The sequence below is a fragment of the Phaenicophaeus curvirostris genome, chromosome 28 (genome assembly GCF_032191515.1).
Source record: "Phaenicophaeus curvirostris isolate KB17595 chromosome 28, BPBGC_Pcur_1.0, whole genome shotgun sequence".
Taxonomy (NCBI): domain Eukaryota; kingdom Metazoa; phylum Chordata; class Aves; order Cuculiformes; family Cuculidae; genus Phaenicophaeus; species Phaenicophaeus curvirostris.
The window spans coordinates 3,384,734-3,498,334 of record NC_091419.1 but is presented as its reverse complement, the minus strand read 5'-3'; the positions used below and the strand labels follow the sequence as shown (position 1 = coordinate 3,498,334).

At 54.5% G+C, this 113,601-nt stretch overlaps 6 protein-coding genes and 1 non-coding gene across 11 annotated transcripts; 4 read left to right on the top strand and 3 right to left on the bottom strand.

Moving 5' to 3' along the window:
• Window positions 1-1,827: 1,827 nt before the first annotated feature.
• PTBP1 (polypyrimidine tract binding protein 1) lies at window positions 1,828-33,248 on the top strand. 3 transcript variants are annotated; one of them, XM_069878107.1, is made up of 15 exons: window positions 1,828-1,954; window positions 6,740-6,770; window positions 17,165-17,240; window positions 18,215-18,387; window positions 19,393-19,539; window positions 20,401-20,571; window positions 21,321-21,431; window positions 22,414-22,588; window positions 23,579-23,656; window positions 24,921-25,063; window positions 27,719-27,752; window positions 28,256-28,348; window positions 28,822-29,038; window positions 29,272-29,349; window positions 30,237-33,248. In XM_069878107.1, the coding sequence occupies exons 1-15, from the start codon at window positions 1,947-1,949 to the stop codon at window positions 30,367-30,369; spliced, it is 1,668 nt and encodes a 555-aa protein (XP_069734208.1). In that variant the 5' UTR covers window positions 1,828-1,946; the 3' UTR covers window positions 30,370-33,248. The 3 variants fall into 3 exon arrangements, with proteins under 3 accessions (XP_069734208.1, XP_069734207.1, XP_069734209.1); XM_069878106.1 differs by having other exon boundaries at window positions 23,579-23,668; XM_069878108.1 differs by lacking the exon at window positions 6,740-6,770 and having other exon boundaries at window positions 1,832-1,954; window positions 23,579-23,668.
• A 7,728-nt stretch (window positions 33,249-40,976) lies between these two features.
• On the bottom strand, window positions 40,977-48,361 carry PLPPR3 (phospholipid phosphatase related 3). Of its 2 annotated transcripts, none has more exons than XM_069877790.1 (8): window positions 48,202-48,361; window positions 44,391-44,513; window positions 44,099-44,284; window positions 43,235-43,364; window positions 42,866-43,061; window positions 42,729-42,786; window positions 42,312-42,485; window positions 40,977-42,221 (listed from the first exon to the last, which is right to left on the bottom strand). In XM_069877790.1, the coding sequence occupies exons 2-8, from the start codon at window positions 44,463-44,465 to the stop codon at window positions 40,977-40,979; spliced, it is 2,064 nt and encodes a 687-aa protein (XP_069733891.1). In that variant the 5' UTR covers window positions 44,466-44,513; window positions 48,202-48,361. The 2 variants fall into 2 exon arrangements, with proteins under 2 accessions (XP_069733891.1, XP_069733889.1); XM_069877788.1 differs by having other exon boundaries at window positions 44,391-44,510.
• A 1,358-nt stretch (window positions 48,362-49,719) lies between these two features.
• Window positions 49,720-52,577, top strand: LOC138731894 (complement factor D-like). The gene is made up of 5 exons (XM_069878180.1): window positions 49,720-49,846; window positions 50,059-50,212; window positions 50,330-50,474; window positions 50,849-51,106; window positions 52,105-52,577. The coding sequence occupies exons 1-5, from the start codon at window positions 49,786-49,788 to the stop codon at window positions 52,276-52,278; spliced, it is 792 nt and encodes a 263-aa protein (XP_069734281.1). The 5' UTR covers window positions 49,720-49,785; the 3' UTR covers window positions 52,279-52,577.
• Window positions 52,578-53,511: 934 nt separating this feature from the next.
• Window positions 53,512-64,217, bottom strand: MED16 (mediator complex subunit 16). Its single transcript, XM_069878016.1, has 14 exons — window positions 64,046-64,217; window positions 63,264-63,371; window positions 62,905-63,074; window positions 61,618-62,049; window positions 60,641-60,746; window positions 59,844-59,999; window positions 58,930-59,141; window positions 58,451-58,657; window positions 57,795-58,005; window positions 57,203-57,336; window positions 56,296-56,488; window positions 55,828-56,044; window positions 55,345-55,428; window positions 53,512-54,309 (listed from the first exon to the last, which is right to left on the bottom strand). Exons 1-14 carry the CDS (start codon window positions 64,179-64,181, stop codon window positions 54,183-54,185), a joined length of 2,493 nt encoding a protein of 830 aa, XP_069734117.1. The 5' UTR covers window positions 64,182-64,217; the 3' UTR covers window positions 53,512-54,182.
• Window positions 64,218-66,012: 1,795 nt separating this feature from the next.
• LOC138732011 (U6 spliceosomal RNA) lies at window positions 66,013-66,119 on the top strand. Its single transcript, XR_011339244.1, has one exon. It is a non-coding gene; the product is annotated as a U6 spliceosomal RNA (small nuclear RNA).
• Window positions 66,120-67,219: 1,100 nt separating this feature from the next.
• R3HDM4 (R3H domain containing 4) lies at window positions 67,220-77,194 on the bottom strand. Its single transcript, XM_069878186.1, has 8 exons — window positions 77,040-77,194; window positions 73,012-73,166; window positions 72,682-72,800; window positions 71,564-71,687; window positions 71,110-71,195; window positions 69,851-69,936; window positions 69,016-69,071; window positions 67,220-68,298 (listed from the first exon to the last, which is right to left on the bottom strand). The coding sequence occupies exons 1-8, from the start codon at window positions 77,081-77,083 to the stop codon at window positions 68,195-68,197; spliced, it is 774 nt and encodes a 257-aa protein (XP_069734287.1). The 5' UTR covers window positions 77,084-77,194; the 3' UTR covers window positions 67,220-68,194.
• A 5,029-nt stretch (window positions 77,195-82,223) lies between these two features.
• On the top strand, window positions 82,224-108,391 carry ARID3A (AT-rich interaction domain 3A). Of its 2 annotated transcripts, none has more exons than XM_069878024.1 (8): window positions 82,224-82,642; window positions 83,272-83,596; window positions 104,048-104,120; window positions 105,088-105,271; window positions 106,240-106,487; window positions 106,790-107,086; window positions 107,373-107,462; window positions 107,656-108,391. In XM_069878024.1, exons 1-8 carry the CDS (start codon window positions 82,227-82,229, stop codon window positions 108,261-108,263), a joined length of 2,241 nt encoding a protein of 746 aa, XP_069734125.1. In that variant the 5' UTR covers window positions 82,224-82,226; the 3' UTR covers window positions 108,264-108,391. The 2 variants fall into 2 exon arrangements, with proteins under 2 accessions (XP_069734125.1, XP_069734126.1); XM_069878025.1 differs by having other exon boundaries at window positions 107,589-107,874.
• Window positions 108,392-113,601: the final 5,210 nt, after the last annotated feature.

Sequence of the window (113,601 nt, the reverse complement as noted above, 5' to 3'; positions counted from 1 at the left end):
AATTAATTCTCGTGCTGCAGTCAACAGATAGGATTATGACAAGCGAGGCAAAGAAAATGAGTAATTGCACGTAGAATTCCCAGCGAGCAAATATTGTCTATATTTAAACAGAGACATGTGGCTTTTCATCTATGGATGCAAACTGCTTTGAAGAGTGATGTTAGTGGGGACACACCAGCAATATCCTGGTGGATAGGAGTGAGATCCGAAGATCTGCTTGGCCTCCAGCAGGATTCTGGCCCTTGCACGCTGAATCCTGGGTGGGAACAAAGTCAGCCTTGCTTATCCCCTTTATTATTAGGGGCTTTCATAGAATCATGGAATGGCTTGGGTTGGAAGGGAACTCAAAGCCCATCCAGTTCCACCCCCTGCCATGGGCAGGGACACCTCCCACTGGATCAGGGGCTCCAAGCCCCATCCAGCCTGGCCTTGAACCCCTCCAGGGATGGGGCAGCCACCACTGCTCTGGGCAACCTGGGCCAGGGCCTCCTCACTCTCATTATGAAGAATTTCTTCCTAGTGTCAAACCTAAATCTTCCCCCTTCCAATTTAAACCCATTCCCCTTCATCCTATCACTACAGACCCTTATAAAAAGTCCCTCCCCAGCTTTCCTGGAGCCTGTTTCAGGACTGGAAGCTGCTCTAAGGTCTCCCTGCAGCCTTCTCTTCTCCAGGCTGAACAACCCCAACTCTCTCAGCCTGGCCTCATACAGGAGGTTCTCCAGCCCTCGGATCATCTCCACGACCTCCTCTGGACTCGCTCCAACAGCTCCATGTCCTCCCTGTGCTGAGGACTCCAGAACTGGTCACAGGGCTCCAGGTGGGTCTCACAGAGCGGAGCAGAGGGGCAGAATCCCCTCCCTCCCTGCTGGTCCCTCTGCTCTGGATGCAGCCCAGGGCACGGTTGGTTTCTGGGCTGCGAGCGCACATTGTTGGCTCAAATTGAGCTTCTCCTCCTTCTCTCCAGGGCTGCTCTCAAGCCTGTATGGAAACTGCAGCTTGCCCTGACCCAGGTGAAGGATTGAGGGTCACACAGCCCCACTCCCCCAGCCTGTCCAGGCCCCCCTGGACGCTGTCGCATCCTCCTGGTGCGGCGCTGGCACCACTCAGCTCAGTGTCCTCTGCAACCTCGCTGAGGGTGCCCTTGATCCTGCTGTCTGTATCTCCAATGAGATATGAAACATCACTGGTTCGTCTAGTGCCACGGGAATCTGAGAATCATGGAATTACAGAACGGTTTGGGTTGGAAGAGACCTCAAAGCCCATCCAGTTCCCCCTCTGCCACGGGCAGGGACACCTCCCACTGGATCAGGTTGTTCAAACCCCCATCCAGACTGGCCTTGAACACCTCCAGGGAAGGAGCAAATCCCCAGATTAAATAATTAACCCAATTTCGGCGAGGAGAGCGCTCTCCCTCCCTCGAGGTGGCCACGACAGGAGCACGCGGCTTCTCTGCCCGTAACCAAGATGGCGGCGGCGGCGTCCGGGCGGCTCCCGCTGGTCACAACACAATGGGCACATCGAGGTCCCTTTGCCCGTACCCAAGATGGCGCCCCAATGCGGTTCTCCCACGCCCTGCCCCCAATCAAGATGGCGGATCCGTGTGGCATTTAGGCCTCGTTCCCGCTCTCAAGATGGCTCCTCCTAGCCGTCTCCCTTCGCCTACCGAATGGCGCCGCGCCCCAGCGCTTGGCCACGCCCCCGAATTATTGGCCACGCCCACACGCCCTGCGACAGCCAATGGGCTTCGAGAAGGGGCTCCGCGGAGGCGGGAAGTCCCCGCCCACTCATCACTCTGACAGCCGCGGCAGCCAATGGGCAGCGGGCGCGGGCGAGGCGGGCCGGGCGGCGCCGCCATTTTGTGAGTCTATAACACGGAGCTGTTGGGTTCGTTCCTGCTATTCCGGCGCCTCCACTCCCTTCCCGACGGGTCTCCTCCGTGTGCAATGGACGGGTGAGTTTCCCCCCCCACCCCGCCACCGCCCGCTCCGGGGCCGCGACACATCGAGCAGCGTTTCCCGGACCCTCGAGACGGGGGTGGGGTGTGAGGGGGCACGGGGGAGGCTCAGGACCCGCTGGGCCCTGAGAGGGGGTGGTGCTCAAACGGAGCCCCTGACGCGGCGCCTCGTGTGGAGACGGGGGGGGTGGGGGTGTCTGCCTGGGGAAGAGGAATGTGTGGGATGCGGGGATGGGGGGGCTGCCTGGGGGGGAAGGGGAGTGTGGGGTGCAGCTCCTGCCTAGTGGAAGGGGTTGTGGGGTGCGGGGGTGGGAGGGGCTCCTGCCTGGGGGAGGAGGATTGGGGGGGGGGGGGTCCTACCTGATGGAGGAGGGGGTGTGGGGTGCGGGGGTGCCTCCTACTTGAGGGAAGGGGCTGGGGGGGTTCGTGCCTGGAGGAGGAGGGGGTGTGGTGTGTGGAGGGTCCCCTGCCAGGGCAAGCGGAACGTGTGGGGTACGGGAGGGAGGGGCTCCTGCCTGGGGGAGGGGGTTGTGGGGTGCGGGGGGGATCCTATCTGATGCAAGGGGTTGTGGGGTGCGGGGGCGCCTCCTACTTGGGGAAGGGGATTGTGGGGTGCGGGGAGAAGGGGAACGTGTGGAGTGTAGGGGGGCCACGTGGGGAGGGATTTGGGAAAGGGGAAGGGGCCCTGCGAGTACGGGGGGGGGGGGGGTGTGTGTCTGCTTGGGGTTGGTGGTGTGGGCCTCGGCGGGGGGGGACACCCACTTGGAGGAGGGGGGTGTGGGGTGTAGGTGGGGCCCTGCCTAGGGTAAAGAAAACGTTTTGGATGCGGGGAGGGGGCGGCAGGGGTGCTGGGGGTGCGCCTAGAGGAGAGAGTGTGGGGTATTGGGGGGCTCTGTCTGGTGAGGGGAGCATGGGGTGCGGGGGGGGGGGGGCTGCCTGGGGAAAGAGGAATGTGTGGGAGTGTAGGTAAAGGGGTGGAGGAAAGGTTGGAGGGGGAAGGCGAACGAGGGGGGCGCGGGGGGTGAGAACGTGGGGTACAAGGTGGGGGCTCCTACCTGGTGGGGAGGGGCTGAGGGGTGTAGCACAGTGCAGGGGGGGGCACCTGGGGGGTTGGATGCTTCTTGCAGTGAAGGGAGTGTGAATGGCAGGGGGAACCCTACCCGGTGTGGGGGGCACGTGGAGGCGGGGGGACACGAGGGGCAAAGGGGAGGGGGCGTGGGGTGCTGAGTGGAGGCCCCTGTGTGGCACGGAGGGAGAGCAGAGTGCGTCCTGCCTGGCGAGGGGGGAGGACGTGGAATGCGAAGGAAGGAGGGGGGGCCCTACCTGGCAGGGGTGGGGAAGCTTGCAGCTGATTCATGGCGGGCCATTGTCTAGCACTCCCGCTGGCCCGGGTGGGTTGATGTGGGAAGCCCTGGCCGGGTTTCCCTAAGGAGCCGTTCCCAGGCAGCCCCAATCCTGCTGCCGTTCCCGGGAGCCACCCGGAGCTACCTGCGAGCCATAGGTACGGCCCCAGTGGGGCTGCTGCCCTGCTCCTGCTGCCTCCATTGTCCCCCTCGGAACTCTCTCAGGATAAAACTTTACGCCATGACTGCTGGATTCCTGGTGTTTTCTGGAGCGCAGCTCTTTCCTCTCGGGCGGTGTTGAGTTTTTTATAGTCGTTAACTCGTCCAGTCTCTTCCTTCAGAAGCATTTGCTTCAAAACTGGTGTTTTACCAAGGCAGCTCTTTAAAGGTCTCCGTATTTCTCTTGTCTCCTATGGCATATTTTTTAGGGATCTGGTTTTATTCTTTCTTACAGTTAAGATACTTGTGGAGGTCTCTGGGTGAACAGTTTGTTTTCCCAGAACCTGAAGCAGGAGGAAGCCCAAGTTAAAGTCTCCTCTCCTTTTGCTGCGGAGCACCCATCCGCACGGAATGAAGCGTAGTCACAGCTTCTGCACACGGAAAAAGTGGCATCTCAGGGTTGTTTTCATCTAAAAAGCCCATTAAAAAATCACGTATTTTACAATTTTTACAGTCGTGGGCACAGTTCAGGTTGCTTTGCTTCTTTTAATGAGTTGTTAATGTTGAGTAGTGTTTAAAGAAAAGCTTTCAGTATGGGAGATCCGTATGTTTGAGTGGCAAAAATCAGTTTATTGGCTGTCCTCACCATAGTTTCTAGGAAAGCTGATTTACTGTATATGTTAAAATAGTTGTTAATTTGAAATAGAAATTTGAATATAATGAATGAGTCTTAGTTATCTGTTACCTTATGAAGATCTTGGTGCCTTTTCTGTTTTACCGTGTGAAAGCTTCTGCTGAAACTTTGAGGGCTTCTGAAAATGGGTGTAGTTTCTGCCGAGCTGGCAGTGAGTGGCTTCTCTGGCTGCTTCCGTCGCCTTCTCCTGCTTCAAACAATCTATAGCTGTGCTGTTCAAATGATCCTGTTTGAATAAGTTGCTTTGTTAAAACACGCAAGGGGTTCGGATGGGGAATGCTGCTTTGGAAAATGACCCAAAGGTTTTACTGACGCTGCCTATTTTTTTTTCCTTTATTGTGTAGGAATTATCCTAGACCATGTAAGAAGTGCTTTTTCTGCAAGGCTTTATTGCCTGTTTGTTTGGAAAAAAGTTTTAATCTCTTCAGGTTGATTTAGGACAAGAGAAGGAAGCTTAAGATACGATGATTTGTTGAGGCGGGGTGCACGAACTGGAAGTGCATTGCACATTTCTTAAATAAAAATCATTATGTACTGAGGGTGCTGGTTCCGTGTGGTGTTTAATATCAAATGGGTTACAGTGACATTCCAAGAATTGATCTTTCTAAGCAAATAAAGCAGCTTCTCCTGTTGGATCATTTCAAACGCTGGGCCCTGTTAAGGCTACTTTATGTAAAACATTTCCTGTGCGTGAGGCCCGCAGGAGGAACAGGAAGCGAGAGAATTGCTTAGGGTGAGTTCGAGAGGCCTGGAAACTTGGGAGATTCCCCATTTTTCTTATGCTATTCTGGAAATAACACTGTTAAAGTTTTGAACCTTGGGTTAACATATGGATTTTAACTGGGTAAACGTGTGCTTTTAGGATATTTAGTAATTTAATAGAATTACTAGGATTCTTTAATAAGTGCAGATGGGTTTAATTAGTTCATTACTGCTGGTCCTCAAAACGTGGTGAAACCCATCTGTCCTCACTAGTGAGCAGACACGGGGGGCTGCAGACCGTGGCATTCCCATACCGAGTGTTCTTGAAGTCGTTCACTTGGAAGAAAGGAACTATTGCGTGGCTTGCTAGCAGCAGCCGTTGGATCAGGCTGTGGCTTGGGCTGTGGATTGCTGGGTTGTGATGACATGGCAGGGTGGTTTTGAAGGGGAAGTACGAGGAGATGAGCTGGCTCATGCCTGTTCCTGCTTAGTTGTGGAGCTGGTGGAACGCGAATGGCTTTGTACAACTGAGCAGTGTTTATTCCCCTGAAAAGCTCCTGAATGTTGTAGGAGGATCAGGAAGGAAGGAGCAGTAAATGCTAGCATTAAATCTCTTTGTAGAAGGAGTACTTCAGATTTCACATTGCTCTTTTAAGAATGACTGCCTTGCCCTTCTCCTCTGCCGTGTTTCCTTAAGGCTGCTGCTGGTCTGTTTGCCGGCTGCTTCTGGATCCTTCACTCTGCAGTTGTGGGTGGCTGTTTGAGAGGAGCAGAAATGGGCAGGGCTGTGTTTGTGTCCATCTGAAACCGTCGTTTCTGTCCAGGTGTGCGTTTCTGTTTTATGGCGGCTTGGAGTTCATAAAAAAGGACACAGGTTAAAACTGCAATCCTTAGCCTGTCTGGAAGGGTAACATGTAGGTGCTGTGATCCTTGAGAAGGTTAACCAGGTACAACACCAAGTTGTGCTGGTTCCACCAATGCAATAATGCTCTGGGTAGTTGCGTGTTGTGGTTCATAACAGTCAGTGCTGACAAGACCTTGTATGATTTGCTTGAGGTACAGCTCTTGCTATTATCTGTGTTAAGTTAATTGGGAAGCTTCATTTAGGGGGTTTAAGCATATATGGTAGAATTCAATAGTTCTTTCTTTCAGATCTCTGTTAGGGAAAACTACTATATTTTTTTCCCAAGGAAAGAACCAATTGAGAGGTCTTGTGTCATGGCGTGCCCCAGCCTGAGAGCTGCCTGCATCTTTAACTCTCGTTCTTTTTGGTTGCCAGGCTGGTGCCGCTCTTGCCCCAGTGGTGTCAGCGTGGCTGGGGCACAGCTGCAGGTGCTACCTTGGCTGAGAACACAGCCCGGCTCGGCATGGTGCGCGCCGGCCGCCACCGGAGCTCAAGCATTGCTTGTTGGCACTATTGACTCAATAGTTTTGCTAGAGAATGCCTCTTCACAACCTCGCAGAGGTTGCACGTTGGATCGAAGGGTGCTAAGAATCGTGGAAGTGGATATTAGTGATGGAGTTGGCTCTTGGCCCTTTTACTCTTGGTTGAGTCAGAGGTGTTTGCGTAGTGTTGCCTTCCCACGAAGAATGTAAGGCTGTAGTGACTGTGGGCTGTTTGGTTTTGGCCCCCTAGGTTCCCTTGCAGGAGGAGGGAGCTCTGCGGTAGGAAGTGCGGGAGAGCTGCAGTTTTCTGGCGCTGCTGGGTCTTGGGTCTCCACCATCACCATCTAGTAATTTTTCTTTGTATGAACTGTCCTTGGCTCACTCGCAGCGACAACTGTGCACCTCAACTTGCTTTTTTTCTTACTGCTGTAAACTATGCTGGATATTTGTGGCAAACCTATCTAACTTTTTTAATCCTTTTCTTTCTTTTTTCTACAGCATTGTCCAAGATATAACAGTTGGTACAAAGGTAGGCACTTCTCACTTTTTCTCTCTTTTTACACTGCTCAGCATCTGACCTAGTTTTAGCCTCACCAAATGTAGGTCTTCAGCTTTAAGGGGTCGTTTCTGGTGCCATGTAAATTGGTTTTAACCGGAAGGTAATTTAGTTTCATGTGCATTTAAAACTTTTATTATGGCTCAGCATTTAGCTCTTGGCATTTTGACATTGATTATCAACCGTTAGAACTTTATTGCCTTTAGAAGCAGCCCTTTCCCTTACTAAAATGTCAAGCCATGCTTGTTATTTGTGTGCTAGACGATGCTTGTCAATGGAGAAATTGGTCCTGTTTCTTTTGAGAACTCAATTTCCTTTGTATGTGAATTCCTGGTCAGTTATATGTCAAAAATTCTTCTGCCACAAAAAAATGAGTGTCGGGCTGTTGATTTTTATCTCTTGTGAGTACAGTAAATATGACCTTTACCCTTCTAGTCTCGGGTTTTGAAAGTGCAGACTTAGCCCTGAAACTCAAAGTGCTGACAGGAGCCTACTTATCTGCCGCGCGTGGTAACAGGCCGTTGTGTTCGTGGGATGAAAGCTTATTCCTGTGAAATGCTGAACTGGAATGTGCAGGATGGACTGGCACTCCTTCATGTATGAAAGGGTTTTCAGTTCCCTTCATGAACATTGTAGCTAATACTCTGGGATCAGGATTACAGCAAGTTCAGCCCTGCGAGTTTTTTATTAGGCAGTGGTGTGTGAATGACCCGCATGGTGCTCATCAACAGCATTTCCAGTTGTCCCAGCTGTGTGTCGGTAGAGTCTTCCTTAGGAACTGAGAAATGGAGTTGTGTGGGGCAGCTTGAACAGGCTGAAGCGGTGCCATGTATGGTAGGACTGATAAGAAATAGAGCAGGGCTTGTGTGGTGTGAACTCCTTCTGGCCTGTGCAAGTGAAGCAGGAATGCTAGAGTTTGTTCCTAGACAGCAGGTAGTTGTGTTGCGTTGGGAGTATGGAACTGGGTGTGAGTGTTAAGCCAAGGCATGGTTTTTGGAGCTGTTAAACACAGGAAGGGTCTCTGTTGAATGGCTGCAGGGGAAAGGTTACACGTAACAACATTTCCTTGTTTGAGATTCTGAAATTTGAATTAATGATAGCGCTAGTATAGTGTCCGGTTCTTACTGAGACTGTGGTCTGGTAGAAGGAGTTTGGTTTGCTGTCACAGGCAGAGGAAAGGCCTGAGCCTGGGCAGTAATGTTAGCTAACAGTCCATAGCCACTGTGAAAGGTGGGCTAAGTCATTCCTTGACCACTGAAGAGCAGTTTGATGCAGTATACTCTGGTCAACTCATTAATCCAGTTAAAAGTCCCCTTGAGGGGTTTCACCAATGCATAATCTGCAGCTTTAAGAAGTAGTTTTACACAACTAAACTTGACTGGGAAGCTTCTGCAACTGTAATTGTAGTCTGGTGAATCTTGAAAAGCTTCAGGATGTGGCATTGCAGGCTCGGCACTCCCGGCTGCGGGGGCGGTTTCGGTCGCAGTGCAGGGCAGTCAGCCATCTAAAATGAGGGCTGGGAGAAATCCATCCCAGTGCTTTCACTCTTCCAGCACAGGACAGGTCTGTGACTATAGTTATGCCAATTGTACAATGGAGTGAGTAGGACAACAGCTGGCATCAAAAATGGGGTCAGATCAGATGAGGCAGATTTTGGGAAAGTTTGAATCAAAATTTAAATAGCAGCAGAAGCAAAAAGGCAAGTTGACTCATCTTGATGAAGGTAAGTTTTGAAGTTACTTTCAACGTAGCCACATGGCCTGATTGAATTTAAATAAGATACTGATGTGCCAGTGTGGGTCATGTAATAGATGTGCATCCATTAATGCTATGGTGTAACGTGTTGTGTGTGGTGTGGGTTTGCTTAGGTCAGTCAGAATCCTTTCTGCGAGAGAAGGGAGCAAAGCGAAGGCTTCTCTTCTGCCCAGGACTGTGCAGGTCTGCTGCGTCCAGACAGCTTCCCCGTTCTCTGCTGCCTCTATACTCCTGAGTGTTTGACTGCAGTGCTTTTTTGTGGGGAGAAATACAGGCCTCTGTGGTTCAAAACACCGTGTGATCAAATAGGTTGTCAGTTGCTGCTTGAAAACACTTCCCTCTGGTCAGTGTAACCCAGTGTGCCCTCTGGGCACTCCTTGGCTGCCACTCTTCTAAAATATTGCAGTTCCATTTGTGGGTTGCTTCTACTTCAAACTGCCTCCCTTCGGTTTGCCAAAAAATGGTGTGAAGGCACTGCAGAAGGAGGTTTTTGTGATATCACGGAAGCATTTCAGTCTTTACTGGAATAACTACAATGATGGAGCGCTGTTCATCCCTCAGCATTTGTGTGATCCCCAGGGCATTGCTGGAATCTCTTCAAGGATTCACTGGTTTCCCCGTGTTCCAAAGCAGATGTTCTTTATAATTGCTTACTAACTTACAAGGATGCTGTGGAGCTGCAGTTTTGTGATCTGCTGGCTTTAACGCATTTTCATAGAGACAAGATTCAGGCAGGCACAGGACTCCTTTTAGTGTCTGTTCTGGAAGCTGTGCTTGCTGGCTGAGTTCTTCGGCTGGACAGGAAGGTTTGAGCTGGAAAACTGTCTTTAATCTGAGGTGTAAACTTATTGCCACGTGCATACGAAGAAGGCAGGAACCGTGCTCCATGACAGTCCCCAAAGCCAGCTCGTGTCCTGCCAAAAGTGCTTTGACTGTGTTCTGCCATTGTAACTGGAGTGTCCTGAGGTTGGAGAAGTCTCAGACAAGCAAGAAAGGTCCCTGGAACTTCGAACACTGCTGAGCAAATTGTCAAAGATGATTTAGAGAGGCCTCTAGGTTGTCTTCCTGCTGTCAGCCTTCATGTTGGTAAGTCCAACTTTGAATCTGAGGGCTCTGTGAAAGTGTGTGTTGGTTTGCTCTGCTGTGTAATAGGCAGGGTGCAGGCACTTCTGTTTTGGATCTTCTCACAGGCTTGATTTACATATTAAGGATACTCACATCCATTTCTATTAACAGTTCTGAGGTCTTTGTTACGTTTAGGTTCTGTAATTCAAGAAGTCCCCAGATGTTCTCATGGCTTACTGCTTGAATGCTGCGCTGCACTGCTCAATGTTCTCGTTTGTAATCAGGGTGGTAATTATTGAAGCCGTTTTTGGGCTTCACATGTACCCTGGTCTTCAGAGTCTTCTTGTAAAGCGTGTGAATTTGTGTAGGAAGCTCATTACAGTTCTGGGATGGGGCTTTTCATGCGCAGCTTTCTGGAATGTCCTGCAGATTAGAAACACATGATTTAAGACTTGTTTCTTCCCATAGTTTCTTTGCTGTCTGAAAAGGAAGGAAGTATGGCCTTAGAAAGAGTATGAATGATGAAATGTCACTGTTCTTTAAGTGAAGTTGCGTTTTAGTGATTGAAAAAGTCCCAGAATATTTTAGGTGCTGAATAATCTTCTGGCTTCTTGGTTAAGTTAAGCTTTTCTTGAAAGATGATGCTTCCAGGAAAAGTACAGTTCTGTGGCATTTGAGAAGTTAATTTTTAAAATGGGGCTTGCTGGAGTGTGATAGAGGCCGCCTGCATAGAAGTGATTTGTGATCAAGCCAGGATCTTTGCCATGGGAACAGTAATTATGGCTTCAGGCAGCAGGCCAAGAATGTCGTGAGGAAATTCCAGTCCCCTCCTATGGCTTTAGTTAGAGCCTGCAACAAGCTGGCTCTTGTGGCCTTATAACAGGCATGATCACACATGTGGGCCATGTGTCGGTAGTGCGGTACATGGATGGCAGCGTCTGCCAGCTGCATTTCGTGGATAGCTTGATCTAATCTGTGTTACTGTTACATGCAGGTTTTATGCAGCTGGGTCTTCGTGTGTAGGTGATGGTCCCTAGCGGGGCGATCATTGGCTGCTGGCTGTGAATGCTGTCTGAATTCTCTGCTGAGTGTAACAGGAATTTAAGCCATTGCTTAGTACCTGTTTCACCCAGGATCGCTGCCACCGCCTTATCGGCTGTGAGCCTTGTTCAGAGCAGTTTCTCCATCACAGCCAAACCAATTTTTGCTGTGGAAGCTGGTTCAAATTACTCTCCCTGTGAAAGGAAACAAACCGTGACTCCTGTTGTAGCTGAAATTGTGTGAGGTGGTCTAGAAAATGATCAGTTAATAAAACGGTTGTAGAATGTAGTCTGTTCTAACCTCAAGCCTCCTTTCCCCTCTGCGATGATTGAAAAAAGGCAAAATATTCAACACACGTTAATTTATTCAACTTTATCTTTTAAATCATACAAGTGTAGGGATAGTCTGATCTCTGAGTCACCACCATCTGTTTCAAGTATTGTCAGGGTAGAAAATGCAGATGTGCTGGTGCCACGTTTGTTGTCATCTCGCACTGGCAAGAAGAGTTTAATTTCACTTTCTGCGTGGTTTTGGTGTAGCTGTTTTCCAAGCTCCATATGAAAACCTGTTGAATGCTCTGCCAAGCTCAGCAAGTGAGATCGCCAACACACAGGGTAATGGGTGCTCAGTGTTTACCACAGCAGATTGTGGTTCTTGCACAACTGTAGTTCAGTTGAGGCTGGATTAGCTTGCAGTTCCTTCTGAACCTGTGTTCCTTTTGCCCTTTTTTACAGGTTTGCTCACAGCGTTCTTCCCTGGGTCTCCTTTGCCCAGTGTGACTCATCTGCACTATTTCTTTCTGATAGTTGTTTGAACTTTACCAAGGATTTGTCTGCTCCATTGGAATGATTTGTAAAGCTCAAGGCTGACTAAGAGTTAAGTTTCAGCTTGGGAACTGCATATCGTAAAGCCTGGGTGTGTGCTGCCCTACGGAGCCAGAATGACTGCATTGCTGCAGGACTCCGGGTTGAGGAATTTGGGGCTGTTTGAAATGGCCACACCTTGTATTTGCTCAAAGGGCAGGTTTGTTTCCCAGGGTGTCTCCATAGTAGCGAAGACTGAAAGAACCTCAGGGAGAGGCTGGTGGGTTGAGTGGGTTGAGGATCCGGCTTCTCTCTAAAGCTGCTGTGTGCGTGAGTTCATAATGCATCTTATTGCAAAACCTCCAGTCGGATTGTGTGAGCAATCACTTTAATGTAGAGCTGAGGCTTCCAGTGTCCTTCAGAAACTCAAACATCTACTGCAGACTGTAGCAGTAGCGCCAGCTGTTGTGGTAGTGTGTATGGTAGGAGGAGAGTTTTCCTGAGCACTGAATTCTTTGCAGTGCTCTGACCAACTAACCCAGTTTCAAAGGTGCTGCGTACCCAGTATACTGCTGGGAATCTTAGTGGGAAGTTTACTGTGCTGGCTGTCTTCTAAAGGTATCAGACTAAATCTTGTCCAGAGGAGCTTGAGGATCTAACAATTGAAAAAAACCTGAATTTGGAGCTGGTGGGTGTTCTCTGGCCCTGGCTGAACAGAGAGTAGTTTTAAAGTACGTGCTCTACTCCTGCCAGCTTGGGCAGTGCTTCCTCTGCAGGTTCTCTGCCTCAGTGTAATATGCTAGGTTGGATTTAATTTGATAAATGACCTTGGGGCGCAGGGAGCAGTTTGAACAAAGTTAATACCCACTCCACTGCTTCTGGTTCTGCTCAGATGATGAATTGTGTCTCAGAGAGGCAGTGGAGCTGTGAAGGACACTTGAGTGTGCTGCTGCTTACAGAGTGTGCGGAGAATGCTGGCCCACATCGCTTTGGAGCCACCTCAGAGGCTGCCATCTTCTGGAACATGCAGTTATTTTGGGGTGGATTGTAACTTTGCAGGTTCCCTAGGGCTGGAGAAGGCTGCAATTGTGTGTTCTGCAGAGGTACTGTCACAAAAAAAGTAGACTCACGTTTTCTATTTGTGAGTCGAATGGGAATGTTTGTTTTCCTGCTGTTCTACCTTTAAATGGCTGAATCGTTGTTGGAGGCAGGAGGGTGACACAAGACAGTAAGAGAAGTGAAACTTGCTGGCAGCAAGTCTTCTGGGGGAGACAGCGGAAACTGGCAGCCTTCTTCATAAGAGTTTAAATTTCATTCCTTTCCTGGCTCTTGAATCCCTCAGCAAAAAAAAATGCTGGAATGTAACATGAGTGTGAATGATTATGTCATCAGCCTGGATTTCTCTTATTGGTTTCTTCACAAAGTGATTTGAGCTGTGAACTGAAGTATCAAAGTACATTCCTCTGTTCCTCTGGGATTGACCTTATCCAGAGTCCTTGAAGCAGACTTCAGAGGCGCTCCATTCTGTGCTCAGACATTTTTTTTTTTTGCTTCTTTGATCAGAGCAAAGGGTTTGTGTGATCTCCTCTGTTATCTGTGTTGCTTTGTCCGCACAATACTGCGGGGGTCTCTTACTGGGTCCAAAATCTTGTTACAGGCATAGGGAGAGTGAAGTAGAAGAGCGATGCTGGCACTGTCTGGCTGGGCAGAGCTACAGGATTCCTGACAGAGGGGTTTTATCTAAACCTAAGAAAAGCAGACAGAGGATGTGAAACAGCACAGAGTTTATTTTCAGAGGGGAATTTTCCAGGAGCAGCTGGGTTACCTGCTTGGCTTTTTGTAAATGACTGTTAGCTGATGGCCTGTGCCTCTGAAATTACTGCAGCTTGAGCAGAGGGCCTTCTGTAGCCAGGAGCATCTCCAGCAAAAGGAACCTGCTGTCACAGAAGTGCACCCAGGCAGCGTGTGGCTGGTGATTGTGGTAGTAGAAACAGCCTTACCCTGCTCTGGGTGCAGTCTGACAGGGCTGCTTTGGTGGTTTTCTGTGAACAGGCAGAGGGAATTTGTTAGTTCAGATGAAGGATTTGTTGTGGAGCAGTGTTCCTGGTTAGCGCACTGTTACTTTTGTTCATCTCATCACAAAAATACCAACTGTGAACGAACTGACTAGACGGAAATGTCAGCATAAATGAATGCCTCTGCGAGCAGGGATAGGATCTTTGGAGTCTGAAGAACTGGCTTGAAGGAAGCACTGCACAGCTGAGCCTACCTGAGGTAGTTGGAATAAAAAACTACCTAGTGGCTGCCTCGTTGGTGAGAAGATCTTCTAAACCTCATGAGAAACTGAGGCTTGCTTGGGCTCTTCTGGTTCTGCTGGATTAGGATACTTGATGTGGAGTGCTTGAATTTGACATGGTTTCAAAGCATATGCTTAGCTTCTAACATGTACAGAAAGAAAAGATGGGCTGGGAAGTGACAAGGGACAGCCCCTGCAAGCACAAAGACAGCTAATACAAGCTCTGCTGAAGTTCCCAGTGCTGAGTGAGCATGGATTAATGGAGCACTCGGGTTCACTTTGCCTCAGGTTGGGTCATTCCAAAAAGGTTTCTTGTGTTATCAGAGATCAGGAGGAGGAACGAGCACTGATGGGAAGTCATGATTGATGCAGCTTCCTGCTGTTGGAGCTCGCCAGCAGCTCCATGGTGATGTGGGGATGGCAGCACCCTGGAACCAGTAACTCCTTGGCGCGCAGGGTGTGCTCCTCCTGGGTTTGCACTTCAAAAGCTGTTCTTTTAAAGTGAGTCTGTGGAATAATTTTGGTATAACTGCACAAGACTGTATTTACTGCCTGTCTTTCCTTGTGGAGAGAAAAGGCCTTGGAATAATTGTAGTTTTCAGACTGCTTCAATCTTCCTCCTTCATTTGCATGTACTTCCAGCTGGGAAGCTTACAAATTGAGTGCTGCTTCTTTTGATGTCGAACAATCATCCCCCTCTGCCTCCTGGCTCTGGTCACAGCGGGCAGCACAGACTGTCTCCAAGATAAGAGGGGAGTGGATTTGAAATTGGTCTTTCGTTAAAGAAACCTCACCATGTGGAAACCAGCAGCCATGAGCATTCCTTGTTGGAGTACCCCACAAGTGAATTTTCAAATATGTGTGAAAATGTTTATTTTAAACAAGCCATTAGGAAAGTTAAAGTCAGGGAATTTAGATTCTTTCCATAACAGTATAAACGTTTGTTTTTCCAGTTTGTAGTTTCCTAGTGTTCTGTCCAGGAGAGCGAAATACGTGGCTTGTTCTCCTGTTGTTTCCATGATGGATTGCAAGGGCTGCCCAAGCGTGCTTGCACAGATTTGTTGTTTCATACTGGGAGTGCTGGAGTTTGTGTGTTCAGACATACACATCATTTAAGACCACTTTTGAAGAAGTGCCCATTAGGACCTGATGTGAGGGGTTTAAAGAGACCAGTAACCTCCTATCTGCACTGAGCGGGCTTTTGTTTGCCAGTGGGTGGCTGTGTAAATGGCTGCTGGATGTATCCCAGGCCACAGAAGGTAAAGCTGTACCTGTCGTGTTGGCAGCAGTTCTGTGACATCAGTGTTTTTACAGTAAACTGGTGGATTTTTTTTAGCCTTGGAATTAATTTGAATCGCCAAAAGGATGGAATCGCAGGCCTCCAAGACTAGCTTGCCTCTTGCTGTGCTGGGGGAATCCAAGTGCTAATTAGCACTGCTGTTAAAAGGCCTATTTGGAATTATTACACACTGTCAGAAGGAGGAGGCCGTGGTGGGTGCCTGGAGCCTCTGTAGAACCTGGTCAGCACTGCAGGTGACCAGCAGAAGCACACGAACTGTGGTTTGGAACCTGGCCTAACTGGTTGGATCCAGGACATCAAAGTCCTTGGAGTCTGTCTTTGAAGAACTGACAGTGAGTAGTCAAACGAGAAATTCAGGATTGGAGGGGGGGAAGAAAAAAAACAGCCCCTGTGTCTGTAATTCGGCATTGTGGGGCTCTGGTGTGACCTACTTTTGCAGGCTGTGTGCTAGGGAAGTGAGCAGGGAGCTTTTGTTGTCGTGCAGATACTGTTTCTGCAGGTGCCCCCAGATCTAGGGCATGGTGGAGGATACAGTTTCTACGGGGCGAAGCAGGGTACGTTTCCATCAAGAAGGGTGGGAGCTGGCCAAGGCAGCGATGAGCTCGGTTCTTGTTTTCTGCTGATAAAAGCCTTTTAGCATGGCATTGCTGAGCAAGAGTAATACAGAAAACCATGATAAATTGCTTTTATAAATTAGATTTCTACTGCCATGTTTGCTAACAGCTTACAATCTTTTATATAACTTACTTGTAATTAAGCCATACTGATTTAAGCTCTATGATGTGTATAAAGAGTTGATTGCGCTAAGAAGTCATTTGTAGTCTTGTTTGCTTTTGTCTTCGTTTTTCCTGCTTGGGTTGGGCTGGTCTTGATCTGCTAGGATGATTTGGGTGGCTTTACAGGGAACACAGTCATAAATTGAAACATACAGTGTTCTGTTCCATAGATATGCGCAGCTTTATTTGCAGGGAATGGAGGAGAAGTGCTAGGCTTCCACTTGTGCAAATAGATGGAATTTATACCTACAGCTACTAAAAAGCCTGGAATTAAATGTTTCTGTAGTTTGGCAATACCGGTTAGTTTAGGTGGTTTGAGTCTGGTCAGAATTAGCCTTGGAATGTTTGTCAAATGTTTTCTTCCTTCCATGGAGTCAAAAGGCACGGTACTGCCAGAAGAAAAGTCAAAGTATCAGGGTATGGTGACTGTAGTACTCGCAGCTTCATGTTTTGCAAGTAGTTGTGCCAACTTTAATGTCAAACAACTCCAAGCATGGAAGGCAGTCGAGGATGGAATTGCAAGGGTTTTGTACTTTGATTTCTTTGCTGTAGAAAGCTCGACTGTGTCTTGCTTTACTGAAATTTGGATTTGCTAGAATCCAAATTATTGTATGTGAACCTATTTCTGTAGTAAAATTTGAAAAGTAGCTTTTTGCTACTTTGGTTTCCTGCTCTGCCCTGTTTGTTTTTGGTTTTTTGGGTTTGGTTTTGGTTTTGTTTTTTTAATTAGATAGAGAGGGGAAGAGATCCATTTCTTTCAGGTCTCAGTTTCTCCAGGTTGCATCTTCTGCTTGTGACCGGAAAATACACTATTTTGGTTCATAGTTGCCAAGTCATACACCAACAATTCTGGCCACAGTCTGATAATTTGTCTTTTGCTGAAGATACTCTTGGTATCTGCCAGTCAGGGCCTGGAGGCCAATCTATTTTTCAGTTCCTGGTCAACTACGGTATTGATCTAGCATAAGATAAAGGAATGAAAATCTTGTCTGATAAGAGTAGTCATTTTATTCGGTATGATAGGAGAATGTGACTGTCAATGGGCAACACTGCGTTTAGTGGCTTCAGACAATTCAGTGGTGCTTCATCTTCTGGACTGCTAATGCTTAGCTGAAAAGAGATATTGGGTAGTGCTACTCAATTACTAAATTGGATCTTACTTATATTTAATTTATGGTGGAGGTGAGGCTCACTGCCTACTGTCAGTGTATTTTCACTCACACTTCAGTTCAGCTTCTTTACACCTTAATCTCAATTGTTCTGCTTTAGGAGTACCTGAATAGAATTGAGTAAAAATGCTGTCAGTTTACCTTTCATCTTTTCTTTTCCAGCGGGGACCTGACGAGCTTTTCACTCCTTGTGTTACTAACGGACCCTTTATGATGAACAACAACTCTTCTTCTACAGGTAATATTGCCTATGAAATGAATAGCAATTGGATGAGTATTGGAAATACTATGAGGAGGTCTGGTTTTCCCCACTTAGTCTTCATTTTAAAATCTCTTCATTTTTGGTACTTATTGAGCCTTTTGTAGGACAGTGCTGAAACAACTTCTGCCCCGTCCCCTTAAAATGTTATTAGACTAAGTAAAATTCTTGCAGGACAATTGCCAAAAGGCTTTTACAGAACTAAAACATGCAGGTTTTGCTGTGAGCTGTCCTACTTAAGGCAGAGTTGTATTTCACACAGGGTTGTTTTAGCTGTGTGTAGTATTTTGCTAGTTTGGGAGCAAACTACACCATCTAGAGGTTAGTAATCCCACCCAAGACAGTGCCCTTGGGTGCTCAGTCCAGAATTTTGCTTTGCATGCTTGTCAGTGCCTTGAACTCCCTTACTGTGAGCTGCTCTTGTCTTGTTCCTTCCTCTTCTGGCTGAGGCCTCTCTTATCAGCTGTATCAGCTCATGCCTTTGGTGTCATGCTGCTGGTGGACTTTGCCACGTGTTTGATCCAGCTGATCTAGAGTGACATTTTGGTTTGTATTTGGTTTAATATCACTTGCTTAAAGATGTCCCCTTCAAACTGCTCCATTGCCAAGAGTACCAAAGTAAAAAGGAGTGAAGAGGGAATAATGCAGCAATCTAGAATGAGTGGCTCAGACCTTCACGAAGTAGAAATGTGGGTGGTATGTGCTGTAAACAAGCTGTGAAACAGCCCCCAGAGAGTTGACTCCATTGCTGTGGCATTCTGCTGTGTTGCTTGCATAGTGTAATTTGAAAAAGAATAAAGCCATGTGTCTTCAGACTCTGGTTAAATTAGACTATGTAATTTCTCTGTAATGGAGTAATAACCAGATGGGGGAGCACAAACTGTTTGTCAAAAGCTGTAAGTGTGCGCATGTTCAAACCCACTGTAACAAGCAGGAACTCTTGCTTTTTACAGCGAATGGAAACGACAGCAAAAAATTCAAAGGCGATATCAGAAGTGCTGGGGTCCCATCCCGAGTAATCCACGTCCGGAAGCTCCCCAGTGATGTCACAGAGGCAGAGGTCATTTCTTTGGGCTTACCTTTTGGCAAGGTCACCAATCTTCTGATGCTGAAAGGCAAAAATCAGGTATTGTCTTCATAATTGAAAGCAGGGATTATGTCAAAGGCTCGATGAGTTTGTCATCAGTAAACCAGTTTGAAGTTGTTTAAACTATTGTTGCATATTAGGAGTCAATGACTTCTGCCTACTATTATTTTACTTTTCCATGATTGTCCCCTGAGCTTTGGAAAACACTGTTTTCAGACTGTACGAGGAGTTAAGTCCATAATTGTGAGTTGTCACTTATAATTAGCATTATGCCTGGTTTTTAAATTACAGACCAAGTGAATTATTTGGACAGCAGTGACATGAGTTGGCCTTTTTCACAGTTGAGTAACCTTTGCATATTAAGGCCACCTTTACAGATAAAATAAATTAGCTGGGTAAAGCTAAAACACTCTTGGGTAATGCAGGAGGTGTGTGCTAATTGGTAACTAAAATTGTCTTGCGAATTAAGGAGTAAAAAAGCAAGCCAACTTTAATCATTGCTTAAAATACAGTGTCTTTAATCTTAATTATGGAAGTGTCCCTCTGATACATTGCGTGGTGTGATTAGATGTAAGTACTTCATGGTAATGGCTTGCTACAGTCCCTTACGATTTTGTTTTAAGTAGAGAAGACCACAAAGGGGTAGAGCAGCATGTGGGCTTCCTGTTGCATTGGGAAGTATGAGAAGCTGCTTAACAGGAGCAGTGTAAAGAATCTGGGTTATTGCAGTGTTCTTGCAGACGCTTGTGTTGCTGCCAGTTCCCTCAGTCCAGGTAGCATGGATATTTCGGGATGAGATTAAAATGTTATGTACATCAAGTCAGTCTGCAGTGACGGTCCTTACGTGTTCTGCCTGCAGTTGGTTCTTAAACAGTTCTGTGTATGAAAACCTGTATGAATTCAATTGTGAAAATCAAATAGCAGTTACAGTTCAGCTGGAAGTTGCTCCTGAAGTTATCGGTCATGTGACGTTGTTGAGTGTTAATGCTGTCTCAGTGTGAGCTTCTTGATAACGTGTTGCTGTTGGGTTTGACTTCTGTGCAGGCTTTCATCGAGATGAGCACTGAGGAGGCAGCCAACACCATGGTAAACTACTACACCACAGTCACTCCAGTCCTGCGCAGGCAGCCCATCTACATTCAGTTCTCCAACCACAAGGAGCTTAAGACAGACAGCTCTCCAAACCAAGAAGTTAGTTTGCTCTTTACATTGTCATTGCTGGTGGGAGGGACAGAGTTTGGATGTCCGTTGCTGGTGTAGGCCTGGGAGGTTTTGAGACTTGGTTTTACTATCAAAGTGCTCAGCGGAGCAGACTAGTTCTTCTAAGGGCTCATGCAATAGTTCTTATCCAATGTCTCAGCAGACTGTTAAATGAACCACTAAAACCACCTTAATGCCAGGGGAGGAAGATGCAGAGTGAGTAGGAATTCATGAGAAGTGATGTTTTAGCATTCCTGAGTTAGAAACAGTAAGTGAACTTACCAAAGGATTGATGAATATTTAGTGCTTTAAGGGGGGTTGAGTCCCCTTCCCTGGAGGGGTTTAAGGGCCGGATGGATGAGGTGCTGAGGGACATGGTTTAGTGATTGATAGGAATGGTTGGACTCAATGACCCGGTGGGTCTCTTCCAACGTGGTGATTCTATGATTCTAGGTCTATAAAGTGAGACTCTGGTGGGACAAAACTTATCTGCAGTAGTGTCCATTCTGCCACAGGCAGCACGTGAGCACAGCAGCTCCTCAGCTTTGCCTGGGCTTTGTAGAGTTTCTGAGCAAGGTACACTCTGCGTAGGGTAAAAAAATGTCCATTTTTGGTGTGGCAGCTCTTGGCAGTCTTTCTGGACAGGGACTCTGGAAAGAAGTTGTTTGGGGTGGGTGGTTTCTCTTGTCTGTGTTTGAAATGTGCTAAAGTCCTTGCATCCCCAGCTGTAGGAATAGCAAACTACTACCTGTTGAGTTTTGCTAGTGGTTTGCAGATGGGCAGCTCGAGAGCAGCTGGATGTGTACTTCAGCAAGCAGACATGTCGATCTAACAGAGTGTTTGGTTCCACAGCGTGCCCGAGCGGCTCTGCAAGCAGTGAATACCATTCAGGCTGGAAACCTTGCACTGCCAGACGCTGCTGCTGCGGTAGATGCAGGAATGGCAATGGCTGGCCAGAGCCCTGTCCTGAGGATCATTGTTGAGAATCTCTTCTATCCTGTCACTCTGGATGTTCTACATCAGGTAAAACACATCTCCATAACTTCTCAATCATTGTCCTGGAGGAAAGGGTAGTAACAAATAGTGGATCGTTTTATTTGCAGTGGCTGTGTTCTCATGGCACATAGTTTTATCTGCATAACTCTTTTTGAACATAGCTGTCAAATTTCTACTTTCTGGAGACTGACACCTACACAAGATTCTTATATTTTTGGTCACAATCTGGCCAGACTTTGATTTCCAGAGATGTGTTTACTGGTCCATTTCAATTGGATTACGATCTGGTACAGGGCAAGGGACAAATATTTATATTTTCAAGACTGCTTTTCAAGTTCAGTTCAGGGTTAGGAGAAGGAACTGCTACCTGGCCTTGAGCATGGATAGGGGAAGCAAGTAGTGTCCAGGAGTCATTTAGGCAGTAGCCTGTTTGGAAAGCTGCTGCTGTTGTTGCTTAACTTAATCTTTGTGTTTCAAATGCAACCGTTTCTGCATTTATGAATCTCTCAAATTTTCGGAAAAGTTCCAGTTTGTGAAGACGTCTGTGAGTTTTCCTGCATAAGAATTCATAACTAACAAACTTCATTAAGGGGGCAGTCTGGTGCCACGGCACAAGTTATCAGTGCCCATGGTGGAGTTTAAAACCTGGAATTTCTAACTTGGAAATCCCACAAGATGAAAGGATAATTTTTGTTATTTCTCCCTCTAATAATGGAGATCAGTATGAAATGAACTTACTGGAAATGAGATAAGGTATGTAAATATTGTCTTTGCAGATTTTTTCCAAATTTGGTACAGTCCTGAAAATCATTACGTTCACGAAGAACAACCAGTTTCAGGCCCTGTTGCAATATGCTGACCCAATGAGCGCTCAGCATGCCAAACTGGTGAGTATGGTGCTTGCAGTGCTAAACACCTGAATGTTTTTAACGTTTAGGCTTGCTTTTGTTAGTCTAGGATCAATGTTAGAAACTTGCGGTTTGGAGGCTTTGGCGGTTACGCGAGACTTGTGTGAGCATCACCCTGGTGACGGAGAAGGACCTCGGGGTGTTGGTTGACAGCCTGCTGAACACAAGCCAGCAGTGGCTCAGGGGGTCAAAAATGCCAGTGGCATCTTGGCTTCTATCAGGAGCAGTGTGGCCAGCAGGACCAGAAGAGTGATTGTGTCCTTGTGCTCAGCACTGGTGAAGCTGCACCTTGAATACTGAGTTCACTTTTGAGACCCACGCTGCAAGGACATTGAAGGGCTGGAGAGCCTCTGGTGAAAGGGAACGGAGCAGGGGAAGAGGCTCGAGAACAAGGGTTGTAAGAGGTGGCTGAGGGACCTGGGGTTGTTTAGCCTGGAGAAAGGAGGAGGAGGGGAGACCTCATCACTGTCTACAACTGCCTGAAAGGAGGTTGTGGCAGGGTGGGTGTTGGTCTCCTCTCCCAAGTAATGAGAGGAAAGAGCCTCAAGTTGTGCCAGGGGAGGTTTAGATCGGATAGTAGAAAAAATTTCTTCACTTGAAAGGGTTCTCGAGCACTGGCAGAGGCTGCCCAGGGAGGTGGTTTTCACCATCCCTGGAGGTATTTAAAAGATGGGTAGGTGAGGTGCTTGGGGAGTCACAGGTATGGTTGGACATGATCTCAAAGGTCTTTTCCAAATAAGCAATGCTATGATTCCCTATGCGAGTGGGAGGGAGTTTCCCTGCCTGGAGCAGTGCAGCTGCCTTGGGCGAAGGGGATAAAATGAAGCTTTCCCTACACAAAGCAAGATACCCACTCCATCTGAAGGGAGCGCACTGGGACCTGGGATGATCCAGCACCTTCTGTCTTCAGACACTTGTTGCTGTGATGTTGGTATGAATGCATCTTGTGTTTTCCTTGCAGTCTTTGGATGGACAGAATATCTACAATGCTTGTTGTACGCTGCGCATTGATTTCTCAAAGCTCACAAGCCTCAACGTAAAATACAACAATGATAAGAGCAGAGATTATACACGACCGGACCTCCCTTCTGGGGATAACCAGCCTGCCCTCGATCAGACCATGGCAGCTGCTTTTGGTGAGAGTTCTTGCAGCAGGGGCAGGGGAGAGAAAACCCATTGGTGTGTCAGCTGGGAAAGTGTAGGGGGCATAATCAATGTGTGTGGTTATACAGTGTTTTGGAATACAGTATAACTAATGAGGAAAATTTGGGAACCACTGAATCCAGCTAGTGCAAAATGCAAGTGGGAGCGTGTGTATGTGGGCGTGTGCTACTGCTTTGTGAGCTTCTCTCAGTTTGGTGAGGACTTGGAAGGTTTTCCAGCTGTCTGTGCTTCGAGTGCCATCTGCTGTTTTGCCTACAACGCAGCCTCTGTGGTAATTTGGGGTGTGGTAACCTACGCTTTGAAAACTGCATTGTGGTTAAGCAGTTACAGGAGCTGCTAGCTTGCGTTCTGGTCTGCAGCCACCTTCTAATTGCTGTTTGAGTGCCACCAAGTTTAAAGAGGAATACTTTTTGGAATTTCTTGAAGTTCAGCATTGTTAGAGGCATTTCTGAATTGCTATTTATGTTTAGCTTTCACCAAATGCTTGTGTTGAAGAACAGATCAAGATATTCCAGCTAACTCTCAGGTTGAGAGAGTTGGGGTTGTTTAATCTGGGGAGGAAAAGGCTCTGGGGAGACCTCAGAGCACTTTCCACTACCGAGAAGGGCCCCAGGAAAGCTGGGGAGGGACTTCTTACAAGGTCCTGTAGTGATAGGATGAGGGGGAGTGGCTTGAAACTAGGAGGCAGAATATTCAGATTAGGCATTAGGAGGAAATTCTTGATAATGAGAGTGGTGAGGCCCTGGCCCGGGTTGCCCGGAGCTGCCCTGTCCCTGGAGGTGTTGAAGACCAGGTTGGATGTGGCTTGGAGCAACCTGATGCAGTGGCAGATGTCTCTGCTGGTGGCAAGGGGTTGGAACTGGATGGGCTTTAAGGTCCCTTCCAATTCAAACCATCCAGTGATTCTAAGTTTAGAGTTTTCTTGCTCTTGGGTCTTTGTATAACATGTGTATCTTTCCCAGGTGCCCCAGGGATAATCCCAGCTCCTCCATATGCAGGGGCTGGCTTTCCTCCTACCTTTGCAATTCCTCAGGCTGCAGGTACTGTAATTCGTAAGTTGAGATTTTTTTTTTATATAGGTTTTTCTCTTGCTGAGGAATGTTTTAAAGCTAAGAAGGGCTGGTTTTGTTGGGGTTAGCCAAGCATTTAGGCACAGAAGGGAGCGATGTTTCATACATCATTGACATCATTGCATTCAGGAATGCAAGGGTGCAGCTGTAGTGCCTCTGGCTGGGCAATGTCCCAGTGGCAGGAGGAAAACATGTAGTGAGATGGGAGAGGAAGGAATGGTGGGTTTTAACAGTGGGGGGGAGATGGGGAGTGTTTCAAACTTCATGTGTGGTGGCAGAAGCTGGGAACTCACTTTGACAGCTGTGGATGTGGTCAAAAGCAAGGAACCTTTGTCCATTTTTTTGAGTAAGGCTGGTATTTAAACATGACCCTAATTACATTGCTGTTACAGTTGCACTGTGAATCTTTCAGCTCATATTGTAGGTAACAAATAATTGTTTCTTGCAGTAGCCGATCATCTGGGGGGAGACCCTTAGTGTTTAGGTGCTGGATGCACCCATCGCAGTGCCAAACTAAAGAATTTTTGCTTTGCATACTGAGCGATGTTGATTTTCTTGTTACTTGGTGGAATTTCCTTGCTTATGACACAGGTGCATATCAAACTGTCCAACCATTAATATTTTGTTAATATCCTGTCCTCTTGGGGAACTAGACAGTGCCCCTTAGAGGAATAATTGCATTTAATTGATTCCTTGAACTCCAAAGCTCTTCCCTTTGGAGGGCTCATACAGCAAGGTGCTGGCTGTTACTGTGAGCAACCTAAAAATGCCTCTAGATGAATCTCTTTTTCTCCATTCAGGAAGGGATTAGCTGGTACCATTTGATATTGGATTGTTCTATGCATGGTTAAAGAACAAAGCATTTTTTGGCATGCACTGGTTGGAAAGACCCTTGCAAATGCGCTGTGTGTGATACCTTTCCTGCACCAACAGAGCTGAGGCTTTGAGCTGATTCCGCTGCTTGTGAAACATGCAAAGTGTTGTAGCCAACAAGATAGCGCTGAGAGGCACCTGATAAGCACCAGGCACTGCAAGAGCAAACACTGTTGAGAATTACACCATTTCCACAGCACCAGAATTGGAGGCTCCTTTTGTTCTTAGAACATGTGGTCGGCTGTGGTTTCAGTGGTGCCTTGCCTGTAACGGAAGGTGTGCTCTTCTCCCTTCTGGTGCAGCAAATCACTAGAGTACCTGCTGTGAATTTCTTTACTGGTTAATATTCTTTAATTTCCAGGCCTGACAGTTCCAAATGTTCATGGAGCACTAGCTCCTTTGGCTATCCCAGCAGCTGCAGCGGCTGCAGCAGGACGGATTGCCATTCCCGGCCTCGCTGGGGTAGGGAACTGCGTTCTGCTGGTTAGCAATCTGAATCCTGAGGTTAGTGGAGTCCTGACTTTTACTTCTTTCTCCTTCCTGTTACCTCTGCTTTCACTTTCTGAACACATTGTGCTGAAACTCATTGAAAGTGAAATCCTACTGTATCCTAAAGGAAATGACAAAACTAGAGGAGCAGCTGATGTTCTTTGCCAGCTCTCAAACTCCAAGCAGACCAGTACTCTAGTTGCTGAAGGGAAATGAGAAAGTCCATCTCCAATTAAAATCTTGCTCTTCTTTGGTTCAAAGCCAAGGATGCCGCCTGCCTGCTTTGGTCCCATAAAGACTACAGTGCCTGTCCCTTGCTCCCTCTTTGATTTGGAGTCTCCCTGCCATTCCCATGGAATAGTCGTTTGGGTCACAGGGTAGTCATGTCCATTCTTTCCTTTCCTTAGCATGTTCTAGGTTTTAATGCATTAATTCAGAACTACAGAGAGAGTCCATTCTGGCCTTTGCTCTTTCTGTATAGTGTCTGGACCCCTGCCAGCTTGACTTTGTACTTGTGCAGTATTTCCTCTGCCATGTGCTTGCCCATTTTCCCTTTCCAAGATTCTTGGAAGTTGTTTTTTCCTTAGCTAAACCCCTTAACAGCTCACAGTTTACATTTTCAATTCCACTTAAGTGAGTTGAACTGTTTGGATTTCTTTAAAAAACAAAGCCAGTAATATTTGAACAAAAGTCTTCCGTAATGAAAGACAGCGTCATGAAAGAATTTGATTTGGGTATTTTGGATTTTTCTGCAGTCAGCTTGTGGCTCTGTGTTGGATTGAAAGTGTAGAATCTCGTAGCGTGTGCAGCAGTCTGAGCATCTGCTGAAAACCCCTTTAACTGGTGGGACTGTGCACACAAGTTAATGCTCCTTTGCAAAGCTATAAAACTTACCAGCGGTGTCAGAGTAACCACAAAACCTCTTTGGCATTAAAGGGGAAGCCTGGATGTGATGAATGATCAAAATATTTAATTCCTGATGAGAGGAACCAATTGAATTGATATTTCAGACTACTCTGTATCTGTCATTGCTCTTTTCTCCAGGGCATGAAATAATGGCAGGGACTGCGATACAGCTTTGGTTTGGATGAGTTGCTCTTTCTGCCTAGGAACTCCTCTGCCATTCCAGGAGCTGTCATCTCTGGCTCAGTCCCCATGACTTGCTGTTCAGATGGAAGTCTTAAACATTTAAGAGCTGGCATCATTATCCTTGACCAGTGTGATGCTGCCAACTGTGCTTCCTGGGGTGAATTTGCATTGTCTGGGTGGCAGGGCAGGACCCAGGACTGTGCTGTACCTGTTCAATCTGCACGTGTTCACAGCTCTGAGCAGTGTCTGAAGCGTGCGCACAGTTCCTGAAGCAAGAGGAAGCAATTATTTCATGCCTTGGGTTTTTTTGATGAGCTCTTCACTATCCATCCAGCTTATCTTTGGGCTAGAGAGACTTTGATACTTGTACTGAAACTGTGGACTAACAGACCTGAAACTTTTTCCATTGCCTGTGTAATCAGTGTTGTAGAAACTTACCTGTGCCACAACCAGTGAGTTAAGAGACAGTATTTCTCTAGAGTGACTACTCTGCCATAGTGGATAAAGGGTTTTCAGAATCATGGAAACTGAAATTATTCCACTTCTCCTTTCCGTGAGGAGTGGAAGAAGTCTGTGTCTCAGCTTGCAGCGACTTTCACTTTAGATGCAGGCTCTGGCCTGTAATGTCTGGTGTCACTGGGAGCAGAGGTGCTTCTCCTGCCTTCATGGGTATTTTGGATTTGTGTGATGGGATCAAGCCACAAATGGAAGGGAATAGACTCCTGTCACAGCTGCGATATTGAGTTCCTTTATAGCAGACCTTTGAGGTTTTTTGTAGTGGTACAGCTGCTCATCCAGATAATCTTTTGCTTTAAAGGCCATGATTGGTATCGAAATGGGACTTTGCTTGTGCTGTTACAGCTAAGTGCTGCAGTATGGATTGCTTCTTGCATAGTCGCTGATCCCAAAGCAGAAAATACAGCTGTATTTGGCTTGATTCATGAAGTCATTTCTTCTAAGAGATTCTTGTAATTGGAGAAAACCTTTTAAGTTAAATTTCAGGGAACACCGTTGCTGTTTAATTGGGAATTAAAGCCTGTAGAAGTCACTCAAGTGTGATACTGTCTCTTACTTCTTTGTATATCTTAAGTAAAAATGCCTTTTCTTTATCATTGTGTTCCACTAGGTAAAACCTATTAACTGTTTCTGTAAACGAGTTGTTGTATGTAGAATTCTATAAATCTGACTGATGGAACACTACATATTTCCTTATGTATTTACTGACCTGTGTTTTTTGCTACTTTTTTCTTTTCTCCCCATCCCTGAATTTTTTTTCTTCCCCTGATCCGGAATTTCTTTGCCAACTGACTGCACGGTACTTCTGCTTCCTGTTGTTGCTTGAAACAAAAAAAAATATAAACATTCCCCTTCCAAAAAAAAAAAAAACCCTGCTCTTCGGAAACCAACCTGCCCTTCAATATTAACCATCTTGAAAACTTCATCATCCATCAACCAATTTCGCCATTTCCTGCGGGGACTCTGCCCTTCCTCGTTGTGGACGATTTGTGCAACCTCGCTCTCCCCTTCGATTCCTTACCTCTTCCCTGTCCCTCCGCTGCCTTGCTCTGCTGTTCTCTAAAGAGAGTTACACCCCAATGCCTCTTTATTCTTTTCGGTATGTTATTATTCACACTTTTTATTACCTTGTTTTTCATTTATTTGAGATTTACTTTTTTTGATACTTCAAAAAATGTACAGTTTGCAGTTTGCCATTTTTTTGAATGCGTAATTTCATTTTGACATTGTTTACTTAGTTTGCTATTTTAATTTAGTTTGCCTTTATTTTATGTTCAGTTATGCATGGTTTATTGCATTGCATGTCTTTTATAAGAGTTTTAAATTGTGATAGCATGCTAAATTGTCCAGTCTTCTGGCAGTAAGATTTTTGCTTTTTGCTGAAACCCAGTATCTTTTCTTTAATGTATTGTTCCATTATTATTCTGCTATATAAGAATTTCCCTTAATTAGAGCAGAATAAGTAACCATGGTTGGAATGAGATCAGTTCTGGTTGTGTATGAATGTTTTTGCTGTTGGATTGATTAGCTAATATTAAGTTGAATGAGACTTCATTTTTTTCCCTCTACCTAAGACAATTCTTGTTTCCTCACTTTCTGAAGGAGTCTATGGTGACGTACAGAGGGTGAAGATTCTGTTTAAAAAGAAAGAGAATGCCCTAGTGCAGATGACTGATGGGAACCAGGCCCAGCTTGGTAAGCAAGCTTACAAGTATCAGACTGTTGGCATGAAGAGACCTGATGGATATTTAAAGCTGGAGTATCCATACTTTATTCTCTTCCCCAAAAAAGGCCCAAAACCTGAACTTGTCTGTGCTATGCATATGTAGCATGGATTTGGGGCAGTTCTGGAAAAGGTATGGATTGTTTGTGTGCAATAATCTAGAGGGTATATAGAATAAACCATACAATAAGGCAGAGTGACAGTGCCTGTTGTGCAGTTCCTGCAGGATGCAGCATCTGCCTAGGGGGAGAATCGTAGAATGGTTTGGGTTGGAAGGGGCCTTAAAGCCCCTCCAGTTTGGTCCTCCTGCCATGGGCAGGGACACCTCGCACTGGATCAGGCTGCTCAAGGCCCCATCCAACAACAGAACAAGGATGAAATGCTGGCTGTGACATGCGTCTCCAAATGAGACTGAAATGCCCAGCGTTGTCTCTCACTGTTGCAGCCATGAGCCATTTAAATGGTCAGAAGCTCCACGGGAAGCCGATCCGTATCACACTGTCCAAGCACAATATAGTGCAGCTTCCCCGCATGGGGCAGGAAGAGCGAGGTCTGACTAAGGACTATGGAAATTCTCCTCTGCATCGTTTCAAGAAACCAGGCTCCAAGAATTTCCAGAACATCTATCCCCCTTCTGCCACTCTTCATCTGTCCAATATTCCGTAAGTATCTGCATGGAGTGTTCCTACGTGGCAGTGTATAAAAATGTTTGCAAATTTAGTGCAAGACTAAATCTGGTTGGCTTTTTGCTGCTAGCAGGAGGAGAGCTTGACCACTTTCCTGGTGTTTCTCGGGGTCTTTCCAGTCCAAGAAGCTCTAGAAAAGGGTCTGAGAAATGGTTTTTAGAAATTTAGTCTGTCAACGTATGTTTAAGTGGAAAAATTGTTTGTTTCAGACCTTCGATAACTGAAGAAGACCTCAAGATGTTGTTTTCAAGCAATGGGGGGATAGTCAAAGGATTCAAATTCTTCCAGTAAGTGTTTTCTCTTAATGTCTGTCCATACACTGGGCTTTTCAGTTTGAGAAGTGTAGAAGCACTTAGTTCTGTTTGAATTGCAACTCTGGCTAAGAGGAAGGTGAGCAGAATCATCACTAATGTCCTATTTGTCTCTCTGGAATAACGAATGCCAGAGCAATCCTGGGTTGAGTGCATGGCGAGTACGAGGTGATGAAGAAGCTGAGGTATCAGTGAGAAACTTGGATATGTGTGTTTATGATACAGATGTACCCTTTCATATACAAAGAAAGGATGTTGCAATTATCTGGGTCATTAATTTTCTGACGGCCTTGTTGGATGTTAGATAAGAAAACTTGCACCTTGAATCCTGGGTTCAGTTTTGGGCCCCTCACCAAAAGGACAACATTTGAGGTGCCGGAGCGCATCCAGAGGAGAAAGGAGCTGGGGAAGGGTCTGGAGAACAGGTATTGAGATGCAGGTGAGGGAATGAGGGCTGTTTAGCCTGGAGAAGAGGAGGCTGAGAGGGGAGACCTCATCGCCATCTGCAGCTCCTGGAAAAAGAGGTTGGAGCCAGGTGAGTGCTGGGCTTTTCTCCCAAGTAACAAATGATACGACAAGAGGAAATGCCCTCAAGTTGCACCAGGGGAGGTTTAGATTGGTTGTTAGGAAAAATTCTTCACCAAAAAGATTCTCAGGTGCTGACAGAGGTTGCCCAGGGCAGTGGTGGAGTCCCCATCCCTGGAGGTGTTTAGAAGACAGATAACGAGGTACTCAGGGATACAGTTTATTAGTGAGATAGGTATAGTACCTGATCTCTAAGATCTTTTCCAGCCAAGGGATTCTGTGAGCTGGAGAACTCCGTACAGAGGCACTGAATGTGACTTAAACTTGTGTCTCCTCAGGAAGGACCGCAAAATGGCTCTGATCCAGATGAGCTCTGTGGAAGAAGCCATTCAATCACTCATCGACCTCCATAATCATGACCTGGGTGAGAAAAATCACCTGCGTGTGTCCTTCTCGAAGTCCACCATTTAAAGCTTTGGAAGGCGGGAGACAAAATGGACTTGACTTAAAAACCTCTTGGGTTCAGCCTTGACCTTTCAGAGGCTGAGCGCTAAGGTTTCAACTTCCATCATTCCAGAAAAAAAAAAAGCCACTTTAAAAATGCAGCTGAAGTGACCTTAAAAAAGACCAGAGATTTTATTTTTTTAAAGAGAAATCAGTTTACCGGTTTTTAAAAAAAAAAAAAGAAAAATTAAGTCTAATTCCTATTGCTAACCTTGCGGTGATGGGTAACAATCTTGACTGTTCGAATGAAAAAAAAAAAAATAATCACAAGTTCAAGTTTACACTTTGGAAACCTGCTCTGGGAAATTCCCCTCCCCTCCTGCCCCTTCTCCCCCCCAAAAAGCAGATCCTATCAAGTTCTATCAGGTTTCACATTGATGCCTTTTTGATTTTCTTTACCCATCCATGCCTTGAAAGACCTAAAACCACTGTGCAAATTCACTTTAGCGCCTTTGAGTCAGGATTTTGCTAAATGTGTGGTGGTATCGGAGCTCCCAACTCACCCAGCACAAGAATAAGTTGCATTGATCCTATCTTAACTGTGCATCTGCTATCCCGTGCCTTAAACCTTTTACTTCTTTGGGGAAAACATCTCAGCTGTAGGGAGTGGATTGGGAGAGTTGAGGGGAATGTGTGAGCTCTGCCTTCCTGGATCAGCTCTGTTGTGGGGAAGGACAAGTGAAGCTGGCAGAGTGGATAAAGAAAATATTGGGCTTTTACTCTTCAGGCAGTTGTTGCCGCTGTCTGTGAAATGTCTCTTACCTGCATAATACCATGTGTCTTCATGCCACTCTCCAATCTGCTTGTGGTGTACGGCATCTGCAAACCTTCCAATGGGAGTTGTTTTAAGATCCTTTGTCCGTAATATTCAGACTAAGCAGAAAGGTCTGGGTGGGGAAGTGTTTTCCCGAGACCAAATTGCATTCCATTGTCACTAGCAGGCTCTGCCCTTTGTGGGAGTGTTAATCATGATAGAAATCAACCACTGCTGGACACTTGTGAAGACGAATCATTATGAGTTTGTCGAAATTGTGTATGTGTGTATATATATATCTAAATACTCAGCTAGGATTTGAAGAATTATTGGCTATCCCACGTTTAGAAAGGTGTTCCTGTGAGTCACCTTCGTGCCCCTCATTTGAGATTAACGAGACCAACGTAGCTCTGCCATCACTCTTATAGCATGTCTTCAGCGTTTGAGCTTTTTGTTTTAATTCTTGTATTATACTTTTTGATGCCGTTGCTGTCCTCTGTGCCTAGCAATATTTCCAGTTGACCAAATATTCTAATCTCTATATGCAAAAGAAATAGTTTTAAGTACCTTTATAGAATGATAAGATGGTATAAGCGTAATCTAAATTTACTCCTTTGTGGTATTACCCTCGTATACTGTACTTTCTCTTTTTGTTTTGTAATTGAAACTGTAGGGCAGGAATTTAGTTACCAGGCTGAGGTCGTGACTGAGGATGAGTAATGTAATGAAATCAATAAAACATGCGAAGCAAAGTGGATTTTTAAAGCAAAGCATTTGAGATAATGATCACAAACAGCTTGTGAACGTAAGAAAAAGGACCCAGGCTCAAGTTTTTGTCTTTTTTAACCTATAAGCCCAGATCTTTTTAAGTTATAGGAAGGGAATTTATTAAATGTAGAACACAGCAGATCGTTTTTTCCCAATGATACAACTCATTTATATTTTTTCTGGCTTACAACTCTTTCCCGGGCCATTCTGCCTTCTATTTTGTGTAATCCGATGTTGCCTTACATTTCCCTCTAACCTGCAACCTGTTCGGATGCAAAATAACAAGAATCTTGTACTTTTTTTCAGGGTTTTTCTGCAAATTGTGGACCAAAGTTTGTTTTTTAATTGTCTTAGTGTTGCAAGTTACGATTTCCTTGCTTTACTGTGGGAGCTCTTGACTTGCCTAGCACTGAGTGTTTGGAAAAGTCTTAACTTTCTGTAGTTCCTCCCTGAACTCTTGAGGATGTGAATTATGCTGGAGAAGTGTGTGATGTCTGAGTGAGGGTTCGGCTTGGGTTGCTGGCATGCGGTGGGTAATCCCTGTCTGCCTTGGGCTTGGTTTGCGGCTGAGAAGTGGGAAACCATCTCTGGTGGTTACCTGGCTTGAGCCGAGGCCGTTCCGCTGCCGCGTGGGTGCTGGCTTCAGGTACTCCTGAATCGGAGCCTGCCTGTTAATGAAGCCTTGTGGTCTGCCTCTGGAAAGTTCTATGGTTGCTTGCCAGTTCAGGAGGGCAAATTCAGGTGTCTTGGTGGTTGTTGGGGTTCATTTACTCACGTCCCTCCCTCCAGAGGTGAAGCCCTGCTCCTCCTGGAGCTCTGGCAGCGTGGCAGCGCTCAGCTCGGAGGATCCATGCGCAGCCCAAGCGGAACAGCTGGGGTTTGACCTCTTAAATGCATTCATCCAACCAATCTCACCCAGGATGTTGGGAAGAGGCTGTCTGGAATTAAACCTCTCCGGTGGCCTCTGGCATTGGTTTGGTCAACCCACGGGCTGGAGATCTCGTAAGATGAATCGAGGTGACCCCGGAACCCAGGCAGTTGTGGGTTTTTCCTTTGGATCCCTGTGTTTGCATGTAAAGAATGTGAGTAACAAAAGGGTGTACATATTTATAATTTTTTATACCTGTTGTAAGACGAGGGGGCAGCGAAACCCGTTTTTTTATGGTGAACAGATGTATTGTATATTTTGATAACAGCTCTTACAGGTTCAGTATTGTGGAAGGTGGGGTGGGAGGGTAAGCACACAACATCAGAATTCCATTGCCTCTTTCAAAGAATGTTTGTAATGCAAAAAGAAAATGAAATTAAAACTATTTTATAACAACCTTTGTACCTTTCTGTAGCTCCATTATTTACTGTTCAGATTGTAGAAAGCAGTTGTTGGCCAGTCTGTACTTGTGCTTTCAATAAATTTCTTCTGTATTCTTTGCTTCTGATTTTCCTATCTTTTTATTGTGCCTTTTTTTTTTTTTTTTGCTTCTGATTTTTCCTTCTCATGTAATTCCAGCTGCCTCATTTTATTTAACTTTGACCCTTCACATACCTCTGGGCTGGCGGTTGTCCCTGTAGTGTCTGTGTGGAAAGGGTGAGGAGCTGAGGCTGAGCCTGGAAGGGGCTGTGGTGCAGTTCAGAGGTATGAGGTTGTAGGGCCTTAACTGATGCTCTGCCTTTGTCACACTCCAGCACTTTTTTTTACTTCACATTCCTAAACTTTCCATGTATTCCAGCTAATATCCGTAAAATAACCCACTTTCAAGTCAAACACGTAACTCTCTGTAGTTTTGTGCTTTAGATGTGTCAAAGCTGGCTGGTGGTTTCACATCCAGTGGGGGGTAGGGAAGATTCCTAATGTAACTCCCATGGAAGCGCTCCAAAGGATGACACCGGTTCCTGTTGGTCGCACCAGTGTGGAGAGATCCTGGCTGCACTGGGCACACTGGGATCAGCTCCCCAAGGAGCAGGGCTTTTCTTTGCAGAGGTTTGGGTTCTTACTGGTGTGCTCAGCTCCATTACCTCTGCTTTTGGGAAGGAATTTTTTCCTGGTGTGAACCTGGAGCCCTTGGAGCACGTTGGGATATTTGAGGGTTGGGGTTGTGACTCCCAGAGCTTTGTTTTAAAGGGAAGCAATGAAGCTGGTGAGGGGGCTGGAGAACAGGCCTTATGAGGAACGGCTGAGAGAGCTGGGGGTGTTTATCCTGGAGAAGAGGAGGCTGAGGGGAGACCTCATTGCTCTCTCCAACTCCCTGAAAGGAGGTTGTGGAGAGGAGGGAGCTGGGCTCTTCTCCCAAGGGACAGGGGACAGGACGAGAGGGAATGGCCTCAAGCTCCACCAGGGGAGGTTCAGGCTGGACATTAGGAAAAAGTTTTTCACGGAAAGGGTCATTGGTCCCTGGCAGAGGCTGCCCAGGGAGGGGGTTGAGTCTCCTTCCCTGGAGGGGTTTAAGGGCTGGGTGGATGAGGTGCTGAGGGACATGGGTTAGTGATTGATGGGAATGGTTGGACTCAATGATCTGGGGGATCTTTTCCAACCTGGTGAGTCTATGAAGTGGGTGCTCACTGGGAAATGCTAAGAGCTTGGGGGCAATGGAAAAGGCAGCTGGATGGGTCCTGTGGTAGGGAGGGATGGGACGCATGGCCCCAGAGCCTGTCTGTGGGATCATCGGGGTGCAGTCAGAGGCTGGTGGGAAGCTTGTTGTGCCACACAGGAATCGCGCTGTGCCGCTCGCTTCCCACAGGCTCGCTGGCGGGAGCTGCTGGCCTCGCCACCACTGTCCTAGGGAGGAGCGAGGGGTGCAGCACCCAGGACCACGCATCATCCTAGCAGCCGTGAGCTGGGAACGCTGCTGCACATGGGTGGACACGAGTTTTTCTGAGATAGGATAAATCCATGGAGCTATAGGGTCTGTGGTTCCACTGTTTTCTGTCCTTTGGCCACGTTCCCTGTGTGTCCAGCCCCTCAGCATTAAAGAAAAGCCCCATTTCATAGATGCCTGGGTATGGATTTTAGTCTTCGCAGCTCCTGCGTGGGGTCCTGCGGGAGATCACTTGTTCCTTGGAAGCATAATGGGGTTTGTGACCGCTGCCTCTTCCCTGGCCTGCCTGCCTGCCGTGTGTGGAAGCAATGCTGCTCCGCATGCATCACTGCCCTGCAGAGATAAGTGCATTGATTGTTTCTGGATCGCTTTGGCAGGTTCTCTGCTTCCCCGCACACAGCTGCTCCTCAAGGGCAAAGCCTTGGAGTGTTAAACCAGCACCCCCTGCTCCTGTTGGATTTTCCAGAGGAGGTTGGTGGTTGCTAGTGTCAGGAGGGCTGGTGCATCACAGACTCACAGTATCATGAAGTTGGAAAACACCCACTGGATGATCAAATCCAACCATTCCTATCAGTCACTAAACCATCTCCCTCAGCACCTCATCCACCCATCTTCTAAACACCTCTAGGGAAGGTGATTCAACCACCTCCCTGGGCAGCGTGTGAATAAGAGGCAAAAACATTGCGTCCTGATCTTTCAAGAAGGTGTGTCCTGTCCACAGCACCTCCTGCCCTGCTCTCCTACCTCGGAGATCCTTGGAGGTGGGAAGAGTAGGCACTGTGGTGGGAAAACGAAGTGGTGGTGCCCTGGGGAAGGCAGGAGGCCTGGAGCACCATCCTCTGCCCATCCCTGTTCCTCTCAGCACAAGGCCTTGCTAATTAGCTGCTTGGTAATTACGCCTGCCAGTTCTGCTGAGGGCAAAGCCAAGATCAATAGTGGGGTGGGTCACCATGGCAACAGCAGCATCTGCCTGGTGGAAGGATGGATGCTGGTGATGGTTCTGCTGTCCCATCCCATCCCGTGGTGGAAACGCTGTGTGGCCCCAGCACAACTGAGGTCTGTGACACCAGGATGGGCATGTTCTCCATGCCCACTGCAGCCACCATGCTGTCAGGAGGATGCAGGGATGGTATTGATTGGATATTGGGAAAAATTTCTTAATGGAAAAGTGGTGAAGCCCTGGCAGAGGCTGCCCAGGGTAGTGGTGGAGTCTCCATCCCTGGAGGGGTTCAAAAAACAGCGTAGACGTGGTGCTTTGGGACGTGGTTTAGTAGGGATGGTGGGATTGGGATGATGGTTGGACTGAATGAGTGTAGGTGTCTTTTCTAACCTGAATCATAGAATCACCAAGTTGGAAAAGACCCATCATATCATCGAGTCCAACCGTTCCCATCAATCACTAAACTATGTCCCTCAGTGCCTCATCCACCCGTCCCTTAAACCCCTCCAGGGAAGGTGACTCAACTCCCTCCCTGGGCAGCCTCTGCCAGGGACCAATGACCCTTTCTGTGAAATATTTTTTGATGATATTCAGTCTGACCCTCCCCTGGTGGAGCTTGAGGCCATTCCCTCTCGTCCTGTCCCCTGTCCCTTGGGAGAAGAGCCCAGCTCCCTCCTCTCCACAACCTCCTCTCAGGGAGTTGGAGAGAGCAATGAGGTCTCCCCTCAGCCTCCTCTTCTCCAGGCTAAACACCCCCAGCTCTCTCAGCCGCTCCTCTTCTTCTCCAGCCCCTTCCCCAGCTTCGTTGCTCTTCTCTGGACTCGCTCCAGAGCCTCAACAACCTTCTTGTGATGAGGGGCCCACTGATTCCATGATTCTCTGTGAGCTGCTCCTGCAGGATGAAGGCTGCTCCTACCCCACTCCTGCTGCTGCTCACGAGCCAATATTTGCTGAAGCCCAACATCCCCGTTGTCCTGTACCCGCTGTATCACCGGGACCTGGCAAAGGGCTTCGGAGAGGGGAGCAGCGCTCAGCAAACTGTTGGAACGATGTGGAATGGAGTGGGGGGAGGCCAGACCCCTCACCCAGGGCTGCTGCACCCTGGGTGCTGATGCTTTCCCAGAGAGGGCAATTCTGGGGTGGGCAGCAGCATCACGATTCGGGAAACAAATCCCTTCTCTCAATCCCTAATCCTGCCCTGCACCAGGCACTGGTGCCTTCCCTTTTGTCCCATGTCGATGTTTCACAGGCTCGCAGGGAATCCATGCCCAGCGCTCCAGGAGCAATTAGCAACTGGGTTAATGAGGTCAGTTCTCTCTCCTCCCCATCCCTGCAGCTGGAGCGGGGGGTCCTGCTTAGGGGGAATGGCGCACAGGGGGAGGAGGATGCGGGGTAGGGGTGGGAGCAGGAGTGGGTGCTGGGCACGGGGTGGATGCAGCGATGGGTGCAGGAACGGGTGCAGTTGGACACAGGGATGGGTGCAGGTGAAGGACCCCAACCCTGCTCCCTCCTGCTTGTGGCTGAAGGTTGGGGGTTGCTCTGTGGCCCTGGGCACGGAGCAGTGGGATGAGGGTGAAGGTGAGGATGGTGGGGAGGATGAGGATGATGGAGAGGATGAGGATGAAGATGATGGGGAGGGTTAGGATGATAGTAAGGATGAGGATGATGGAGAGGATGAAGATGATGGGGAGGATGAGGGGGAGAAGGAGGATGATGGTAAAGATAAAGGGGAGGATGAGGATGAAGATGAGGGGGAGGATGATGGGGAGGATGAGGATGATGGGGATTATAAGGTGATGGTAAAGATGATGAGGATGATGGTAAGGATAAGGATGATGGTAAAGATGATGGTGACGATGAGGATGATGGGGAGGAGGAGGATGCTGGTAAGGATGAGGATGATGGTGAGGACGATGATGAGGATGAAGGTGAGGACGCTCTTGCTCCTTCCCGAGCCCCGTGGGTCCCCAAGCTCTGCAGCCTGGGGAGGTTCCCGGGGGGGCCGGGGGCTGCGGGAGTAGCGGGGCTGGCAGTTGCTATGGCAACAGCTGGGTCAGAGGCAGCGGGAAGCGGCGTGTGACGCCATCGCTCACCGCAATGAACCGTGAGCGCGGCGGAGGCCTGGGATGGGGGGATGTGAGTCCCCTGCATCCCCCTTTCCTCCACCGAGGGCTGGCCTGGAGCTAAGGGCTCCGTTTCACCTTCCAGGGTCACCGATGCCCAGGTCAGGTGCAGAACTACGGTCCTCGTGCTGCCACCGGACGGCATTGGGCGCCCCGATCCACCGTCCCATTAACCAGGTGGCGTCCCCACCGCAGCCCCCACCCCTCGAGCTGCTGCCAGCGATCCTCCTGCTAATCCCCGGGGTGGCTTTTCCAGCACTGAGCCAGGGTTATGCTGGATAATCCATATGTTTGCAAGGCGGAGGCTTTGGGATTTCCACTGTTAATCCAATTGGCGGTGGCAGTTTGGTGCCATCGTCGCAGCTCCCTGGTCTGAGGTCGGGGGGACGCAGCGTGGGGCTCGGTGGCGGCTCCTGGGGGTTGCAGAGCAAAGCCACCCTCAACTCTATGGGGTGGGGTGAACCCAGATGGCTTTGGGGCTGCTCCAGCCTCTTCACTGGGGGCACTGGGCAAGCTGGACTGCAGGGCTGCCAGCCCAGTTGCCCTCTACCTACGCGGCCTTGGCTGAGGTCACTCTAAGCAGCCGTGCTGGAGGATGGAGATGGTGTGGTGGCATCCCTGCTTCGTTCCTTTGTGCTTCTGCTGATTTTCCACAGGTCCAGGGAGGTTCTTCTCCCTCTGGACTCGGCACTGGGGAGACCACTCCTCGAATCCTGGGGTCAGTTCTGGGCCCCTCACCACAAGAAGGATGTTGAGGCTCTGGAGCGAGTCCAGAGAAGAGCAACGAAGCTGGTGAGGGGGCTGGAGAAGAAGAGGAGCAGCTGAGAGAGCTGGGGGTGTTTAGCCTGGAGAAGAGGAGGCTGAGGGGAGACCTCATTGCTCTCTCCAACTCCCTGAGAGGAGGTTGTGGAGAGGAGGGAGCTGGGCTCTTCTCCCAAGGGACAGGGGACAGGACGAGAGGGAATGGCCTCAAGCTCCCCCAGGGGAGGGTCAGACTGAATATCATCAAAAAATATTTCACAGAAAGGGTGATTGGTCCCTGTCCGAGGCTGCCCAGGGAGGGGGTTGAGTCCCCTTCCCTGGAGGGGTTTAAGGGACGGGTGGACGAGGTGCTGAGGGACATGGTTTAGTGATTGATGGGAATGGTTGGACTCGATGATCCTGTGGGTCCTTTCCAACCTGGTGATTCCATGATTCTGCCCAGCCCTGCTGGCTCTCCGGGCTGTCCCCATCCCTGGGGAAGGCTGTGTGTGGTGGGACCTCCCCAAGGTGGTTTAAAAGCTGTGAGAAACTAATCAGATTCTTCTCCATGCTGGGACTGGGTCTCCTGGGCTCACTCTACCACCACACTGGAATGAGTTGGGGGAGGTGGTGGCACAGGAGGACGCAAAACGAGGTCTCTGAGCATCCACCTTTGTTTCTGGTCCCTGCCCTTCATGCTGGGGTTTCACGGGTGGCTCTGTTGGCCCTGCTGGGATCACCCGGCCTCGTGGCTGCGAGAATCACTAGGTTGGAAAGGACCCACCGGATCATCGAGCCCAGCACGGTGCCGCATCCCCCGTTGCCACAGCAACATGGTTGGAAACCGCAGTGGTGGTGGCACTTTCCTCCACAACAGGAGGGCGAGGAGGGGGTCTCGGTGCCCTGGGCCCCTCCAGCCCCGCTCGACACGATGATTTACGTGGCAATGACCCCTTCCCCCTCCTCAGGGGGTGATGGAGCCCCCGGCGTGGCTCGCAGCCCCCTCCTCACAGCCCATGGGTGGTCGCGCATCATGTTGTATTAATGGAATTATTCATGCTTCCCTGAGAGCTGATGAATTGGGGAGCCTGGAAGGGCTTTGAACGGGGCTGGGGAGGGGGAGAAGGAGCTGTTGGAGGGGGGTGGGGGCCACATCTCCCTGGGAAATGGGGGGTTCACCCATTGGCAGCATCGCAGCCTCCCTCGCCGTCGGGCTGCTTGGCCACGGTGCGAGCTGAGGGGCTCGGGCAGGGCTCCCCCGGCTCCCGTTGCTGCCCGAGACCCTCGTGCCAGGTCACCAGACCCTTGCTGGCAACCCCCTTGCCGGTTGCCCCCCGACGCCGGTGAAGGAGCCCAGCTCTACAACATCCATCGTGTTTATTTTGCTTTTCAGACCACAGCAGTTCCAATCATCGCCTGACAGACACATTCACAGCCTGCAGACCACCCCATGCCCCCCAAAACCTTGTTCCCCAGCCCAGGACTGCTGCCCCGGGGCACAGACAGAGCTCGGCTCTGGCTCCCCAGGCTCCTGCCAGCCCTGGACCTTCTGTCCCCAAACCAATCCCCACCCCTGCTTCAGCCCCTGCAGTATTTACAGCCTCCATGCCCAGAGCCCTTAGGTAAAGTCCCCCCTGCCCTCCCATCGCTGTCCCCCACCCCATCTTCCCCTTCACAAACCAGCATCGTGGGATTGGGGGGGGCTGTGATGCTCCCTCGCTCTCATCGCACCCACAAACCTTTCGTGTGAGCCAGGACCCATTGCCCCGCAGCAGCTCCCACCCCCAGGACCCCTCCATCTAGCACCTCCCCCTAAGTCTTTCAGCACTATTTGCCCCCTGGACCCTTCAAACCAGCTTCCCCAAAGCTCTTTAGCACCATTTACCTCCCCTGGACCCCTCAGTCAAGCTGCCCCGAAGTCTTGCAGCACCATTTGCCCCCCAGACCCCTCGATCCAGCCCCCCTAAGTCTTTCAGCACCATTTATTCCCCTGAATCTATCTCCCCCAAAGTCTTTCAGCATCATTTACCCCCACGAACCCTTCAATCCAGCTCCCTTAAAGCCCCTTTGCCCCCCTAGCAGCCAAATACTTCCACAGCCAGAATAAATTAACCCCTCCGAAATATCAGCACCGGTGTTAGAAAGAAAAAGAAAGTTAAAAGTGCTTGGAGCTGCCCAGCTCTAAGGGCCTGGGTGGAGGAGGGGGGGGCAGCAGAGACCTCTGAGCCCCCCCAGCTGCCTGGACAGGAGCGGGGTCCCACGTTGGGGGGGTGTCCCCCCAATATCTCAGCTGTGTGACCGCCCGCTGCCACGTCCTTGCGCTGCTCGGTCGCCCCGAAACAGAGAAAGACCCTGCCGGTACGGACCCCCCCAAAAGCTGGGGAAGGGGAGCTGGTGGGGGGGGGGGTCCAGGCGCAGGGAAGGCAACGGGGGGCTCAGTCCTTAAACCTGCGGCTGGCTTGCATTTTCTTGTAGTAGTGGTCCACCTCGCTGTCCGCTTGCCCGTCCCTCTCGGCCGGCTTCCTGCGCAGCGTGGACTCGCGGCTGGCCGCGGCCAGGAGCCCCTCGGGGGGAGCGTCCCCGCTGCCCCCCGCCGCCCCGGGGATGGCGGCCAGGCTGCCGTACCGCGGCTCATCCTGCTCCATGTCGCTGACGGACGAGCCGGGCGAGACGCCGGCGCTCTTGGCCGGGTGGAAGGCACGGAAATCCTTGCCCATCTCGCCCAACTCGTAGCCATCGGAGCCCTCCGGCGCCTTGGGCCCCGATTTCCACTCCCAGGGCCCGTTGCCGGCGCCAAGGTGGACGACGGGATGGTGCGGGGCGTGGGCGTCGATGGTGATGATGCTGGAGCTGTCGCGCTCCGAGGGCGAGCGGTACTGCGACGAGTCGGAGCTGGTGGAGGACGAGGAGGTCTCCGAGTGCTTGGGGGTGACGGAGACCATGCTCTGCTGCTTGGACATGGCGATGACCTGCATCAAGCGCGGCGGGTTGGCCACTCGCTGCGCCCCGGTCTTCTCCGCCACCATCACCCACTTGGCTCGTACGGCCGCTCCGCCGCCGGTTGCGATGCCGGCACCACCCGGCTGGTTCTCCTCGGGGATGTGAACCAGCTGCGAGGCGCCCGCCCGGGGCTGGATGAGGACGCGGGGCCCCACGGCCGCTCGCTCAGCCGAGCGCGCTTGCACCGTCGGGTAGAGGGAAGCGGGGACGTCGTCGCCGGCATCGCCGTGCGCCGCCTCCTCGGCCAGCGTCATGCTCCGGCCTTCCAGAGATTTCTGCTTCCACTCGGTGATGAGCTGCTTGGAGCGCGAGGCGTCCACGGGGACGTGGATGGTCATGTGGCGCCGCGCGGGGTCGTCCATGGAGGGCGTGTTGACGCGGGGCAGGGTGTTGCTGAAGGTCACCATGTTCTCCTTGCCCATGGGGCTGCGCGGGGCCAGCAGGTCCACGTCCACGCTGGCCCGTTTCAGGCTGCCCAGGGAGTTCTTCTCCCGCTGCACCGGCCGCGCCGCCTCCTCCAGCCGCGTCTGCGGGTTCAGCTCGTCGGTGCTCACCGACTTGTTCTGGTGGTAGACGGAGTCGTGGCCCCGCTGCGTCAGCGCCCGCAGCGCGTCCTTGGCCGGCGCCGGCGCCAGGACCCTCTCCGTCGGGGCGCGGAAGTTGCCGACGGCGTGATAAGCCTGCGGGAGAGGGAGAGCAAGGTCAGCCCAGCCCACGCGGAGCATCATCCTCCCCCTCCCGAGCCACCGAGGGTCGGGATCGGCACCCACCAGGTAGGCAGCGATGCCGGAGCCGATCAAGAAGCCCACGTAGACGTCAGCGGGGTGGCTGCGGTACTGGGTGATCTGGGTCAGCCCGCAGATGCCGGCGGCGATGGCGAAGGTGAAGACCAGGATGGGCTTGAGGAGTTTGGTGCTGTCCGAGATGATGGAATTGAAATACATCTGGCGACGGGGCAGGAAGAGGCTGTGAGATGCAGCACCTGCTGCCGATACGGCACCGCAGCCTCCCCCTCCCCATCCCCACAGAGATTTTGGGTGCCGATGGAACCGCGAGCGCCTGAGCGCATCCCACACGGGCGCACGGTGCTGGGCAAAGCTTCTCCACCAACACGAGGGGGACGCTGGCGCCCAGGACGTTGTCCCCAAGCCAGCACGCGCAGGACCAAAACCCAGCTAGGAACTCACCGACACGTAGACGGCAGCGAAAGCCGAGAGCGTCGCGTGCTGGGATGGGAAAGTCTTCCTGTGGGGAGACAGGAGGGCACGGTTAGAGCAAGGTGGGAGGGTTGGCGTCGCGGTGTGTGTCTCCTCCCGGCACGTACCTGGCCGAGAGGATGGCGTGCTTATCCGTGCCCGAGCAGATGTCCTGGGTGATGTAGGGGTTGGCGTCGCAGGGGGTGCCCAGCAGGGTGTAGTTGGGCTTGCAGACGGTCAGAAAAAAGGGTGCGTGGTAGCCGGTGGCCAGCTGGATAACGTCCGTCACCAGGGCCGTGGCACAGAGCCCGAAGACGTGGACACCTGGGGGAGGCATGAGCAGGATGGCTGGTCACCCTCCATCCATCCAGCACCCCCCCAGTCCCAGGGCACCCACTGGGATGGGTCCAGGGCGGTGTCTGGGGTCGGAGTGGGGTGCGCGTTCCATCCGGGGTGCCCCCTGCGCCCTCCGGCCCCGCGGCTGCAGCACAACGTACCCACAAACCTTACGGTCCGGCGCAGGAAGGAGTTGAAGTTGCAGCCGCCGGCGTTAATGCTGCCCTCGGCGCCGGCGCGGCCCTTGAGCCTGGACTGCAGGCAGTACACGATGCCCTCCCCGACCATGATCTGCAGGAGAACCAGCAGCTCAGGGGGTGCCACCCAGTGGGGACTGGGGGGGGTCTGGGCTGTCAGGGTGCCACCCTGAGGACGCAGGCACTGCCATGCTCCCCACACCAGTCCCTAGTGCTACTGGGACCCCAAATCCTGGTGCTGACGGGACCCCAAGCCCTGGTGTTGCTGGGAGCCCAAACACTGGTGCTGCTGGGATCCCAAGCCCTAGTGTTGCTGGGTCCCCAAATGCTGGTGTTGCTGGGACCCCAAGTCCTGGTGCTTCTGAGACCCCAAGCCCTGGTGCTGTTGGGACCCCAAACGCTGGTGTTGCTGGGACCCCAAATGCTGGTGTTTCTGGGACCCCAAACGCTGGTGCTGCCAGGATCCCAAGTCCTGGTGCTTCTGAGACCCCAAGCCCTGGTGCTGTCAGGACCTCAAATGCTGGTGTTGCCGGGACCCCAAGCCCTGGTGCTGCCGGGACCCCAAGCCCTGGTTCTGCTGGGACCCCAAGCCCTGGTTCTGCTGTGACCCCAAAGGCTGGTTGTTGCTGGGACCCCAAATGCTGGTGCTACTGGGAGCCCAAACGCTTGTGTTACTGGGACCCCAAACTCCGGTGCTGCCGGGACCCCAAACGCTGGGGCTGCTGGGACCCCAAGCCCTGGTGCTGCCAGAACCCCAAACCCTGGTGCTATCTCTGGGCAGGCTCCATCCCCACCCCACCCCGTAGCAGGATGAACCCCAGGACACACCGAAGCGGCAGGCGCCGCGAAAGCCAAGCTGAGCAGCATGAGCAGCGGGATGAGCTCCTCGTTGGTCTCCACGTAGGGCATGGAGAGCGCCCTGTCGTAGCACTGGAAGCCCACCTTGGCCGGCTTGAAGAGGTCCGTCAGCTCCAAGAAGTAGAGGGTCACGATGGAGGAGGCCACGATGGGCAGCTGGGAGGGCGAGAACCTCGGGAGCACCGGGTCGCCGGCACCAAGCACCGTGACGGGCACGGGAAGGGGCAAAGACCCCATCCCACCACGTCCCCCCCATACTCACCTCCACGAAGTAGAAGCAGGGCAGGAGCGTCATGCTGTCCTTGGGAGCCCTGGCCTTCTCCTTGGAGGGGATCATGGTCCTGGGGCAGGCGCTGGGGTCCCCCCGGGCTCTGCCTCCACCCTGCTTGGGGGGGCAGCTGCGTCAGCCCCATATCTGGGCTCTTTAGGGGAGTTGGGCAGCCCCCAGGGTCCCCCCAAACCCTCCTAAAGCCACTAGCTGGGAAGAAGCTGCTGGTAGCCAAGGTGTTGGACCTCCAAGACCCCCAGGGGACCCCCAAACCCTCCTAAAGCCACTAGCTGGGAAGAAGCTGCTGGTAGCCAAGGTGTTGGACCTCCACGACCCTCAGGGGACCCCCAAGACCCCCAGGGGACCCCCAAACCCTCCTGAAGCCAATAGCTGGGAAGAAGCTGCTGGTAGCCAAGGTGTTGGACCTCCAAGACCTTCAGGGCCCCCCTACAAGATCCCCCAGGGGACCCCCCAGCCCCACAAACTGCCCCCAAGCTGCAAAAAAGGAGGAAGGAGGATAATGGGGATGGAGATATGGGGGGGCAATAGCGGGGGGGGGGGGTTATAATGAGCAGTATTAAGGAGTGGGGGGTCTTAAGAGAAGGATGTGAAGGGGGGTCTTAAGAGAAGGGTATGGGGGGGTCTTGAGGGAGGGGTATGAAGGGGGGGTATTCATAGAAGGGTATGAGGGGGGATCTTAAGAGAAGGGTATAAGGGGGGTTATTAAATAGGGTTATGAAGGGGGGGTCTTAAGGGAAAGGTATGGGGGGGGTCTTAAGGGTAGGAAGGGGGGTCTTGAGGGAGGGGGATGAAGAGGAGGGGTCTTAAGGGAAGGGTGTGAGGGGGGTCTTAGGAGAAGGGTGTGAGGGGGGGTCTTAAAGGCGGGGTGTAAAGGGGGGGTTATTGAGGAGGGGTATGCAGGGGGGGTTGTTAAGGGGGGGTACGCAGGGGGGGTTGGAGGGGCGGTCGCTGCCGGCGTTGCCGCAGCCAGGGGCGGGGGTCGGGGGTGGGGAAAGGGGGGGTGGGGGGGGGGGTCCTGTTCTTTGTGCATCCCCCCCCCCTCCTCCTCCTCCTCTCTGTGTCGTGTCGTGTGTGTCCCCCCCCCCCTCACCTCAGCCGGGGCCGCCCGGGGGCAGCGGGGATGCTCCTGCCTCGGCGGAGCTCGGGGAGCGGCTCCTTCCTCCGCCCCCGCCGCCTCCTCCTCCTCCCCCGCCGCCCCCCGCCCCGCCCCGACGCCACCGGCCCCTCCCGGGGGCGCCGAGAACCCCCCCGAGCCGGGAACGGGGGGTCCGGGGCGAGACAAAGGGCCGGGCGGGGCGGGGGATGCGAGAGGCAGCGACCCCGCCGCAGCCCCAAAGGATGCGCCCCGAAAGATGCTCTGACGCCGGGGTTTGCGCCCCTGAAAGATGCTCAACAACTGGGCTTTGCAACCCTAAAAGATGCTCCGCGACCGGGCTTTGCATCCCCAAAAGATGCTCTGCAACCGGGCTTTGCACCCCCGAAAGATGCTCGGCATCCTGGGCTTTGCACCCCTAAAAGATGCTCTGCAACCGGGCTTTGCATCCCCAAAAGATGCTCCGCGACCAGGCTGTGCATCCCCAAAAGATGCTCTGCAACCGGACTTTGCATCCCTAAGGATGCTCTGCACCCTGGGCTTTGCACCCCCAAAAGATGCTCAGCATCCTGGGCTTTGCACACCAAAAGATGCTCAGCATCCTGGGCTTTGCACCCCCAAAAGATGCTCTGCGACCGGGCTGTGCATCCCCAAAAGATGCTCTGCAACTGGGCTTTGCATCCCCAAAAGATGCTCGGCATCCTGGGCTTTGCAGCCCTGAAAGATGCTCAACAACTGGGCTTTGCACCCTGAAAGATGCTCTGCAACTGGGCTTTGCATCCCCAAAAGATGCTCTGCAACTGGGCTTTGCATCCCCAAAAGATCACAGAATCATAGAATAACCAGGTTGGAAGAGACCCACCGGATCATCGAGTCCAACTGGGCTTTGCACCCCTGAAAGATGCTCGGCATCCTGGGCTTTGCATCCCCAAAAGATGCTCTGCAACTGGGCTTTGCACCCCCATAAGATGCTCACCAACTGGGCTTTGCACCCCTAAAAGATGCTCTGCAACCGGGCTTTGCACCCCCAAAAGGTGCTCGGCATCCTGGGCTTTGCACCCCCGAAAGATGCTCTGCAACCGGGCTTTGCACCCCCATAAGATGCTCAACAACTGGGCTTTGCACCCCTAAAAGATGCTCCGCGACCTGGCTTTGCACCCCTGAAAGATGCTCTGCAACTGGGCTTTGCACCCCTGAAAGATGCTCTGCAACCGGGCTTTGCACCCCTGAAAGATGCTCTGCGACCTGGCTTTGCACCCCTGAAAGATGCTCTGCAACTGGGCTTTGCACCCCAGAAAGATGCTCCACGACCGGGCTGTGCATCCCCAAAAGATGCTCTGCAACTGGGCTTTGCACCCCCGAAAGATGCTCTGCAACTGGGCTTTGCACCCCTAAGGATGCTCTGTACCCTGGGCTTTGCACCCTGGTCTCACACCCTCAAGAAATGCTCCACAAACCAGGCTTTGCATCCCCAAAAGATGCTCTGCACCTTGGGTTTTGCACACATAAGGATGCTCTGCAAAGGGGCTTTGCACCCCGAAAGATGCTTCACAACCAGGTTTTGCACCCCCAAAAGATGCTCTGCAACTGGGCTTTGCACCCCCATAAGATGCTCACCAACTGGGCTTTGCACCCCTAAAAGATGCTCTGCAACCGGGCTTTGCACCCCCAAAAGATGCTCTGCACCTTGGGTTTTGCACACATAAGGATGCTCTGCAAAGGGGCTTTGCACCCCGAAAGATGCTTCACAACCAGGTTTTGCACCCCCAAAAGATGCTCTGCAACTGGGCTTTGCACCCCCACAAGGTGCTCTGTAACTGGGCTTTGCACACCTAAGGATGCTCTGCATCTGGGTCTTGCATCCCCAAAAGATGCTCTGCAACCAGGTTTTGCACCCCTGAAAGATGCTCTGCACCCTGGGCTTCACACCCTCAAAAAATGCTCCACAAACCAGGCTTTGTACCCCTGAAAGATGCTCTGCAACCAGGCTTTGTACCCTCAAAAGACCCTCTGCACCCTGGGCTTTGCTCCCCTAAAAGTTGCTCTGCAAACTAGGCTTGGGACCCCAAAAGGTGCTCCACACCCTGAGCTCTGCACCCCAAAGGATGCTCCACAACCAGGTTTTGCACCCCTGAAAGATGCTCTGCACCCTGGGCCTTGCACCCTCAAAAAATGCTCCACAAACCGGGCTTTGCACCCCCAAAAGATGCTCTGCAACTGGGCTTTGCGCCCCTGAAAGATGCTCTGCAAATTTGCACCCCTGAAAGCTATTCCACACCCTGAGCTCTGCACCCCAAAAGATGCTCTGCACCCTGGGCTTTGCGCCCCCCAAAAGATGCTCCGCATCCCGGGTTCTGCACCCCGGAAAGATGCTCTGCACCTTGGAGCCCACAACCCTAAAAGCTGCTCCAGATCCTGAGCTCTGGGGACCAGGAGGGTAGGGGAGTCCCCTTCTTGGCAAGGGGCCTCTGGGGATGGAACCTCAAGTGTCCCCGAATTCCAGGCTAGGAAAGGGGGTGCAGGCCTTCTGCTCCCACAGGGACTTCCAGCACCTCTCGGAGGAGGACGAGGCACCCCTGTCCCATGCTTGCAGTAGATCCCAGTCCAAACCAAGCCCAATCCCGTACCCCACATCCTGCACCCCCCATCCTGCACCCCACGCCTGCCTCTTCCCACCGCCCCCACACTCACAGCCCCGTCCAGGCTTCTCGCAGCCCCTCGCTGCGGCGCCAGCCACCACGCGTTGTCCTTGTTCCATTTTTGGCCTTAAGTGGGTAGAAATCTCCCGGCGTATTTAACATCTAAATCCCGAATCCCTGGAAGCCGCGATTAAGCTGCTCTCCCTGTGGAAAATCCCAGACTCGGCCACCTCCGGAGCCGGCTGCGACGCGATGCTCGCCTTCCACTTGCAGGGTCCAACTCCTTCCCACCACACGCTGCCCGGGACACGGGGAGAAAGGGGGAAGATGAAGCTACCCCTGCAGAGGGACCCCCCAGCCCCGCACCCCAGCACCTCAGTTGGTTGGACTCGATGATCCGGTGGGTCTCTTCCAACCTGGTTATTCTATGATTCTATGACCTCCTCGCTGGTGTCCCCAGGGATGGGGGTCATGGGTCAGGCGATGGCTCAGGGTGCTGGGCAGTCAGGACTCATAGAATCATGGCATGGGTTGGGTTGGAAGGGACCTCAAAGCCCATCCAGTCCCATCCCTGCCACGGGCAGGGACACCTCCCACTGGATCAGGGGCTCCAAGCCCCATCCAGCCTGGCCTTGAACCCCTCCAGGGATGGGGCAGCCATAGCTTCTCTGGGCAACCTGGGCCAGGGCCTCCCCACCCTCACAGCAAAACATTTCTTCCTAAGTTCTCATCTCAATCTTCCCTCTTGCAGCTGAAAACCATTCCCCTTGTCCCATCCCTGCCCTCCCTGATCCAGAGCCCCTCCCCAGCTTTCCTGGAGCTCCTTTCAGCATGGAAGGGAAGGAATCCAAGGCGACACACAGTCAATATTTACCTTGTTTTCATAGTGGGGGAGCCCTAACTCCAGAGAGCCCCTTTCAGTGCTGGAAGCTGCTCTAAGGTCTCCATGGAGCCTTCTCTTCTCCAGACTGAACAACCCCAACTCTCTCAGCCTGGCCTCATACAGGACGTTCTCCAGCCATCGGATCATCTCCATGACCTCCTCTGGCCTCGCTCCAACAGCTCCATGTCCTCCCTGTGCTGAGGACTCCAGAACTGGTCACAGGGCTCCAGGTGGGTCTCCCAGAGCGGAGCAGAGGGGCAGGATCCCCTCCCTTGCAGGACCTCCCCGGGACGACCCCGGTGATCCCAAATCCATTGCTCTCATCCCTGCTAAGCAAAGAGGACGAGGACAGCGGGTCCTGTGCTCACCCCGCACCACGGAGCCTCCCCCAACCCTGGGTGCTGGTCCTTGGTCTGGGGGTGCTGGGGCCAAGCCTCGGGCGCTGCCGCACGTGCCGGAGCTTCACGTGCCGGGAACTGGTTTGGGCTTCGAAAACAACAGCGCAGAAATCCCCTGCGATGGGTGCCAGGGCCGGCGGCTGGAGAGGCTGCTTCCTCCCTCCCGCCCTGTTTGTACCGGGAACTCTTGACCCCTTTTATAAGCTGAATATTTTGCAACCACGCTGCGGAAACCCCCCCCGGCTCCCCCTCCGTCCTCACTGGACGGATAAAAGCGAGCCCCAGCCCTGGCCTCGGTCGGAGCAGCGTTCGCCCCACAGAACCCGCAGAGGAACCGCCGCGCTCCATCGCAGCTATGGGGCCAAGTCCTGCTCCCGTCCTCATCCTCACTTTGCTGCTGGGGGTCGCGGTGAGGGGTGAGTGCGTCCCCTAAACCACGGGATGGGGACAGGGGAGCAGCGATGGTGCCAGCACGGGGGGTCTCATCCAGCCCCCCAATTCCTGCTCCGTCTGCAGCCCACGGGGAGGGCGTCCAGGGCCGCTGGGAGGGGATCCTGGGGGTCCTCCTGCCCCATATCCCAAACAGGTGATGCTCAGCTTAACCCTCCCTCTCTCCCACCTGCGCCAGGGCAGCCCCGGGGACGGATCCTGGGGGGCTACGAGGCCGAGCCCCACCTGAAGCCGTACATGGCCTCGCTGCAGGTGGACGGGCAGCACGTCTGCGGCGGTTTCCTCATCGCCGAGCAGTGGGTGCTGAGCGCTGCCCACTGCACCGAGGACCTGTAAGTGCTGGGGGGCAGCTGCCGGAGGGCTCCTGGCACCCTACAGAGGAGTCTTGGGGACCCCGTTTCCATGCCCCGTGGGGTGGGCAGAGCCCCCACGCAATCGCTCTCTTCCAGGGATGGCAAAGCCTTCCAGGTCCTCCTGGGTGCCCACTCGCTGACGCAGCCGGAGCCGCACAAACGCCTGTACCGGGTGCGAGCCCAGATCCCCCACCCCGGCAGCAACATCCACAACAACAAGGATGACCTCCTCCTCCTCCAGGTGGGCTTGGGGACCCTGGTTGGGACCTTGCTCCCCACCACATGCCCGGCACAGTCCCACTCCTGCAAATCCTCCTGCTCCTTGGGGTCCCACAGAGCAGCAGGAGGAAAAACTCGAGGCTGGGCTCGGTCAGTCCCCTCTGTCCCTCCTTTGCCACCCATGGGACTGTCCCCACTTCCTTTTGGGCTGTGTCCAAATGCCTCTGTCCTCGCCAAGGTCCTTGTGGCTCTGGCTGCGTCCCAAGTGGATGAGGAAGCATTGAGCGTGGCCAAGGATGGGACAGTCACGGTGTTGGGACTGGGGGGGCTGTGCCCAGCGTGGTCCTGGGTCACCACCAGCCCCCACTGACCCCGATCTCCTCCGCTTGGTGGCAGCTGGAAGAGAAACCGGAGCTGAACACGCACGTGAGGGTGCTGCCGATCCAGAGGGAGGATAGGGACGTGGCGGCCGACACGGTGTGCGAGGTGGCGGGTTGGGGCACCATCACCCACAGCGGCCACCGGCCGGACAAGCTCTATGAGGTGAAGCGGCCAGTGATCAGCCGTGACGTCTGCAACCACCGCACCCGCCACGACAACACCATCACTGAGAAGATGATGTGCACCGATTCCCGCAGGAAGGACACCTGCAAGGTATGGTTTGGTCCCACCTTCTCCCTTTCCGGGACGCTGAACCTTGTCCCGAGCTCTGGGGTCTGGAAGAGACGAGGGTAGGGGGCTGGGGGGCAGGATGGGGCTGTGTCCCCATAGTGATGGGGGCTCCTTCCCTGTGCTGCCCACTGCAAAGCAGCTCTAGGGAGCGTGGAGACAGTGAAAAGGCCACGGGAACGACCCACCACTCCAAGGATACCCACAAAAGGGGCAACACTGAAAGCTCCCTCCCTGCCCCACCCTGTCCTGGCAGAGCTGGGGGGCTGGGGTGTCAGTAGAGCAAGAAGAGAAGTGAGGGCTTGAGAGGAATGATGTGACCAACCCCAACCTGTGGCTCCTCGAATCCTGGGGTCAGTTCTGGGCCCCTCACCACAAGAAGGATGTTGAGGCTCTGGAGCGAGTCCAGAGAAGAGCAACGAAGCTGGTGAGGGGGCTGGAGAACAAGAGGAGCGGCTGAGAGAGCTGTGGGTGTTTAGCCTGGAGAAGAGGAGGCTGAGGGGAGACCTCATTGCTCTCTCCAACTCCCTGAAAGGAGGTTGTGGAGAGGAGGGAGCTGGGCTCTTCTCCCAAGGGACAGGGGACAGGACGAGAGGGAATGGCCTCAAGCTCCACCAGGGGAGGTTCAGACTGAATATCATAAAAAAATATTTCACAGAAAGGGTCACTGGGCACTGGCAGAGGCTGCCCAGGGAGGGGGTTGAGTCCCCTTCCCTGGAGGGGTTTAAGGGACGGGTGGACGAGGTGCTGAGACACGTGGTTTAGTGATTGATGGGAATGGTTGGACTCGATAATCCAGTGGGTCCTTTCCAACCTAGTGATTCTATGATTCCTGGGAGTGAACCTGGTGGCTGAAAGCACCCAGGGGCTGAAGTTCTGCCCTCCTAGGGCAGAAGGGGTTGGAGGGGTCCCTCAGCTCAATTGTCAGGGTGGGAGCCAAGGCCACAATCCTTTAGCAGTGCTGATGAGCCTTGTTCCCACAGGGAGACTCTGGTGGACCCCTGGTCTGCAACGGGGTGGCCGAGGGGGTGGTCACGGCCGGCTCCCGCGTCTGTGGCAACTACAAGAAACCCGCTATCTACACCCGCATCGCTCCGTACGTGGCCTGGATCGACAGAGTCATGGCCTCCGCGGACAAGGAGGAGGACGCTCGCTGAGCCGACCCCAGGGAACCAGCTCCACGCCACGGCTTGCTGCTGCCGGCACGGCCACAGCACCAGGGGTTCTCTCTGTCACCCCGAGCTGCTCCTACAGCATCGCCCCACACCAGGAGGGTGGCTGGGACGGGGGGGAAGGGGTCCCCAGCCACAGCCCCCTGTTTGCACAGTACAGGGCCCGGCGGGGGGAGGGCAGGGGGTCACAGCTTCCAATGCTGGCGCGAGCAACTCACTTTGCTGAACGCACCCATAACCCTGACCGCAAGCCGCTGCAATAAAGCGATCACAGAACCATGGAATGGTTTGGGTTGGAAGGCACCTTAAAGATGGTCCAGTTCCACGCCTCCTGCCATGAGCAGGGACACCTCCCACTGGATCAGGGGCTCCAAGCCCCATCCAACCTGGCCTTGAACCTCTCCAGGGATGGGGCAGCCACCACTGCTCTGGGTAACCTGGGCCAGGGCCTCTCCACCCTCACAGCAAAATATTTCCACCTAAGATCTCATCTCAATCTCCCCTCTTTCGGCTTAAAAAGTCCAATTCTCTACTTGAGCACCCTCAGGTTTGATCTCAGAAGCTCCAGCCCACTTTCCACTTTGCAACCAGGCCCTTCCCCACTTGGGCTTCCAACACCTTTAAGCCCAGGGAGAGCCAAGCAACAACTCTGAGGAGCTTCCACCTTCTGGAAGTCCCGAAGCAGGGCTGTGCAGCAAGGTGGCTACTTCCCAGCCCACCAGGAGGGTGGGAGGCTCCTTGTGCAGTAAAGAGCCCACCCTAATAGCTGAAGGACCTTAAAAAGAGGAGCAAGTGCCTACCAGCAGGCCAGGTCATCCCCCTGCACATCAAACAGCACCATTCGGGTGCCATTCCCAGCAACAAAGGGTGCCCAGTGCACCATCCCACAAAGGGAAAAGGTTGGGATTTACATCCAGAACAAAAGCCGCACTCCAGGAATACTCTTCCTCAAACATGCTGGCTTTGTCTGAAGTTAGAGACTTAAACCAATCCTAATGACTTAAATGTTTTCTCATGTCCATAATAACCTGATAGAATCTTATTAACCTCCCCTTCCAATACTGCAAACCCTGGCAGCTCCTTTCCTGACAGGGACGCAGGGAACAGGCGTTTCCCACTTCTCTTCCCTTCATGCATTAACAATCCCAGCTCCACACTGCACGACCCAAGTCACACAGCAAACCACTGAGGTTTTGAAAACCAGCCAACCATTCTGTACAAAATTAAGAGAACTTTTATTTACAAAAAATAGTTGCTGCTTCAGTGAGAGCCAAACAGAAGGGTTTGCTCCAGGCAGCAACACTCTCGTATTCCTGCTCTTCTGGAGGGGGAAGAAATTGCTCTATTACAGCACAGACTGGTGTGATGGTGAAGTCTCCCAGCAGAAGGGTGAGTTTATACAAGGATGGAGAAGTACAGGGAAGATCCAGCCAATGAGGCGCTTCCCAAGCAACAAAGGACAGGCACAAGGCACCAGATCCTGCTCCCATTTCACCAGGATTGCTGCTCGCCCCCAGCCCGTCACCGCATTCTGCTTATGGGGTGGGTGAAGCCACTCCATGTGCTCAGCTGAGAGACAAACACAACCAGGCGCTCTCCTCCCAGCTGACAGGAAAACCTCTGGCATTCATTCCCTTCTAGCTCTTCCCTGAAAAATAGGAAGAGCTCGCTCCCCTCTTTTTTACGGCAGAAAGATCAATGCAAGGAAAGCAGCAGTGCTGCAGTCAGCTGCTCGGTACTTTCTCACAGACAGCAGCAGGATGACACTTTCCAAGAGCTCAGGAGACGAGTTGCCCTTCCTTTGTCCCCAACACCTGCAGGGAAGGAAGCTCCGAGCAGCTCTTCCGCTTGGTGCCTGCTGTTCCCTTTCTGCCCCACGGAAGGCAGGCTCAGGAATAGCTGAGGGGCATCCTCCTCCACAGGCCCCCACACAAGCAGTTCTTGATCCAGCGCTGCTCCCACTGCTTCACCGCGGTGACTTTGTTGGGTGATTTCAGCATCGTGACACAGCCACACCTGGAGAGAAACAGAAAGGGGCAGCCAGGGCCTGGAAACAAGCCAGGGCTACCAGGGCATCCACACGGGAGAGCATGGAATCCGAGGAGGAAAGCAGCTTTTGTCATTTGCAGGTGATGTTTGTTAGCAATAAAAACCAGCTGAAACCATGTGAGCAATTATCTGAACTGAGGAGAGGTTATCTTGGAACAGAAGGCTTCAAGAGAACAGCCCCCAGCTGCTATTTATACATAAAATGCAAGATGACTGCTACAAACTATCTGCTACGGAGACCTTCTATTAAAACCAATAATTAAAGCTAATTCAATCACATGATGAGATGGATGTTCGCTTCCTGCACCATTATTTTGAAATCCTGGCTCTTCAGTGAGGGTGGCTGGAGAGGACAGCACAAAGGGACTTAAAATGCAAACCTACTTTGAAAGATGACCCAAAAATGGTACCATGGATACTGTGACTGTCCCCTTTCACCAGCTCCTCTCCAGGAACACAGGTAGATTTATTTATAAACCAGACCTGCGAACCAAGCTGAGGATCCTTCATCACTGATAACTCCTACAGGCCAAATTCTGGTCTCCGTTCCCCTGTGCAGCCCCACTGCTCTCAGATTTTTCTGTTAAAGTAGCATCGTATTTATTCCACAATGCAGAATCCAGCCCTTAGTCGAAACGTAGTTGACTCACAGAGCTGGGGTTATTTTGCACTGGATAAATAACAAGATTTTTAGTCTAACAGCCACACTGCTGCTGTCTTGAGTCAGTGACAAGCATTGTAAGGATCTCAGTCCTCCAGGTAAGAGACGCCTTAAGCACAACCACAACTGTTTTCTCCCAATGCGAGAGGCAGTGCCGTACACCAAAAGCCTTATTATAGAAGCAGCGTTTCCTCCTGCAGACACATTTAACGTGAAACGTTACTGGGATACCAGCGAGGCTGGTAAACAGACTAAAAGAGCTTTTGAACAACAAAAAAGAACAGTTTGAGTCTCTGCCAAGGCCTCCTCCGCACCGAATGGATTACACTTGCATTGCCTACCTGGTACAGGACTTGCACTCCTCTGTCGGGTACGCTCCCAAGTGAAGCCGCCTCAGGTGATCGATTTTAGGCTGTCCAGGTGCCCTGAGGAGGAAGAAAAACAGGAGCTTTTCTAGAATACCCCTTTCTAAATGCTGTTTCCAGGACAGCGAGCTGCAGTGGCCAATGCAACACAGGCTGTGACTACCCAGTCCATCAAGCGCCAGGGGAGTCAAGGCTGTGCTAATAGGAATCTAATCACAAACAAGCATTTTTTTCCCCCTTCTGTCATTTCTTTTCAATATTTCAAATTGCCAGCCCACTGCAAGTTAAGAAATGAATCCAAGCAGAGAGGACATCCTGCTCTTGGGTCACACCAGCAAGGAGATGAATCAAAAACCACAAGCATCCCAAACCCAGTGACCCCTTGGAGCTGCAGGGATGGCAGAGCCCCTCAACCCCTTTCTTCTCACCACCCCAGCCATTCGGGTCAGGTCTCTGTACCTGACAAAGGCATCATACTGGGAAGAGACAGTGTGCCCAACGAGGCCAGGAGCCTTCCCAAACTGCAGCCGCACAAGCTGTTTGTTCTGCAGCTTGCTGATAATGCCATCGTTGATGGGCAACCAGTCGATATTGGGAATGAGCAACTGGCTGGGTAGGAGGCAACATTCGTCAATCAGGGTATCATCTGGCTCCGTGATGTGATTTTCCTCACGACCTGCATGGAAATTGAAGCCAAGAGAGAGAAGCAGCGTGATCTTTAAATTTCCCATTTAGAGATCAAGAGAACTGCGTGGTTTCCTCCTCCACCCGCCAACACAGCAGAGAAAACAATAACCCTGGCAGCTGTACTTGCCCTTTCTAAACACCACAGACCCACTCAGAAGTCACTCCCTGCAATTATTCCTTTCACGCACAATCCCCATTAAGGAAGGATTCTTTTGTTCATGGATTGTGGCAAACACGTACAGCACAGCCAGAGTTTAGTTAGGAGCCTGAAGAGGAGGGACATGCTGTCCTGGGTGTCGGAGGTTGCTGTGTAGACAGGGAGGCAGCTTGGCTTCAGCAGTCCCCAAATGCGTATCACCACCATCAGCTCCCTGAACATGCCCAGGGATGCTCCGTCTCGCAGAAAGCTGTGTCCAGGCCGCACGGGAGAGCCCTGGAGAGGGAAAACACAGCTAGGATTTGGCCTTGCATGCAGCCAGCCTGCTCCTTTTTCAGACAACTCCTTTCTTCCAAGCATTACACAGCCTGCAGCACTTCCTGACGGATGATGCCGTGGCAGCTAAAGGCATACAAGGATTCATAGAATAGAGTCATGGAATGGTTTGGGTTGGAAGGCACCTTAAGCAAATCTAGTTCCACTCCCTGCCACGGGCAGGGACATCTCCCACCAGATCAGGTTGCTCCCAGCTCCATCCAACCTGGCCTTCAACACCTCCAGGGATGGGGCAGCCACCACTGCTGGGGCATCAATAGTTTAAACAGGTCATGCAGCTACCGAGCCCACTTCTCTGAACACAGCTGCCACTGGTGCCCAGATGGGCACAGAAAGGACCGCTCTGCATTTCTGCCATTTCTAACACTCTTTTCCTAGTTGTCTGTTTTGACAGGAACACCAGGGCAGGAACAGGCTGCCCAGGGAGGGGGTTGAGTCACCTTCCCTGGAGGGGTTTAAAAGATGGGTGCATGAGGTGCTGAGGGACATGGTTTAGTGATTGATGGGAATGGTTGGACTCGACGATCCAGTGGGTCTTTTCCAACCTGGTGATTCTGTGATTCTGTTTGTATTTGACTTGCCTAAAGCCACCCAAACACTGCACACAGGTTGTTTTTCCCTGCTGGCTCCATTCACAGAAGCCTGGGCTCTCACCTGGTTAGGAAGGCTGGCCAGCAGATAGAGCACAAAATCTCCCACCCACTGGATGAGCTGCTGCAGGGACTGCAATGTTGTCATCTCCAGGACAAATTCTTCCGTCTTCAGGTTAATCATCACCTTATCGATGTCTGAAACAGAAGCAAAACATCTCTTGGCTCAGGACAAAGGTCATAGAAACATAATCATGGAATGGTTTGGGTTGAAAGGGACTGTAAAGCCCATCCAGTTCCACCCCCTGCCATGGGCAGGGACATCTCCCACTGGATCAGGGGCTCCAAGCTCCATCCAACCCGGCCTTGAACCCCTCCAGGGATGGGGCAGCCACCCCTGCTCTGGGCAACCTGGGCCAGGGCCTCCCCACCCTCACAGCAAAATATTTCTTCCTAAGATCTTATCTCAACCTCCCCTCTTTCAGCTGAAAGCTGTTCCCCTTCAGCCTATCCCTGCACCCTTTGATCAAAAGCCCCTCCCCAGCTTTCCTGGAGCCCCTTTCAGTCCTGGAAGCTGCTCTAAGGTCTCCCCCCCAGAGCCTTCTCTTCTCCAGGCTGAACAACCCCAACTCTGTCGGCTTATGAGCAATCGCTACCTATATCTGTGATCTTGGAGCAGACCTCGGTGAGCCGGTCGCCAGGACTCTTGTCCGGGGTGTTGAGGATGTGCGGGCGCAGCAGCGATTTCAGGGTGCAGCTTATGGCAATGAGGAACAGCTTCGCGTGGTAGTCACACACACGGGCTATGGTGCTCGAGGAGAGCTTGCAGAGAGAGGCCTTCATGGCAACAATGCGCGTTGAGAGGACCTGAGCAACAGAGACACCAGGAAACGTACAGAAGCAAAGGCAGAATTAGAATAAGCTCATTAAAGCAAGCTGCTTTCTTCTCTACTCTGTTTCTGTCACATGAATGACAGGAATAGTGAATACCGTTCTACGCATGAGAGTACTGCTCTGTGCATGGACAAACAGCACTATTGTTCCAAGAATCTCTGCCAAAAATAGATTTTACCATCTCACCCGAAGTTTCTAACAGGTAGAGACCCATTAATGTTACTGAAAAAGAACACTGCTTAAACAGAGGTTCTTCACACCTCATGTATCGCTCGAGTAGAGGATTCAGAGACAGCACAGCCAGGCAGACAGAGCCATGTGTCTTCTGAGCCCCGGCAATTCCTCCTCTCAGTCACAGAGACCCCTCCCTGTGCCCACCCCCTGCACTAAAAGCCAGGGAGGTTCCACCCCAGCTGACCTGCTGCAGGGCCGCGTTCTGGCGCATGTATTCCTCGTGCAGCTTCTCCACCAGGTTCTGGACCATGTTGGGTTGGACATGGAGCAGGATGTCCCACCAGTCGTAGCCAGTCACCATGCAGTATTCCAACAGGAAAAGCAAGTGACGAAGAGACATGTTCATGTCCAGGACGTGGCCCATGGACGGGGAGATGCGAAGCATGCTCAGCTGAAGGGAGGAGGCAAAGGAAAATCTGTATCAAAACCTGGGTTGAAAGCATCCTGTGAAGCTCTAACACAGCACAGGGCCAGCTGCACCTCATTCCTGACTCAAAGATACAACTCCTGCAGTAACAGGATACATCCCTTCTTGTTTAACATTGATCACGCAGCTGGAAGTAACATTCCTATCGCTTTTCGGAATGATCCATCGCCTCTTTGAGAGACAGACAGCCTGGATGATAACTCCTTCCACACTCTCCCCATAACAAAGCACGTTACCTTCCCGTGACTGTCAATGCCAGCCAAGGCCAGAGAGGTCCAGGAGAGCTGCATGGCTTTGAAGTGGACCAGGGGTCCAGCAGTTCGCTGCCTTTTGATAGTCTGCTCGTCCACCGGGCGCTGGGAGGAAGAGCCATAGAAGACAGCCATCATTTGCAAGGACAGGCGATGGACAATGTGGACACTGCCGTCGTGAAAAGCCAAAGCCAGACCTGGGAGGAGAAGACAACTGAGGTTGAGCAAGAGACTCCTCCCAGCACAAGAACTGTATTCAGTTTTGGGCCCCTCAGTACAAGAAGGACATTGAGGGGCTGGAGTGTGCCCAGAAAAGGGCAACGAAACTGGACAAATGTCTGGAGGACAAGAGAAGAGGAAGCTGAAGAGAAACCTCATTGCTCTCTGCAGCTCCCAGAAAGGAGGTTGTAAGTGCTGCGGGTGCTGGTCTCTTCTCCCAAGTAAGAAGTGATAGGATGAGAGGAAATGGCTTCAAGTTGCTCCAGGGGAGGTTTAGAATGAATACTACGCAAAATTTCTTCACTGACAGAGTGGTGAAGCCCTGGCAGAGGCCGCCCAGGGCAGCAGTGGAGTCTCCAGCCCTGGAGGGGTCCAAAACATGTGCAGACACGGCACTTGGGGACATGGTTTAGTAGGTATCGTGGTGTTGGGCTGATGGTTGGGCTGGATGAGCTTAGAGGTCTTTTCCAAACTTAATGATTCTGTGATAATCAAGACCTTGCCCAGAGAAGCTGCCACTGCTGAAGCCCACCCCTTCCCACGGAAATGAAATGTGACTGCTTTTTAATCTCTGAAAGTTTTTCTATCTTTTGTTCCAAATTCCCACTTCAGAAGATGAAGAAGGCAAAGTTTTGGGCAGAAGCTACATACTTGGGAGAAAGACAACAGAGGCTCCTTACCCAATCCAGGGAAGAACTTGGTGTCATTCGCCACCTTCAGATCAGTGTTGGTGAGGGAGATGGGCAGCTTCGGCAGAGCCACGGCTGAAACCCGATCCAAGTCATTTGTGGCCGAAAGAATCCGCCATTTCAATATCATGGGCTGCTTGTCTCCAACTTTGAAAAATAGGAAATAAGTGAGACCTCTCTCCCTGATCAGGAAACACAGCCCCCTCCCAGTTCCTGCCCACGCTCCCCAACCAAGCGGGATCACAGCTCAAGTACTGTCTGTGTGTTCATCCTACCACATCCCCCTGATTCTTTTTCCTGATCTCATCAATTGTACAAGCAATGATTCGTTTCGCTAAACTTCTTGATGGAAGGCTCTGCTGGTGGCAATTAAAAAAAATCCCATGTGCAATAATCGCTTTCTATTTCACTGGAAAAACCTGCATGGATTTGATTTTGTTACGTTTGAGATCAGGTGGAGAAAACATGCAGACTGGGTAGCCCGACTAAACTCGCAGGATCTTTTCCCTTTGGAAGGCTCAGCTCTCTCGGTTCTCAGCAGGAAGAGCAGTAGCAGAGCATAACACAGAAAATGTCTTTTATTGAGTGAAAGTAACAATTAAACCACTCCCTGGAAACCAGCCCAAGATGCAAACAGATGGAATAGAGCACCTGACTGAGCACGCCTGGAAAATAAATATGGAAAATTCTGGACAATCCCATACAGCCGATAATGGATGGAGAACCTGGCTGGTGTTTTCACTTAGACCTGACTCCTGTTTTTAAGAGCATCCAGCGTGGAAACTCACCCATGGGGGAGATTTGCTGGAAGATATTGTTGACTGGCAAGCCCTCTTTCCGCAGAGACCAGCACTCCACAATGCTGCTGTTTTGGTTGGAAGCACAAAGCAACACCTGCAAAACAGAAACCCATTCTGCAACCACAGGCACACACCTTGCAATAGGGAAAAATGCTGTATCCAGTCGCTTTTTCTGCCTCTCTCCTCTATTTTGAGCTACCTTCTTCTAATTAGTGGATGTTCCACTAGGGAAAAGCAGAGGTCTGCAGTGGCAACGAGTAGTGGTGAAGTCTCTGGTTGCAGCCAGAAGGAGAGAGGCAGAACCCTGTCGTGTGTTAGCACAGCCTGTACCTCTCCACGTCACTCACACCAAAAAATATATGTAAAGCAAACTGAGCTGACTTGGAAGCCAGAGCAGACACTGGTGCTCCAATACAAGACTCTGTCCCAACCAGCAGAGAGAGGATGGGTGTCACTGAGCTTTCCAGAATCACGTTTGCAAGCCCCTGGCAAACACAGTTAAGCTACTAAATTAAGTCACACAGATCAGGAGCCCAACACATTCTGGAAAGAGGCTGCTTTGAAGTCAAGACCTAAAAATGAAAGATTTCACATCCTAGAACCTTCCGGACAGCCCAGCGGAGCTCTGCTAACAATCAGGGCCAGCTCCAGAAAATGAACAAAGCAAAGCATAATCATGCTAACGAAGGACAGGGCTTTTCATGATGCTTTTCCCCAAACTGGAGGGCTCAGCCCCTATACCCCCAGCCCTCTGAAGCACATAGAATCATAGAATAACCAGGTTGGAAGAGACCCACCGGATCATCAGTCTGCTTTGCAGCGATGATGAACCAGCAAAAACAGCAACAGGCATCACAGGACACAATCGTTCACCTCTAGAGCCATGTGGGGAAGTCAAAGGTGGAGCAAACAGCCATTTCCTTGCTGTTCTTTAACTCACACTTGCTTTAAGAGCAGACGCTCACCTGCTCTGACATGTCCCGAGCCAGGAATTTGAGGTGAGTGATGGCTGGGTATTTGTCTTTGCGGGCAGGGTCCGTGGTGCAGCGCATGAAGAGGGAAGGCAGGATTTCAGTGTCTATTTTGCACTTCTCGTTCACCACGCTGACGCAGACTTTGTAGAACTGGACAGGAGAGGTGCTGCTGCCATCCGAAGTGGCCACCACGATGTTCCCCCCGCCGGTGAAGGCAACGTCGGCCAAGGCAACGCGACAGCGCAGGCGGCACAGACTCTCCGTGGACGTTAGCACTTGCCCATTGGGCTTGAGCAGCGAGACGGTCACCAGCCCGCTGATAGTGACAGCGATCCAGCCCTCCATGGGCTTCCCACCAAACAGCGTCAGCGAGGGAGAGAACTTGACCCTGGAGAACTTCTCACCAAAGTTTGATGCTCCAGACTGCGAAGAAAGGTCAACAGCACAAAGGTGTTGGTGCCTGACACCCACAGCAAGCTCACGGCTGCCCAGCGTTCCTCAGGAAGTTGCTGAAGCACCGTCTGCATGCGGACACTGAGACCAACAACCCCAGAGAGGCCCCTCTGCTCCAAGCCAGGGCAGTCCTGGCTGTGCAGTGACACAGGAACACATCAGCCCCCCCCAAAAAAGCTCTCAGAGCACCCCTGACAAAGCTCTGGTCTCACTGGTGTGGACCAGGCCTGGAAAATCAACAGCCCCTCTCCCATTCTGCAGCCAAATCCAGCTCTGACATCAATCCTTCACACCCCTGCGCCTCGGGTTCTCCAGCAACAGAGAGAAGGAAAGGCTTCTCTCCAGGGGACACCAAAAGAATTCATGTTCAAAAAAAAATTTAAGCAGGTAACATCTTCTTGGCAGACTTGCTCCTTTTGAGTCAGATAGAATTAGACACATTTCTAAACAAGCAGCTTATCTCCACACACACACACAGCTCCCATACCCAAATCCCCAGATCAAAACTCAGGACCTTGAATGCATTTCTTCTGAATTACTACTGGTAGGCAAAGAAATGCTCTTATCTCCATCTCACAGCCAAGGAAAACAAAGCAGACTCGGTTAAAGCAACAGGACAAAAAAGGCATCCAACCTGCACTGCAATTTAGCAGGAACCAGGAATCTGATTTCTCTTTTTGACTGGAAAAGCTCCCCTAGTTAACTTGCCCAAGGCCACAGAGGAAGCCCAGAGCAGAGAGAAAAACAAAGAGGGCTTTCTCACACCCTGCGCTAATGACCCGAGCCAGCCTTCCTGTCCGGATCCCCTGCACGGCTGGGACAAACCTTTTCCACGTGCAGAGCCAGCTTCACGCCGTTGTGCAGCCAGGACAGGGCCACAATAGGGTCTCCTTCCACCGCGCTGCCCACTGTGCTCTCCCAGCTGTTGGCCAAGTGATCGGTCATGCTCCAGCACTTGATGTGACCGTCAGCGTCCGCCGAGAGCAGCCTGGAGCCTACGGCAACAGCACCACGTGAGAACCAAGGGGTACAGCAAAAAAAAATCAGCCAGGCAATCACAACAGCCCAGTGCAGTTCCAACAGAGACAGCCAATCCATAGTTGTGGAGCCCCGGACCATCGTTTTAGGAATGCGCACACGTGAATGGTGGGACACAGGGATAGTGAGAAGGGATTCAAGCTCACCCGACTGATCCCACTCCAAGCAAGTGATGACTTCAGTGTGGCCCGAGTTAATAGAATAGACATCCCATGGGTGCTCCGTGTCGATAATATGGACCATATGGGTAAGATCTACAAGAAAAGAGAATTGAAGCTCTGTCCCTCCTTACCAGCTGGCGTTCCCAAACCCACGGAGGTGGAGGGGAAGACATAAATTGTTTCTCATCAAGCAATTTTGCGAAGGATAAGACCCCTTAAAGGGAGCTACAGGAAAGAACAGGACAAGGGAGAATGGTTTTCAGCTGAAAGAGGGGAGATTGAGATGAGATGTTGGGGAGAAATGTTTTGCTGGGAAGGTGGGGAGGCCTTGGTCCAGGTTGCCCAGAGCAGGGGTGGCTGCCCCATCCCTGGAGGTGTTCAAGGCCAGGTTGGATGGGGCTTGGAGCCCCTGATCCAGTGGGAGGTGTCCCTGCCTATGGCAGGGTTGGAACTGGATGGGCTTTGAGGTCCCTTTCATCCCAAACCATTCAGTGATTCTATGAAAATCATGCTTGGCAACTCCAGAGAGGTACCAGGTGCCAGCAGAGTAAGAACCGCTCCCCAGGGAACAAAACACACATTAAACCCATGGAAGGTGAGAAAAAGAATAAGCACAAGTTTCTTGTGTGGATTTTTGCAGCTGGGAGATTCTGTGGTCAGAGCAGAACACGGGCTGCCCGGCCCGGCGTTTCCTGATGTCAGGACTTGTCTAAACATTCTGGGAGTCACCAGGAGATGCCACCCAGGCTTCTGCAATCATGTTGTACCTTTTTCCTCCTCATTTTTGAGGTCTGTGGTGAAAGCGATGAGGTTGCGGCAGGACCACGCGCATACTAAGGGAATGCAAGGACAGTGGTTGCTCTTCGGCTTTTTCTCCCACTCGCAGACGTACGCCAAGTCCATCGCACCGCAGGCCAGGCCTGGTGGAGCCCTGGGACCCTGTGGAGAGATGAAAGGTGTTCACTCCTCCCTGGAAGCAAGAGGCAGCCAGTCCCACTGGTCACAAGCTGCCAGCAGCAGGCCAGTTAGAGCTCTAACCCCCGTTAGAGCTGCCCAGGGAGAGGGAGAAGGCATCAGAGGTGTTTAAGGGACGGGTGGACGAGGTGCTGCGGGGCAGGGTTTAGTGATTGATAGGAATGGTTGGACTCGATGAACCAGTGGGTCTTTTCCAACCTGGTGATTCTACGATTCTATCATCAGCCCCCAACTCCTGAGGGGTGATCACCCTGGAGCGTGGGGAGCAGGGATCCAGCCTCAAGGGGGTGTAAGGGCAGATGAGCCGCACACCAGGGCGGGGAGAAGGGATCAGCCCCAACCACTTGAGAGGTGAGCACCCTGGAGCCAGGGGAGCAGGTACGCAGTCCCGATGGGGTGTAAGGAGGGATGAGCCCCACACAAGGGTGGGGAGAGGGAATCAGCCCCCAATTCCCAAGGGGTGAGCACCCCAGAGCTGGAGCAAGCGGGGACCTAGCCCCAGGGGAGGTGTGAGGGAATACAAGCCCTGTACCAGGGCAGGGAGATGGAATCGGCCTCCAGCTCCTGAGAGGTGAGCATCCTGGAGTGGGAGCAAGCGGGGACCCAGCCTCAGGGCTGTCGGGGAAGGGGAAAAGCAGCCGCCCCCAAGACACAGAGGGGGCACGCGAGGCCCCCACCAGGAGAAGCCTCGGTGCCCACTGGAGCTGCAGTGTGATCTATGCCTCTCTGGCGTGGGGGAACCAGGTTTGCGGCAGGGGCGAGGGAGCAGAGAGGGGCTGCCTGCCGGGGTAGCGGCTCCAAGGAGCTGTGGGGCAACCCCCGGCCCCTCCCGGCGGTGACGGGGTGCAGGGTCCCGGTGGGTCCTCCTGCCCCTCCCGGTGCGGGGAACAGGACCTGCGGCAGGGACGAGGCAGGGAGAACGGAGAGGGGCTGCCTGCCGGTGTTCGGACCCCACAGGGAGAGGGGCTGGGGGCCGCACAGGTCGGTGTGGGGGTGCGGGTTCCCGGCGGGCGGCTCAGTCCTCCCGGTAGGGGAACCGGGGCCTGCGGCGGGGGAAGCGGTGGGGGGCAGCCCGCCGGTGTACCGATCTCCCGGCGAGTGAGGAGGGATGGAGGGACCCGCCGGGCGTCTCAGTTCGGTGTGGGCTGCGGGATCACGGGGGTGGGCGTGCGGCCTAGTCCTCCCGGTGCGGGAACCGGGGCCTGCCCCTACCGGTGAGGGGAACCGCGTCTGTGGGAGACGGGGGACGGGGGCAGGGAGACGGGGGAGGGGTCAGGGAGGCTGCCAGCCGGGGTACCGACCCCTTGGCGGGTGTAGGAGGGGGTTACAGGCCACCCCGGCGCCTCTGGGCGGCTCGGAGGCGCGAAGCCCCGTCCCCACTCACCGGCCCGCGCCGCCTCCCGCGAGGACCCCGCCGTGCCCCGCCCCCGCGGGCTGCCTGCTGTGCGCCTGCGCTCCACAGCGCGTTCAGGCACCGCTATGGGCAGCCCGGCGCGGGGGCCTTCAGTCGGGGGGAGGGGCGCGACGGTCAGCGGCGCTAATTTGCATAGATCCCTACCCAGCATCCATCGGGGCAGAGATAGCGTATATAACAGGAAGATTTGGAAAATTTGTAAATTTAAAGTAAAATAAGTGCGTGAGTCTTAGGTAAAAATAGTAAATCTTCATCTACCTAATCATGGAAAATAAATTAGTCACCCTGATATTAATATAATCACATTTTGGGAATATAAATAGCGTCGTGAGGAGCACAACAGTCGTGCTCGCTTCGGCAGCACATATACTAAAATTGGAACGATACAGAGAAGATTAGCATGGCCCCTGCGCAAGGATGACACGCAAATTCGTGAAGCGTTCCATATTTTTTTTTCCCCGCACCCTGCTTAGGGGGGATCCCTTTTCGTCCCCCTTCGGTGCCCGCAGCACCCCGAGACCTGCGGGGGGAGCCAGAGGGGACAGGTTCCTCCCCGCAAATCAGGGCTTGAGGAGCCCCGGGAACCACCAATGGCTCCACGACCACGGAAGGAAAGCCTGGAGGGGGAAAAGGGAGGAGAAGGTGTCCCAGGTGCACCCGCCCAGGGGGAGGAAGGTCCCCCCTGACTTTCTCCAATGGCATGAGGGTTAACAAGGCCAAATGGCGGGTCCTGCACTTGGGGCACAACAACCCTGAGCAGCTACAGACTAGGAGAAGTCTGGCTGGAAAGTGCCTGGAGGAGAAGGACCCGGGGGTGTTGGTTGACAGCGACTGAACATGAGCCAGCAGTGGCCCAGGTGGCCAAGAAGGCCAATGGCATCTTGGCTTGGATCAGACACGGCGTGGCCAGCAGGGCCAGGGAGGTTCTTCTCCCTCTGGACTCGGCCCTGGGGAGACCGCTCCTCGAATCCTGGGGTCAGTTCTGGGCCCCTCACCACAAGAAGGATGTTGAGGCTCTGGAGCGAGTCCAGAGAAGAGCAACGAAGCTGGTGAAGGGGCTGGAGAAGAAGAGGAGCAGCTGAGAGAGCTGGGGATGTTTATCCTGGAGAAGAGGAGGCTGAGGGGAGACCACATTGCTCTCTGCAACTCCCTGAAAGGAGGTTGTGGAGAGGAGGGAGCTGGGCTCTTCTCCCAAGGGACAGGGGACAGGGCGAGAGGGAATGGCCTCAAGCTCCACTGGGGGAGGTTTAGGCTGAACATTAGGAAAAATTTTTTCACAGAAAGGGTCATTGGTCCCTGGCAGAGGCTGCCCAGGGAGGGGGTTGCGTCCCCTTCCCTGAAGATGTTTAAGGGACAGGTGGATGAGGTGCTGAGGGACATGGTTTAGTGATTGATGGGAATGGTTGGACTCGATGATCCAGTGAGTCCTTTCCATCCAAGTGATTCTATGATTCTATTTTTGGCGACTGCCCCCTCTTCCCCACCCCAGGACCCCCCCAACTCCCTCCCAGCCTCCCCCCAGCCCCTTCCCCACACAAAGACAGAGTCAAAGTCTGGGAGCACCACGGTTTTATTGTTCCCGAGTCACAGAAGTGGCTTAAGGGGGGGTCCCCCCACCCCACAAGGACAGCCCTGGGGGGCCCTCGGTCAATGGCATCGTGGTAGAGCAGCAAAGACCCCCACCAGGTGACAAGGGAGGGGGTGCAGAGCCACAAAAAGCCCAGAGAGGGGCTCTGACCCCTCTGGGGGTTCCCAGAGCAGGGTCCCCCACTGTGGTGAACCCTTGGACACACAGGGACACATGGGGACACCCCTCCAGCACACACACGCACACACACCTACACACACACAATTAAAAACCAAGCTATATTACATTTAAAACCAGCCGTGCGGCAGGCTGGGAGGGCGCACGAAACACCCAGGAGCTCCCCACACCCCACCCTGCCCGAGGGGCTGGTAGGGGCCGAGCACCCACCCCCCACCCCTTCCGACACCCCATCCCGGGCGCGGAGCTGCGGGTGCTCCCCAGGAACGCGACAGCCCCGCGGCTCTTCCGCTCGCTCAGCGTTTGCTCAGCAGCCGCCAGGAGCTGTTTCACCGCAGAAAAATCTGGACAGAAAATCACCCCACGAGCGGGTTTGGCCCAACCCCGATTCTTTTGAAAAGCACCTGGGTTATAAATAGACACACAAATAGTTCCAGGGAGAGCAGCTCCGCCTGGCAAGCGACGCTGCAAACTGGGGAACGAGGGGAGCGAGGCAGATAGGCACCTGCTTGGCCCACGCCTTGCGCCCAGCGCTATCTGGCAACGCAGGCGTGAGCCCCCGAATCCCGAGGGCTCGGCTCCATCTGCTCTTGGAGGAGAGGACGAGCCACCCTCGAGGAGGTCCACGCTGCACCCCGCTTGGGCAAGCGGAGAAGCAGGCAAACGGGCTGGATCCCAAAGGCCAGCAGGGTGGGAGAAGCCAGGAGCAGGAGATGGAAGCCTTCAGCACGCAGAGTTCGGGGCAGGGCGTCCCTCAGAGCATCAGCTCATCTGCCCCAGGTAGTCTGAGAGCAGGAGCTCAGGGGGCAGGAAGACGCGGTGTTTGTTGCTCACTTTCATTTGACGTTTCCCTTCGATGTCGGAACCTGGAGGGGAGAGGGAAGAGGTTACCACACCGCTGTTCCCCCAAAAAAATGGTTCATGACCCCACAGGCCACAAACACGGTGGTCCCAGTCCAGCTGCACAGCAAGGAAAGGTTCCTCAGTGCTCTGCAAAGGTGACAACCGGTCCCCCCCCGTCCCTCTCCACGCATCCCTGCTGGCACCACAGGCTCCAGTTCACATCATTAGCGCTTTCACACTGTTCTCCGCAAGCAGCTGCTAATGAAACGCTCAGCAGCGAAGACTCCTCCGCAGAGACGGAGCACGGAGCCTCTCCTCCCCAACTTGGCAACGAGACTTTCCAGGGAAACCCACAGGCACGGCCGCTCTCTGCGGAAAAGCCGCAGGAGAGGGAACCTCACCAATGTTGGACCATCCATCCATCCATCCATCCAAACCCAGGACCACGAGGAGAAATGGCAGCACTGCTGGGAACAGGATATTCCCAGGCAGAGCTGGGCCTGGCCATCACCCCGGCTGCTGGGCTTCAACCCGAAATATTGCCACCAGCACCTCCAAACCGGTGCAACCGCAGCCGAGGTTCGCGGTGGAGGCAGGAGAGCAGGGTTATCTGTGAACCGCAGCACAAGGTGGGGCTGGGAGGAGGAAGGGAGGTAGAAGCTGAGCTGGAGAGCAGAGATAGCGATGAAGAGAAAGGAACAACACCACCACAACCGAGCAAACAAACACGAGGCTCTTACTGGCAGAGACGAGGTCCATGTACTGGCAGAGCGCGTGGAGCAGGAGTCGCTCAAAGCTGATGGAGATGGGGGACAGAGTTAGAGCTGATGTGTCCCAGACCAGTATCTCCCTCGTGTTGCCCTGCCCTCGTTCCTCCACGGAGCCGTGGATCAGAGATGAGGAGCACAAAGCACCACAACCCCCTGTGCAGGGATCCCCCAGGGGCTCCACAGGGGCCACCCCAGGCAAGTGTCTCCAGATGGAGACCTCAGCCTGGTCAAGAGGTCTCCTTTGCTCCCAGAGCCCCTCCGCAGCCTGGGGCAGCTCTGGGGTGCAGGGAACACTGGTGGTATCATAGAATCACCAGGTTGGAAGAGACCCACTGGATCATCGAGTCCAACCATTCCCATCAATCACTAAACCATGTCCCTCAGCGCCTCGTCCACCCGTCCCTTAAACCCCTCCAGGGAAGGGGACTTAACCCTCTCTCTGGGCAGCCTCTGCCAGGGACCAATGACCCTTTCCCTGAAAAATTTTTTCATGATATTCAGTCTGAACCTCCCCTGGTGGAGCTTGAGGCCATTCCCTCTCGTCCTGTCCCCTGTCCCTTGGGAGAAGAGCCCAGCTCCCTCCTCTCCACAACCTCCTCTCGGGGAGTTGGAGAGAGCAATGAGGTCTCCCCTCAGCCTCCTCTTCTCCAGGCTAAACACCCCCAGCTCTCCCAGCTGCTCCTCATAAGGTCTGTACCAGGAACAGCCTGTGTGGAACCCTCGCACACGGGGTTGCACAGCTCAGGACTCCGACTCCGCTCCATGGGACGCAGGGACCCCTGCACGGCCCAAGCTGAGGAAATACCTGTTGTCCATCAGCGCGGTGTAGACGGAGTGCGGGGTGACGGAGAAGAAGGCCAGCAGCTCCTCCTCCAGCCCTTCCAGCGTCCCCTGCAAGGACAGACCGGAGCTGTCAGTGAGGAGAGCAGCGTGACCCCGTTCAAACCCTGCAGCCAGGAGCCAGGCACAGGGAGCTGGAGCTCACCAGATGTACCCCAACGCGGGAAAAGCCCCGATACAGCTCTGCACCCCTCGCAGCACCCACTTTTTCCCTTTGAGGAGCTGCTGCCCCAGCCGGGGACCAAGCAGAGCCACGGATGCTTTGTGACCATGGCCACAGAGCCCAGCACGACGCGGCCTCCAAGGAGAAGCCATCTGGATGCAAGACGGAGGGAAGGCACAAAGAAAGGAAACAACTCCCTTCTTCAGCCCCAGAGGCGGGGAAGGATCCATCCCCTGCCAACTCCACCCTGTGTGTGCCAAGGGCTGGCATCGTCCCTCATGTTCGGAGCGGCAGGAGCCAGGAAAGCCTCGTGCCTCGCATCTCCTTTTCTCCCAGCAAAGATGAACACGACGCAGCGCCCTGGAGCGCCCTGACCCCAGAGCCAAGCAGCAAAAGCGAGGCTAGTTTGAGAACAAATTGAGTAGATAGAAGTCAGGGGCAGGAGGAGTCGAGGCTGCTTTTAGAGGCTAATTAGAGCAAGGAAAACGGAGCAGGAAAACAGCACAACTGAGATGAGGGAGCAGGGAGCCAGGAACCCCTGGAGCCCACGAGAGCAAGGGCTGGGCAGGCAGCTCGGCTCCCCAAGGCCACGTTTGCCTCTCCATTCAGGCCCAATTGTCTGCTCAGCGGTTTATGCGGTCTGACCTCTTTCAAAATGCGTTTGAGTTTCTCCAAACAGCCTGGTGAGGACCATTCTGAGACCCCAAAGGCTCCACTGCTGCCCCTGTGGGCAAACACACTGGATTTCCTCTGTCACCTGCTGCTCACGGAGCAGAGCCTGGGAAACAGCCACACCAAAGTGTCCTGTAACTACCAGAAAAATCTAAACTGAGCCAGGAAAACCCATCTGCACGGGGAGCTGAATGTCTGTTTGCAATCATCAGCCACCGCTGCAGAGGTCATATGAGAACCGGAGCGCATTCCCCAGGAGCTCAGCTGAAATCCAGCACTCGCCCGGCTCGGAGACCAAGGTCAGGGAATGGTGCTGAGGATGCGGCTCCGGATGAAGCCGCAAGCCCTGGGTGCCCCAGCCCTGCCACCCCCAGCAGCCCCCGGCTCACCATGGGGATCCGGCCCCGCTTCAGGGTGGAGCGCAGGCGGCGGCTGATGCGCTGGAAGCACTCCTTGGGCGTGAAGGCAGGGTGCTCTGGAGCCAGCAGAGAGAAGATGGAAGGGATTTGGATGGGGCTTACATCCCCAGCCACCCAAGGGACAGCTCAGGTCACCACACCACCTCTCAGAAGGAGACAAGCGTCCCCCTGACCACCCCAGAGGAACCCAACTACCACGTCCATCTTTTATCATAGAATCGTAGAATCACCAGGTTGGAAAAGACCCACCAGATCATTGAGTCCAACCATTCCCATCAATCACTAAACCATGTCCCTCAGCACCTTGTCCACCTGTCCCTTAAACCCCTCCAGGAGGTACAAGCAGCAGGACTTGGCCCCTTCCCAAAACACATGCAAGGGAGGAAAGGAGAGGCTCTCCCCACCCAGCGTCCCCTCCCAGCACCTTTCCACTTGTCTTCGTTTTTGACGGGCAACTTCCTCCTGTGCTTCTTCCTGGCTTCCTCCTCCAGGTAGAGCAGGACTCGCTCTTGCTCTTCTCCTGACCGGTTCATGAAGTCATTCCAGATCTGACAACACAACCCGCCAGCTCCAATGCAAAAGTCTCCAGGGTGCAACCACCCTCAGAATCCAACCTGGCCCCCCGTGAGCCTCCTCTGACCCAAGGGCAGGCCAGGCAGGGCAGGAGAAGGAATGGGGCTGGGCAGAGCCCAGCAGCTGCGACGCTGCCCCAACCACCACCAAGGGCAGAGCATAGCAACAAAGAACTTTCTCCCTGTCTCTCCAGCTTCTGATTGTCCATTAAAGCTTGTGGCAACTGCTCTGGGAGGAGATGAAGATTTAACACTCAGAGACAACATCCAAAGATGGTTTGTTAATGGTTACTGGGAGTCCAAGTGCTGACACAACTGCCCACCCGTGCAATCCAGCCTCAAATCCAGAGCTCCATCAGGCATCTCAAGCTTGGCGTGAGTGAGACAAGAGCTCTGCAGAGCCACGAGTGGTGCAGGTCGCTCTGCAGCCAAAGCCTTGAGCCTCACGCAGGAGAGGAGCCAAGTTTCAAAACACCCAGTTACAGGGCTGGTATTGCAACACCGGCTGGGCAGCGTGAAGCAACACAGGGGTTGGGCAAGGGTTTCATAGAATGGGTCGGTTTGCAAAAGACCTCAAAGCCCTTCCAGTTCCACCCTCTGCCCTGGGCAGGGACACCTCCCACTGCATCAGGGGCTCCAAGCTCCATCCAACCTGGCCTTGAACCCCTCCAGGGATGGGGCAGCCACCACTGCTCTGGGCAACCTCAGCCTCCCCACCCTCCCAGCAAAACCTTTCTTCCTAAGATTGCATCTCCATCTCCCCTCTTGCAGCTCAAAACCATTCCTCTAGTCCTATCCCCGCACTCCCTGATCAAGAGCCCCTCCCCAGCTTTCCTGGAGCACAGCAGCCCAGGCCAAGGAAGCAGAAGGCTCCTCAGGCTGGAGGAACAAGGTATGGACACCAAGTATCGCTGGAACAGCAGATTCCATGCCAGGACCTCCCCAGCGACCCTGGTGAGGCTGCACCTACCTCCACGTAGCTCTCGTTGTTGCAAGCTTCCGTGAAGATGCTGGGGGTGGCGGAATGGACGAGCTCTCCCTCGTCGCTCCCACATTCATCTCGCTCCAGAAGCGTCATCAGGTAGCGAGCTAGGAGGAAAGAGCAAAGCCCCTGAGAAGGGGAGGCAGGGCCCTCTGAGAGAACCTGCACTCCAGCACCCACCAGCCTGCCAGGCAGCAGAGGATTTAGGGGCAGCAGAGGATTTAGGGGCAGCAGAGGATTTAGGGGCAGCAGCAACACCCCAGAGACAAGACCCAGCCTGGGAAGAGTCCACGCTTGGAACCTGCCCTGGATCCTTACTGTTCTCCAGCCTCTGCAGGCTTTTGCGGCCCTTGGCTTTGGGGATGAGGTCCGAGTTGCGGATGGCTTTGTTGATATAATACTGCTTTCGCTTGGAAGGGGAGAACCTCTTGGACGGGGAGTCCTCCAGCGGTGGCAGGCAGTCCTCAATCCTCCTGCAGGGACACACGGCACATGGGGCTGAGCTCCCCAAAGAGAGATAACAGAGAGAACGGAGAGAACTGAGAGCCCGCAGTGGGGACAGTGCGGGACGCAGAGCATCAGCCAGATGGTGCAACAGGCACCGCATCCTCCTCCTTGGGTCACGGCTACACCACATCGCTGAGCCCCAGCTCTTTCCAAGGATCAGAAGATGATCTGAGGGCTGGAGCACCTCTGCCATGAGGCCAGGCTGAGAGAGTCGGGGTTGTTCAGCCCCAACTGATGAGATCTTGAGGAGAAATGTTTTCCTGTGAGGGTGGGGAAGCCCTGACCCAGTTTGTCCAGAGCAGTGGTGGCTGCCCCATCCCTGGAGGGGTTCAAGGCCAGGTTGGATGGAGCTTGGAGCCCCTGATCCAGTGGGAGGTGTCCCTGCCCATGGCAGGGGGTGGAATTAGATGATATTTAAGGTGCCTTCCAACTCAAAACATTCTATAATTCTAATTCCATGGTCAGCGACATGGAATTGGGTCAGGGTCCACTTAGACACAGGAATGGAATGATTTCACGAGTAAACTAAACCAAGGGATGAGCAAGAATCTCGCCGGGCATCGGACACAACCGCTTGGATTCTGAACTTCGCTCAAACTCCCCAAAGACAGGAAGCTTCGCTCTCTTTTTACTTGTACACCAAGATCTTTGCATCGCAGCTTCCCCTCCAGTTTCAGCCGGTAGCAGGAGGTGGGCAAGGAAACCAACATCACCAGAAGAAACCGTGATCCTCCAGGAGTTGCCACGCTCGCACCCCTGTGTCCCCACCACGTCCCTTCCTTCCCAGCGCTCCGAGGAGACCCAGCACCGCAATCCAGCGCTGGCACAGCCGTCTCAACAGCCAGGGCAGGGCAGGCTGTGCCACCCGATTACAGCCCGGGACGGCAGCCAGCTCCTCACCCGTGCCAAAGCCTTGATTTTTTTTTTACTCCCTTCCCCTGGATAGAGGCAGTGATAGAGTCTCTGCTGCCGGAGGGGCGCAGCAAAACAACCTCTGCCCCTTCCAGCTGGAGAGAAAACAGCAGAGGTGGGATTGGGAGGAATAAAAGGGATGCAGGTATCCCTGGCGATGCTAACAGATGGGGTGGGGAGCTGTAATCCAAGCTGCAAACAGAGAGCGACCAGGGCTTGAGGATCAAGTTTTAATACAAAGGTGGCTAAAAAGAAAATAATAGCGGGAGTCACCTTACCAACAGCCCCAGTTCTGAGGCTGGAATACACAGAGCTGGGCAGCTGCGTGCCTGGCACTGCCAGGAGCCGGAATGGCTCAGGGGCACGGCCCCAGGATGGATGCAGTGCAGGAATTGTAGAATCATGGAATGGTTTGGGATGGAAGGGACCTCAAAGTCCATCCAGTTCCACCCCCTGCCATGAGCAGGGACACCTCCCACTGGATCAGGTTGCTCCAAGCCCCATCCAACCTGGCCTTGAGCACCTCCAGGGATGGGGCAGCTACCCCTGTTCTGGGCAGTTAAATATTTCTTCCTCAGATCTCATCTCAATCTCCCCTCTTTCAGCTCAAAACCATTCTCCCTTGTCCTGTCCCTGAACTCCCTGATCAAGAGCCCCTCCCCAGCTTTCCTGGAGCCCTTTTCTGCACTGGAAGCTGCTCTAAGGTCTCCCTGGAGTCTTCTCTTCTCCAGGCTGAACAACCCCAACTCTCTTTCCCCTGTTTTCATAGCAGGGGAGCCTTAACTCCAGGCAGCGGAACTGCAGGAAGGGCTCATCCTCCAGCCTCTGCCAGAGGGGGAAAGATGTTAAAAGTCGCTGTGCAAGTGTCACCAGGGTGGGAGCACCCCCAGCGCTGCTGGGACCCCCAGCCCCAGGTCCCCCCCTTGCAGAGCCACATTTCTATTGCTCCCAAAGCCTCTGGGGCTGTTTGCAGCGCTCCTGAAGCCTGGCACCCTGCCTCGATGCCCTGTGCTGCCACGTCGCCGCTGGGCGCTGCCGCCACTGCCTGCCAGAGCTTTGCAGAGCTGCAGGATTCATTTCCATCCACAGGTGACGGTGACCTTCGGCCAGCGCCAGCGGAGCGGGGCTGTAACGGCGTCGGGCACCCAGATTGTCCGGGGCGAGCTCCACTTTCAGTCCTTTATTGGTGCCTCCAGCCTCGGGATCCCTTCCTGAGCCACCCACGGCCAGGCTGCCGCGGCCACCGTCACCTCGAGGGAGCAGGAGCCCAGTCCCAGGGACCAGAAACAGCATCGACTCCCAGTAAAGGGGGATCAAGGTCCCAGTATTGCTTATTCCCAGGGACCAGAGTCAACACCGACTCCCAGTAAAGGGGTGTCAGGGTCCCAGTATTGCTCATTCCTGGACACCAACTCCCAGTAAAGGGGAATCAAGGACCCAGTATCACTCATTCCTGGGGACCAGAACCAACACTGCCTCCCAGTAAAGAGGAGTCAGGGTCCCAGCATCACTCATTCCCAGGAACTGGAGCCAACACCACCTCCCAGTAAAGGATCCCAGCAGCTCCAGGGCCACCACAGGGAAAGTTTAGCAGCTTCTCCTCCACTTCTTCCTTGCAGGCAAGAAACAAGAAGCCGCTTGTCTCCTGCCAGGGGATTTTAACCCAGTTCCTGTTATTTATTGTTCAGCAATCAGGGACGCAGCACAGCGCTCAAAGCAAAGACAGAGGGGCAGCTGGGCCGGTGCAGGGGGAGCAGAGCTGGCCTGCAGGCCCCAGGCTGCTGTGGCACAGCCCTTGGCTACCCCAGCCTGGGAGCAGTAGCCACAGCCCAGAACCCTTGGCTACCCTGGCCTAGGAGCAGTGGCCACAGCCTGAGACCCTTGGCTACTGCCTAGGACCCTTGGCTACTCTAGACTGGGAGCAGTAGCCACAGCCCGGGACCCTTGGCTACTGCCTAGGACCTCTGGCTACTGCCTAGGACCTCTGGCTACTCTAGACTGGGAGCAGTAGCCACAGCCTGGGACCCTTGGCTACTGCCTGGGACCCTTGGCTACTCTAGACTGGGAGCAGTAGCCACAGCCTGGGACCCTTGGCTACTGCCTGGAACCCTTGGCTACTCTAGACTGGGAGCAGTAGCCACAGCCTGGGACCTCTGGCTACTGCCTGGGACCCTTGGCTACTCTAGACTGGGAGCAGTAGCCACAGCCTGGGACCTCTGGCTACTGCCTGGGACCCTTGGCTACTCTAGACTGGGAGCAGTAGCCACAGCCTGACACCTTTCGCTACTGCCTAGGACCTTTGGCTACTTTAGACTGGGAGCAGTAGCCACAGCCTGGGACCCTTGGCTACTGCCTAGGACCTTTGGATACTCTAGACTGGGAGCAGTAGCCACAGCCTGGGACCCTTGGCTACTGCCTAGGACCTTTGGCTACTGCCTGGGACCCTTGGCTACTCTAGACTGGGAGCAGTAGCCACAGCCTGGGACCCTTGGCTACTGCCTAGGACCTCTGGCTACTGCCCGGGACCTCTGGCTACTTTAGACTGGGAGCAGTAGCCACAGCCCGGGACCCTTGGCTACCAGCCGGGACCTTTGGCTACCAGCCGGGACCCTTGGCTACCTCAGCCTAGGATCACTAGCCCTTGGCTACTATGCCCTGGGAGCAGTGGCCACAGCCTGGGACCCTTGGCTACCAGGTCTTGAGAGCAGTAGCCACAGCGTGGAACCCTCGGTCGCCCCGCCCCGAGACCCCGGGGGGACCCTTCACCCACCCCGCTGTCCCCACTGCGCTGCCGTGACCCCGGCGGGGGGTAACGGCTAATTAGCCTCATTACCCTAATGACCGACCCGGGGGCTCCGAGCTCTCCGGGCCCCCCGGTCCCCCCGGTGGGTGCTGAGCAGGAGGGGCCCCCCGGGGCCGGCACTCACGGGTAGGGCTCCTCCTGGCCCGCGCCGCCCCGCAGCACCACCATGACCGGCTCGGCTCCCCCCGGTCCCGCCGGCAGCCCCGGGAACTCCGCCGTCCCGGACACCTCCCGCAGGAAGTGGCGTCAGACAGGCGGGGCTGGACGGAGCCGTGCGGCGGGAGGCGGGGCCGCGCGGCTGCGGGGAGCCCCTTTTACCGGGGCCCCGCAGCTGATGGAACCCCCACCCCCGCCCGGGGCTGCGGCCCCTTTAAATCCCCCGGTACCGGCTCCGCGGGGCTGGAAGGCGCCGCGCCCCGCTCGGCTGCGCTCCCCGCCCGCGGCCACGTGGCGGCGCTGCGGGCCCGCCGCGCGCTATTTGCATGCGGCGGCGGCGAGGAGCCAATGAGGAGCGCGGAGGGCGGGGCTAAAGGGGGAGACGGACCAATGGGATCGCGGGGCGGGGCGGAGAGGGGCGTGACCAGCGCGGGGAGCCAATGGGGGAAGGGGGCGGGGCTGAGCCGGGCCACGCCCCCTCCCCGCCGCCCGCGGGGATCGCCGAGCCGAGCGGGCACCGAGCGCACCCCGGCCCCGCCGCTGCCCCAGCCCGGGCGGCCGCGGCTGCTATGCGGCTTCGCGGAGCACGGCCTCCACCGGGTAAGCAGGGAAGCACCGCCGCGACGGCTCGGCACCGGGACTAGCTCCTTATCCTCGGGAATCCCGCTCACCCGGTACCGGGACAACCCCCCCCCCCCCCCCCCCGCCTTCCCCTACTCGCTTCTCCGGCATCGGGACCTGCCCCCCCGCCCCCATCAGGACTGGGACCCCCGACCGAGAATCCCTCCCCCCGGGCTTTACCGGAGAGGGTGGGAGATGGGGACTGGACAGGACCTGGACCGGGCCCCCCCCACCCCAACCCCCCCCAGCACCGGGACCGCCGACCCGTCTGGCTCTCCCGGCCGATACCGTGGGGGCGGAACCGGGACCCAGACCCGCTCCCAGAATCTCGGACCGGTACCGGGACCCCCCTTCCCGAGCCATGACCTCCCCCGGCCGGTACCGGGGAGGGGGGGGGTTAGGGGCTGGGCAGGACCCGGACTGGCATCCCCTACCGATGGGGGGATGGGGGGGGGGGCTGGACCAGGCCCCCCCTGTGGCCGGTACCGGGGGGGCTGGGCTGCACGGGGCTCCCCCTCCCCGGTTCGGTCCCTACGGGCGTTGCCGTCCGACCGGTTGCAGCCCCGAGGCTCCGACCGGGGAAGGGGACCGGGGCTGGGGGGGGTGGGAGCAGCCCGGTCCCCTCCTCCCGTGCTGGGGAAGGGGGGGGGGGTGCGATCCGTTCCCTCCCTGTGCCACGTGCTGCGGGGTCCCCCCCTTCACCCCGGGATCTCCCCTTCATCCCCTCCCCCCCATTCTGCCTGCCCCGAGGGTCCCCCCTCCCCCCCAATCTCCCCCTCTTATTCTGCCCCCCACCCCCATCCCCGAGGGTCCCTCCTGCCCTCCCATTTCATCATCATCACATCCTTCCCTGCCTCTGTTCCCCTCCTTCTTCATCCTCCAGTCCTGAGGGTCTCCCCTCATCCTTCCCCAGCCTGGGGATTCCCCCCCCCCCCCAAATATTCATGCCTCCACGCCGGGGTCCCCCCATGGACCCCCCAACGCTGTGTGTCTTATGTGATGGGACACTGGGACCCAGCTCCCCGTCCTCCTCCAGATCCCCTTGGAGCCCCCTCCCTGGACGAGTGAGACCCCTTTTTGCGGCTGAACCCGGTATCGGAGTCACACATCCCCCCCCCCCCCGTCACACCCCCACCCGCTGCCACCTATTTTTAGCCCCGCGAAGCCGCTGTCGCTCTCGGCACCTGCCCTGCGGGACGTGGGGGCTGCTGCCGGCCCCCAAAATCCCCCGTGGGGCCTGGGGACACGGCAGCCGGAGGGAGAAAGGGACATGGCCCAAGGTCACCGTGGCCACCAGGCCAGGGGGTTGTGGTCCCTTGTGAGGGGACAGTCCCCCGGCTCTGGATTCACCGTGGTCGTGGGCCAGGGTGGCACGACTTTTGTGAGGGGACAGTCCCCCAGCTCTGGATTCACCGCGGTCATAGGCTAAGGTGACACGGCCTCTTGCGAGGGGACAGTCCCCCGGCTCTGGATTTGCTGTAATCATGGGCCAGGGTGGCACAACCTTTTGCGAGGGGACAGTCCCCCGGCTCTGGATTCACCACTGTCATGGGCTACAGTGACAGGGGCTTTTGCGAGGGGACAGTGCCCTGGCTCTGGATTCACCGTGGTCATGGGCTAAGGTGGCACAACTTCTTGTTAGGGGACAATCCCCCAGCTCTGGATTCACCGTGATCATGGGCTAAGGTGACACGGCCTCTTGCGAGGGGACAGTCCCCTGTCTCTGGATTCACCATAGTCATGGGCCAAGGTGACACGGCCTCTTGCGAGGGGACAATCCCCTAGGTCTGGATTCACTGTGATTATGGGCTAAGGTGACATGGCCTCTTGCGAGGGGACAGTCCCCCAGCTCTGGATTCACTGTGGTCATGGGCCAGGGTGACACGGCCTCTTGCGAGGGGACAATTCCCCAGCTCTGGATTCATGGTGGTCACAGGCCAGGCTGACACGGCCTCTTGCGAGGGGACAGTCCCCCAGCTCTGGATTCATGGTGGTCACAGGCCAGGGTGACACGGCCTCTTGCGAGGGGACAGTCCTCCAGTTCTGGATTCACTGTGGTCATGGGCCAGGGTGACACGGCCTCTTGCGAGGGGACAGTCCCCCAGCTCTGGATTCACCGCAGTCACGGGCTAAGGTGACACGGCCTCTTGCAGGGGGACAGTCCTCCAGCTCTGGATTCACTGCGATTATGGGCCAGGGTGACATGGCCTCTTGCGAGGGGACAGTCCCCTGCCTCTGGATTCACCGTGGCTGTCCCTGGGCTTCGGTTGCCCACAGGGCCATGGCAGCGTGGCCGCGGTGCTCGCCGAGGCCGCTCTGGTGCCGGCGGTGGCACCGAGTAACTTGGCGACTTGTGGCAAGGCAGAGCGGGGCCGGAGGAGCACGTGCCTGGCATGAGTCTCGCTCCAGTGCTCCTGGCAGCTCCTGCGGGCGCAGGGGACGGAGTTCAGACGTAGGACATGGCTGTGTGGCCACGCTCCGGGACGGCCTCTGTCCCAGCTCCTCCCCTCTGCGCAACAAGATGGAGATGGAAGGGGAAACTGAGGCATGGGCAGAGGCAGCACGTGTGTGGCTGATGAGGTCCCTTCGGAGCAGCAACAGGGGCTGAAGCTTAGCAGCTGCCAGCGAGAGCCGTGGCAGGGCTGTGAGCAGATGCAGCCGCCGCCGCAGCGAGGCGTGGGGAAAGCAGCTGCCAACCGGCAATGGCACCGGCCCGTGCTGGAAACTGGTTCCCCTTTTGAGAATTTGGCTTGGAACTTGGATGAGTTTTAAGGCCCCTTCCCACCCCATTCTGTGATTCTATGAAGCTGACTAGCTGGATCACATGGTAGCCACCGGGTCCTGCTTGTTGTCTTGGCTCTGGGTCGGGACTCTGGCCGGCTGCTGGTTGTACTGGGACTGGGGGAACTCTGGGCTGGGTGTTCGAACTGGCTACTGGTTGTACTGGGGCTGGGGGCTCTAGGCTGGGGGTCTGAGCTGGCTACTGGCTGTACTGGGAGTGGAGGGGCTCCAGGCTGGAGGTCTGAGCCAGTTGCTGATTGTCCTGGGGTTGGAGGGCTCTAGGCTGGGGGTCCAAGCTGGCTACTGGCTGTACTGGGACTGGAGGGGCTCCAGGCTGGGGGTCTGAGCCAGCTACTGGTTGTCCTAGTGCTGGGGGGGCTTCAGGTCGGGGGTCCAAGCTGGCTACTGGTTGTACTGGGACTGGAAGGGCTCCAGGCTGGGAGTCTGAGCCAGCTACTGGTTGTTTTGGGGTTGGAGGGCTCTAGGCTGGGGGTCCAAGCTGGCTACTGGCTGTACTGGGACTGGAGGGGCTCCAGGCTGGGGGTCTGAGCCAGCTACTGGTTGTCCTAGTGCTGGGGGGACTTCAGGTCGGGGGTCCAAGCTGGCTACTGGTTGTACTGGGACTGGAAGGGCTCCAGGCTGGGAGTCTGAGCCAGCTACTGGTTGTTTTGGGGTTGGAGGGCTCCAGGCTGGGGGTCCAAGCTGGCTACTGGTTGTACTGGGACTGGAGGGGCTCCAGGCTGGGGGTCTGAGCGAGCTGCTGGTTGCACCAGCTCTGGGGGCTCCAGGGTGGTGGTGTTGCAGGTCCCAGCTGTAACGATGTGAAGCAGAGTCGAGTGCTTGCAGCCTCAGTCACCCTGGAGGATGCGCAGCCCCCAGGAAGGGGGGATATATGGGGGTGGCTGGCAGCATCCTACTTCTTGGGGTTTCCAGGAGCGTGGCACCATCACCAGCAGCTCTGCCTGCCCTGCGTGGTGCTCCCCTCGCTCTGCGCAGCCGTTCCCGGTGTCCCCCATGGGTGGGGGGTGCTCTTCCAGCACCCTCTTATCTCCCGGCGCTGATATCCCCGGTATCCGCTGCCTGCAGGGCCAGGCAGGGCTATCGGGTCCAGCAGCCCCCTTCCCCCTCCAGCAGCAGGGCCTGGCCTCCCTATCTCATTAGCTCGAGATTAATGAGGCTCCTGTGCTGTCTTTAACTCCTTCCTGCTCGCCAGCTCCGCTGACCCTCTCCGCTTCTCCCTGCAGGTTTGTGCCGATGCCTGTTGGAAGACTGAAGACGCCGGGGGACGCCGCGTAGACCCCAAAGCTGCTGCCACCCAGAAAGTGCCTGGTCGGAGAGGGAGGAGGCGATGCTCTAGGCTGCCACTGCCTGTTGAGCCTGCAGAGGTTTTGGTGCCCGACGAGCAGCCCCGTTGCACCCCGATCCCGACGAGCAGCCCCGTTGCACCCTGATCCTGACGAGCAGCCCTGTGCCCACAGCTCCCAAGCGAAAAGGACGCCGGGACAAGACTGGAGGAGGTCAGAGAGATCCTTTTGCTCTGACTCTTCTGCAGCGTCGATTCCTGCCCTGCCAGCCCAACAGCGCTGCGGACCCTCCGCTGCCCCCAAGCCCCTGCAGCCCCCTGGCTGGGCTGTTCCCTCCCGGTGCTCCCCAGCCTTGGCCTCCAGCCCCGCTGGAGCCCGGCAGCGTGCCGGGCACTGCCTCCCGTGCCGCCCGGGCATTGCCTCCTGGGTGCATCGCCCCCGGCAGAGCCATGAAGCTGCAGGCGGTGATGGAGAACCTGCAGCGGCAGCAGCGCGCGAGGCTGCAGCAGGCGCTGGAAGCGCGGCAGCAGGAACAGCAGCAGCGTTCCACGCCGCCTCCCCCCACGCAGCCCCCGTCAGCTCTGGGACAGGCTCCAGCCAGCGCCCCGGCACGCGGCCGTAACCAGGAGCCAGCCCCGGTGCCCACGGAGGAGGGAGCAGAGCCCGAGAGCGCCCACATCCAGCGGGCACAGATGGCTGCTCTGGCTGCCATGCGGGCAGCGGCCGCTGGCCTCAGCCACTCGTCCAGCCCGGGGGTGTCAGATGAGAGTCAGGCCTCCGAGGAGGAGGAGGAGGAAGAGCACGGTGAGGAGGAGGAGGATGGCGGGTACCAGCAGGAGATGGGCTCCGAAGAAGAGGAGGATTTGTGAGTATACGATTGCATCGGTGGCAGCTCTTATGGGTTCTGGGAAGCGATAGGGACACGGTGTGGCTCTGGAGTGTTTTGGCTTGGCTGGTTTGGGATACAAACATCCCTTTGGGGCAGGGGAGGCTGCCAGGGGCTGCTTGTTGGGTGGTGGGGTTCATGCAGCTTGGGGCTGGTAGGTCGGTGAGCACCACCGGCACATCCCGGAGCGGGAGGCAGGTTAGCACCGTCGGGACATCCCAGAGCAGGAGGTGCTGAGAGCAGCAGGTCAGCTCAGCAGCTGCGGTTCCTCATGCCAGGCTGGCGTGGGGTGACATTTCTACCCAGAGAGACACGTGGGGCCCTGACAGAGGATCCTGGTCTGGTTTTAAATTATGCAGGGCCCTCACGGCTGCCTTCCTCCCAGCTCCTATCCTCTCCAGGACAGAGAAAAGGCTGGGAGCCATCTGGTAGAGCTCCACTCTGGGCTGGAGCTGCTGTCTTGGGGTGCTAGTGGTGCCCCCCAGGGCTGCCACCCACTGGTGGGGGGTCCCAGCCCCACGGCTGTGGGGCAGCCAAGAGACATCAGCTTTGGGGACCCAGTGCTGTGCCTGCCGTGGGACCACATCTCCCCTCTCCCCCTGCTCCAGGAAGGGCAAGTGGGATGAAGATGACTTTGAAGAGGACCTGGGTGAGGAGGAGGAGGAGGAAGAGGAAGAAGAGGAGGAGGAAGAAGAGGAAGACTACGAAGAGGAGGAAGACATGGGAGAGGAAGGGCTCGGCTCGGCAGAGGCGGTGCGGGCAGGCGCAGGATCCCTGCTGCTCCGCAAGCCCCCGGCCCCCCAGCACTACCGGGGCGAGCCGCAGCGGCTGCCGGGTGGGCAGGAGCGTGTCCCCTCTGGACTGAGCCACGCGCAGCCCCCACCGCCGGCCCCTGACCACGGCGACTGGACCTACGAGGAGCAATTTAAGCAAGTAGGTGCCCACTGAGATGCACGCGATCCCCTCTTGCCTGTCCCCCGCGTCCTGGTGTCCTCGAGAGCCGCAGTGGCAGTGCCGCCCCTGGCAGCGTTGTTCTCCGATCGAGCCTCGTTGTTGCCACTAAGAAAATGTGGGATTGCTCTGAGGTTTTAGTGCCTGGGCTCAGCCATGCCCCGTCCCCTGTTGCTTCGCTTGGTGGCTCCAGTGGGGTCCTGTGTCCTGGCTGCTGCCACGGCCTGGCCCCAGTGCAGGTGGCTGGTGCGATGGGGTTTGCCGCAGGGACCTAGCAGGCTTCTTGCTGGAAATGATGGAAAAAACCACCCCAAAACCACAAATCTGAAGGGACTCCTTGTTTTCCTCTTCTCAAGCTCTTTTTGGTGGGGACCTGCCTTGCTCCCCATCACCACAGAGGTGAAGCTGGGTGGGATGGCTCCAACCCTGGAGATGTTTGGGGCAGAGTTGCCTCGCCACTGCTGCCAAAATGCTTCTAAAGAGTGAAACAGTCATGAAAGCAAAACCTGGCTGCCCCCTCTGCTGTTTTCCCCGTGCCAGCTGAGCTGGGCTGGCAGGAGGCGGGCACGCTCCCGCTTTCTCCGGGCACTGGAGCTCACTGCGTCCTGCTTTCGGCTAATAGAAGGAAATGTGCTGTGAGCGGGGGCTCCCCAGGGGCTGCCCGGTGCCTTTGATGTGTGTGTTTAAATACATCTGAGTTTAGGGCTGGGGGGAGGGACGGGAGCCAACGGCAGCAGATGGGACCCAGATGGAGCAGCCGGGGCACGGTGGCCTTTTGGGAGGGATGCGACTGCCTGAAGGGGAAGAGACGGGGGCCATCGCATCCCTTCCAAAATGGGGAAGGATCTTCTGGGATCTGGACGTGGGCAACCTCACGACAGGGGCTGGTGGAGAAAGCACAAGCGAGCGTGGAGCGTGCGGTCACCCTGCCTGGAATGCTTTGATCGGGCTGTGGGGAAGGAGAGATGCTTCAGCCTCATGCCGCTGCACCCACGCTACCTCTTTTTCTTGTGGTTTCTCTCTTTTTGAGTTTCCTGCCGTCGGGGAGCGAGGGGACTGGGGAGGTGATCTTGTATTTGTGAAATGGCTTTTTTCGATACTGCAGCTGCGATCTTCCTGTTTGTCACCGTGTCAGTGCCGCGCTGGCTTTGGGGGCTGGGAAATCGCTCCCAGCTCTTGGAATCTAACAGGAAAATCTGGGTGGCTGGTGGTGCCGACAGGAGCTGTGGTTTGTAGATGTGCCGTGGACCATGCTGTGGTCTCTGTTGGGTCCCGATGGGTTTGGGGGATACCAGCCTGCATCCCAGCACATCCTATGTCCCCTCCCCATCTCTTCCCCACAAGCCGTGCCAGTGAAAGGGGCTGAGCCCCCCCTTTTCCTCCCTTTCTCTTCCCACCGGAAAGCTTCCCGGGGTCAGCAGGGAGATCCCAGCGTGGCGGTTAATCGTGGAAGCAGCTGGAGGGTGTAGGAAAGCAGCAGCCGCTGTGCTGTGGGTGGAGGAGAGGAGGCGAAGCACCCGGCCAGGAGAGGCTTTCCCCGGCGTGTCAGCCTGCCAGCGCGCCGGGGCTTGGATCGCGGCCACTGGACCCGGGCCAGGGGGTTGCTCGGCACAGCGCGGCGCTGGCCGGGAGTTCCTTCTGGCCACCCTCCAGCGTGTAATGCCGCTGGCACAGCCGGGCTGGGGAAGGAGCAGCAGGAATGTAAACAGTGAGTGCTGCTGTGGGGCAGCTGCTGTGGCCCCATGGCTGCTGTTGGGTGATGCTTTCTGCCCTCCTGCCCCGCTGGGATGCTCCCTGCTCACAGGGGTTGAATCATAGAATAATTTGAGTTGGAAGGGACCTTAAAGATCAACTAGTTCCAACCCCCCTGCCATGGGTAGGGACATTCCATTAGACCAGGCTGTCCAAGCTCCATCCAACCTGGCCTTGAACACCGCGCAGAATGGGGCAGCCACAACTTCCCTGGGCAACCTGTTCCAGGGCCTCCCCACTCTCATGATGAAGAAATTCCTCCTTATGTCAAGCCTAAATCTGCCCCTCTCCAGTTTATGCCCGTTCCCCTTCATCCTATCACTCCGAACCTTTGTGAACTGTACCTCCCCAGCTTTCTTGTAGACCCTTCAGGTACTGGAAGGTCGTGGTAAGATCTCCTTGAAGCCTTCTCTTCTCCAGGCTGAACAAGCCCAACTCTCTCGTCTTCGTTCTTCCCTGCCACTGGCACAGCCTGGCTGGGGAAGGAGCAGCAGGAATGCAAACAGCGAGTGCTGATGTGGGGCGGCTGCTGGGGCCCCCTCGCTTCTGGCAAGAGATTCTTTACACTGACCCTAGGAGAAGTCTGGCTGGAAAGCTGCCTGGAGGAGAAGGACCTGGGGGTGTTGGTTGACAGTGACTGAACATGAGCCAGCAGTGGCCCAGGTGGCCAAGAAGGCCAATGGCATCTTGGCTTGGATCAGAAACAGCGCAACCAGCAGGTCCAGGGAGGTTCTTCTCCCTCTGGACTCGGCACTGGTGAGACCGCTCCTCGAATCCTGGGGTCAGTTCTGGGCCCCTCACCACAAGAAGGATGTTGAGGCTCTGGAGCGAGTCCAGAGAAGAGCAACAAAGCTGGTGAGGGGGCTGGAGAACAAGAGGAACAGCTGAGAGAGCTGGGGATGTTTATCCTGGAGAAGAGGAGGCTGAGGGGAGACCTCATTGCTCTCTCCAACTCCCTGAAAGGAGGTTGTGGAGAGGAGGGAGCTGGGCTCTTCTCCCAAGTGACAGGGGACAGGATGAGAGGGAAGGGCCTCAAGCTCCACCAGGGGAGGGTCAGGCTTGACATCAGGAAAAAGATTTTCAAGGAAAGGGTGATTGGTCCCTGGCAGAGGCTGCCCAGGGAGGGGGTTGATTCACCTTCCCTGGAGGGGTTTAAGGGATGGGTGGATGAGGTGCTGAGGGACATGGGTTAGTGATTGATGGGAATGGTTGGACTCGATGATCCAGTGGATCCTTTCCAACCTGGTGATTCTATGATTCTATGATTCTATGATCTCAGCTCCTGCTCCTTCCGTGGGACGGAGGTGTGTTAGGAGAAACCATGGCAGCATCGGGGTGTTGGGTGCTGCCGATGGGGGATGTGGTGCCGTGAGGCCATGCCCAAGCTGAGCCTTTCTGCCGTGGTGGGGAAACGCTGCTGAAGGAAGGAGCTTTTTCGGGGTTCCTCTTTTTTTGCAAAGGAGCTCCTCTCTGCTCGGGGCTGGAGCATGTACTTGTGGGGAGCACACGACATCCTGCACGTGTCGGTTGAGCCATGTGGGCTCCGTGGGGAGCTGATTTCTCTCTCCTTGCATCCCAGAGGACTGGCTGCCCCAGGTCCTCCAGCTGCTATTGTGGCTGCAGGTCAGATTCAGCTCCAGATGTGCTGGTGCTGGGGACAGATTCCTGCAAACCTGGGGTGAACCGTGTGGTGGGTAGGGAGAGGAGGAAGAGGAGGCCGTGAGGAAGAGTTAGGGAGCTGGAGTGTGACATTTCCCCATCCCTGGGGATTCTCCCGGCACAAGCAGAGGTCAGCTCAGAGCTGAGCTGGGGAGCTGTGAACAAAGGACCCCCCGGCACAAGGGGCTCAGGGGGCTGCTGAGGGCGTGATAGCTCCTTGGGGAGGGGTAGGGGCATTTTTGTGATGGGAGGAGTCTCCCCATATGGAATCACCAGTTGGGGATCATCTCTAATCTCACGCCAAAAGGCATGAGAGGACCCTGGGGAGCTGAGATGATGCCAGCGTGTCCGGGCTGCCAGTCTGAGGCTGAGCTTGCCTGTGGGCTCTTGGTTGCCCGTGGGGGGCTGTGCTGCATGGAATTGGGGGTGACCTCTGGCACCCACTCCACAGCCAGGTCTCACACCGTGGGCGTTTGCCACTCCGGAGGGGGATGCTCGTGGGGGAACCAAGCCGTGATGAGCCGCTGGAGCTGGAATGGCTCAGCCAACCGCTGCCAAAAAAATCTGGCACTGCTGTGTGCCACCCCAGACTGCTCCGTAACGCCTTCCCAGGGAGCTCCTGTCATCAGCATGGGGCTGCCAGGAAAGAATCTGCTTTAATGGCCCCAAGTATCCCTCTAGGACTCCCAGGACCCTGCTAGGACACCCAGGACCCCTTTACAGACCCTCAGGACACCCTATTTTGGGTGCCTCCTTAGGGGTGCCTGGTTTTGGGTGCCCCCTTTGAGCTGCCTCTGTAGGGCTGCCCCATTTTCGGTACCTCATTTTCAGGTGCATCCCTTGGGGCTCCCAGTTTTGGGTGCCTCCTTTGGGATGCCCCATTTTGGGGTGGCACGGGCTGATGTTTTTGAGTCCCCTTCCCTGGAGGGGTTTAAGGGACAGGTGGACGAGGTGCTGAGGGACATGGTTTAGTGATTGATGGGAATGGTTGGACTCAATGATCCAGTGGGTCTTTTCCAACCTGGTGATTCTATGAGTCTATGTCTCTGCTCCTGTTTTCAGGAAGCACCAGAGGCTTTAAGAAGCCAACACGGTGCTGGGGGGAGGTTGTGCTGGTGCTTGGGGGGAGCAGGAGGTTTCTTAGCTGTCCCAAATGGGGACGTCTGAGCCGTGCTGATGGCATGTGGGGGGGCAAAAACCTCAGCCCTTATCTCATGCTGAGCAGCGCTCCCTGCGATACGGCGTTTCAAAGTACAGCGGTTGGGGGGGGGAAAATGAGTATAAAACGAAAGCAACTCGACAGTCCTGGCAGGTGGGGTGTGACGAGGGCAAAACTGGGACCCATGGCTTGGGGACCACAGGGGTGGGGTGGCTCCTGGGAAGATGAAGCTGGGATTTTCTTAGAGGAAAGGTGAAGGAAAAGTCCATTTCTCCTGCGCAGTCCCATGCAGAGGCTCTGACTGAAGCAGGGGGGGATTCCCACTGCCCTTGTGGGACCCTGAACCCCTTTCTCGCATGAATAATCATAGAATGACCAGGTTGGAAAAGACCCATCGGATCATCGAGTCCAACCATTCCCATCAAACACTAAACCATGTCCCTCAGCACCTCATCCACCCGTCCCTTAAACCCCTCCAGGGAAGGAGACTCAACCCCCTCCCTGGGCAGCCTCTTCTAGTGCCCAACGACCCTTTCTGTGGAAGATCTTTTCCTAATGTCCAGCCTGACCCTCCCCTGGTGGAACTTGAGGCCATTCCCTCTCGTCCTGTCCCTTGGGAGAGGAGCCCAGCTCCCTCCTCTCCACAACCTCCTTTCAGGTAGTTGGAGAGAGCCATGAGGTCTCCCCTCAGCCTCCTCTTCTCCAGGCTAAACAACCCCAGCTCTCTCTTATTTCCCTTTTAAAAGCCTGGAGGGAGCAGGGCTGGGTGCAGGGGCCCTGCAACCTTTTAACAAGGGCAGGAGGGTCCGTTTACTTTCTTTAAAATATTGATTAGAGCTTTATTGCATTAGGCAGCCGAGCGGATGAGCCGCCCCGGGGGAGGGCGAGGGGCCCCTGTGTGGGGAAAGGGGCACCCTGCATCGTCACCCGCCCGGGGGCTGCTGTGCTCCCCCAACCCAGAGTTGGTTTGGTTTGGTGGCAGATAAAGGGCAGCACCTTGGGGCCCCCCAGTTTCTGTGCCGGGAGGAGGCGATTGCGGCGGCTGGTTGGGCCAGCAGCAGATAACGGGGGCAAGGAGGGGATGGGATGGGGTGCTGGGACAACAGCTCCGTCGCAGGACGATGCATCCCAAGCCGAGTCTTTCCCGGTGACCCTGGCACAACCATCGCCCGTCTTGCCCTGGGCCACCATCCAGCTTTGCCACAGGGTGCTCTTGGCCAAGGATCCAGCGCGGTAATCGGCTCAGAGTGCTCAGGGAGCATTCCCGGAGCTGTAATCCTGCCAGATCCTTGGCCGGGGGTCAGGGACTTCTCAGCAAGAGCAGCTTAGCCACCGAGTGCCTCCCCCAGCCTGCTGCCTGCACAGCCCATAGGTGCTGCTTCTGGCATCCAGGCTCTGTGTGAAGCTGTTTCTCTTAATAAGACCTGGGATAATTAACGAGGTGGGGGGCAGGGGATGCATCCCTCCTGCCCTGGGTGCTCAGCCAGCACCCTTACCCAGCTAATTTTGTTTGCTCCCAGTAGGATCAGCACCTCAGAGCCAGGCTGAGCATCGCTTGCTGGTGTCCCCCCGCGAAAGCCCTGGCCCCCCGAGTGATTCCAGGGCGGTGGAGGAGGCGGCTGCCTCCCAGTTTCAGCACAGCTGAACTAACAGGAATGAGGGTTTGTTTAAAAGAAGAAGAAGGAGGGGGTGGGAAGAGAGCAGCGAGGAGAGCAGGTCCTTTGTCAGCAAAGCAAATAGCTACGGTTGGGCAAGGGCACAGTGTTGCTCCATCGCCCTATTTCTGGCTCAAACCGCAGCAGAGGTGGCAGCGAGGCCTGGGGCTCGGCCGGACATGCTGCAACTGGGGACCGGGATGGGGGGTGGTTTGGGGAGCCCCCAGCTCGCCTCTGATACAGCCCTGACAGCGCTGCTGGATTCTGAGCCTACAGGGGGTCGGGGCGCAGCTCCTGATCCCCACTCCTTGATGGACAATCCACGCTGTGTGGGGCTGGGGGCTGCTCCCAGGACAGGGGGATGCACTGGTCCCCACTCCCCACGTCTGCTGGGGGAATAGGGGGCAACTTGCTGGATTCTGAGCCTGCTGGGGCGGTTGGATACAGGGGGATGGGGTGCAGCTCCTGATGGATAATCCACCCTGTGCCGGGGCTATTTGGGGCCAGGGCTCAGAATCCAGCAGGGGACGTGGTGCTGGTCCCCAGAGATGCTGTGGGCAAGGGGGGCTGCTTGCTGGATTGTGAGCCTGCCAGGGCAGCTAGATTTGGGGAGTCAGGGCACGGCTCTCTGCTCGGCTCCTGGTGAGTAACACACCCTGTTCCAGGGCTGCTTGAGGCTGGGGGCTGCTCCCCAGGCAGGGCTGGGCACACTGGTCCCCACTCCCCACCTCTGCGGGGGGGATGGGGGGCAACTTGCTGGATTCTGAGCCTGCCGGGACAGTGGGATCAGGGAGTCAGGGTGCAGCTCCTGATGGATAATCCTCCCTATGCCAGAGCTGCTTGGGGCCAGGGCTCTGCTCCCTGCTTCCTATGTGTGCCGCAGGGATGGGGTGGTCCTGCCACTGGTGACTGTGACCCTTCAGGAAGGGGCTTCCTTGTCCCTCTGCAGCAGCCGGCTCAGGGGTCTCACCTGGTACAGAATCACAGAATCACCAGGTTGGAAAAGACCCACTGGATCATGAGTCCAACCACTCCCATCAATCACTAACCCACGTCCCTCAGCACCTCGTCCACCCGTCCCTTAAACCCCTCCAGGGAAGGTGACTCAACCCCCTCCCTGGGCAGCCTCTGCCAGTGCCCAATGACCCTTTCCGTGAAAAATTTTTTCCTAATGTTCAGCCTAAATGGGAGCACCCACATAGGCCCAAGCCCTAAATCCCTTCAGCAAAGGGCTCAGCCTCTTGCCTCAGTTTCCCCACATGCCTGAGCATCCACCATGGAGACCTCAGCTCAGGTTTTCAGAAAGTCTTGCACCGTTTGCTCCGGTGCTGCAGTGGGACAGGCTCAGGCAGCAGCTTTACCAGAGCTGGCATCGCTCCGACGCTGTGTCAGTGCCACAGGATTGCCCCCCCGCGCCATCTCCCTTCTCTCTGCGGGTCACCAGTGAGGTTTCGGTGCTGCCGGCACAGCTCGGCGGCGATGGTTCCCAGGCTGACAGCCCGCAGCTGGCTGCCTGTCAAAACCATCTGTGGCTGCTGGATCTCTTCCAGCTCCCATGGGTAGAGCCGGCGTAGATCCTTCCTGGGACCCCCACCGCGGTGCGGGGTTGGCGGGGAAGCCATCCCACGGGTGATAAAGGTACCGGACCTCGCATTTCAGGAACAGATTTGCAATTAGACAAATCCCTGGCCGGGCGGTGGAAGCCCCGGTGACTCATCTGCTCTGGCTTAGAGCGATCCCCTATCTAAGACGATCATTTACATATGGTGGAATTTAAACCCTATCTGCCTGCAAGCTCCAACCAAGCTCCTGCTCCCACGCTAGGTCGGGTCCTCCACGGAGGTCTTGACCTGCCAACCCTGTTGGGTGTCACCGCAGGGTGGCCTGGGGGCTCACAGGGAGGGACAACCCAAAGCGGGGGCTCGCTGGGTGCCATAAAAACGTAAAATGACCTGAGCTGGAAGGGACCCACAAGGAGCATAGAGTCCAACTCCAGTCCCTGCACAGGACAATTCCAACATTCACACCGTGTGGCTGAGGGCATTGGCCAAATGCTTCTGCAAGGCTGAAGTCACCTTCCCTGGAGGTGTTTAAGGGACGGGTGGACGAGACGCTGAGGGACATGGTTTAGTATTTGATAGGAATGGTTGGACTCGATGATCTGGTGGGTCTTTTCCAACCTGGTGATTCTATGATTCTATGATTCTATTGCCAGGTTTAGTGCCGTGACTGCTTCCCTGGGGAGCCCCAGGGTTTGCACCACTACTTTATTGGGAAAGGCGTGTCTGGTCTGGTTGTGGTTTCTCCAGGTCTGTGCTGCGTGGCTTCAGCTTGGCTGTCCACCCAGCCCAGTGCTGGGTGTTGCTCCCCGGGATGAGCTTTCTCAACATTGCCTGACTTCACTGAATTAATATTTGCCCAAGGTCCAGTGCGATAGCGAGCGTGTGTCAAGGGCACGCACCGGCAGGCACGCGGCGAGGGCCGGCAGAGCCACCACTGCCGTGCTGGCTCCCATCCACAGCTCTTGGTTTGGTGGGGAGCAGCTGCTCCTCACGCCCTCAGCCCTCTTGGCAGCCCATACCACGCATCGCCGTTCAGACACTGAGCTGGTTTTTGGTTTTGCTGGAGCCTGAGAAGCTGCCGCCCAACAGGTCCCTGTGCAAACGGCGTTGGAAATGCGGTTGCAGCAGGAATCGCTTTCTCTGCTGGAAGGGGAAAAACAGCACAGCCATCCTGGAAGCCGGCATTGGTCTTGGCTCGCTGCACTGGGATGGCTCTGGCGTGTGGATGTGGATCCTCATGAAGCATCTTGGCTCACTGCACCGGGATAACTCCGGTACATGGATGTGGATCCACATGAAGCATCTTAGCTTGCTGCACCAGGATGACTCCAGTGTGTGGACGTGGATCTACATGAAGCGTCTTAGCTCACTGCACCAGGACGACTCCGGTGCGTGGATGTGGATCCACACGAAGCGTCTTAGCTTGCTGCACTGGGATGGCTCCAGTGCGTGGACATGGATCCACATGAAGCGTCTTGGCTTGCTGCACCGGGTTGATTCCAGTGCATGAATGTGGATCCACATGAAGTGTTTTGGCTCGCTGCACTGGGATGATGGATGTGGATCAACCTGAAGCGTCTTATCTCGCTGCACCGCGATGGCTCTGGTGCATGGACGTGGAACCGTACGAAGCGTCTTAGCGGCTGCCAGCTACCCGTGGTGGCCGTGATGGGGAGGGTGGCTGACAGCACTTGGACAATGGGGGGTCAGGGAGGTTAAACGGCGACTAATTCGCCCATTCAACATCCCCCTCCATGGTGACACTGGCCGTCTCGGTGCCGACAGCAGCCTCTGTGCCCCTGCCTTGGCCATACGGCTGCTCCCACCAGCCTGGTGGCACGGGGGCTACATGGGGCTTGGTTTAGGACTGGGTGCTGTGCGCTCCTGCTCATCCCTGTCCCCTGCCCTGCGTCATGGTGTGACCATGGCCAGGATGCGGCTGTGGCATCGCTTGGCGGGGGTTGTGGAAGCCCTGGTGGTGTCAGGACCTCCAGTTTTTTGGGGTGGTGGCTGGGGATTGGATATAGAATCATAGAATCATAGAATCACCAGGTTGGAAAAGATCCACTGGATCACTGAGTCCAACCATTCCTATCTGCCACCAAACCATGTGCCTGAGCATCTCGTCTACGGTCTTTTAAATACCTCCAGGGATGGGGACTCAAACACCTCCCTGGGCAGCTTGTTCCAGTGCCTGATGATCCTTTCTGTGAAAAATTTCTTTCTGATATCTGGTCTGAACCTCCACTGGTGGAGCTTGAGGCCATTCCCTCTCGTCCTGTCCCCTGTCCCTTGGGAGAAGAGTCCAGCTCCCTCCTCTCCACAACCTCCTTTCAGGGAGCTGGAGAGAGCAATGAGGTCTCCCCTCAGCCTCCTCTTCTCCAGGCTAAACACCCCCAGCTCTCTCAGCCGCTCCTCTTGTTCTCCAGCCCCCTCACCAGCTTCGTTGCTCATGTGACCGTGGCCAGGATGCTGTTGTGGCATCACTTGGCAGGGCTTGTGGCTGCTGGTGAAAGCCCTGGTGGTGTCAGGACCCCCAGTTTTTTGGGGTGGTGGCTGGAGATCGGGAACGGGCTTGTCCTTGTGCCACAAGAACCCCCATGAATCCACCACCCACCAGTTCCACAGCCCACAGCTCAAGCCAAGGCACCTGCAGAGTGACCACGTCCCAGTTTGGGGACAATGCTGGGAACCTGTGGGAACAATAGTGCTTGACGGGAAGCGCGGGGTGGTGAGGGCTCAGAGCTCCTTGGCTGCCCCCGCGGAAGCGGCCCCCCAACCCGGGTGGCCCTGGCCACGCTCAGGAGGCAGGAATCCTGCTTGGCCGGTCAGTGGACTCGGCCAGAGGCGGCCAGAGCCAGCCCTGGCCTGTCCCGCGCAGGCGAGGCTGCGCCAGCACCGTCCGGCTCCTGGGAGAGGTGCTGTGGGGGGCTGCCCCGGGGATTTGGGGGGATGGGGTGCACATCCCGACTTCCCCCATCTGCCCCTTCCCTAGGGTTTGGGGGTCTCACAGGGGATTAGGGGATTTTGGAGAGGGGGTGCACATCCCTACCTCCCCCATCTGCCCCTTCGCAAGGGCTTTGGGGGGTCTCACAGGGGATTTTGGGGAGGGAGTGCACACCCCTGCCTTCCCCAGCTGCCCCTTCCCAAGAGCTTTAGGGGGGCTGGCAAGGAATTAGAGATGGGAGGATTTGGGGGAGGGTTGCATGCCCCACCTCGTCCCCTCCAACTACCGCTTCTCAAGGGTTTGGGGGTCTCACAGGGGATTAGAGATTTTGGGGAGGGGGTGCACACCCCTTCCCCCCAACTGCCCCTTCCCCCCCAACTGCCCCTTCCCTAGGGCCTGGAGGGTCTCACAAAGGATTAGAGATTTTGGGGAGGGAGTGCACACCCGTGCCTTCCCCAGCTGCCCCTTCCCAAGAGCTTTAGGGGGGCTGGCAAGGAATTAGGGATGGGGGGGATTTGGGGGAGGGTTGGATGCCCCCACGCCAACCACCACTTCTCAAGAGTTTGAGGGTCTCACAGGGGATTTTGGGGATGGGGTGCACACCCCTTCCCCCCAAACTACCCCTTCCCTAGGGTTTGGGGGTCTCACAGGGGATTTTGGGGAGGGGGTGCACACCCCTTCCCCCCCAACTGCCCCTTCCCTGGGTTTGGGGGTCTCACGGGAGGGTAGGGATGGGGCATTTTGGGGAGGGGCTGCCTCCCAACCACCCCTTCCCGAGGGTGTTAGCGGGGCTGGCAGGGGATTAGGGTTGGAAACACCAAGAGGTGACCCATCCCTAAGCCGAGCACTTTATCTGCTCCAGGATCCGTGCTGGACTCTCCCTTTGCCCTTCGCTGGGAAGGATCAGCCCCAGCAAACCCGATACCCCCCCCCAGCCTGGACTCCGCCACCGTCTTACGGGAAACCACCTCACCCACATCACCCAAACCGCTTCATTTCGAGGCTCCTCTCCTCTTGCTTTTACAAACTACTTTCTTTTTCTGAATTAGTGCCTCCCCTCCCCTAGCCCACAAACACAGGGCTTGGATTCAGGGGGCTGCGTGCGCCAGCCGGACGGGAAACACACCGCCCGCGTGTTTATTCTTCATTAAATAACTTGTTAGCGTGCACGGTCGCTCCCCCTGCCCCGGCATCGCCCCATGGTTGTCACTGGCACAAAGGGACGCGTCCCTGGGGGCTGCTTGGTGGAAGGAAGGAAGAAAAGAAAGGGAGAAGGACCCCCCCATCACTCTGCCTGGGCTGGAATCAATCTAAGAGGATGGTTTTCCCTGCTACCTGCTGTAGGCAACTCACTGGGGTGGATTCTCCCCTGCTTTTGTTGTATTTTTTTTTTCCCTACATACAGAAATTCAGGCTTTTCAAGCCTGTTGGAGGGGTCACCAGCCCCCTGGCCCTGCTGCAGTGGGGTTTTTTTCCTCCTCCCAGCTCACGGCGTGCACGTCCCAGACCGGTTTCGAAGAGAGAGGAGGAAAGCCGGGAGCGTCGAGACTTCCTGGCAATGGAAAAAACACACTTGAAAATTAATCCCTGAGGCTTGAAAACCCGGAACCGAGCTGTGACAGGGTTGTTTTTAACTCAGACGTGGAATGCCTGGATTTAGACTCCTCCACTGACCCAGCCCCGTGGACCCCTATGTTCAGGTTTGGGGGGCCCGGTGATGCCTGGCAGGGTTCGCCGATGGAAGGACTCGTCTGGCTCTGGCAGAACCCCTGGCGTTCCCAGGGCTGCACTCCCAGAACCTCATTAAACATCGCTTCCCCTCCCTGCTTTAATTACCCGCAGCTCCCAGCCCGTGGGCAGGGGAGTGGGGGGCTGCTTGGGAGGGGGGTGTTATCGCGGACCCCCGGCACGCACCGCTCCCGTGCCGAGGGCTCTCTCCTGCATTCCTGGCATTGCCGAGGGGGCCACTTCTCTGCGCCAGCCCTTTGAAAGCCAACGGGGTTGGGATTTTCCCGTAATCTGGTTTGAAACATTAATCCGGTCATCCACACCAAACGCCGGGCCGGCATCCTGCCGGGGCGCTGGGGTGCAGGGTCAACGCCGCCTGCCCGCCGCCTTCCTAATTCCTCCTCCACTTAATTATATATCTGCTGGCAACGGCCATCTGGCTCCGTGTCCTCAGCCGGTGGCAAGGACGGGTGGCTGGGCTTGCACGGGTGACGGGGTGGGTTGGGCACCACGGCGCTGAGCCGGCTGTGCCGGTGACACCTGGGAAGGCGGCGGTGCTGGGGGTTTGGGCTGTGAACGTGAGGTGCACAGGGCTGGATCCCAAGCGCAGAAGGATCTTGAGGGGCATCTCGAATTGCACCTTGAATCCTGGGTTCAGTTCTGGGCCCCTCACCACAAGAAGGATGTTGAGGCTCTGGAGTGAGTCCAGAGAAGAGCAACGAAGCTGGTGAGGGGGCTGGAGAAGAAGAGGAGCGGCTGAGAGAGCTGGGGGTGTTTAGCCTGGAGAAGAGGAGGCTGAGGGGAGACCTCATTGCTCTCTCCAACTCCCTGAGAGGAGGTTGTGGAGAGGAGGGAGCTGGGCTCTTCTCCCAAGGGACAGGGGACAGGACGAGAGGGAATGGCCTCAAGCTCCACCAGGGAGGGTTCAGGCTTGACATCATGAAAAAATTTGTCATGGCAAGGGTCATTGGGCAGTGGCAGAGTCTGCCCAGGGAGGGGGTTGAGTCCCCTTCCCTGGAGGGGTTTAAGGGACGGGTGGACGAGGTGCTGAGGGACATGCGATTGATGGGAATGGTTGGACTCGATGATCTGGTGGGTCTTTTCCAACCTGGTGATTCTATGATTCTATGATCTCCCATGGGTGAGCATGGCATTCATGGGGCTAGATTCCCAGGAAATGGTCATCTCCCATTCCCTGTGGCTAGGCTGGAGTTGGCTGTTCTACTGCATCCCCTGGCACTGTGTTCTTGCCACGGAGACCCATCACAGAATCGTTAAAATTGGAAAGACCTCTAAGATGATCCAGTCCAGTTGTCAGCCCAACACCACTATCACTACTAAACCATGTCATTTAGTGCCACATCTACAAGGTTTATGAACCCCTCCAGGGATGGAGACTCCACCACTGCCCTGGGAAGCCTCTGCCAGGGCTTCACCACTTTTTCAGTGAAGGAATTTTCCCTGATATCTGAGCTAACACTCCCCTGGAGCAACTTGAGGCCATTTCCTCTTGTCCTATCACTCGTTCCTTGGGAGAAGAGCCCAACAGCCCCTCCAACCTCCTTTCAGGTAGTTATAGAGAGCAATGAGGTCTCCCCTCGGCCTCCTCTTCTCCAGACTAAACAACCCCAGGTCCTTCAGCTGCCTCTCATAAGACTTGTTCTCCAGACCCTTCCCCAGCCTCGTTGCCCTCCTCTTGACACGCTCCAGCAGGGCGACACGGCCAGGCGAGCTTCCCGTGGTAAGAGGATATTCTCAGGGCATCTGCGTTCCAGATTAAGTTGTTTCCACCTCCCTGAACCTCCCTAATTACGAAATGTGAATCTATTGACTCAGCGGTGGCAGCGCGGCCTCTCCCCCCGCGCCTCGCTCACTGCCCAGCAGCTGATGTTACCTTTGCACCCCAGCCTCGCCACCTCTACCCGTGCTTCCCCAAGGAGGAACCACACTTTGTGCCGAGCAGAATCCGTGCCTGAGCTCAATATCAGGGCATCGGCACCAGCCGGGGCTCAGCACCTGCTGATTTCGGTCCGGTGGTGCCTGTGCCGAGCCCGGCTGCGTGCTTGGTTTCGCATGCTGCTGCTGAAACGAGAACATGTTTCTGTTCCTCAATTGTTATTTTGAGACCCAATGTCAAAGCTTTCTTGCGATGGCCACGCTGCCTTGTGGTCTTTGCAGGCGGCACAGCTCCTCTGCCACCTCCCTGCTGGCTTAAGAGCATCGCAAGCTGCCGTCAAGGTGTCCCGGCAAACCCAGGATGCTGTCAATGCAAGGAAAATGTGTTGAAATTCCCAGTGCTTGGGGAAGAGCGGCTGGAAAGCTGCCTGGCAGGAAAGGACCTGGGGGTCAACAGTAGTTGAACATGAGCCATGAGCGGCCCAGGTGGCCAAGAAGGTCAACAGCATCGTGGCTTGGATCAGCCCTGGTGTGGCCAGCAGGAGCAGGGAAGAGATTGTCCCCCTGGGCTTGTTGCTGGAGAGGCTGCACCTTAAATCCTGGGTTCAGTTTTGGGCCCCTCACTCCAAGAAAGACATTGAGGGGCTGGAGGGCATCCGGAGAAGGGAATGGAGCTGGGGAAGGGTCTAGAGCCCAAGGGTTTTGGAAGTGGCTGAGGGCCCTGGGGTTGTTTAGCCTGGAGAAGAGGAGGCTGACAGGAGAACTCATCGCTCTCTGCATCTCCTGGAAAGGAGGTTGTGGTGAGGTGGATGCTTCATGGCCTCCAGTTGCACCAAGGAGGTTTAGGTTGGATATCGGGGAAAAATTCCTTCACTGATAGAGCGTTGAAGCCCTGTCAGAGGCTGCTCAGGACAGTGGTGGAGTCTCCATCCCTAGAGGGGTCCAAAGAACATGCAGACATGGCACTTAGGACACGGTTTTGCAGGGACGGTGGCGTTGGGCTGATGATTGGACTGGATGAGCTTAAGCGATCTTTTGCAACCTTAATGATTCTATGAAATCCTGCAAGGGGCTGCTGGAAGTTGCTCATCTCTGCCCTCTTCCACATCCCTGCCTGCGCTCACGGAGGCCGGGAGTAGCTTGGCAGATGCTATTTAATCTCGCGTTGCCCACCACGCTGCAGGCAGGGCACGTCCTGGCCGTGGTGGAGCACAACTTAGAATCATAGAATCACCAGGTTGGAAGAGACCCACTGGATCATCGAGTCCAACCATTCCCATCAAACACTAAACCATGTCCCTCAGCACCTCATCCACCCGTCCCTTAAACACCTCCAGGACTTCGCTGTCATGCTGCGCGATTCTTTCAGCATCAGCAGAGCTGGATGAGGGTCTGAGGGTCTCCTGTGGCCACGGGAGAGCCCCTCTCCCTGCTCTGAGGTCGAGGTGGCTGGCGAGCAGCAGCCGAGCGCAGCAGAGCTGTTGAAATCTCGCCTGTAACCACCAGCAGTGACTTGCGAAACGTCCTTTGCCCGGCAGCCACAGCTGGGTGTGCCGCCAGGGCCTCGAGGGCGCCGGCTGGGAATGGGGCTCCCTCTGTTCCCTGACCCTGGTGACCCCGGTGGCTTCATCCCTAGCCGAGAGTGGCCACGGCCAGCGGAATTTGGCGTGGGACCACTGGGGCTGACGGGAGGTGGGGTCGTGAGGAAGGACGGCACGCCGCTCGCCCGCTGCCGCTAATCCCCACAGCCTGGCCGGCACACGCTTTCCTCAGCTGACGGTTAATTTTCTTTCATCCTCTTAAATGCGTCCGTTCCCCTCAGGACTGAGCCCAGGACAGACCAGGGCTGGGGGAGTCGTGGCAATAAATGAACCGGTGCATTCATCCTTCTCCAAGCGCGGCAGCAGCTCCCACCCAGAGCCGGGGGAGAGCGGCTTAAAAGAGCTGGTTTATCAAACTTGAACGAGCCGATGTTTTCATAGACGGTGATCGATGGCGAGAGCTCCGTGGGCTCACAGGCTGCTCATGACTAACTTGTGCTGTGCCAGGGTGGCTCCGCATTCGGTGTTGGCTGGTAGTGCCTGAACCTGCTGTGATTCCGGGCCCTGGGGCACAGGGACAGCATGGGGGCTCAGGGCAGCACTGCTGCCAGCTCTCCCTGGGACAAGCAAAACCCTGCAGGCACCAGGGCATGGCCTCATGCTGCCAGGACTTCTGGTTTTCCATGTTTCCCAGCAGGTCCAGGGAGGTTATTCTCCCTCTGGACTTGGCACTGGTGAAACCACACCTAGAATCCTGGGTTCAGTTCTGGCCCCTCACCACAAGAAGGATGCTGAGGCTCTGGAACGGTCCAGAGAAGAGCAACAAAGCTGGGGAAGGGGCTGGAGAAGAAGAGGAGCAGCTGAGAGAGCTGGGGGTGTTTAGCCTGGAGAAGAGGAGGCTGAGGGGAGACCTCATGGCTCTCTCCAAGTCCCTGAGAGGAGGTTGTGGAGAGGAGGGAGCTGGGCTCTTCTCCCAAGGGACAGGGGACAGGACGAGAGGGAATGGCCTCAAGCTCCACCAGGGGAGGGTCAGACTGAATATCGTAAAAAAATTTTTCACAGAAAGGGTCATTGGTCCCTGGCAGAGGCTGCCCAGGGAGGAGGTTGAGTCCCCTTCCCTGGAGGGGTTTAAAGGACGAGTGGACGAGGTGCTGAGGGACATGGTTTAGTGATTGATGGGAATGGTTGGACTCGATGATCCGATGGGTCTTTTCCAACCTGGTGATTCTATGATTCTTCTGAGCAGGAAGGCGATGGGTTTCCAGCCCTCTCTCCACCTGCTGCACCACAGCGCTTCTCCCTGGCTTTGTATTTCATTCCTCGGCTGGGCTGAACACTGGGCACCCAGCACAGTGCCCGCTGCTCCAGTGTTGGAACCGTGGTGGTGCTGGTTCTTTCTTGCGGGCTGGGGGGGTCACGTTTTCTCCACTGCGGTGCCGGAGGCTGCAGCCTCTGCCCCAGCTCCTGCAGCGCAGGCAGCGCTGTTGCCCCACTAGTGGGGTCGGTGCGGGGCTGAGAGCTTAACTCTGTTAGGCAAGGGGCTCAGCACCCTGCAGGATGGCAGCGGTGGGTGCCAGGGAAGCCCTTTCTCTGCGTGCGGCTTTCAGAGCTGCTCGAGGGAACCGGGGTGGAGGAGGCTGGATTGGCGCTGGTCCAACCACACTCGGCTGCTGAGGAGCAACCCACGCGGCTCAGCCCAAAAAACCACAGCGGTGCCCGCTGTGCCACGTCCCAGCCCTGCCCTGCCTGGGGATTCCGCTTGTCCCGTGCCACGTTCCCTTCGCGTTCCCGGTGCACACAGGAGAAGGGCTTTGAGGAGTCTCAACCAGTGGTGGTGTCGTCTCTTGCCTCTTCCCTGGGGGTTTGCCGGGTGCCGGACGAGCCTTGTGAGGTTTCCAGGGGAACTGGGGGTTTTATGGCTTTCCCTTAGGGCCCTGCCCCTCTTATCGGCCCCATTGATCCCTTTGATCGGTGCCGGCAGGCAAAGAGCTTCAACCCCACGAATCCAGATCCTCCTGGGGGTTCTGGGAGGAGAGGGATTGCACCCCTCGCTCACAGTCGGGGCAAGGGCCGCTTGCCCACGGGAGCCGGTGGTGCCAGGTGCCTGCAGGATGATGGGAGGCATCGGTGACCCGGTTACGGTGCCCATGTGCCGCCACGCAGTTGGCATCCCCTGCGGTGCGTGCCTGGTGAGTTACGTGGTCGTATTTATAGCCCCCAACCCGGCTGACGCGCTGTGCTGGCAGTTGTTCAAAGCTGTCAGTGAGGAAAGCGAGAGCTGCTCAGCACCCAGGGGCCAGGGCTGCGGTGTCCATCCCCGGGGCTGGAGAACAGGCCTTATGAGGAGCGGCTCAGAGAGCTGGGGGTGTTTAGCCTGGAGAAGAGGAGGCTGAGGGGAGACCTCATTGCTCTCTCCAACTCCCTGAAAGGAGGTTGCGGAGAGGAGGGAGCTGGGCTCTTCTCCCAAGGGACAAGGGACAGGATGAGAGGGAATGGCCTCAAGCTCCACTGGGGAGGGTCAGGCTGAAATTAGGAAAAAATTTTTCTTGGAAAGGGTGATTGGGCACTGTCAGAGGCTGCCCAGGGAGGGGGTTGAGTTGCCTTCCCTGGAGGTGTTTAAAGGATAAGTGGATGAGGTGCTGAGGGACATGGTTTAGTGATTGATAGGAATGGTTGGACTCGATGATCCAGTGGGTCTTTTCCAACCTGGTGATTCTATGATTCTACGATTCTGGGCAGCACCTGCCCCTCACACCCCTCTTTGGGGCGGGGGATTAGCCGCCCGCCACTGGCTCCAGGCAGAAACCACGCTGGGCTTCGGCTGCTGGCGTCAGGGAGAGGCAGAGCCGGCGTGGCGTGCCTGTCTGCGTGCCGGGGCGCTCAGGCCAGCAGATCTCGCTGCCATAAATCAAGCAGGAATGTGCCGGGCTGTCTGGCTTGGGGTGGGGTCCCGACAAAAGCTGTCCCGGCAGAACTGGGTGCTCGAGGCGCGGCCGTGCCGGAAAACTTGCTTGGGTTTGCTTGCCCAAGCTCAGAAAGACACATCCTGGACGATTGTCGTGGTGCGGCATCGTGCTGGGTTCATCTGTGCGGCAGGCAGCGTGGTGACATGGCGGGTTGGGATGTTCTTGCAGAGGGAGAAGCTGCCAGCCCCACGGCCACCACAAGCCCCATGGCCACCACCAGCCCCATGGCCACCACCAACCCCATGGCCATTGCTGGCCGCACAGCCACCATGGTCCCATGACCACCACCAGCCCCATGGTCACCACCAGCCCTGTCACCACCATCAGCCCCATGGCCACCACCGTCCCCACAGTCACCACCAGCCCCATGGCCACCACTAGCCCCATGGCCACCACCAGCCCCATGGATGCTGCCAGCCCCATGGCCACCACCAGCCCTGTCACCACCGTGAGCCCCATGGTCACCACCATCCCCATGGCCATTGCTAGCCCCACGGTCACCACCAGCCCCACAGCCACCACCAGCCCCACGGCCACCACCAGCCCCATGGCCATTGCCAGCCCCACAGCCACCACCAGCCCCACGGCCACTGCCAGCCCCACAGCCACCACCAGCCCCACGGCCACTGCCAGCCCCACAGCTGCTGCCTGATGTGCAGGAAGCCTTGCTGGGACTCGCATTGCTGGGCAGATTTGGTGCTTTCCAGAGAGGAGCAGGATCTGCTGGGCGCTGAAACAGCCAGGAGGACATCCTGTGACTGGGTCCAGCCTCCTCTCCTCATCACAGCCCTCATTTGCCAGGGCTGGACCCCCAGGGACCTGCTTTGGGCGCACCAAGGCAAGCACTGGCATGCACCATGGCACAGGAGCTCGCACTGTGGCACAGGGGTTCACACTGTGGCACGGGAGCTCATGCTATGGCACAGGAGCTCATGCCATGGCATGGGAGCTCGCACCGTGATGCTGGAGCTCACAATGTGGTACGGGAGTGCCCAGCATGGCATAGGAGTGCCCAGTGTGGCACTGGAGTTCACATCACAGCACAAGAGCTCACACCATGGCACAGGAGCTCACACCATGGCACAGGAGCTCACATCATGGCACGCGATCTCCCCGGCTCCCGGCGCTTGCTCCCTCCGGCACTGCAGGTGCGGAGGATGGATCACGCCGAAGTGTCGCTCCACTCTGTCCTAAAAATAATGAGGATCGGCGTTCCCTGGAGGAGGCGGGGGCCGATTGTGGCACTTGCAGCATGGGAGCCGCTCCGGGCTGTGGGCGAGGCGTGCGGCACCGCTGCAATTCCAGCACTGGCGTTTCGGGGCTACGCTGAGCAGGGCAGGTGGGGGATGGCACCGCTGGCCCAGGGCTCCATCTGGGGCACGGGCACAGGTCAGCCCTGATCCTTAGGGCTCCTCAGACCCCATGGCTTAGCGCAAGAACCCCCCCAAGCCATTTGGCACCTTGAGCTGAACAGCACAAGCCCCAGGGCTGCTGCTTCGGGAGGGCTGAGGCTCTCTGAGTGTTGGGGCAAGGATGATTCTGAGCGTTGTTCTCCTCTTTTTGCACAGCTGTACGAGCTGGACGGTGACCCCAGGAGGAAGGAGTTCCTGGATGACCTCTTCAGCTTCATGCAGAAGCGAGGTGAGCTATTCCTCACCATGTACCCACCCCTCCCAAAGCTGGGGGCTCGTTTCCTCGCCCCTCATTACAGCCCTGAGGTCACCTCTCTGGCCGAGCCACTGGTTAATTTTTAACCTCTCTGCACAGTGGGGTCAAACCTGCTGGGCTGGATCCGGCCCCCGCGGCCCCCCCTGTCCCAGCCTTGCTCCCTGCTCCCATCGTTTCCGGGACTCGCAGCCCCTTCCCGGAGAATCTGGGCGTGTTGCCCTTAGTTTTGCCTCCTCCTGCTGTCTTTTGCCTTGGTTTAGTGCAGAGAGCAAAGCCCCTCGCTGCCTTCCTCATCTCCCTGGGCTGGCAGGGAGTGGGCACAGAGAGGGGCAGAGAGGTGGAAAGGGCTAAAAGCGAAGCGTTCGGCTGGTCGAGGGTCTGGTTCCTGCATGGAAAACAGCGCTGGAAATGCTGACGCATCGCTGCCTTCAGCCTTTTGTCAGGCAGGCGGTGGGGGAAGCACGTGTGCATGCCCAGGGGGGGCTGGGGACGGGGCTGCATCCTGCCAGGGTCCCCCTCGAGCCCCCTCACGCATCGCAGAGACCCCCGGGAGGGAGGAGACGTGCAACCCCTTCCCCATGGCGCGGGCTGGACTCCCCGGTGCACGTGCGGGACCCCTGCAGCTGGGAAGCGCCGCTGCCGTTATTTATAACTCGTGTTGCCGGGTGCTGCTTGACCTCAGCCTGAGAAACCACGCTTGGCCCCGTTTTGGGGGCTGAGGCTGAAAACTGTGAGTTTCTGTTTCCTTTGTGCGTGGGGCTGATGCTCGGGGAGACGGCAGCACAGGGGGTGTCTCCAAGGGGAAAGAAGTTGATGGTGGAAAGGAAAAGAAGAGCAGGAGCCCCTTGGCCCTCGTGCTGCATCGCGGGCGTCTTGTTTTGCCCTAGGGGTGAGAAAGCAGCAGCCTCAGACCCCCCTTCTCTGTCTTCCTGCTCTCCAGGGACCCCTGTCAACCGAATCCCCATCATGGCCAAGCAGGTGCTGGACCTCTACATGCTCTACACGCTGGTGACAGAGAAGGGTGGCCTGGTGGAGGTGATCAACAAGAAGCTGTGGCGGGAGATCACCAAGGGGCTCAACCTGCCCACCTCCATCACCAGCGCTGCCTTCACCCTGCGCACCCAGTGAGCGACGCGGGCCAGGGTGACAGAGGGAGAAGGGGTGGCACGATGGGAAGGGGTGGCACACAGCTCAGCTTTCACAGCCCCTCGACACGCTGGATGGAGGAGATGCCATCCACGGGGACCTTGGATGGGATGGAGAGGGTGGCCTGTGCAAATTTCATGGAGCTCAGCAAAGCCAGGGGTAAGGTCCTGCAGCTGGGTCGGGGCAATCCCAAGCACAAACACAGGCTTGGTGGAGAATGGATTGAAAGCAGCCCTGGAGAGAAGGTCTTGGGGTGCTGGGGGAGGAGAAGCTCAACAGGAGCTAGCAAAGTGTACTAACAGCCCAGAAAACAACCGTGTCCTGGGCTGCATCCAGAGCAGCGGCGCCAGCAGAGTGAGAGAGGGGATTCTGCCCCTCTGTTCCTCTCTTGGGAGACCCACCTGGAGCCCTGTGACCAGTTCTGGAGTCCTCAGCACAGGGAGGACATGGAGCTGTTGGCGCGAGTGCAGAGGAGGCCACAGAGATGATCCGAGGCCTGGAGAACCTCTTGTATGAGAACAGGCTGAGAGAGTTGGGATTGTTCAGCCTGGAGAAGAGAAGGCTCCATGGAGACCTTAGAGCAGCTTCCAGGACTGGAAAGGCCTCCAGGAAAGCTGGGGAGGGGCTGTTGTTGAGGGAGTGCAGGGATAGGACAAGGGGGAATGGCTTTGAGCTGAAAGAGGGGAGATTGAGATGAGATCTTGGGAAGAAACGTTTTGCTATGAGAGTGGGAGGCCCTGTCCCAGGTTGCCCAGGGAAGTGGTGGCTGCCCCATCCCTGGAGGTGTCCAAGGCCAGGTTGGATGGGGCTTGGAGTCCCTGATCCAGTGGGAGGTGTCCCTGCCCATGGCAGGGGTGGGACTAGATGGGCTTTGAGGTCCCTTCCAACCCAAACCATTCTGTGATTCGATGATTCTCTTGCCATCTTCATCCTCTCCCACCGGCAGGTACATGAAGTACTTGTACCCCTATGAATGTGAGAAGCGAGGGCTCAGCAACCCCAACGAGCTGCAGGCGGCCATCGACAGCAACCGGCGGGAGGGCCGCCGGCAGGGCTTCGGCAGCTCCCTCTTCACCTACTCACCTGGTGGCACTCATGGCCTCCTCTCCTCCCCCAAGCTGCCGGTGCCGGCACTGGGGTTGGCATCTGCCACCAACGGTGGCTCCATTGCTCCCGTCCAGAAGATCAAGAAAGGTAATGGCTGCCGCAGGGTCCACGCTGCCTCCCGGTGCCAGGGATGCAGCCACGAAAGGGGAATAACTGGGCGCTGAGGGCTGGGGGGGTCACACTCCTGTCCCCTCCCTGGGTTGTGGGCACCAGTGTTGTTTTGGGGACCCTCACTCCGGTCACCTGGCTCTGGCCCTTGGAGACTGGGCAGCTCTGGGCATGAGTTGAGGCACGGAGGAGCCCTGAGCTGGGGTTGGGGTCACGCTAGGATGGTGGCATCCACCTCTCCCTGTCCCCTGCGCCTCTGACCACCTGCTGTGCCCCTGCAGAGGAAGACTCCCCCATCCCCATCTCGGTGCCCAGCCGGCTCCCCGTTTCGTTAGCCGGCCACCCCGTGGTGGCAGCCCAGGCGGCCGCGGTGCAGGTGGCGGCAGCTGCCCAAGCCGCAGCGCTGGAGCAGTTGCGGGAGAAGCTGGAATCGGGAGAACCCCCGGAGAAGAAGATGGCCCTGGTGACAGACGAGCAACAGCGGCTGATGCAGCGAGCGCTGCAGCAGAACCTCCTGGCCATGACGGCTCAGCTGCCCATGAGCATCCGCATCAACAGCCAGGGAACCCGCTCACCAGGTCAGTGCCGAACCCTGGCCCCGGCAGCGCTGCTGCGGCTCCTGCTCTTGGTGGGCTCCGTAACACAGCCTTTAGGCTGAACATTAGGAAAAAAATTTTCACAGAAAGGGTCATTGGGCACTGGAACAGGCTGCCCAGGGAGGAGGTTGAGTCACCTTCCCTGGAGGGGTTTAAGGCTCGGGTTGACGAGGTGCTGAGGGACATGGTTTAGTGATTGATAGGAATGGTTGGACTCAATGATCTAGTGGGTCTCTTCCAACCTGGTGATTCTATGATTCCCCAGCAGAGAACCGCCAGGACTCAGCCGCCAGCCTGAGCAGCAACGGCACCAACAGCATCAGCATGTCGGTGGAGATCAACGGTATCGTCTACACAGGTGAAGGGCTCCCGCGGTCACGGCACGCGCCGGGGGTCTGGCAACAGCCCCGATTCCCTCTGATTTCCTCTGCAGCGTTGGCGCAGCCGTGCCACCCCGTGGCTCAGCCCCTCACTCTCTCCCCAGGTGTACTGTTCGCCCAGACACCCGGTCCTTCCTCCTCCTCTTCCTCCTCCTCCTCCTCTGCCTACAGCAAAGGCAACGGCGGCAGCGGCGGCAGCCGGAGCAGCGGCAGCGGCGGTGGCAGCGCAGTGGGGAGCGTTGGCAGCGGCAGCAATGTCCCCCCTCCAGCTCCGGCCAGCCTGGCTGTGCCCCCCAGCTCTACCTCTAACAGCGCTTCGCCTTAAAGCCCCGGCCCCCGGCCCCCTTGCCAACGCTGGCAGCGGCTGGGCCACACGGGGCTGGGGTCTCACCGGGATCTGGCCAGGGTCTCACTGGAATCCGGCTGGAGTCTCACCAGGAACTGGCCAGGGTTTCAACGGGTTCTTACTGGGATCCAGCCAGGGTCTCAATGGGATCTGGCTGGGATCTCACGGGAATCTGGCCAGGGTCTCACTGGAATCTGGCTGGGGTCTCACCAGGGTCTCACCAAGATCTGGCTGGGGTTTCAACGGGTTCTCACCAGTATCTGGCCAGTGTCTTACTGGAATCTGGCCAGGGTCTCACTGGAATCTGGCCAGGGTCTTACTGGAATCTGGCTGGGGTCTCACCAGGATCTGGTCAGGGTTTCAACGGGTTCTTACCAGAATCTGGCCAGGGTCTCACCAGGATCTGGCTGGGATCTTGCTGGGATCTCACTAGGATCTGGCCGGGTTCTGCCCTCGTTCTCGTGTTGTTGGGTTTTCCTTTCCAAGGAGAAAAGCTTTAGCCCGGGGGTTTGGCTGGAGCCACCGGCTGTCCTGCTGCGCCACGCGGTCAGGGACCGTTCTTACCTCACTCACATCACACTTTGCACTGTACGTTGTTTATTATTATTATTATTATTATTATTGTTATGATTTTTTAACTCGGGTTACCTCCAGACAGACGCACGGACACCTGCCAGTGCGAGCTTTAGCCAAACCCCCCGGCGCTCTCTAAAGCAACCAAAAATACATCCCCAAAATAACTGGGAACGGGGAAAATCTTTGATTCCTTTCGATCCATTTTTCCCTCTTTCCTTTCGATTTCCGAGAACTACGCTCACTCGATGGGATTCCCAGAGGTTGTCGTTGGGTTGGTTTGTTGTAAATAGCTTCTGTTTTCTTCTCAAAGGAAAAGAATCGAAACTTTAACAGGCAAAATTCGAGCGGGGCTCATCGCAGAAACGGGAGCTTCGCTGCACCCCAAAAACTTGATTTTTATCCTCTCCTCCCCCCAAAATGACTATTAGCACCATTATATTAATAATATCAATGTTAAAATGAACAATATCAATGTTAAAATGAATAATATCAACAATATTAATAATATTAATGATGATATTAATGTTATTAATAGTATTCATATCGATTACAGTGATGATATTGATATTCGTTATATTGGTATTATTAATTTTTATCATCTCCCTTCCCCAAAAGAGTATTATCACTGTAATATTAATAATATCAATGGTAATATCAATAACATCGGTGTTAATACTATCCATGTTACTATTAATATTACTATTATCACTGTAATATTAAGAATGTCAATGTTAATAACATCTATGTTAATATTAATACTATCCACGTTAATATTAATATTATTATCATCACTGTAATATTAAGAACATCAATGTTAATGTCAGTATTAAAATTAAATATTAATATTGAATATTAAAATTAACATTAATCATAGAATCACCAGGTTGGAAAAGACCCACTGGATCATTGAGTCCAACCATGTTAATATTAACATTATTAATAGTATTAATGCTGATTACAGTGATGATGTTGATATTGGTATTATTAATATCAATTTTTTGGTATTGGTATTATTAATTGGTATTATTGGTATTGGTATTATTAATATTGGTATTATTATTATCAATTTTTATCCTTTCTTCAAATGAGTATTATCACTGTAATAGTAAGAATATCGATGTTAATATTAGTATCAACATTAATGTTAAGAATATCAATGTTAATATTAACATTATTAATAGTATTAATGCTGGTTATAGTGATGATATTAATGTTTCTATGAGTTATGTTGGTATTATTAATATTAATATTGATTATATCGATATTATTAATATCAATATTAATGCTACTACTGCACAAAGCCATTTTAGGCATGTTTTTCTCCCAAAAAGAACCAGTTTGGTGAAAGCAGGAGGAGGACAGTGGATGGAGAAGGGGATTCTAGAGGGGACCAGGATGCAGGAGCTCATGTCTGTGAGCGTAAATCTTTATTTTTATCCTCTCCCCCACAAAAAAAATAGTGTTATCACTGTAATATTAAGAATATCAACGTTAAGATTAATAATATTAATAATATTAATGTTAATATTGACGTTATTCATGGTATTAATGCTGATTCTAGTGATGATATTAATGTTGATATGAATGCCGTGGGTATTATTGATATTAATACGGATTATATTGGTATTATTAATATTAATATCAACGCTACTCCTGCACAAAGCCATTTGAGGCCCGTTTTCCTCCCCAAAACGAAGCAGTTTGGCGAGAGCGGGATGAGGGGCCGGGGAGGGGGATCCTGAGGGGCCCTGTGGATCTCCTTGAGCCGCCATTTTCTTTCGACACCCATTCTCCCTCCAAACCCCTTCGCCCTCGCCTGCGTGAGACACAATCGCCCCCGACCCCGGCCCCTCACCCTCCTCGGGGTCCATTCCTCAGGTTTCCGCCTCGAGCTCAGGGGTTTCACCCCTTTCCCAGGTGCCTGGAGCCCCCCCCCTCCTTTTATTTGTCCCGGGAGAAGCCACCATCTCAGGGGACTGGGGGTTTTTCCAGCCATTTTTGTTGTTTTCCAGCCTCTTTTTTTGGTTTTCCAGATTTTTTTGTTGGTTTTCCAGGGTTTTTTTTGTTTATTTCCACTTTTTTTCCCTTTACTTCCACTTTTTTTCCCTTTACTTCCACTTTTTTCCCTTTACTTCCGCTTTTTTCCCCTTTATTTCCACTTTTTTCCCTTTATTTCCACTTTTTTCCCTTTATTTCCACTTTTTTTTCATTATTTCCACTTTTTTCTTTATTTCCACTTTTTTTCATTATTTCCACCTTTTTTCATTTTCCCCCTTTTTTTATTTTTCCCCTTTTTTATTTTTTCCCTTTTTTTTATTTTTCCCCTTTTTTATTTTCCCCCCTTTTTTTATTTTTCCCCCTTTTTTCATTTTTCCCCTTTATTTTTATTTTTTCCCCTTTCTTTCATTTTTTCCACTTTTTTTTGTCATTTTCCCCACCTTTTTGGCTTTTTCCACCTTTTATTTTATCTTTTTCCACCTTTTATTTTATCTTTTTCCACCTTTTTTGTTTTTCTCTACTTTTGTTTTTGTTTTTTCCAACTTTTTTGTGTGTTTTTTTATTGGGTTTTTGTGGTTTTGTGTTTTTTTCCACTTCTTTTTGTTTTTTTCCAGCTTTTTTTCCCCTAGCTTTTTTCCTCTCTTTCCAGCATCATTTTCTTTTTTTTTTTTTCTTTCCATCTATTTCTTGGTTTTCTAGCTTTCTTTTTTCTTTTCCAGCCTTCTGGGGTTCTTTTCCCAGCTCTTTATTGTTTTCCAGTCTACTTTTATTTTTTCCACCCATTTGAGTTTTTTTTCCCACCGTTTTTTTTGTTCTCCAACCTTTTTTTTTGTTTTATTCCAGCTTTTTCTTGGTTTTCCAGCTTTTTGTTTGTTTGTTTATTTTCCAGCCTTTTCTTGCATTTTTTTCACCTTCTTTTGCTTTTCTCTAGCTTTTTTTTTTTGTTTTCCAGCATCTTCTTGCTTTTCCCAGCCACTTTTTACTTCCCAGCCACTTTTTTTGTTGTTTTTTTTTTTCTAGCCACTTTTTTTTCTTTCCCAGTCTTTTTATTTTCCATTTCCCATCCTTTTTCAATTTTTTCCAGCTATTTTATCATTTTGCAGCCCTTTTTTTTGGTTTTTTTTTCCAAATTCTTTTTTATTTTCTTCTTTTTATTTTGTTTTTTTACCCCAACATTTTTTTCCCCAGCCTTTTCTGTTTTCCAGCCTTTTCTTGCTTGTTTTTTTTCCACCGTTCCCCATTTCCAGCGCTGGAAATGCCCCTTGGTGGCTCCTTGCCCCTCCCTGGGGTGCCGGGGGGCTCCGTCTGGCTCCTGCTTTTGGATCCAGCCCCATAAAGACAAATCCCAGGGGGGTTTCTCAACCCCAGGACGCGCTTTAGATTTTCTTATCAACCTTTTTCATTTGTACAGTCACTATTTTGGGTTGGGTTTTGGAATGTTAATTACTTTTACCCCATCTTTCCTCTTCCCCCCTCTTTTTTTTTTTCCCAGAGAGCGTATTACCGTATAACCTTCCACTTTTTCTTTTTTTTTTTGCATATCGATTTTAAAAAAAGAGAGAAAATAATAATAATAATAAAAAAAATCAGTTTTTTTCTGGGGTTTGGAAAGAAAATAAAGGAACCGCCACAGCTGCAGATGCATTTACCCAGCGCAAATATCTTAACTCAGGTAAAAAAATTAAAAAGAGAGAGAAAAAAAGCCACAAAAGACAAAAAAAAAAGAGACTAAAAACCACATTCTACCTCTGAGAGCGGCGGCCTCGGGCGCACCCGGGTCGCCAGTGAAATATTTCAGTTTTGCAAACATTCAGGTATTGAAACTTTTTTGATTATTAATTAAAAGAAGAAAAAAATTAAAAAAAGAGAGAAAAATAAAATAAAAACACTGAAAGTTTACATTTTATAATAACATTATTATACAGATTGTATTTAAACTTCAGAATATTTAAGACAATTGTAACCCTGTAAAGTTGATGAAATATTAAAAAGAAATACAAAAATCCCAGTGTTGTGTTTTCTGCAGTTTCTGACCTCGGGGGTGTTGGGGGGGGTGTCCCTGTAGGTTTTGGGGTGCCTATTGAGCTTGGGGGTGTCCATAGGGCTGTGGAGTGCCCAGGGGTCCCTATAGGGCTGTGGGGTGCCTATAGGGTTGTGGGGTGCCTATAGAGCTGAGGGATGTCCATGGGGTGTCCATAAGGCTGTGGGGTGCCCAGGGGCTCCCTATAGGGTTGTGGGGTGCCTGTAGAGCTGGGGGGAGGGGTCTAGGAGGTGTCCATAGGGCTGTGGGGTGCCTATAGAGCTGTGGGGGGGGTGTCCAGGAGGTGTCCGTAGGGCTGTGGGGTGCCCAGGGGTCCCTGTAGGGTTGTGGGGTGCCTATAGGGTTGTGGGGTGCCTATAGAGTTGTGGGGTGCCTATAGAGTTGTGGGGGGTCCAGGAAGTGTCCATAGAGCTGTGGGGGTGCCTATGGAGCTGGGAGATGTCCATGGGGTGTCCCTAAGGCTGTGGGGTGCCCAGGGGCTCCCTATAGGGTTGTGGGGTGCCTATAGAGCTGGGGGGGGGGGGTCCAGGAGGTGTCCATAGGACTGTGGGGTGCTCAGGGGTCCCTATAGAGTTGTGGGGTGCCTATAGAGTTCTGGGGGGTCCAGGAGGTGTCCATAGAGCTGTGGGGGTGCCTATGGAGCTGGGCGATGTCCATGGGGTGTCCCTAAGGCTGTGGGGTGCCCAGGGGCTCCCTATAGGGTCCTGGGGTGTCCTAGGGTGTCCATAGGGTTGTGAGGTGCTCGAGGTGCCTCTGGGCTATGGGCTACCTATAGAGCTGGAGGTGTCCATAGGGCTGTGGGGTGCCTTTGGGGGTCCCTATAGGGTTGTGGGGGTCTATAGGATCTCTGTGGGATGTCTATAGAGCTGGGGGGGTGTCTAAAGGGTGTCCATAGGGCTGTGGGGTCCGTATAGGACCGTAAGGGGTGCCCACAGGGCACCCATGAAGCTGTGGGGCGCCTATGGGGTGCCTATGGGGTGTCCAGGGGGGCTGTGGGGTGCACATAGGGCTATGGGGTGTCCATAGGGCACATGAAGATTATGGGGTGCCCATGGGACATCCATAATCCTGTGGGGCCCCCAGGGGGGCCCTATAGTACGAGGTGCCCACAGGGCTGTGGGGCGCCCATGGGAGCTATGGGGTGCACATGGGGCCC

What these genes read in the sequence shown, in the direction of transcription:
- PTBP1 (XM_069878106.1), top strand. An exon ending in GGCTGCAGGTACTGTAATTC is followed by an intron (nt 23,669 to 24,920) that starts GTAAGTTGAGAT and finishes TTTAATTTCCAG; the next exon opens with GCCTGACAGTTCCAAATGTT. An exon ending in AAAGGATTCAAATTCTTCCA is followed by an intron (nt 29,350 to 30,236) that starts GTAAGTGTTTTC and finishes GTGTCTCCTCAG; the next exon opens with GAAGGACCGCAAAATGGCTC.
- PLPPR3 (XM_069877790.1), bottom strand. Translation starts at nt 44,465, where the DNA reads ATGATCCCCTCCAAGGAGAAGGCCAGGGCTCCCAAGGACAGCATGACG. An exon ending in CACGCCATCCTCTCGGCCAG is followed by an intron (nt 42,787 to 42,865) that starts GTACGTGCCGGG and finishes GTCTCCCCACAG; the next exon opens with GAAGACTTTCCCATCCCAGC. An exon ending in TCGCTGCCGTCTACGTGTCG is followed by an intron (nt 42,486 to 42,728) that starts GTGAGTTCCTAG and finishes CCCCGTCGCCAG; the next exon opens with ATGTATTTCAATTCCATCAT.
- LOC138731894 (XM_069878180.1), top strand. Translation starts at nt 49,786, where the DNA reads ATGGGGCCAAGTCCTGCTCCCGTCCTCATCCTCACTTTGCTGCTGGGG. An exon ending in GCCCACTGCACCGAGGACCT is followed by an intron (nt 50,213 to 50,329) that starts GTAAGTGCTGGG and finishes GCTCTCTTCCAG; the next exon opens with GGATGGCAAAGCCTTCCAGG. An exon ending in GCAGGAAGGACACCTGCAAG is followed by an intron (nt 51,107 to 52,104) that starts GTATGGTTTGGT and finishes TTGTTCCCACAG; the next exon opens with GGAGACTCTGGTGGACCCCT.
- MED16 (XM_069878016.1), bottom strand. Translation starts at nt 64,181, where the DNA reads ATGGACTTGGCGTACGTCTGCGAGTGGGAGAAAAAGCCGAAGAGCAAC. An exon ending in CCAGCAAATCTCCCCCATGG is followed by an intron (nt 60,000 to 60,640) that starts GTGAGTTTCCAC and finishes TATTTTTCAAAG; the next exon opens with TTGGAGACAAGCAGCCCATG. An exon ending in CAGTATGATGCCTTTGTCAG is followed by an intron (nt 55,429 to 55,827) that starts GTACAGAGACCT and finishes CTTCCTCCTCAG; the next exon opens with GGCACCTGGACAGCCTAAAA.
- R3HDM4 (XM_069878186.1), bottom strand. Translation starts at nt 77,083, where the DNA reads ATGGTGGTGCTGCGGGGCGGCGCGGGCCAGGAGGAGCCCTACCC. An exon ending in AAACGAAGACAAGTGGAAAG is followed by an intron (nt 71,196 to 71,563) that starts GTGCTGGGAGGG and finishes TGCTGGCTCCAG; the next exon opens with AGCACCCTGCCTTCACGCCC. An exon ending in CATGGACCTCGTCTCTGCCA is followed by an intron (nt 68,299 to 69,015) that starts GTAAGAGCCTCG and finishes TCTCCCCTCCAG; the next exon opens with GTTCCGACATCGAAGGGAAA.
- ARID3A (XM_069878024.1), top strand. Translation starts at nt 82,227, where the DNA reads ATGAAGCTGCAGGCGGTGATGGAGAACCTGCAGCGGCAGCAGCGCGCG. An exon ending in TCCGAAGAAGAGGAGGATTT is followed by an intron (nt 82,643 to 83,271) that starts GTGAGTATACGA and finishes CCCCTGCTCCAG; the next exon opens with GAAGGGCAAGTGGGATGAAG. An exon ending in CAGCTTCATGCAGAAGCGAG is followed by an intron (nt 104,121 to 105,087) that starts GTGAGCTATTCC and finishes CCTGCTCTCCAG; the next exon opens with GGACCCCTGTCAACCGAATC.